This window comes from Notothenia rossii (assembly GCF_949606895.1).
Source record: "Notothenia rossii genome assembly, chromosome: 4".
NCBI classification, from domain to species: domain Eukaryota; kingdom Metazoa; phylum Chordata; class Actinopteri; order Perciformes; family Nototheniidae; genus Notothenia; species Notothenia rossii.
In genome coordinates, this window is record NC_136902.1 from 29,134,375 (window position 1) to 29,240,248 (window position 105,874).

General features: G+C 41.0%; 3 protein-coding genes across 3 annotated transcripts; 2 read left to right on the top strand and 1 right to left on the bottom strand.

The window, feature by feature from the left end:
- Nucleotides 1-548: 548 nt before the first annotated feature.
- On the top strand, nucleotides 549-41,474 carry gnb1a (guanine nucleotide binding protein (G protein), beta polypeptide 1a). The gene is made up of 11 exons (XM_079676029.1): nucleotides 549-969; nucleotides 22,442-22,548; nucleotides 25,295-25,333; nucleotides 25,463-25,569; nucleotides 29,456-29,519; nucleotides 30,035-30,197; nucleotides 32,478-32,544; nucleotides 33,244-33,445; nucleotides 33,806-34,022; nucleotides 38,548-38,663; nucleotides 39,253-41,474. The coding sequence occupies exons 2-10, from the start codon at nucleotides 22,492-22,494 to the stop codon at nucleotides 38,652-38,654; spliced, it is 1,023 nt and encodes a 340-aa protein (XP_079532155.1). The 5' UTR covers nucleotides 549-969; nucleotides 22,442-22,491; the 3' UTR covers nucleotides 38,655-38,663; nucleotides 39,253-41,474.
- Nucleotides 41,475-44,025: 2,551 nt separating this feature from the next.
- On the top strand, nucleotides 44,026-78,125 carry nadka (NAD kinase a). Its single transcript, XM_079676387.1, is given in 13 exon segments — nucleotides 44,026-44,520; nucleotides 44,523-44,527; nucleotides 45,392-45,600; nucleotides 49,068-49,151; nucleotides 59,110-59,239; nucleotides 59,327-59,435; nucleotides 59,523-59,608; nucleotides 59,701-59,803; nucleotides 59,888-60,030; nucleotides 70,528-70,627; nucleotides 74,928-75,085; nucleotides 75,546-75,628; nucleotides 76,039-78,125. Coding segments are annotated over 13 exon segments (1,434 nt in total). The 5' UTR covers nucleotides 44,026-44,444; the 3' UTR covers nucleotides 76,187-78,125.
- A 48-nt stretch (nucleotides 78,126-78,173) lies between these two features.
- Nucleotides 78,174-99,751, bottom strand: LOC307036253 (uncharacterized protein). The gene is made up of 9 exons (XM_079676388.1): nucleotides 99,598-99,751; nucleotides 89,626-89,734; nucleotides 88,496-88,670; nucleotides 86,571-86,716; nucleotides 84,788-84,964; nucleotides 81,339-81,455; nucleotides 81,102-81,188; nucleotides 78,902-79,049; nucleotides 78,174-78,686 (listed from the first exon to the last, which is right to left on the bottom strand). The coding sequence occupies exons 1-9, from the start codon at nucleotides 99,609-99,611 to the stop codon at nucleotides 78,667-78,669; spliced, it is 993 nt and encodes a 330-aa protein (XP_079532514.1). The 5' UTR covers nucleotides 99,612-99,751; the 3' UTR covers nucleotides 78,174-78,666.
- Between the last annotated feature and the right edge of the window lie 6,123 nt (nucleotides 99,752-105,874).

A 105,874-nucleotide genomic window follows, 5' to 3' on the forward strand; every position in this document is an offset into this window, starting at 1 on the left:
AGCCATGCACACTGCAGGAAATAACACTTCCATAGTCAAATGTGTAGCACAGTCTGCTTTGTTTTGTAAATGAGACTGTTGCTGGCTTAATGTAGTGGTTGTCGTACTGACATGAAATACACACTTACTTTAGGTCCAAAAAATATCACAAATCACAGGGTTTCATGTTTGTTTTCGACTTTAGAGTTTATGTTGTGAAATGGATGAATGTATACTATTGGTAAAACAAACTAGTATACAAAAGTAATTCCTAAATATTATAGTTTCTTGCAAATTATAATGAAAGTAAACACAAGTACCTGTGGAGCTTTGTAAGCCACAGTACCAGAACCATTGGCATAAACAATGACTAGGGTCTGGAAAGGCTGTTGTTTTAACCAACTTGAGCATGATAAATATTTCTCATCAAGTGAAATTAGATCTTAACACTTTAAATTATCAAATTTGTTTGAATAAAAGCTGTGTTTTTGGCAAGTAAATGTTATTTAGGTTATTGGTGCTACCAAAAATGGCAGTATTTCCTGATCTGTTGGTCGCCGACCCTTCGGCGTACGTTGTGACGCTGCCGTAACGTGGGGTTTCCCAGACCTGAGTGCAGGGTTACCGCGCCCATCTCTGCTGTTTGATGGCCGGAGGAAGAAGCGACTGAGATCCTGGCGTGAAGGAAGAAAAAAGAGGGACGACGACGGTGGGAAAGACAAGAAGGGATTTTTGCTTTGAGTTGGAATTTGCGTTGAAACGGAAGAACGCTCACACGGGACTCTTGAAAGGTCTATCTGGGTGAACACCGCCTTGTCTCTGTGCCGGTGTGTCTCACTTCTCGGCGGGTCAAAAACTGGGTTCGGGGAGTGCCGCTCCTCGGTAGCTAAACTAGCTAAATCTTAGCGCCTGGGCGGAGAGAGGAGTGACAAGATTTTGCGGTTTCCAGTCAATGTGATATAAACAACGGATACCCTCGACTGAAAGCGGGTAAGGATATTTGCTGATATTTTTAATAACGCTTCAGGAAATGCATTAAATGTGTGCTGTAGCCTATCGAGTAGGGAGGATGAACGAAAGGGGTTAAACTGGGCTGAGTGGCTCCTCCGTTACAGTTAGCTGCCGTTAGCCTGATGCTAGCTGGTCGTTGCTGCCAAGAGAGTGGGTGGGGGTCACTGTTAGAGAAACTTAACGCACTGCGTTAACCCCAGATGTCAATTCACCGGAACCATAGTTAGTAGCTTTTAAATGTAATTATTTAATCCGACAAGCTGGTGGTTAATGCCCTGTGCTAATGTTAATTAGAAGGTTAGTTGATGACAGCTCGGTAGGTTAGCCAGCACCCCTCTCCTACGTCCGGGTATCTTCCCCCTCTCTTAAGAAATAAGATCTCGTTGTTGAAATATATTAGTATCCCTTTTGCCCGAACAATATTTAAAGTCAGGGCTTACTTAAACACGTTATATTGAGGCCAATTATCACCAACATATTGGCTCTCTATGTCGGCCCACAGTTCACATCTCTACTCTATCGATAGCTTCTGATTACCTGTTAAGCTAATTGGTCGCACATTTGCTACTCTCAGTTTATTGTTGACTAACTCCTAGACGAGCTGTTTGAGGAGGGTGATTACAAAGTTGCAACTTCTCATACTTGCATAACTACAAACAGACTTTGGATTTACTTCCTCTCATGTTGGAAATGTGTAGCATCATGCAAATGACAACGAAGGGAGTCTAAAAATGGCTACTTCACCAACAGAATCACCACCACCCCCACTATTCCGTAGCCAGTCCATACAAGTTAGCCAGCAGTGGCCGCAGCCTACGTTTGCAGCCTGGTATGGCCGATCTGGGTGTGTATACTGGGAACATGGCAGCCAGAACAATTAGCCACTACCCGTAGTGAATACGAACGGTGTTGTTGTTGAATGCCGCTTTTATGTAAAATTCGTGCACTGAAGCGTTAGTATTTCCCTTTCTGAAAGTATTTACGTAATGCCGAATGTTTCAGCTTTGGACATTCATTTGAAAGGCTATGTTTTAAATGGGGTTGTTGAACCAACGGCGTTTAATTTATTGAATCGAAACCAAACCATCATGGATTATACTGTGGCCTATGTCACAGCTGTATGTTAACATTCCCACATTTAGTCTGCATTGAGCCACCTAGTCATCCACCCATAGTGCTGAAAAGGAAATGGATAATTCGTTAGGGCGAATTTTCCCCGTAATTCTCAATGCATAAATATGATGAATTTGTGCATTTATTGCAAAGCGGAAACAGCGATTTAAGATCGCATTGAAGGAAAAAACGACAATAAGCTCTGCTGTAAACCTGATAGGGGCAATAGCCATTTTAGTTTCACGAGTGTTAAGCCCAGCGTCGGTTTACAAACACTCTGATCGACCTTAATTTGAACTTCTTCTTTTAATGATGTGAAACGAGATATTCTAATTGGATTTTGACAATCTGTTTATCTCGATCACGGGTGTGTTGCAGGGCGAGTTGTTAGCAGCTACAGTAACCATTGCCCACCGGGCCGCGCTTCTCCACAGTGTCTCAGCTGGAGCCCGGAAAACAGCCTCGGCGAAGCCTTGAATACTATTAAGCTTGCCAGCATAAAGTGTTTATGTAGAAAGAGTAGTACGGATGCTTTTATTAAGTGGTCAATATTTTGAAAATTAGTTTAGCAAAGAGACAAATTGTGCTGTCGCATGAAGCCGAGCTGAGCCTCCTGTAGCACAGAGGCAAGATGTAGCCTCCCACTTTCAAGTTATTGACCAGCAGCACTGCTAAGTAAATGGCATCTGAAGAATTCATTGCGGGATGTAACAAATTTCTATTAGTTTACAGGAAATGTTGGTGTTTCTTAAAAGAGCTATTTGTATTTACTGTTTCACAAAGATGAATTCATTTTGCCAGTGTGCCCCCTCCCTCCGCCTCCTCGAATGAATGGGTTCCTGTATTCAGGGCCCAAGCAGCTGCAATGAACAAGATGGCGTTCAAAGCCTTTTTCATCACCGCTTTTTCTCACACTGCCAGGGAGACAGATGCCGAGCATCGGATGGGTTCGGGATTGTCAGACTAGATTTCTTTGGTTTCCCCGTCGTAAAAAGTACAGATAGTGTTTGCATTTTAAACGTTTTTAAAGCTGACGAGATTTCTGGTCAGATGATTCAGATATGTGCACCTCAGATACAGGACAACATGGTGGGAAAGGGGTGTTGTACATCTTGACTGTGAACATTAGTATACCAGGGAACATACGACTATAACACATCATTGTATTAAAAAAAGAAATAAACATTTGATTTTAATATTCAACTTAATTGTTTTTGTAACCACACCTTTGGGTAATTTGATATTATGTTCTCAATCTGGATTAGTAAACTCAGTTATAATTAAAGAATAGATTGTTAAACGTAAATTGTATATCCAGAGGAAAAGCTTTGCTCAGATCCAAGTGCAGTGATTTTCCCTTTTTTCTTTTTCACTTTATAACACTTGAAAACATACATGTAACTGTTATTCAATGATGTTCATAAAAAGTCAGCATTTCTTTTGACACAGTGTATATAAGTATTTCTATTATTTATTTATCAGTTTGTAATTGTGGAAATTGTGCATATTTGCAATGCCACTGAATTACCTAATTATATTTATTTGTCGAGCCAAAATACTTATGAGACAACTCGAACAGCTGATTTCCCCTGTCTTTTCGAATTTAAGACTCCTTACTAGTTATGTCATTATTTTTATTTATTTTTATGAATTCATTGGTCCAGCACTTAAGATGTTTTAGAACAACCTATATATGCATCCAGTTATTTAAGTAGGTATCAAATATTGTACTAATTATTGTTAATCATCTTTTGTGACATGGATATGACCCACACTGCCCTGACACCCAGAATGTGTTTGACCCCGGTGGACCGTAAAAGCATAATCTGCAGGCTTTTCCATACAATTTTATTGATGTTTATTGGATGATACAAGTGGTGTATGACAAGTCTATCTGAAAGCCTTCATGGCAGTTATGTGTGTCTGAAATACATTTGTCCCTGGGTCAGTAGGATGCGTGTCAACACAAGATAATGACCATGTGTTTAAAACCTGAGTCATTAGCCTTTTGCACTGGGGGATCTTTGTGTTTAATAAAAAGGATTTTCATCCCGCTGATTTTTCTGTTTTAATCTGCGAAAACAGAATAATAATGGGATTAAAATCTTAGTCTGTGGATTTCACTCTTTGGGATTATGAGGCTTTGGTCAGTGATAGCACTGATTTTTCTTTACTTAGGATACGAACGCACAAATACAAGTTTAAAGAGTACACGCATACTCAACTTTTTACTATAGTGCAGTTTACTCCATACAAATAGCAAGGTAAATATAGTGCCCTAATCTCTACCAATGTATCAGTAGTAAGAGTTCATGGATGCTCTAATGTCCTCTAGTTTGCTCAGAATATGTGACTGGTACACGCGTATGCGCTCATATCATGAGTTTGTCACATTCTTTAGTTAATTTCATAATTTGTTATTACGCATTTCAACTACACTTCATGCCATTTAAAGAAAATGTGTCTATTGTCATCGGAAAAAACAATATTAACAAAATAATGTTTTTCTGGATGCTTGGTGTTTTTATGACTTACATTGTTTTTGCTCTTTAGTCATTATCGGATGGTGCTGCTTCAGGCGGTAAACATTCCTGTTTTTATTGGCCATTTTTTTCTGCAGATTACCAGTACTTTAGTGCCATGTAGTACTGTCAGGGTTTTTTGACACGACAGGCTTTCTGTTGCCCTAATAGAGAATGTGTCTGGGAAACAGTAAACTTGCTATCCTCCTATCCAGGGGATGCACATTCTTTCCCGTAAGATATACTACACTTTTCGATCAACCAATCTATCTTGACATGGGTAGAAAGAGAGATAGTTAACATTAGCTGTTACCGCTTAACAGTAGGTCAACAGAGGCTACAAGAGTTGCATTATGTTGTTTTCATGCTCACATGTCCATATTTTATTTCAATTTTAGCCTTTTTATGATTGTGTTCAATGTAACTTAACCAAAATCTAGTTTTTGGCTAGAAAACGTAGTGAATTTAGAGTTCACCTACTCTTCAGTTTGAAGATTACGTTTTATTTCCATCAATATCTTATTAGTATTGAGAATCCTGACATTTCTCCGGCATTGGTATCTAACTACATTTTTGACATCGCTACATCCATATGTAGGTTAAGTGCCACGACACTTTTCTGTCAAACCAAAAACGCCATGACAGCCTTTCTGCTAATCCATTGGCCTTTGCTAATCCATTGTTCTGTACTCCGGAAGGCGTAGCTCTCTTTATCCACAATGGTGTCTTCATCAACTAGTTTCTTCTTGTATCTGAATTTAAATGGACCATTAGTGGTGGTCTCTGCATTATGGCTCCCATTACTTTACTCTTTCGTCTGATGTATTGTGGTTTAGCAGTCGGAATCCTTTTTCCTTTTCTACTGTCTTAATTTCCTACAGAACACAACTGAAAACGTTTCACAGGGTGTGTTGCACATCCATAAGCAAATGAGGCTAAAGGTGGTATAAATGTAGCTTTATGTTGCTAAGTTGTCTTTTTAACAGTGCCTTAATCATAAACTGTAACATTAGTAGTGTTTAAATATCTACTGGCAGCAGAGGTTGACCTCTAAACTGTTGTGCTAATGTTGTATCCTTATTGTGATACAAGACTTGATATTGTCTTACATTTTTATATCAGAATATGCTATGCTAAGGGTTGTCTTTTCCTTGTGGTAAACACTGTTTCACATTACAGTGATTTAATTGTCTGAACTTAAGACTGTTCTAACTGTTATGAGTTTTCCCACTCAGTCATTATATCCATATTACTAATAGTTTTTTATAGAAAATCTCATTGTGTAAATATTTGGTAAATCCCAATAATCAACCCTTAAATATTGTTTGTTATCCAGGTATTTGTTAACCATCGTGGTATTCAATTTTCTCCCTATTGCCCCGACCTAATTCGTTTTGTGCACAGCATGTACACAACACATCTGTTTGACACACGCACAGTTACCACCAGATGCAGGTCCACATGCTATTTTTAACCCTATGCCAATAGCTCCAATAAACTAAATTTGCAAAATAAAATGTGTTGTATTCAAATTTGCCACAGAGTGCAAATGCCAGTACAGTTACAACGGGAGGGCTGTCCCTCTATACTTGAACACGGTGGAGTTGTTGGATTTGAGTGGGCTGATGCTTGAAATAAAAGTACAACTGAAAAGGGCATCTGGATAAAGAAGATTGTAGCGCTTTCCCATCAGGAAATCTTTCAATAACAATGAAGCCTTTTTTGTGGGCAATTTTGGGGCCGTACCTGCATCTTAACTGGAAAGCTACATTTAGTGTCATGCCAAGTCATCCTGTCTCACAACTAGGGTTGCAAAATTCCGGGAATTTTCAAACGGGGATAAACTGGGAATTTTCTAAATTGAGGGTTGGCTCTTCATAGGGAATTTAAATATAGTTGGGCAAAGTATATTTGAGCATAATCTTGACTAAAACAAACAGATGCCATTCAAGTACACTTGAATATCCATGCCATTCCTCAATCACATGCACACTGCTTACTGCATGGCTATTGAGACCACACCCCCTACAGGCACTGTGCATTCCTCCATCACATGCACACATGATTTCTTGTGGGGATTTTTGTTCATTTTTGAATGAGTGGGTTGGGGGGATGAGTAATATTTAACTCAACATTCATGTTTTTGTTCTTCAATGAAACAAATGATTGTTCAATAAAATAATTAAAACTTGTTCTGTTCTACTTACAAATACATCTGTTGAAATGTCATGTTTTTTAATTGTATCATTTTGCATGAATGTTTTATTATGACAAAACTAAATGTTTATATTTATGCTTGGATATGATACAATTCAATTACATTACCCTCAATTCCCAGTTTGTTCCCATAATTCCCATGGAAAGTTTTCAATATGGAATATTTCCAAAATTCCCCAGCTTAACTTCCTATGGAAATTTTCCGGAAATGTTCCGCCCCCTTGCAACCCTACTCACAACAAAGTCCCTGCTGCAAAGGCAGTAACTTACTAATGGCCCAGGATCTAATATGTTCGCTCTACTGAGTGTCAATGACTGATTGGTGGAACACAGAACCTGCTACAACTTTTTTTACAAAATTGGTTCCCATAGAATAGGACAGTAGTACCAAGTTTAGGACTGGGAGTGGACATTACTTACTTTAAAGTTTAAGTTATGGCATAACTTTGTAACAAATCATAAGGAAGTGAGAAAAAGAAAACGAGAGACTGTGCGGGTAGTTAATTTATTCAGAACAAAATTAACTTGATGTATTTTCATTCATTGCATGAGTATTCATTGCATGAGTATTGTATTCAAAATACTATATTGTTATAGCATTTTTTAATCAACATGTTGAAGAACCTTAGAAATGGAAATTCATTATAATTTATTGATAATTCGTCTTTCGATCCTATTCGTCCAAAATAGTTGGTTTGGAAAAGAGTACATGGAGAGAAAGCCAAGTGGAAACCATCAAACAGTTTCAACTTTTATCCTTTGACTTGTTTTTTTTCATTCATAGTAAATATGAAATAGTGAAGGTTGTGCAGGGGCAATTAAAGATGACCTGGCTAGAGTTTAAATGAAGACCGGAAATGAACCCATGACTTGTTGTAATGTTCGTGGGCCTAGATGATGAAACGGTGGAATATGGCATCAATCATGGTATAATTGTCACTTTGATGAATGGACTTTTTCCCAACTTGTCTGGCATGCATTTATGCACAAATGTGAAACTAATCCCATGACATGGTAACCAATTGCGTTGTTCATTGGGGAGGTGATTGACTGAAAGTTCTTACTCGAGGCCTGAGACCATGGTCTTTTTTTTATTTTTGGGATCACAGACCTGTTTGAACAGGGCAATTTGGATCGAATGTACAGTAGTGCACTGCCATCCTTACTGTAGAAGCTACCCCCTGTTGCGCAAACCCCGCCAAAAGTCCCACTACCCTGCACCAGGGATGGGTACAGAGCCCCGGTATTAAACGGGCCCCGGGGCTGAATTATTAAAGACCGTGATACCGTTAACCTCCAACGTTAGCGGTCTTTTTATCGGTACTGGAGACATGTAAAAAATATTTCCTATGTATTATTGCTACACAAACATTATATTGCCGTGTTAGTGTCGCCAACTCCGTTTCTAATACGCAAAAAGACTGCAAAATGCTTCTATGATTATTTTTAGTATTTTAGATCTCTCTCTCTCTCGCCTGCTTGCGAGGGGGCGTGGCAGTTTACACACGCAGCTGCTACATGCAGCAACACACCCACACACACGGAGGAGATGGCAGAGAGAACGCGTTCCGAGGTGTGGTTAAACTTTACCCGCCTCGATGCTCGTTGCCTAAAGTGCAATAAGAGTTTAGCATGTAAGGGCGCTAACACGAGCAATTTGTCTAAACATCTTGCAAAAGTGCACCACATTCAGACGGAGAAATGCACCGGGTTCGACTATCTTTCTAGAAGCTCGTAGCCCCATCCACGAGTTTTTCACGTCAGGTATTATGTATGCTAGCAGCAACACACAGTTAACTACATTATACAAACATGGGTTAATGATTAGAGGTAACTGAGTTATTTATTTTGTTAAAGTTTCAGCTATTCTGTTTACAATTCTCTCATCAGATTATTTAATACCATTTGTTAAAACGTTGTTGTTTCTTTTGATGTGAAATATTATGTATTTCATTTAAATAAAAAGCAATGTTAGTTTTGTTCACAATTTGTTTAGTTAGTTTACCTTATGTTTTTCTCCAAAAGAACCGATAAAAGTACCGTTAAAAGACCAGACCGATAAGCTGTATCGATAAAAGTAGTAGTATTGTTAAAACCTTAACGATACCCATCCCTACCCTGCACTGGATGACACCAGTGCAGTGTCTCAATTGGGATACTTCCGTTATAGCAGTGCACTGTGTTCACTATGTACTCACTTGAATAGTCGGTGGATTTTGACAGGGTAGTATTGTCTCAAATCACACACGCTATCTTGCACTCACTGGAAATTATGCTAACTGCTGTTTCGCTAGCAAGCTAGTAAATCTACCATCTGCCGTATCAAATCTAAATGCTTTCTGGTGGCTTTTATACGAGTACAGTGGATCTTGGCGATTTTTTTTAAATAAATTATATATGTACAGTTTGGTGTTGCCAGAGCAACCACAACCACTGTTGAATGTTATGACTTTAGCCATACAACTCAGTGTGAACATACTCTTAAAAACTTCAAAATGTCAGTGTCATTACAGTAATGGAGACACACCAGAGGAGACCAATAATCCCATATTCTCTTTTGCGCAGACCACATGACCAACCAGGGCTCAACGCTAACTTTTAAAAGTGGTTGCCAGGCTGGCAACCAGGCATCAGCTTTTGGTTGCCAAAACTGAAAATATGGTTGCCATTTTTAGTCACCTTATATTTAAAATAATTAAGATACTATACAGTTATACATCAACTTAATAATGAAAATGTGACACAAAAGAATGTTCAAATGCTTTACAATAAGTAATTAACACAATTATTTGAAACTAAAGTGGTAGTAAACTTGTCCACCCTCAATTGCTGGTATACAAAATACCAGTAGTGCAGCTGTTGTCATGTTCTTCACAGATCCCTGACAAATGAATTGAGCAAGTCACTAGTTTCTTGGTCTTCAGTTGTCTCCCTTTCCAATGTGTGCTGACCCCACCATAGATCCATTGGCCCTTCAGCATTGAAGTCTTGGATTGGCCAGTCTAATACATTTCTAATGTTAAATAAATGAAAACCATTCACAGTTAAGAATTATATATTAATTATTAATGCTTTAAATTACCTTTTAATATGTCTAACTATATTTAAAATGTGTTACCTTTTTATAGAAGTGATTATATTTGTATGCCAATATTTCCCTCTGGTAAAGTTTCGTTTAGCACTTTTATTTTGGTAGTAATAAGATCAGGACTCTTATTTTGAAGGAACTTTTACCGGAAGTGAATGCACAACGGAGCAGAATGTACATATATATTTCGCCTACCAAGACTTTACACATTTCCTCTTTGCTTTCGTTCGGGTTCATTTTGCACTTCATCAGTTGAATCACTTTGAACATTCGTTTGAGATGTTGACGGGTTGGCCGAACCTTTTACCGCACAGTCAAACAACTTAATTTGCTTCGCCATTTTTTGTAAAACAAACACACCGCGCACGCGAGTGAACGTGCATCGCTTTCTGGCTCCGTAATCACACCAATGCACGTGCAACTTAAGTATCAGCTTCCGACTGGTCACAACAATAATTAAATATCACTCTTAATGCAACAAATATTTAACATTTATCTCTTTTGGGGTGCACATTTTGCTGTTTGCTGTCCTTATTTCTTTGTTAAAAACTGGTTGCCACTGATGGCAACCAAAGGCCAAGAAGTCGTTGACATTTTTATGAATGGTTGCCATTAGGCACGTTCACACCAAGTACCTTTCCCACAAAGGTTCCTGAGAACTCTTTAGTTCTCATGAACTAAGTACAGATCGCGTTCACACCGGAAATTAGTTCCTGGGGGTGGATTAGGCAAATGAAGCCGCTGACGTCACTTCTTCTTCTTCTGCTTTGGGTTTACTGGCAGGCCGCAAACAACTTCACGGCGTATACTGCCGCCCAAAATCCCTGGCCTGAAGTCCCCGGAGTTAGGGACTGGCTTCAGTAGAAGCTGCTGGGACTCCCAACAGCTTCTACTGAAGCCTTCCGAGTAAACGGCCAGAACGCCGACACCTCCTCATCTCCACCGCTCCCATGTTTTATTTTTGTGTTGTCATAAGTCAGTCTCTCTGCGTTTCTGCGCTGGGCTAATGCTAATAATGCAATGCGAGGATAATAAGATGGCGGCTTCACAAACGTTTTTGGGAGTTTGACGGGGCGTGGTTTGCATTCCGCCCAGCCAATCAGACACAGGAACCTTTTTCTACCACGAAAGTCCCTGCTCTCTAGCAGGGACTGAAAAGGGGGGTACAAAAGGTTCTCTAGAACTAATTTAGTTCCTGGGACTTTTTTGTGTGAACGCAACTAAATCGTAGTTCTCAGGAACCTTTGTGGGAAAAGTACTTTGTGGGAAAAGTACTTGGTGTGAACGCGCCTAATGGCAACCTGGCAACTGTTACTGTCGAGCCCTGCGCAACCACATGTCTTCTCAAATATTACGCATTAAACATAGTACAGTACACATGCATGATAAATATGTACAAACAACACAGTTGGGTACCAGTAAGGTTGTGGCAAGACCTGACAAAATGGCATTCAGAATTATTTTCCCACCCCACGTCTAAAAAAACGTGTAAAGTAACACACTAAAAATGTTGGCGTTTTTGTCATGCTTTTTTCATCCTCAGGATCAACATTACAAAGACAATTCTACCTAACATTTTCTCAGTGTACAGTTAGACTGTAGGTGCTATTATGCAAACATAGCATGTCAACACTGTCCAAAAGGTCCTGGCCACTGTTTTGAATAGTCAAAGTAAGTGGCAACAGGGCAGCTGAGTGACCCACACACAAGCCTGTCACCATTCAGACAGTGTAACCCTGCTGAAAGCCCATCACAAACCCTAGCAGTGGTTTGCATGTGCACCTCAGCGTGGCCGGCCATACTGCCATTGGAGTCCGTTTCTCTATTTACATTTTAGTCCTTACATTTGACTTCCACAGGGAGAATGTGACCAAACCTGAATCTCGAGATGATAGAGCTGTCTTGCTCTATCATCTCTGGATTCAGGTTTGGTCAGTATTACTGAGTTTTCTTCCTCTTTAAAAGCAAGAAAGGCTCACTTGAGCAAAAGAGTGGGCTAACTGTCATGTGACTCTTCACACATACTTGTTCCTCTCTTGGAAGCTTGTAGAGAAAGCACAGGGGGAGGGGGATGATTATTAATGCAATCAAAGGAGTGTTTAAAATAAAGTCATGCTTTTGGCTTTGGGCTAGCCTGACCTTCCTTTTCCTTTTTTGATTTAACTCCTTTGTTTATCTCTATTAAAAGCTGATTGTGCAGCTGTCTCAAGCACAAAACATACCTTTTTGTTAATGTATAACCTTTTTATTTGTATTTTATCATGGAGTTCTAATTTGTTTTCATGACTTTTGTAGAGAATTGGACATTGTTTGTGCTAGACTGTCAATATAGCTTGAACCCTGTTGCCCAGTTATCTTTTTAGGGGATTGTATTACAGAGCAGCTTAAAGGGAATTATATTGTCCGATATTTGTTTTCATCTAGCTTGTCCTCTGTTAAGAGTCACTTGCATTACAATAGCCAATGCCTGATATTTCTAGTAACGATGCACCCCGTCTAGTAAGAGCACACCGCATCATGGAATGTTTCACTAATCAATCAATTAAACTCCACTGTCAGTCTCATTGATGTTATGTCCCCAATCATCAGACATTACCCACAGCAAGCAGCCACATTGAGGGAGAACCAGTTAAATTGCCCCCTGTTAAAGGGACAGTTCATCAAAATTCCACATCTAGCTTAGTTATGTTTGCAGGAAGCCCATGCCTATTTCAAGTCATAGTGGAACAGTTGCGTTGGAAAGCCTTACTTTACCAAATAATTTATCATTTTTATTTAAACATTAAAAAAATGTAAGGCTTTATTTGCAGAAAAAGGTATGGGAATAAAGAATGTATGCGAAAAGACAGATTAATGGCATAAATGATCAAATGCAAAAAAAAACATTACATTTATCAAGTAGGGATGGCCGAAGCTAGCGGGCAGGTTCTTAATAAGCTGGGTAATTTGGTGTTACCTTTTTATAAAGACCAATCCATTTCTATGTCTGCTGACATTCAATGCAAGTGCCTTTCCGAGTGGCAGCAGCTTTAATTATCATGTGTCAGTGTGCGTCAGCAAACAATGTAGCAGAAGATCATTGAGTTTTTAAAAAATGTGGTCAGTTTGCCTTTTTAAATTGAGGTTCAACAGCCTGCTCTAGTTTCCAGTGGGGTTAAAAATCAACCGATATTCATAAACACAATAGTTTATTTGGCACAATAAGGATTATTGTTATTGGATTACAACTATCAAAACGTCTTTTGACATATTTGACTTAAACAGTACGTTTATGCCATAGAACATTAGGAAGCTTCAATATACTGTCTGAACATTGGTATCATCAAATGTTCACCTATTCGACCTCCATCTGTCTATTGATAACTAAAATGACATTTGCTTGTGGCTGTTGCCAATGTTTATCGCATTGATTGGCGACCAGAAGTGCAACATCCAGAAAGTACCACAAGGTCAACAATGCATTGCTTAGTACCTTTCAATAAAAGAAGCTATGTTACTGTGAATTGTGATTGTCAGTACACCATCTTACTTATTAGGTACTTTGAATGCTGTTCAGGAAATGCAAGGGTTTCACCATACACTCATTGCCTCTGGTTTCAAACCCGCTGATGTGGAAAGGTTTTTGTGTCATAAAATGCTTTTTTTCTAAAGGCAGTCCTTCACCCCCCACTGATCCATGAGGCTTCAATGGACTGAAATTATATCACATAGATTGAAAGCATCTAAGGCAAATGTATGTCGGCTATTTCGTTAATGCATGTGTCATTCTTCTGTGCCCGTGTTGGTCCTGTATGGATGTTTCAGTGGCCATATGTTGAATTGCCACAAATAGCTGAATACTGAAAGCATCCACTCAGTTTACATTAGAATGGAAGGTATCACATTTGCCCCAAAACTATTCAGAGGAACGTTAACACAATCTCAAATGTACTGTTTCATATTTCCCTTAACATGAATTGTGCACCCAAATTGAATGGAACATCGTGATCAGAACTGTGTCAGCTTATGCATACATTTGTAGCCTCAGGATTTTGCCCCACTTTCAATGGAGCAAAATGGGCTATGGGGCCCAAGGCCATTCATTCTCAGTTCAGCCATTCTTCTTGAGACCCATAAGGATTTGAATTCCACCTCCTCGTCAGACAGTGATTAAAAGAATAAGCCGCAGTTTGTCCACCTTTGCTCCCGGTATGTCATTATGAGGAGTTGCCAGTACGTGGCACAGTGCTAATCATCGCACACATTATCAGGGCACTCTAACATCTTAAATAACATTTATGGTGATGTGGTTTCCCATACATTCAGAAAGGGAGTGTATTTAGCGCTGAACATTCCTCCATATCAATGGCATGTTGTCTTGTGGCTGTGCTTTTTAGAATATTGCAGTAAAACCTATTCAAAGCAATAGTTATGGATGAAAGTATGCATTTAACATGTTACCAGAAAAACACAGGTCCAGCGCAATTGATCAAATTTGAATTAAAAACACAATTTTGGCTTCCCCAAATGAGGTTACATACTGATGTTTAAAATGAATGCACCCCTTTAAGAAAACAGAAATGAATGTGATAGATACATTTGGTCATATTCTGAGTCAAGGATTTAAACATTAGCAGGAACGTAGCACATGGAGGAGTAATCTTATTTAAATGTAATAAATAATCTTGACTTCAATATTCATCAAAATAATCATTTCAAACAACTTTTCCAAGAATTTGAAATATATTTTGTAAAATGTACCTGCCAAAGCTGGCCTGTGTAATTCAGTTACATTTTGTACTAGTATCAAAACCCTTGTCTTTCTGACGCCACCCTTAAAACATCCTACACGATATGTATTCATAGTGATACTAGCCATACAGAGAGGGTAAGCATTCATTACCTCCTTCTTGGTGCTGTAGTTTTCTCCTATTTGGTGGAAAAGCCACAGAAAGTGCTGGAGAGAAGGACAAAGTGAGTAAGATGGGATAAGGCTTTTAAGAAATGTCCAGGAGCAATCTCCTTCTGTCTTCTCTTACTGCATCATCAGCCCCCTTGTTCCTGCCTTCTTCAAGACCTGGTTGTGTGTTCAGCTACATTTACCATGCATCACTTCCCCCTAGCACTTAGCCGGACCCTCACCCAACGACTAGACAAAAAAAGAAAAGACACTAGCACTTATATCACTTTGCCTCTGTGTTGCACTAGTAACGGCTGTCAAAATAGGAGATCTGTAAACATGGGAATTGAAACTGACCTAAGATAATATTTAAATCAGGAGTGTTCTCATTCTGTTTACTTGCTTGGATTAAAATGAGAGTACTTTCATAATTGGGATACAGTAAATCAAGGAAGAAAGTTTTTAGGAATTAAGGTTTGAACATCATCTTTCCAACCCCAACGTTAATGCATTGATAGTATATTTAATTGTTAGCCTATATACTTGACGTTACTTTGACTGATCATGTAGCCAGTTAGAACTTGTCAGTGGGTGAAACTTCACTTCAAGTAAGACTGTAGGTGCTGAGCACAATATAAGATTTGCCTAACTCAAAGTGAGAGTGCACCAGGGGTGGGAGAAAGCTTTTAAATATTGCAGAGAGTTTTCTTCCACTGGATGAAAAGATAGAGGTAGAGAAGAAGAAACAGGGTTGTCTGGCTTGTCTCCAGAGTGCTTTTTCTAAAAGCCATTCCAGTTGCATCAAGACCTGAAAGTGCAGTCCCATTGTAAGCCAGAAATAGCGTTTTTAGAGCGATCTGCCATTTCACCATTCATGCTTCGACTTAGGTACAATGTGAGTGACCATTGGTTTAAAAAATGACATTTGAAAGCAGCGCATAAATCTGCTTTCCATGGGAGTTTTAAGTAGGGATGCACAATATTGTTTTTTTGAAACCGATGCCGATAACTTCCTGCTTCTCAAGACCGATACCGATAAACGATAATAATATAATATAATATATATATATATTAAATGTACCTGTTGCCTTTTTCCCTCCTCGTGGAACTTCTGCATTGCATTTGTTAATGCAAATAGCAAGCGAACTATCTAACTCTGAAACTTTCTAATAGTCCCATACTACCGACGACATGTTTGTTTACTGTCCTGGCTTCACGGCCGCACGCCATTTACGTCACAGCCAGGCATGAGTTAGGAAGCGCTGGATTTGTGAAAAACTCCCCTCTTCCTAAACCACTAATACCACAGTACTGGCAAAACGGGAGGAGCCGAGTGAAAAACAAGTGCCCCTCATCCCAATCCACCCACACAGCAGTATTTTTTTTTTTTTTTTTACCCAAAACATATATTGTATATTATCGGGGCTATTAATACTTTTATCGGGTATATCGGGATGACGTCATAATTCCTAATATCAGACCGATAATTATCGGGCCGATAATTATCGTGCACCACTAGTTTTAAGTCTTGACTGTTTCAAGGATGCTCACAGATGATATTTGTTTTCACAGAATGGTGCTGAAACACTGACCATGCTCTTTCAAACAGCCTTCATTTTTAAACCACATGCACATACAAAGCAGATCACTGTCAACCTCATGTTTTTGTGAGAAAAAGTCGCCAGTTATTTTCTAAAAGTGTATTGGCTGGATTTAAAAGTGATGGATATGGGTTTATTTGTAAAAAAAAAAAACTGCTAACATAACATTACACATGTTAAATATATTATATATATGTTAGCATTGGTTATATCTTATGGGGGATGTGTCACCTTCACTAAATTTCATTTTGCAAGTATATTATTTTGGTTATGCACTTATTCAAAACACTTTAAATATTACATTTATTAAACGCTTACACTTATGTACACTAATATTATTTAGAAATATATGTATATAGCAGAGGTGTGGACTCGGGTCACATGACTTGGACTCGAGTAAGACTCGAGTCACCAATTTGATGACTTTGGACTCGACTTGACAAAATCACAAAACCCTTGCGACTCGACTTGGATTTGAACACCAATGACTCGGGACTTGACTTGGACTTGAGCCTTCTGACTTGAGGTGACTTGATGATTTAATTCAGAGGTCTCCAACACGCCGATCGCGAGATGCCGAAGAGGCGGGACTTTATTTTGCTGAGCCACCATGCGGCCAATCGTATGCGAGGACACACTAGTATCATACCATTATGTGAAAGAAGGGTGGGGGGCAGATGCTTCAAAGACAGCAGGTGTAGTGGTACACCTTAACATCAGGGATCTTATACATTTAAAATACAAAAAAACTTGTTACTTTACCAGCAGAGGGAAAATGGATTATTACATTATTAATGTGACTAATAAAGAGCAGTTATTATTAAGTATTGCTCTGTTGATCGATGTCATTACATTTGTTGAAAAGCACATACGGACTTGTTTAAGACTCGTTTTGGCAAAGTTTAGGACTTGGACTTGACTTGAACTTGAGCGCAAAGACTTGAGACTTGACTCAGACTTGCAAAACAATGACTTGGTCCCACCTATGGACTATATAGTCATAATACTAGTGGTTAATGTTGCTTACCTATAGCTTCCCTCTTTAATTAATTGTTCAATAGCCCAGTAAAGTGACTCCTGTCATGGCATCTTCACTCTGCACACTCAGATTTTGCATTGTCAGTGCTGATTATTTGTTTACCAGCATGTGCTAGGCTAATCTAAGTCAGACTGACCTAATTGTGTGTGAAGTGCCAGGCTATCCTCTCGTGTTGCAGCCCCACACACAGCGCCTCCTGCCGATGCTTCACCCTCCTCACTTATTTCATCCCTACATTTGTCTGTTAGCATGAGCTTCCCTGTCAGGATGTCCTGTGTAACGTCTTATTGTAACGCAGCTGATTGCACAGCCTGGTTGAAAGCCCCAATGGACACTGGCAAGTGCAATGGTAGTAACAGAAACCACAGAGCAAGTGTATTTGTAAAGTGTGTGTGTTTGTGTGCTGTCGCCACATCCGCTGAATGTTATGACAAAGGGAAGAGAGACGAGCTCAGCTAAGGAAACACCCTGAAAAAGGAAACGCCTACTCAGAGAGGCTATGCACTCGTATAAGGGTGGAGGCTGCACCCTGACACAGAGGATCCGAAGCAAAGTACTGTCATGGACTGTTAACAAAAAACTACATCCTGCCTGTGATTTATGTTTCTAGGAGTAGCTAATAAACCACAACCGTAATGGCACCTTAAAGCTTTCGAATGTAGAAGATCTGACAGAGAGGCGACTTAGCCGGAACAATCAAACCTGGGAGACAAGATTCAGCCTTCATAAAGACGAGGGGAGGGGCAGCTGTATCCAAGCAGGAGGTCGTAAATTATTAAACCCCTCTACCTTACCTTTTCGAACGCTATCATGGGCTTAATGCATGCTTTTGTTTCTCGATTGCAAAGACATTTCCCCTCCCTCAGACTTATAATGTTCACGATATCCTCTGTCCTTGTTGTTTCCCTTTTTATCAGTAAGGATTTTTCAATCACTTGTTTTTTATCGGAATTTTATCAAACAATAAATTAGGACTTGCGTCATATCCAAATCAAAGCAAGCGCAATATTTGCTAAAGGCAAAGTATGTGAAAATATAATAATAATGTCCTTGTTTGGTACAGATCAACATTTTGATATATTTTTCAATGATTGTGTAAATATATATTTCAAAAATGGTTATTATTGCAATTTTCATAGCAGTCAAACATATTTGCAATCTGTTCTTTTTCTCGAGATTGTGCAGCCCCATTTTCCCACAACACTTACACACTGCTAAGGCAATAGACAGTACATTCAAGCAGCTCGGTTTATCTGTGTTGATTCGTCCATATCATTTTTGTGTTGTCTAAAGCGTGGAGCAAAATATACACCTAAATCTCATAATGGCAGGAGGAATAGCATTGTATTCCATAGAGAAATCTGCTAATGAAACAATCATTGGCATGTTATTGCCTTTGCTGTGCGTCGTATATGCTATGTAATATAATGTATTGAGCTGAAAACCAGAAAAAAAAAGTTATATTTTGGGAAGAAACCAAGGGCAAGGTTTGTGTAGGCTCCTCTGCTCAGTCTTTCTTCCTGGAAGCTTACCGTGCCGGCTCCCCTTCACCGAGGGGTTAATTAGCTGCTCCCATCCCAATTGTCCTCTGCTTGTTCACTCTCATTAGTTTAATCTGGCTCTGTCCTCCAGCCTGACTCTCTCGCCTCTATCCTCTTGTGCACAAGAACATCTCACTGCTTACCCCCCCTAAAAATCTACTGACTACTAGACCATCCTGTGATTTATAACCTCTCACGCTTCTCATGTAGCCCTCTTTTATTTTTTTGTTCTTCATTAAGTTGTCCTCAGCTATATAAAACTTTACAAAAATATAATTCAAGTAAGTGAGAATAGAAATTGCCTTTTTTTTTGTAGTTATCAGAGGTCAACTATTTATATCTGCAAATCATTTAATAATATTAGATGTATTGGGCGACGAGGTTTGACATATTGTCAATGGTTTCCGAACTATGGAAATAGTTGTTCAAAAGTAGATTCCTGGCAATCTTTTTGTAAATTCCACTTTTGAAATAGATAATGAATGGAATGGTGAAAAGTATCCATTTGAGGGTTAAAAAAACCTATATATGTATGAATGCACTTTTCTTAGTCTGCTCACTTTTCTTTCTCTTCTGTCCTGTGTAACAAAGATCTGCAGAACTGTCCTCTGATTTAAAACCACATCTAGCTCACTCTAAATCTCTTTATGGTGTGAACACGAATGCTGCATGCATGATCATTGGCGAAAGGAGAAATACCAATGAAGTGTGTTAGTGTGTATGTGGAGTCAAATTACACTTCCTCTCTGCTTGTGTTGTGCTCGAGATGTCGGAGCTGATAGGAGTGGCTGGAAAATGTGAAGTCTGCCCCCCTCCTCTCTCTCTCTCCTCCTCCTCCTCCTCCCCCACCACCTCTCTAAAAATAGCTGGCAGAAAGAGAAGGCAGCGAAGTCGAGGCTCTATCTGCTGGGCTGCCAGCGGTTTCTATACTCCCAGCGCAGGGAGAAACAGTCCTCTGAATAATACCTCTAATACCAACAGCCACTGCTACTGCCCTGTTATATATTTTTGTCAGTATTCTTCCTCAATTAGACATGAAACTGGTCTGTTTTTTAAATATTTTAAAGCATAACTATTAATATTAAGCAGTCTTTTAGAATGACCAACATTCTTGAATATTCTTGACAGGCTGCATCCGTCTCAAACTTAGTTTTTATCCCTTTTTTTTTGCCAAACGTGAATTCAAAAAGCCCCCTTTTAAAGAAGGAAGAAGTGAAGATGGCTACAGTTGAGACCAGAAAAAGCACTACAAGGAAATATAACAAGCCTTTGATTAATATGTTGGGTTATGTTTATTTATCTACAAAAACATGCGCTGTGTTGCATGCGCCTTTTTTAAGTTAATGGTACATTCTGTACCACCAGTTTATATATCTACTAGCGACAAATGAAAACCATAACCAAATAACTAGTTATGTGATTTGACCTTGTGATTTGCAGACAAATTGTCAAACACTTGACTAAGCAACTAACTAACCAGCAAAGAGTACACTGTATCTCCTCGGCCACATTGTCATTCATAGTCGGGACAATCACTGCTTGCTTGCACACAGACTGGATGCTATTGGCATGTTGTAGCGGCCACAAGGCTTGTGTTTACATCGAAATATTCGAAATCACAAACAATCCACAGCATTGTCAAGAACGCAATATCTGGCAAAAACTAAAAACCTCACATCTATGGCTTTAACATGCTGTTGTAACTTCCCGTGGCATTTAAATTGGAAAAATAAAGGCAAACACATGGAATGAGACATACAAAAATATCATGACAAATGTATGTTATTTTCTAATACAAGTTTATGGTCATTTTGGTTGTGTGTATAATCATTTTGTTTGAAGGAAGAATTGTCAGCAGTAGAAGTGTTGTAGTTGAGTTATTTACACACTGCAGCCTATAGGATGGACTTCATTAATCAGCGGAACATGTCCTAGCCCCAGTACCCCATTTCCAAATGTCCACGTGTTACCGGGTTGCATTTTTCAGCTTCCAAAGTCTGTTGACCAGCTGATAGCTTTTGTTGAAAAGTCTCCGGGTGAAGTTACATTACCTCCTTCACAAAGAGGGCTATCACAGACCAGACAAGAATTAGCTTGGATATCCCCACGAGATTTGTTTATCACTAAGATTAGGGGTTAAGGAGCCTTGCATGCAGACCCATTTCGCAGCTCTGGCCAATCAGGTAGCTATTGAGATGTCAGGCGCTTGAAGGATAAGGTATTCATTTAGAAGGTCGCCACACTCTCCAGGACAAAGGAACTATATCGAAACCCAGAGAGACAGGGAGGTAAGGTGCGTTCGCGGGACAAATGGAACCGTTGTTGGCTTGAATTCGACAGATTGGCACTGATGTGTTTCCTGTTCTGAAAGTTTGAGGGTAGTTTGTCGTGGAAGAAAGAACTTGAGGCTCACCTTTGAGCTGGAGGTCTTAATTGTAACCATACTGTTTTTATTGTATTTAACATGACATGGTATTTTGCCTGTCCACAGCAACTTGCATACATTTACTACCATAGACCTGACTTTGAGAGCAATTTGGGGTTTATTGTCACAATTTGGGGTTAAGGACACTTTGGTTCGATCCTCAGCGCCTGTGGTCAACACGTCAAAGACCCTCTAACTGGTAGATGCGCATTTACACCAATAATTTCATTAGAATCTGTCTTCTTTCCATGTAGAGTGAAAGTGTCAGCGCTAAGGACGTCGACCAGAGGATTGGGGTCAGCGGGATAGCCACTGCTTTTAGGATCATCAGCAGGTTTTGTCTTAACCGGATTTGCCTGGAGGAGCTGAATCAACTGTGTCCCGGGATTACAGGGATGACATTGGAGGAGAGTTTAGAGCCCAGAGGCCAGAGCATTGATAGCTTCTTCAAACCAGCGTAGCACCTCGGGTCCCAGTAGACCATCCAAACCCAAGCGTACTTTTTGGACTGCTTTCTGGACTCGTAATCCTTGCTTCTTTTGACTCTCAGTAAGGTATTGCTCTCTAAACGCAGAGATTTTTTAAATCAATTTTTTTGCCTAATCTGTTGAGGAATTTTGGTGCGGTCAGATCTTCGCCCAAGGTGTTCGCTATTGTTTGTAAGAGAGAGGGGGAGAAAACAATTCCAACATTATCCTCAACATTGTTATCTTAAGCCTAAAGTAGCTGCACAGTGCTTGTTGCTAGGTAACTGTTTCAAGCTGGCAAAGACGAGTCTCGAGCCGTCTAGAAAGTGTTAGGCTGCGGTGATTCCCTGAGACTTTGTCTGGGCCTTACAGGATGGATTTAAGACGCACTATGTGGTCCTCAAGTAGCCATGTCCATAAATTCATCACACACGACTATAATGCCTTTACACTTTAACCAGAATCTTGAATGTTTAAATGTTTGTGATCCCGCCAACATGAAATGAGAAGTATCTGGTTATGTTTGTTGACCCTCATGTGTCTTCTTCTTCTCCTGCAGATCAGAAAGAGACTAGGCGGCGGAGCGAAGCACACCATTAGAAGAGGAAAATGAGTGAACTGGATCAGCTACGCCAGGAGGCTGAGCAGCTCAAGAACCAGATCAGAGTAAGTCCTTCAATCTCAAGTCTGCCTCATTTTGTTCGCTTACTATACAAATCCAGATTTACATTCCTCTTTCAATATGTTTGCCTCAGAGACTGATATTCCATCTGGTGTTGGTGAAGCAGGTTTTTCTTTGAAAAACGCCCATTTTAATGCTTCTTCTAAATTGCTTGACATCAAGATAAAGCACAAATGAAATCAGTGAAGCCATTCAGAGCATATAGCTGGGCAATATGTCGATATTATATCACTCAGGATACAAATATATGTTCAGGGGTTTTTCTAGAAAAATATAGTATTAGGGCGCTAATGCTAATGCGCCGCCCACTTTCCGGTGAAAATAATGAATTAGAGCGAAGCAGAAAATAATAGTATCTTCATGTCTTAAATAGGGGTGCAACAACTAATCGACTTAATCGATTAAAATCGATTACCAAATTAGTTGGCAACTAATTCAGTCGTCGATTCGTTGGTGACGTCATCACATGTGTTCTACACCCCGTTAAGCTCCAACGTTATCGCTCTTTTGTATGGGTACAGGAGACATTTAAAAACATATGTTATGTATTATTGCTACATAAACATTATATCGCAGTCTTAGTGTCGCCAACTCAGTTTCTAATATGCAATATGACTACAAAATGCGTCTATAATGTATTTTCGATCTTCCGAATTCAGACGAGCGATCTCTCCCCCGCCTGCTTGCGAGGGGGCGGGGCAGTTTACACACACACGCAGGAGATGGCGGAGAGAACGCGCTCCGAGGTGTGGTTAAACTTTATCCGTCTCGATGTGGACAATGCTCGTTACCAAAATTGCAATAACAGTTTATCATATAAAGGCGGTAAAACGAGCAATTTGTCTAAACATTTAGCAAAAGTGCACCACATTCAGACGGAGAAATGCACCGGGTTCGGCTGTCTTTCTAGTAGCTCTGTAGCCCCTTCCAAGAGTAACCTTTCCACGTCAGGTGTTATGTATGCTAGCAGCAACACGCAGAGTTAACTCAGTTATAAAAACATAGGTTAATGATTAGAGGTAACTGAATTAGTTATTTTGTTAAAGTTTCAGCTATTCTGTTTACAGTTCTGTCATCACATTATTTATTATGATTTGTTAAAACATTGTTGTTTCTTTTGATGTGAAATATTATGCATTTAATTAAAAATAAAAAGCAATGTTAGTTTTGTTCACAATTTGTTGAGTTAGTTTACCTTATTTCTTGTCAAAAGAACCGTTAATACTATCGTTGAAAGGACCGGATCGATAAGCAGTATTGATATAAGTAGTAGTACAGTTAAAACCTTAACGATCCGAATAATCGATTAATCGTTTCATTAATCGATAGATTAATCGATTATCAAATTAGTCGTTTGTTGCAGCCCTAGTCTTAAAGCTGCTGAGTCATATATTGAACCTCAAACAATAAGTCAATCCAGAGTTATAGTTTCTTTACTTCCTCTTCATAAAAAATGGCAGTAACAGAAATGATCTAATTCAGAAATCACAGTTTCAGTGTGCGCCTGCTGCCTGCCTCTCGTCCACCGGCAGACCGACCGCACATCAATGCACTCTTTATTCAGAGCTCCGTAAAAACAAAGCTGTCTCTGCCGTCTGACGGTCTATTTGACATGATTTATTTATTTTTGGAGTAATTATACCGCTTTTCAAAAGCAGATAATATATTGTCTTCTGGCATCACCTAAACATTTTACTGGGGAAAATCTGCATTTTGATATGAGGGCACGCGTCAAAAGTAGCGCCACTGTTACCAGGTTTAGAAAAAACCCTGTTGTGTTCGATTACAAATATCAATATATGAAACAAGTGAGGCCTTTTTCTCCTTCAAAGGCTTTACAGTAATGTAATCTAGCTGTTATATTATTTACCTTTACCCACTTATCCACTAGTGGTTATTTATCAGCATTCTGAAATCACCAATAGTGAACCCAACAATATGGTCAAAATATGGATAATGACATGTTTGGTCGCCCATTTTGTGATATTTGATTTTCTCCATATCGCCCAGCCCTATTTGAGTTATTTTTGTTTCCTTCATAATAAATGTCTATTTTATTTCAACTTTAAAAATCATTGCTGACAGTGCTGTAAATCAGCCACCAAAGACTAAAGTTTGATAACTATTACGTTACATGTTACTTGTTAGACGCTTTTATCCAAAGCGACTTACATACTCAATACTGTGGGCAATCCCCACAGGAGCAATTTGGGGTGAAGTGTCTTGCCCAGAGACACAACGACATGTTGACTGCAGTGGGGTTTAAACCTGATCCGAACACCAACGCACAACCCACTGCACCACACGCCTCCCTAATAACATTCCACCAGAAGCGACTGTACTGTATTTCACATCGCTGCTCAAGGCTGTACAGTGTTCCCATTAACATCATTGTACTGATATGCAACCTAATACAAATCTTAGTTGTTATAGTGCAGAGTTAAGCAGTAATTGTTGTCAATTGTATTGCTTTGTAATAGTTTATTTCATATTTTTATCAACAAAGAGCCCATTGGCTTTTAAACAACATTATGATATTAATTATTTGTGTCTAAGAAGAGGTAAACATGATCTTATGATTGTATCCCCATGACAATAGCTATAGTTTTTCAGTATACTTGCTATATACTATAAATATAATTTGGTTTGTTGGTTGGTGATCAAAAGTATACAGGTTCAAAATCCAGAACCTGATTCACAGATGGTTAACTGACTGATGTTGTGTTTCAGGATGCCAGGAAAGCGTGTGCGGATGCTACCCTGTCTCAGGTAAGAAACGTGTTTTAAACATGGTATTCACTTTGATGTTTATTTGAGAGTGGTGAAGATTGCTTTCTGTAAAGAGCAGTAAAAATGCATTTTGGTCTCAACGTTTTCTCTCATCTTATCCCCGTTTAGATCACAGCTAACATCGACCCTGTTGGCCGAATTCAGATGCGCACTAGACGGACACTGAGGGGGCATCTGGCTAAAATCTATGCCATGCACTGGGGCACTGACTCGAGGTAATCTCATTCAACTCCATTCTGTCCATTCACTAAATATTTCCTCCCATTAGCCCAGCCTGAAAACAGGAAGTGGATATAAAAGCGAGCTTGACTGCCTTTGTGCTGGTTACTGCTCCTGAGGGTCTGCTTCATGTCATGAAATCCCACAATAACTCACTCTACCATCCAAAAACAAATTCTTCAAGCTATTCTTTTTTTATTAACACATACTAAATGTTACAAGTAGAATATTGGAATACGTGCACAGTAGGAAATGCATTCATTTGCTCCAGCGTCTCTACTACGCAGTTTGTCTGTGTGTGCTGTGTTTGTGTGCATTGGGGGGTGGGGTATGTGGATAGGGGAAATACTCAAAATGGCCTCTTGTTAGAGCCGTGTTGAGACTAGATTATAAGACAGATGAAGCACTCCTATCTTCTCATAAACCCCCCCCACACCTCTCCCCGCAGCGAGCAGAAAGTTAATGACTGTGGTGCCGCTGTGAGTCCGACCACAGAAGCCCACCGTCCCTCCAGTTGTACGGCGGAGAAAAAGTCCACCACTGTGTTTACCCACTGTCAGCGCTTCCTGTCTGTTTCTTTCATCTGTTAATGTTTCACTGCCCAGAGGAGTTGGAGGGGGGGGGGGGTATTTATCAGACTACCTACGGAGATTCAGCCACCCAGAAAAGAAGGTCACATGAAAATGTTTTGGACCACAGTCTAGGCTAAGTCTGCTATTATTATCCCCGAGGAAACACTGCTTTGGCTTCAGTCTGTGGTGGGTTTTCCAATACTTTGAGAAAGAAAAGCAGCAGTTATTTCCACTTCCCCCTCGTGAACCAGTAACATGTCAAGTTAAATGTTCAGGGTCTCGCAGTCGGTTCCAAAGATAAATCATTTTGAAGGCAGAACTTTGTAGTTGTAGAATTATCATTTAATGTAACTGTCAAATTGTAGCATACATTCCGTGTAACCGCAGATAATGATGATTGTCCACTCTTGTGCAAACAACCGTTCAGTCAGGGCCCAACTTATGACTCAAGGCAGAATTTAATGATTCAGTGTTCATCTTTAATCAAAAATAATATATAACTAGTCCCCTTATATAATAAGGGAGGGGATTGTTTGTACCATTTTAGTTTTATTTGAATGCTCTCTAGAGAAATATGACATCGCAGTTATAGACTCATGGTCGATGGACTGGGGGGCGGGGCTTGAATGATTACTACTGAACTTGATAACCTCGAACATCATGAACTCAGTGAGTCATAACTCATGCCACTGATATAATACTGCTCCTGTTACAGTTGCCATGTGTTTCTAGAGTGTAGCCATTTCACAATGGCCACTATTAGAGGAGACAAATTGTGGATCTTGTGTATTACTCATTTGCTACAATTCACTTCAGCCAAATAAACACTCCTCTCCTTGTGTTTGCCTATGCTGCTTGACAGCATCACAGTTACTCAAACAGACTCGAGGAGTGAAGAGCGACACACTGATTCAAAGATTTAAAAATCATGCCTTTCCAAACATGATGTCAGCGCTCTGTTCTGACGAGAATCAGCTTTATGGCCAATAGGGCTGCAACAAATGACTAATTTGATAATCGATTAATGAAACGATTAATCAACTATTCGGACTATTACTGTATGCCTTGCACAATTTCTCAAACGCTCTGATTTAGCCATAAACTTTTAGATTTAGCTTGAGGTTGTTTTAGGCATGTGGAAACTAACAATGAAGACATAAATAAACACTAAAAACTTTTTGAACAAAATTAACATTGCTTTTTATTTAAATTAAATAAATAATATTTCACATCAAAAGAAACAACAATGTTTTAACAAATCGTATTAAATAATGTGATAACAGAATTGTGAACAGAATAGCTGAAACTTTAACAAAATAAATAACTTAGTTACCTCAAATCATTAACCCATGTTTGTATAATTTTGTTAACTCCGTGTGTTGCTGACGTGGAAACGTTACTCGTGGACGGGGCTACAGAGCTACCAGAAAGACAGTCAAACCCGGTGCATTCCTCCGTCTGAATGTGGTGCACTTTTGCTAAATGTTTAGACAAATTGCTGGTGTCACCGCCCTTACATGCTAAACCCTTTATTGCACTATTGGCAAAGAGCTTTGTCCACATCGAGACGGGTAACATTTAACCACACCTTGGAGCGCTTCTCTCCGCCATCCCCGCCGTGTGTGTTGCTGCATGTAGCAGCCGCGTGTGTGTAAACCGCCCCGCCCCCTCGCACACAGACGGGGGAGAGAGATCTCGTCTCGATTGGAAAGATCGAAAATAAACCATAGACACATTTTTGTTTTCTTTTTGCATATTAGAAACGAGTTGGCGACACTAAAACTGCGATATAATGTTTTTGTAGCAATAATACATATGACATATTTTTTAAATGTCTCCAGTACCGATAAAAAGACTAACGTTGGAGCTTAACGGTGCGTAAAACACACGTGATGACGTCACCAACGAATCGACGACTGAATTAGTTGGCAACTAATTTGGTCATCGTTTTTAATCGATTAAGTCGATTAGTTGTTGCACCCATAATTGCCAAGTAGATTTACATATACGAGGCGTTTGCTATGGTTTAAAATTGTGCAAACATAAAAACGAAGTTAGGGCTGCACAATTAATTGTGTTATCAAAATCCCAATATGGACAAGTGTCGCATTCAAATATCAGTAAGTACAACATTTGGTAAAGGCAAAACATTTCTAAAGAGATTCATATATTTAAAAATTGCATTTTGAATAATGTCTTGTTTCCCATAAAGTCGCCTATCCTATCGCGTTTGCAATATCAGTCAATATAATCGCAATTAGTTATTTTTGCTTAATCCTGCAACCCTGATTTAAGTTGTAAAAAAGAAGCAACTATTATAACATATCATGTTTTTTAAAAAGATGCCTACAAGAAAAATAAATACACAAAAAGTACATCGATAACGATATGACAAATTATTCTAAGCAATTACTCTCTTGATCACATTGCCGGGAACTTATATCTGAGAATGCCTGGCTTTGAGATCATTGTGTGTTCATTCTAATGCTGGGAAGTTGGATAATGTGCTTCGTCTGCTTTTAGACGGGAACTCCCAGCACAGGCCACTCAGTCCCTGATTTATTATCTGCCAGAGTGTGCACATGCAAGAGGTAGTTAGGATTGGAAAAGTCCCAGCAGGGCTTGCTGTGCTCACTCTTCTGACTGGTCCTGTGTGTATTGGGCCAGTCGCTGTGGTTACTCTTGTTGGAGTCACCCAGATAGCAGAGCACAGCCGCAGAGGCACCTGAGAACAAAACAGGATTTATAACCATTCCTGATGGAGTCACTTTGCTAACCATGGTTATGATTTTGATGGAGTTAAAACAAATAAAGTAAATAGATAGTGAACTGGTTTGCCTCACTTTTCTACATGTATAAGATCAGTACTGTTCATTTTGTTTATTACTGTGATATTGATACAGCAAATCTTCAGAGGGGCCCTGTTCTGCTGTTTGGGGTTCTCCCTTTTCCCTCCAGAGGGAGTTTCTCCTTTTCTTCAAAATAAAGAGCTTTTTGAACATTAAAGCATGGAAACATGTCACAGTAGAAGCATAGTATATATTTATGAAACCTGAAAATGAGCATAATAGCCCCCTTTATAAATAATGCTGTTACATATGTATCTGATATACAGGTCAATTAAAGCTTTTATATGTTGTACCAAAAGTTAAAGGAACGATACCCTTACATTGTGTGTCAATGACAGACATCTGTGTTACTGAGGTTAGCAAATGACAGGAGCATATCCAGTGTGATGAACTACCTTTTCCAAATAAGAGAAAAGAGCATTTGTTCCGTAGTTTGAGCATTGTTTTCTTTTTCTCATCAGGCTTTTGGTCAGTGCCTCCCAGGACGGCAAACTCATTATTTGGGACAGCTACACCACAAACAAGGTAAAAACAGCTTTTTTCAAACAATCTCAATTATGTGTTATTCTTGTGTTTTCCCATTCAACTCACACTCGGAAGAAAACAATTGGCTGCAGCTCATTCAGCTTTTGTTGTTGTGTAAGGACTTAAAATCAGTTGCAGTCAAAGGGTGGATGTTCTGCGATTTTGCACCACTACAAATCAACATTTTATTTCAAAACAAAACTGTATGGTTGTTGTATGACTATTACTAGATTTCCAAATAGTAAAAAGACTTTGAATTTGGTAAGCCACCGTAGTCAACTTTTTCTGTTAGTCAACAAAAATGTGTACGTCCTGCGGCTTGTTTCATTATGCTGAGTTCCTTATAGAATTACTCACTATAATTAAGAGGGTGCTGTGTGATGCTATTAATAGTGTGTTTTATGCACTTGAAAGGTTAAGTAAACACTGCGGGCAGACTCTGCCACATGCCCTCCTCTCTCCCTCCCGCCTGTCGCCACACGATATCTAATATTAAATCTTCCCCTCTCCTCCAGGTCCATGCCATCCCGCTGCGCTCCTCCTGGGTGATGACCTGCGCCTACGCCCCCTCTGGGAACTACGTCGCCTGCGGTGGCTTGGACAACATCTGCTCCATCTACAACCTGAAGACCCGCGAGGGAAATGTGCGCGTCAGCCGCGAGCTGGCCGGACACACAGGTAGGCCCGGACACAATTACCCATCATTCCCAGGATTTTATCCAGGCTCAGATTATATTTGGACTTAGTCGTCAATATGTAGTATTTAATGCTTCCCACAGAATTAGTCTCCAAGTGGAGATGGTAAAGCCTCTATGGCACAAGTATAGTTGTCTTTAATACTTGAAGGAATCATTAATTAATCAAACAATAGTCTCTGTTAATATTTACTAACCATAATATGCACTACTAGAAGTGATAGAGGAAGCATTCAGATCCTCAAGTAAAAGTTATAATACCACACTGTAACAATTATTATGCAAGTGATGCATTGAAGATGTAACTTTAGTAAAAAAAATAATAATTAGATTTGTCTAAATTATCAGTGAAATGTGCAAAATAATAGAAAAGTACACAATGCAGAAACATCTAGAATAAAGATCAAATAAAAAACCCAAAGATGACTTAAATGTTAATAAATAGTATTTTCTAATCGTTGAGGTGTTCCTGTTGAAACTGTGGGTTACTTTAGTAAAAAAACAAACGTAATATTTGATTAACCCTTTTTCAAATGTGATTTAGTAAAGAAAAAGTTTAGTATGACCCTTTTTCAAATGTAGGCAAGTGCCATGAAAAGAAAATACATATATATATAAATATATATATATTGGGGCTGTCAAACGATTACAATTTGTAATGAGATTAATCACAGCTTAAAAATTAATTAATCATGATTAATCACCATTCGAACTATGTCGAAAATACGCCATTTCTTTATGTATATTGTTGTGGGAATGGAACGATAAATGAAAGAAGGCGGATATATCCATTTAACATACAGTAGCCTATGTATGTATGTCTATTATAACATTGTTCTGTGTGTCAAAATGAAAGACAGCCCACACAGCTATCAATCATCAAACCGTGGGATCTTATTTCATTACGTTTTGATTTCTACAAACACGGGGGGGGGGGGGAGACCAACTCTGTCGTCCGGTGATCTAACCGCCTTCTGGAAAAGCTTCACAAGTACGTCGGTACGCAAATGCGCTTTGTTACACAAGTGACGGTACGCATTTCAGATTGTTGCCGCGCATGCGTACCTGCGTACCAGTTATGTGCACCTAGTACTACAGCAAAAGTGTTCTCCGTCGGGACTTCCTGCAACAACACCACGCCTTTATCGTGATTCTGATTGGCCAGAAGACATTATCAAAGATGTTCTATTGAGAAGACGATCACTACGGGACAAAAGTTTTCAAAACCGTTTCTGGTCTTCGGTATTTCCAGACAAGTGGCTACTGAAATCAATCTTACGAACTGATATCTGCAATTCTCGACGCGAGTTGGCGGACTTTATTTTGCTTACTTTAAAATCATTTTTCATGGCGGGGCTAAGCCATTTCTTGATATGGGTGTAGCCTACCCCAGCCATACCCTGGCGCTGCCACTGGTGGAATGTATGGGGCGGGCCATTCTGCACATGCGTTAAATGCGTTAAATATTTTAACGCAATTAATTCAAAAAATTAATTACTGCCGTTAACGTGATAATTTTGACAGCATTAATATATATATATATATATATATATATATATATATATATATATATATAATGAATAAGTAAAGTACAGGTACTTCAAGTTTGCACTCATGAACAGTGCTTGAGTGAATGTACCCAGTGTGCACTGCTTTATACCAAATGTCCTGTTGTCATGACGGAGCACTGTTTGTTTTTCACACTCAAGTTTCAATCGGTTTCTCTCCTTCTCTGAAGAAAAGATCCCACCCAGAGCCAGTGTAGTATTGATGTCTGGTATTGTTTTAGCCTCATGTAGCTGTGCAAGCCTTGTGTTATTTATACACCAGAGACATGCCAGTCACATGTTGTGTCTTCCTCCAGAAAGAACAGGAGCTGGTCGCGCTTTATCCCGGCTCTAACTAATGAAAGTGTTGAGCTCTTAGGCAAGGAGCATTCATCTGATCAGTGTCACATGATGCAGGAAGTGTGTCAGCATTTTAGTTCTAGTTCCCTCGCCTATAGGGAGGGGTGAACTCACTCTGCCTGCTAGTGAGGGATGAATTATGGAAGTCAGGAGCGATGTATACCGTACAGCTTTTCTTTCTTTCCGCTTTATGAGATGATCAAACAAATCATCTCACACACACACGTAACACTGCTGGGTGTGAGGAGAATATGGGAGTATAATTTCTTTCCCTGGGCAAACCGTAAGGATATGAGTGCGGTAGGAAAGACTGTCCATCAGGAGTGAGTTATTCAGTCGTGTCTGATTTCCTTCAGGTTACCTGTCCTGCTGTCGCTTCCTGGATGACAACCAGATCGTCACCAGCTCTGGAGACACCACCTGGTGAGTTGTGTTACTGCAGCCTAAGACTACACCCCCACAAACTACCGCCCCAGAAATATCAACAGTCATCTTTATAACATTAAAGGAAACCCAAAAAATGTCACATTATATATTTCAAATGTTTTTAGTTGTAAATATGTTCTCCGGAAATAAGTTTAATTTTCTTCTGTGTTTTTTTCCATATATTTCTTTTTTATTTTCTTCTATATTCTTGCAAGTTCAGAAAATGATATCGTGACAGGGCATTTGGGAGAAAATAAAATGCAGTTAAAGTATTTTTCAAGAAATTGGGGGAAAACAAAGAATGTAAGGAAAAAATGGTAAAGAAAATGATAAACGTCTATTTAAAATGTATAATTAGGGGATAACAAATCAAAAAGATGTGGCATGCATACATTGTTTGTCATGTTATCTTAATGGATGATCATTCCCATTTTTCATCAAATATATGAACTCTATTATTAATTCTTATTTTTATTTTTACATTCCAAATATATTTACATTACGAGATCCTTATTTTTAGAATTATAGAGATTCTTAGTCAGCTTCAAAGCCCCAGGTGTTGGGCCTGCCTCGACCAGACGGACGTCAGACAGCGTGATCGCGCTCACCCTCAAATATTCACCGCTTATATATTTCACAGCGTTGTTTTACACTTTGCGACAGTTATCTTACACTGTTCTCTCTGCTCCCTCGCAGCGCTCTGTGGGACATCGAGACCGGTCAGCAGACGACCACATTCGCCGGTCACACCGGTGACGTCATGAGTCTCTCTCTGGCGCCCGACACCAGGCTGTTTGTGTCCGGAGCCTGCGATGCCTCGGCCAAGCTCTGGGACATCAGAGAAGGAATGTGCCGACAGACCTTCACTGGCCATGAATCGGACATCAACGCTATCTGCGTAAGGCCTCTCTCTCACACACACACACACACACACACACACACACACACACACACACACACACACACACACACACACGTGTTATAAACTCATTGTATCAAGGTCTCGAGTCTCAAATAATTCAATGCATTTGACTCGAACTGCTGCATATGTATGATTGAAAACGAAAGACCAGGAGTTCATGGTTTTGCACAAAGTCATTACTGTAATAGTAATCCCTACACCTGCTCTTTCAGAAACTCCCAGAAGCAATGAACATATTTAAGCTTTGGTAACAGTGCAGAAAAGGGTGTGGCAAGTTACTGTAACACCACCTAAGGACAACAACAAATGTACTCACAAATAACTCTTTTTGTGTAGTTCTTCCCCAACGGCAACGCCTTTGCCACGGGTTCAGACGACGCCACCTGCCGGCTGTTTGACCTGCGTGCCGACCAGGAGCTGATGGTTTACTCACACGACAACATCATCTGCGGCATCACCTCCGTGGCGTTCTCCAAGAGCGGCCGTCTACTGCTGGCCGGCTACGACGATTTCAACTGCAACGTCTGGGACACTTTGAAGGCCGACCGCGCAGGTGAGACACCAGGGCTCGACATTAAGGACTGCCCGATGGCCCGGGGCCATCTAGTATTTAGCTCGGGCAATGAAGCCTCACCTGCTGGTTGCCCGATCGGGCAATCTATTATGCCAGTATCATGCAGCTTGCGGATCCAGTAATGAGTGACCCGACAGTAAAACTAAACATATTTATAACTAGTTTAGGTAATTTGAGAGGTAATTAAAATAGCTACGAGTGATATTCTAACCTGAAGTGTGTGTTTTGTCCGCTCACCGCTGCATGTGATCATGCAGAGCTGCGTGTCAACTTGTCAGCAGCAGCTGATCTCTCTCTCCCGTCAGATTAGACTTCACTCGCGTTTATGTCCATATTGATCAGATCCAGCTAGTTCTAGCTAATGATATGACTCCCTGCTTATTAAAAGACACCTAAACAATAAGTGTCGCTATGCAACTGGGTGAGGCCACAAACTATAGCGCAGCATTATATATTTGTTTACATGCCCACCGGAACCCCGAGGCATTACCAACAGATCAACGCACAATCAACCCAGACAGGACATCTCTTTCTCCACATTAAGTGTTAGACATTAGAATTTACTATTTTTGTCTGTCACATAAGTGGCGCAATTGAAGCGGTATTGCGGTAAAGCAGTGGTCACCAACCTTTTTAAGCCCAAGATCACCGACCTCGGCCTAGGTGAAAGGCGAGATCTACCTATTGCAGAATTGAGTGAAAAAGACGGCCCAGACAGTGCTTCCAATTTGAGGCCTTTTATATAGGCTAATTGCATCTGAATTACTGTTACAATAAAGGCTCCATAATCAGCTCACAGCATATAGGCAGGGGTAAAGTGCTATGTGCGAGTGGGGGGCGGACCTCACCTGCTCTAGGGGGGTCCTCACCTCCTCTAGGAGGGTCCGTGGGGATGCTCCCCCGGGAAAAACATTTTTTAAATATTGAAGATGAAAGCATCAATCTGGTGCACTTTGAGAGCAACATGAAGAGATCTATGGATTCATCTTTCAGCACCCATATGAGACAGAACTGTAAACAGATTTTCTTTTTCTTTATAGATATTTTACAAATCACTCCCCTTAAACTGTATTCTTGTTTTACAGCCATATAGTATTTCATACCTGTTTTTAATTTATTCTCTTATTGTTTGTATAATGATCATATGAAGGTGTACCGCGGAAATAATCTGTGACAAAACCGTTCTAATCTAAACACTCAAGAGTCCTTTAGCTCACCTGAGCCACTCAGTCTGAGAGGGGAAGACTCTCCTCCAGCTTGTTGTGGAAACGGCTCCTTATGTCCGTTAGTGCAGCTAGCTAACCAGATGCTAACATCACGGTCCCCGCTAGCACCGGTCCCTCTCTCCCTCTCGCCCTCTCTCTCTATCACACTAAATGCGCTATTGACACACACACACACACACACACACACACACACACACACACACACACACACACACACACACACACACACACACACACACACACACACACACCCCACACACACACACACACCTGCGTGTCCTCTCTTGTGTCATGATGAGGTTCACATAAAGCACGGTTAATGCATTATGTTATTGAGGTGTCTCAAATATACGTCAATCAAGTGGCACCTGCTAACGAGGTGGTGGATGATATGTTTACATCTAAAAACATATTTTTCAAACATTATTATTTTATTTTTCTTTCTTTTGTTACTTTTTTTGTTAACGGTCCGCGATCTACCCGCACCACACTCGCGGTCGATCGTGATCGACTGGTTGGTGACCACTGCGCTAAAGGGACATTATTTTGACCGGAGAGATTTAGATTTGCCGGCTAACGGGAACTCTGACTTCGCCATTTTGTGTGCATCGCGGATGCGCTCGGCTCCTCTCGACTGCTACTCGGGTCTGCTCGGTCAACTTCCGGATGAGGAGGCATTCGTTCGACCAACTTACAGTAGATAACATTACAAACATTTTTAACAGGGGCCATAATAGTGTAAATAATGTTTGTTTTGGCAGTTACAACTGAATGTAATGTTTTCTACTTTTTTACATCTGGGAAGGCATTTGCCTTCATCAGATGGAAAGTGTCTTCACCAACAACTTAAGTATTTCTTATAGCTATGCAGGGCATGCAAGCGAGCAAACACAAACAAGAACAAACAAACAAGTGAAATGAAGAATAAAATTGAAATTGTCGAATATAATATTGTGGTAGTTCATCTTATAATTCAGTCGAGAGAATGCACCAGACAGCATCTAAGACCTCCAAAAATCTAAATTTTCTAGGGGAGGCCCCCCAAACCCTTCGTGCCATTTCGTCCGCGCATTTTTCAGAGCAATCTCTATTGGGCTCAGGGCCATCTGTAAATTAGCTTAGATTGCCCACAGGGCATGCACTGGACACTATACACACAATACATCAATGTGAAAACTGGACTTGACACATTTTTAGCAGGAAATTGGGTTTTCTTACAGTTATTCTCTTTTTGCAAAGAGAGTGTTTTAGCTGCTGATGGTGAATAAGTCCAGTCTATTGACTCAAGCTATTAATGGTGTATTGTTTATTATTTTGCAGGACAATATTCAAAATGCGTCATGAAGTCCACATTACTAGGCCTGCTCCTTTACAGTAGCACTTTGAGCTGTCTGAATGACCAGCAGTTGTTTTTTCAGAGTTCGGTGTCAGACTCAGTTAAAAAATGTGGAGTGGAGGTGATGGAAGAAACTGAGCAAATCACCACAGTCCTTCCTTTAAAGCTGATCGGTGCACTTTAAAGATGTAGTACGCAGACACGGAGGAACTTAAAAACGGGATGAATGTGGAGAACTCATTTATAGCTAGAGCTCTTTGTTTCACACCTTTGCGCACCTGACCAGCTTCAGAAAGTGGGCGTGGCTTTCAGTTTATTGGTTTTGGAAAGTTAGGCTTATAGGGCGAACACAAAGCATCCTTCTTACCAAACAGCTTAACATGATATTCTGAAGTTTAAAGTGTATTATTACTTCTCGCTGAATAACAGAAGTTTATTGGGGGCCATGTCATTGTAAAAATGTGTTTGTGAAGTTGAATTTGAACCTTTCTACACATTTCTGCCTTTCCTAAGACTTTTTTTCATGATTGAGCATACATTTCCAATTGTATATATCGTTATCTGGAAGGTTAGACAGCTGGTAAGTCAGAAAACGACATCACTAAGGCAGCAGAACTGTTCCAATCTTAGTAGTGAAGAGTTTACTGAGTAGTACAGGCCAAGTCAAAAGATACAAGACCTCCCTGAATACAGCTGGACCCCTTGAAGGAGCTGCGATAGGAAACACTGCCGTACAACTGCCTGGCAGCCTCACAAGTCACAGCTGTATACTCGCTGAAAAAACTCACATGACATCGGGACTAGTGTTTGCCACAAGGCAACTCTGGGACACGGGGAAGAAAAACAGAAGAAGAATAAGTAGGATGGGATGGTAAGACGATTGTTAGCTTGTCTGGCCATCTCATTTCTAAATTTGGAACAAGTCAAACATAGGTGTCAGTAGAAAAACATCAGACCTGTCACCTGACATGTTTTTGAAGGTGATTTGTAACTCAGCAAAATGCAGAAAAAGCCTTAAACATAAAGCCAAAGCTGCATAGGAATGGCTTCACTTCCTCCGTCTGGTTCAGAATTTGTGGCAGAATGTATCCGATAGAAGTAATTCAGTTTTGAAAATGAGGAATGGGAATAAAAATGTAATGGCCTGAAATGCAAATCTGATTCTGACCTGTAAAAATACTATATTATGTTTCCCTACCAAAATACTTAACCTGATATTAATCAGGGTTAATTTGTAGAGATTTGTTTTCACAATAATTTGATGTAATCACATTGGCAAAAGGATGTTAAACACTTACCTGACCTTAACTTCTTGTAATGTGTCTCTACAAACTACTTAAACCGAGGAGCAACAGGTCAGTCTTTGCTGCTGTATCAGTTATGCATTTGCCCAAAACAATAGACTACATGAAACCTCCACACTGCAGAAGTGACACCTCTCTCTTTCCTTTAAGAAGTATTGAGCAGGAAGAGCTTTCTTTCCAAGTGTGATTTCGACATGACAGAAGAGATGCTCGTGTTTGTTTTGCCCCGTTATAGAAGGCATTTCTATACATCTCTGGAGAGCAGCAGGCGTCACCTGCTCCAGCAGCGAGGAGCCCCTGTGGAGGCATGAATACTTTACAGATATTGACTGAGGGTGGGTCAGGGATCAGAGGAGACCCACATCTGAGCAGGCTATTTCAAATAGTCTCTTATTTGATCCGTTGGAGAGAGGGATATTGATTATCTGCATTGGCCTTTTAATTAGTCTGAAAGCTCTGCCAGTGGCACCTGGAATGGTCTTTGTGGTTTGAAAAAGGGGTTCACAATTAATAGAAACTTGCAATATCCAAATCCCAGTTACTAAATTACTTATTTTCCAAACTGTGCTTATCCAGTTGTAGTCTAACATGTTCCACAGGTTTGTGTCTGTGTCTCAACCTCTGCTGTCTCTCTGCAGGTGTCCTGGCCGGTCATGATAACCGGGTGAGCTGCTTGGGCGTGACCGACGACGGCATGGCCGTGGCAACAGGGTCCTGGGACAGCTTCCTCAAGATCTGGAACTAGAGTCTGAAGGTGAGGGATGTATGAGAGCAGCTGTGGTGTAGAAACAGCATCAGCTACTGACTGCCATCTGGCGGTCGGGAATGAAGGTGCAACATGAAATATAAAGAGAAACCAAATATCAGGGCTGGGGGATATGAACAAAATCATACATCACGACAATTTACACAGATATTGTTGGGTGGAAAATTGGGGCTTTCACACATTTTTACACTGAGGTTTTTGATGAATTATCATCAGTAATTTAGTTATAAGGCCTAAGCAGGTAAAAAAAAACTAGTGTAATTTCATTAAATCAATATAATATATATATATTGCCCAGACCCAACCAAACATGGTGCAATTGTTATTATAAATGTTTTCATCTATCTTTTTTACCATGCCAGCTTTTATTTTTCGCATCAGAATTTCCTCTTCAGATCTCAGTGATTATTTTGACCTAGGTCACAAATGATATATACATGTGAGCAGTTATATTTCGCTTTTTGTGGATCTCTGTATTCACTAATCAAACATGTTAAAGGCGACATGATGATTTTACATTTATCTGGCAGATTATTCTGAATAATAAGATTAAATGTGTTTTTTGATTTGTTTCCAGGTGGCATCTGGACTCCAAAGTTGAGTGGAAGACCATTCCAACATCACAATGTTCAATTTTATTGCATATCCAATCTTTTCAAAAAAACACCATGATACTGACTCCAAACACCCCAAAAAAACTATCAAGGGCAAAAATTCTCTCTTTCTCTCCTTCTCATTTAAAAGAGCACAATTGTCTGTCAGTCATTCAGCTACACACACAAAAACAGAAGAAAAAAAAAAGGTTTGAGGAATCTAGTGGTTTTCAAAACGGAGCGGAAAAATGTCCATTCCTCCATCACCATGGTCTGGTATTGTAGTAAGTGAAAATACAAACACCCCACCGCTGCCGCCGCCACCAAACCAACGTGTCCTCATCACACGCAGCTCTGAGCGAAGGTTATTACACGACAGTGATCTAACTCTTAATAGCTTTTTGGCCATGTTTCTTTTATTGTTTTCATTATTCCTTTTACGTCGAAGAGAAGTAGATCAGCGAACTGTCAGGTAATGTTTAAAATGAGGATCAAAGCTTTGTTTTATTTCCTAGTCTTTACATATTTTAGAGAATGTTTTTAAGTGGAATACTAGAAAATCACAACATTTTAAATCCAGCTTTATCCCACTGGAGAACAAAGCGAGAGAATTGAGCTTCAACAGTGAGTCCTCGAGCCACTTCTGGCCCTTCTGTATATTTAGCCCCATGATACTTTTACTGTTTTGTTTTTTTCAGTGTAGTCCACAAAAATCTTTGTTTGCACAAAAATTAAACTTTGCATATATAGAATAATGTCGAAAGAAAAAAAAAGTAAACTAACCAAGCACATGCTGTTTATGATAATGAATGCTCGTTTTTAAAACGAAAAACTACAACAAAAAAAAAACATTTTAACCGTTCTTACACCTTTTTTGTCTGGCGACAGTGTAGAATAATCAGATGAAGATTAACACATCGGATCATAATCCACCTGCCCCTCTTTTTTTATTCCTTTTTTGTTTTTTTCTCCTTTTAATTTAGTGTTTTTCTCCCGGTTTCTGTTGCCCGTGGTTGGGACCGGTGATGTGATTTGGTCGGGTTAGGGAGTACCTCCACTTTAGCCCGGTTGCAATCCGGACGTTTCTCTTTTAACAGAGGTGCCCATTCCGTGCTTGGAAATGCAGTTACTACTCTGTGAATGACATGTTGTATAAATCAATGTTTGAAAATAATGATATTGAAACTTTTTAAGTTAAAAACGAAAAAAAAAAAGATTTTGGTTGTCTGCCATGGGTGGGTTATCTCTTAGAATCGCATGCTGTAGAATTGCTTAAAAAGGTGCATATGGAATTAAGTCCTTTGATGTTTTTCTTTAAGAAAATAACCTGTTGAATATATCAATACAATGGTATTTATATTTTTCTTTTTTTCCTTTTTCTTTTTTTTTCTTTTTTGGCTACTCCGTGCATACATGATTCAACTAAAATGTCAAAGCTATGCACTTGAGAAGCAAACCCTGCAACATAAACGGTTACTCGGTCCATACTTGGGAGGGATTCCACAAATTAAGAAGTAACGTAAATGTTTAAAATTGTACACACATGCATACGTACATTCATTCACCTAAACATACACAATCTCAAACGGAACAAATAAATTGTCATTCCTTCTGTAGCAAACAAAAATTCCACTTACAAAGAAAAACATTTTATAACAGGTTTTTTTCTGTCCTTTAATAAAAAATGAAAAAAAAAATCTTGCAGCATCTGAATGGCAGAATTTTCTGTTGTTCCCCTTCTCCTTGTAAACAGAGACGCTCTTTCTTTAGCAGTAGTGACATTTTTTCCATTCTGTTTTTTCTCTGCGACATTCTGTACAAAAAATGTGCTGTAATTGTGCGTTAGGCCTGGAGTTGGCAAAAAATAAAATGAAATAAAAAATATTAAAAATTAATTAAATTCCCTTTCCTTTTCTCTCTTTCTCCATCAAATAACTGTAGAGCTCTGCACCCCAAATGTTCCCTTTTCACCTTTTGTATTTAATTTTAAAGTCAGTCAGTGTACAACCGAAAGCTGGATGCAAGATAGAAACTATATTAAAATGTACTGTTATTTAAGATGTAATAAAAAGCAGTTTGAGATGACCTCCTGTGTTGAGTGTGATTCACTTAGAGCGGTTACCACTGAAGCTAGAATGTTGCAGACTGTTTGGTTTCCTTGTAATTATGTTCAAGTCAAATAAACAATTTCTTATCCACTGTTGAATCAGCCTGGCTTCTCTGTACAGTCATTTGCACAAAGTGTATTTGCTCTTTGCATACTGGTACATACAGAGTATAAAGGTTGAAATCACTTACTATAATCCTTTCTACATGTGAGAATAGAATAAAAACTGCAGACCATGGCCATCGACTTGTGATGTGTTCTGAACACACTCAGAAAAGCTACTTATAGGGTCATTTTGAAAATACCTACAACCTCTCTTAAAAATACTTCCTGACCTTTGTGGCCACCTACTGGACATAAGTATAAAATACAACAAACGATACAAAATAATAACCTCACAAAGTGATTTTAAGGTAAGCAAAATAAAAAATATATTTTATCGAAAGCAATTTCTGTCAGTGATCACATGAAACTAAATAAGTTTAATGAAGTACTTTACTGGTATACCATTTTGTATAACCTGTACTCGAGTATTTCTATTTTATGCAACAGAAATAGTAATAGAAATACATTTCACTATTTTACATTTACGTATTTCTAACAAAAACACAATCATTTATAGGATATGCATTCATATACTACCAAATACCTAAAGCTGGCTCCATTTTGCCAAACTACAACAATGAAATACTCATTAAATAGTGATAAAACAGGATTCTATTTTGTAATGTAACACTTTCAAATATCTATTTGAATACTGAGTACTTTAAATTATGGTATTTAAAGTTTCATTTCAAAAGTATCATTGATAATACTTCTATACTTTTACTGAAGCAACATTTTGAATGCAGGACCAGATTTTCCTTCCATTTCTGGTTTTGATATGTCAAGCTATAAATGATATGTCAAGAATAATACTGCATGTTAAATGATGAACATCAAAAACTTTTCTTAAAATATTTACTTTAAAAGTCTAGCCTTTAATTAGACTGAACTGGGTTCTGCATGTTATGATAACATGTCTTCTATGACAGCCCAATCTTATGTGCTCAATCTGCAACAAAGCATAAGGTCAGATCTGTCATGAATTGAAATTCTTAATAAATGTATTATCCAGAGTTTTTGTACATGCGTAGTCTAATTGGTAAACAATGAATGAATAGATTGTGTGCAGTGATCCAGACAGTGGCCCTCTCACTCTGTGGTCTACTGATTGGGCAATCACTCCTTTACTGTAGCCTACGCCCAGGCCCGGTTCCAGAACAAAATGACTCAAGGTGCATCTGAGATTAGAGAGGGTGCAGTGGTAAAGTGCTATTTTTATAAGTGGGGAGTGGACCTAACACCCTCTAGGGGGGACTTCTGAAGATTTTTTTTTAGGGTTAGTTTTTTGCCGAAGTCCTCTGGCACTTGCGGGTCGCCGAGGGCTGGCGATGCTTGGGGCAACGAAGACGTGGGCGAGGCGGGCAGTAGGACGTTGTCCATCATTGAATGCTGTGTAAGCACTTTGCAGATGACGAACGCGCAGCGGCACAGGTCACGCGCACCTGACATAATAACGTTACTTACAGTTTAAATTGACCAAATAAATGCAGCAGACAATTTTATTTAACCACAATTACAATTTATTTAATTTCAACTATTATTATTATTATTACTATTATTGTTATTATATATGTAATATTTTTCACTTTTATTTTTGCAGGGGGGTGCATAACGACTCAACTGAGGGAGCAATTCACCCCCGTAGAACCGGGCCTGCCTACGCCCGACATTACTGCATATTTGTGTGACAAGAAGTTGAAGAGGGTCAGAGCGCTAAAGTGGCATTACCACCCAAACAAAGAGGAAAATTGCCCCATTGGCCTTAGGTCAGATTCCTCAGAGGCATGAGAGGGCCAGCACCTCATGTTTGTCTTAGAGGAAGATAATGCTAAACATGAAAATGTTGTTTTATGGACATCACTGTCTAGATTGCATGTCGTCAATTGCCCCTTTGACTGTTGATTTTGACATGTTTAACATGTTCAAACCATAGACGTTCAAACTCACACTGCAATATACAGAAGCACACAATAAGCATTCTTGCATTTTAAATATAGAATTATAAATAGGTAGACTTGTAAATACATGAAGCATGAGAGAAACACTTATATTTGTAACATATACATATAATAACATTGCAAATAAGGGAAACCTCTATTTAAAAAAGAGAGCTTTGCTATAGTTTAAGTGCTTACCAGTAAAGCCTTTTAAATTCGTTTGTATTATTATAATGTTATCACAGATGTTTTTGTGCCTCAGTAACGGCCCGTCCACACATAAAATCGCCGGGGTTTTTTGCTTTGTATGCCGGGGCCAACAACCAATCATGTGATTGGTTGTTGGCCGTAACGGCCCGTCCACACTTCAAAAAAAGCTTGGAGCTGGGCGTGTCTGAAGCTTGGGGATTTTATTCGAGCACCGCGACCAACAACCAATCACATGAATGTCCCGCCCCCGGCATACAAAGCAAAAAACCCCGGGGATTTTATGCGAGCAATATATATATATATATATATATGAACTCCCCAAACAGGCGAAAACCTACCAGTTTCACCCACTGTCTCTGCCACCTCCCTGCATGCCTGGTTCCTCCGGTTTGTATCCCAGTAAATAGTTCTGGTCGTAAAGAACCGGGTGATTTGCTACCGTAATTTCTCGTTTGGAATATGAGGAAATGAACTGCGGTCTGGCTCTCCCAGCTTGCACGCGGTTTGATTGGCTAGCGCTTGAACTGTCAGATTTGCATAAACGGGATTTGATTGGCTGACGCTGGCTACTCCGGCGTCTCCGGCTTCAGAAGTTGAACATTGTTCAACTTTTGCAGCCTGAAACGCCAGGAAAGCTCCGCTCTGCTACCCACAATTCAGTTCGGCGAAAAGCGAGGCAACGTGACGTCACCCCATTCAAAGTGAATGGGCAGACGCGTTGGAAACCGTTTTTAAAGCTGTCGAAGCTGTAGTGTGGACGGGCCACAATGAAAGTATTTTTATCTGGCGCTCTACTCTGCCTGTTAAATCATCCAACATGACGTCGCCGCCGACAGAGCCTGTGATTGGTCGGTCCGTACCAGGAAGTGATGGGCTGACCGTTGACAGCTCTCTTGCACAGTAAGATTGTGTAACCTTTTGGGTATCTAATAAATAATGGCGAGGCTCTGAACCCAGTGGCTCTTGCTCCGCTGTACATTTGTGTCGTCCCCTCTAGCGCTGCGGGTGAAAGGTATTGTTGGCCTCAGAAGTGAATGATAATACGCTGTGTGTTGTGCCTAAATAGCTTAGCACGCTAACTAGCTGAAAACTAGCTTAGTTAAGAGAGGACTTGTAAGCACCATTAATCCGTTTAACACTCGTGAATGTCGGCTTATGTCCTGTTGTTGCTAACGTTGTTTATCAACTAGACTGTGGGTGAACTTATAATTTACTAGTCTTGCTTACTCAGGCAGGCGACAACGGCACTGCTCACCTCAGGTAGCCGAATTATAATTATTAAACTGTATGTAACTAAGTTAAAGCTATGTTAGCTATTTATCCAGCTGGCTGACCAGACGAGTGCCCTGTTTCTTATCTGACTTTAGCATAATTTAAAGAGTTTATCAGTTTGAAACATTCATTTCAGTAGAACTTTCATCTCGGTCATTTAAATTTGATATATACTCAGAGAAACTTTAAACTGAGTATGTTCTCACTTTGTGGCGAAGGTATGTTAATAAACCGATATAAAAAGGCGAATTTTGCACAAGCTTTTGCGAATTGGTGGAAGATTTATGTCCCATATTATAGACCAACAGTTAATTATCAGTGGATATGATATGCCATTTCCCTTTTTATTAAAGGCGTCTTAATTTTTATGAAGTTTGAATTAAATTAAGCATTGTTCCCATGGAGTTTGGCCTGGGCTTGAGATGGTTAATGACTGTCTGCCTGTTTCTATTTGACTCGCGCCTCATTACTGATTAACGGGCCTGTCCGCAGATCCTTGCAGCCCGGCTGTGTGAGATGGACGGTGGAGAGGAGTTGCGAGTGGAAGCTGCCCCGTACTGCTGCTCCAGCTGTGACGGAGGGGAGGTGAATGCACGCAGCATGGCGAGGCGCAGCCACAAGAGGAATACCCGCAGCCTGAGCACATCCTCCGCCCGCAGCCTGAGCACATCCTCCGCCGGCAGCTCCACTGAACACAGCAGGTAGGAGTGGAACACATGGAGCAAGAGGACACGCTTGTTGTTATGCTTGGAGCCCTATGTCACAATAACTAAACAACGTTGCCATCTTTTCCTACATCATGCATTACACCTGTTGGTTTTCTAGTTAAGATGCACACATAATCAACATTGAAATTGCAGTATGGATTTGTGCAATATCCCAATTGCAGTATGCGCAATATTTTTTAATGGCAAAATCTTTGAAAATATCAATCTGGATTAAATGTTGTGCAGAGATGTCCAGTCCTACGAACAATATTCTACAGACTTAATACATGTTAAAAAACCTTGTTTTATTCAAAGCCTCTTTTAAAAAGATCACACTATGATAAAAAAAAGAAGCAGACATAACTTAAATAAAACATACATGGAGATGCTTACATAACAGCACCTGTTGTACATCAGGGTTAATCATTCATGCCCTCCTTGGTCACCAAAAAGACATACCATTTATTGATGCTTCACACTATGATAAGTTTTATATATTTTTGAATAACAATCTGAACAATGTTTCATAAAATATAATTCCCACAGATATCGCAAAATATATCATCATATCAGTCAATTATTTACATAATATATACATATTTGCACACATTTTCTTATATTTGATATACATTTGTTTTTATATTCGGGATTGTGGGAAACAGTATTTCGATCTCTCTGTCTGTACACACAAACAGGAAGATTGACAATAAAGTTGACTTTGACTTGTTTATTTATTTCTCAAATCGTGTGTCCTAGCCAGAGTAGAACAAAACTAGCGTTAACTTACAATTTATAGTCTCACTGGTAAATGTGGAATCTGGACTGCTGTCCCCGGTTGTCTGTCCCTAGTCTTGTGTGAGCTTATCTTTTAAAACAAACATATCTGTATTTGCTGCATCAATGGTAATGTCATATATTTTCAAGCCAGTTTCCAATAATGTGTTTGTCTTGAGGAATAAACTGTCTCCTCATTAAAAGTGGCTTGAAATGATGCCAATCAGAGGTTACAAACAGATTTCAAATGTTGTTTGAATATTTAACTCAAAAGAACATGTCTAGGTGTGCCTGCTCCTGATGCATAAATAACATACAGGATTACAGGTTACCTGAGGTAACTGCTATTTAATATAAGCACAGCTGCTCTGGCTCAAAGCTGCTTGGGATTTTTTTTTACAAACAACTCTTGTGAGATGATTTATGTTGCACCACCTTTCAGACATAAGTTCATATGAGGTCTGAAATGGGTTTTTGCTGTCGATGTTGCAAGGGCTTTATTTACATGTTTTGGCAACAGCGGTGAGGTTTCTTACAAGCAGAAGTGAAAATGCGTTGGCCTTTGGTAACACGTCTTTAAAGTACCAATCAGAACTGTCCCAATGATATTTCATCTTTCCAGGCTGTTGAAATCAACTCCCACACATCCAATATTATTGAGTATGAGATCCTAATATGGCAACGACACTCATATTTTTGACATTAACAGAAAGCCGTTGTCGTGGATTTAAGTAAACAAACAACTGTTTAAGAATTGGAAGAAGAAGGTCATACATTTAAGTGACATGGTGATAAAAAGGGCTGTTACTCAAAAAGAATAACATTAGGTTAGTGGGTTTCCCCTTAAATATATTTGATCTTCATCCAGCACCCTAAAACTGATTGTATTAGCTTTTGGTAATAATTTAATTTGGTAAAGACTTCAAGCTTGAGCAACTGGACGTTAGGTTATGTGACTAATGCCAATAGCTTCCTTTGTTATCACCTTTAAGGTTATTTTATATTGCAGTGTTACAATTTAGTTCATATCCAAAAACAAAACATTTAAAACGCCTTTTTCCCACTATTCATTTAACAGGAAAGAAAAAACATGTTAAAAATGATTGCATAATTATTGGTATAAAAATAATTCAGAGGTGTAGCCTTGGTTTCTGCTAAAACACATTTACATATTAATTGTGACATGCATCTCTACCTTATTTCTGATTTTTTTTTTTCAGAGTTGTTTGTCCTTATTGTTATTGAATTAGTCAATGTGTAAATGTTAATGCTATTTTAAAAACATGAACTCCACTGAAGGACTGACAGGTACACTTTTCTGAACTGTCTTGCCATATAAATGTTGTTATAAGTTCATTATTAGCAAACAACTATTCATGTGAATATGTTGAATTGCATTGTCCCTATAAATACAATTCATAAACAGTTTCCCACTGTCATACATGATGGACATTCAGCCGCATGATCAGCCAATTGGAGACTTCTCTCTGGCCTCCTGTCCAAACCCAAAACAAAAAGCTGAAAGAGGATAAACTCAAATTCTTATTTATGATAATAATCCTTCATGAGCAACACCCTTCACATCATAGTCGTTTAATTTACCGTTAAAATGAGAATATTGATGAATGAGGCAGTAAACAGCAGATGGTGAGTTCTCAGATTCAGACAGCTAAGAGGATTTATAGGCTGAGTAGAGTGACAGAGCGTAAAGACTTCTGTAGTTAGTGGCATGTAGCACTGCCTCACAGCTCCGGGTCGACCTTTCGCAGTTGATAATCATATTGTAGACGGGCTGTGCTGTGCAGACATCCAAGTGTTCTATAGGGCTGTTATCCATCAGTTATGGATAAGAGAAACACTGCTCTTGATTTTAACTTTGCAACCAGAGCTTAATCAATATTGTTGAATTCAACGGCTGCCTATAAAAACGTGTCAAATACTCTTCAAATACTTTGCTGATGCAATGTTTCACCTCTCGCTTTGCCGCGCTCAGATTCATTTTAAATAACTTGTTCTAATAGTGTTGAGTAGGCTGACCTAATGTCATGAAAATCAGGTTCAAATGATTCTCCTTCTCAATATTTTGATAAGGTAACTTATTTTACCAGGCGGCGAGTACGCAAATGTATCATTGGCTTTTAGTTCCTGTGAAAAGGTCCGCAGATTATGCAATAACTGAACGAACCCTAACTGTTAATCGTTAAAGGTTTTATTACATCATTTACTGACAATGCCGTTTGCAATGCAGCCAGAATAGATAAAAGTGTTTGTTTTTAAAACATTTCACAATGCATTATCATTAACACAGTGACACAGAATGGGCCACATTTTTCAGCACCAAAGGTCACAGCGTTTAATTGTAATTAATCCTTAAGATAGAAGGGTTGGTTGAACCACATTGTATCAAATAAGCTTGTATCTGCACGTGATCAATTGAGTCTTGGAAATCCCAAGGCTCAGACTCTTTCTCTAAATGTCTCACTGCTCTTTCCTCACTTCTCTTTTTTTGTCCTGAAAGGAAAGTTATTTGATTAGAAATTGTTCATAAAGAGTCATTTAGAACAGGTTCCTGTTTTAAATAGCGTGCACTTTCTTGAACAAATTGTGCCAGCTATGGTTTGCAGACTTTCCGGACAGCATTTCATCTCTCCAACCTGAATGTTTGCCTTTGTCGTCCTCTCTCTCAGGAGGAATCAGTCCCTTCATGGACCCAGCCCTGTGACCACATTCGGCCCCAAGGCATGCATGCTCCAGAATCCTCACACAGTAATGTAAGTTATGCTTCTAGATTATAAGTAGTGTTTGTAAGCTTGTCTTTTTATTTCCAAGTCACATGTCCTTGAACATGCATGAAACAGCCAGTTGATGTTGTTTTTGTGTCTTGTTGTGCGACATGCTTTTTGTCACTTCTTTTGAACATTTTAACCTGAACGGTCAGCTGTCAGATGACTCTTAACTTATTTTTTGACTTGCTCTTAAGGCCTTAACATCGCTGAAATAGTGAAACTCAAAAAAACTTCAAATTGTGGTTTGATAGAAATACATATGAACATAGTACCAATTTTCACAGCTATTGCTAGCAGAAGTTCAGAAAAACAAATGCCTGTCAAATTAACGGTTTGGACATCTTGTCATTTATCTTGAACAACACGCTTCCTTTCTACTAAAGGTTAAAGGTAGGGTAGGTAAGAATGGAGAAACCAGCTCGAGTGCTCTAGAATTTGAAAGTACACAACCGGAAAAAATCTGCCCCTTCCTTCAGACTTACTTAAAGAGCCCCTCCTCCAACACACACGAACGCGCACATGACCAATGAGGGCACGAGATACGTTTGTGCACAGATGGAAGGCTGACAGGCAGGTAGGCCATTCAGTCATTTTAACCGGGCCGGCTAAAATGATTGGTCATGCTTTTTACAGTACTACGGCTTCCACAGATGAATTTTTTTTAATGTATTTATTGTCAAAGCATTTAATGTATTCATTGTCGGGATGTTAAGGGCATTCCATGGAATATAACAAAAAGTGTTTCTGAAGTTAATTACCTACCCCAACTTTTAATGTATCTAATCTTACAAACATCTTTATTAAACTTTTAATTGGCCAACATTAGCCAACATCATATTACGAGTTCAAGTTTTATATGACCTGTTCAGTGCTGTACAAACACCTCAGACACCTGCTAACTACATTAACTCGTAGGTTTGCAAGTGTTGGTCATCATCATCAAACTACCATCATGCACTTTGTTTTCTTTTGTCTCCAAAGTAAACAAAAATGTGTCATTCTTCTTATGTGCCGCTGAACATCATGTGACATCACTCTCACTGGTTGACGTATGAGAGTAAAATGTTAAAACCTTTTCACTAAGTACAACACACTGATCCATATAATGCTCTTCTCCTAAACTAGTTGTTTTATAAGAAGTGTTTTACCTCATGAGCTCGGTCTTCCACTTACATTTCTTAAGATCCTCTTTTGTAACTCTAGAGTTTGCAAAAAACCTGTTGCGCACACTATGGCAACATCGCATATGTATTTTTATTTTTTTATGCTTGTGTCGTAGCCAAAAGAGAGATATTGAAACCAAGGTTTGTGCTAACTGGCAGCCCTAATAAATATATCAATCATGTTTCATTGTTGTTTTTGACATATTCTATTAATTCAATATTTTTACATTACATATTAATGTGAACAGACAGGTTCAAGTGAAAATGAAAAAGCTGTAAGACAGTGAAATGTTTTTGCATTATTTTAACTCAACTCCAGCTGTCCTGACTTATCAGGGCCAAAATCCACCCACCGCCTTTCTGTAGTCAGAGTCCCATTGTCTTTCTTTTATTTTATACAGCTTTTTTCCTGTGGTTAAAAGGGCCCTTTAATGCTTCTTGGGGTTTTTCCCTTTCCCGTATTGTGTTAAATAGGTTTGTATGCATGTAAACGGTCTGCAAAGGCTAAAATTCCTTTGTTCCCTCGAGAGGGAGTTTCTATCCCGCAAACTCCTCCATTGGACTCCTTCGCTTCCTTCTGTAACTTAGTCACATCACGACATAACACTCACACTTGGCTAGCACCAGTGTTTCCGCCAGACCAGGGCTGAGAGGGCGTCCATCCCTAGAGAGGGGGGGTGGTTTTATAGATACTGTCTTTTTACATTAGTGAGCCGTATCATTTGGCTCGGCTCTCTTAAAGCGCCGGCTCTTTCGGCTCCCAAACGGCTCTTCATGTTACCACAGTCTACCTCGGAGCCTCAGTTTCGCCGCTGCGAGGCTCCGGTGCTCGCAGTTCACGCGTGTGCTCCACTAAAAACCCCCCGCTCATCGCGTCCAAATCGCGCACGTTCCGTGTTGTCCTGTAGCAGGCACCTTCGATGTCGTGGAAACGCTCTTCAATACTCCGAAAATTATCCCACCAGACTCCTTTGCCCCTCGAACAGAGGGATGTCCTTGTCCTTTTTCCTTTTTGTCATTTCAAGCAATAAAAACTCTCGATCTTCTCTCAAATTATTAATATTTTTGGACGCCCTCGGCTCGCGTTCAGGGCGTCCCGAGCTGAATAAGGGCGTCAAATGACGGCAAGACGGCCCCCTGGCGGAAACGCTGGCTAGCACTCTGACACTTTTTACTTGATAGACTAAGGGGCGGGACATCTCTAAGTGGTTGACCAATCACAACAGAGCCGGCCAGCTAACAAATCAGAGCAGACTGGGCTCTGATTCCAGACAGAGGGTGAAAAGAGGTGCCGCAGCACAGGCAGTATGAGAAAAATAAAGAGCTTTTTGAACATTAAAGCATGGAGAGATGTCACAGTAGAGGAACAGAACACAAAGATGAACCTGAAAATGAGCATAATAGGGCCCCTTTAAATATTGACCCAGCCTTTGTCTCTTTCTTTCCCCTCATCCCATTTTTTACACACACACATCGAATTACATATATTATGTGTAAACTTGTCATATGTGTCTTCATGTCGGTCGCCTTTAATGCACTTAAAACACTTAAAGTGTGTTTTGTCATTTTTCCCAATTTTAGAGGCAAAACATTTTTGCACAACTGTATAAAATGGCATACCACTCCTGCACTCAGAATTAATAGCCAAAACAATAAAAATGTGTCACTTTAATAAAACCTTGTATTTCTGTTCAACAGAAGAGCAAGTGCTTTGGCAAAGTGATCTTACTGACTATCTTTCCCAGACCTTTTTCTTGAAATGAAGGTATTGTGAAAGAGAGGTTCATGTATATGCAAAGCCATGTTCTTTGCGGTAAAAACATGTTCTTGTTTTATAATACCAAAACAAGTTACTACACATTCATATCAGCCTTAATGAATTATTATCAACAAGCAGACTCTTCACAAAGAGCCGTGGGTTGTGTTGCAGAGCTATTGCATTTGGATTGTTATATTTAGATGGAAGGTGTTCCTGTTATTCCGTCCACCTGCTGAACTGTCACATACATCTAGGTAGTGAGTCAGCCTGCCGTGTTATGTAAGGACTAGGGATGGGTATCGAGAACAGGTACTAAGTCAGTACCGGAGGCAGAATGGACGGTATCGGTATACCGTTAAGCCGCTGGACAAACGGTGCTGCTATCGGTATATGAATTACGCTACTTCCTTAGTTTAAACAATTATGGTTGGTTGGGAACCCTCATCCCCTGTGACGTATCCGGTTTGAGTACCACTCTGATTGGCCACTGTGAAAGCCACTTGTCATCTCTCCTAACAGCACTCTTATTATTGTGAGACTCCTGGGGGCAGACGCAACATCTTGCAAGAAACAGCGTCTCAAGGCTTCTTAACATTTAACAACCTATTAATCATGCATACCCACTTAACGGGAAGAAACTCAACTAACAGATGATATGAACCATTTTTACCTACACGGAACAGAAGTCCAACACCAAGAGTCTAATTCAACACTTAGCGAAACGGGCTAACGGGGCTAACGGCTACTTTAGCACATAACTGACAAAAGCGATCATTTCTACGTCATGCAATATGCACAAACGACATATCACATGAAAGCTGAGATTCCACAGATTCCATTGGTATTTGTCTAATCACTGTACGACCAAAACTCACTGAACTAGCAGCCAGGAAAGAGCAAGAAAACAACTTCACTTTACGTAGCCATGATGATAATTATGTCTTACCTTTGCTATTTTGTGATCAAAAGTTGTGTTCAAGGGCATAAAAACGCTGCTGAAGGTTAATCCAATGTCTCACTTTGAAATGATTACTGACAATCCATCATTACAATTATAAATAATAAACGCAATAAATGGATTATAATGGTTAGCCGACCGGAGCTTCCGGTTTAGGAGGTGCGCACGCAGCGTCTCGTTTTAACTGAATAATGGTCATGTTTACATGGATTTATGAACTGCCCCTAATTACCGCCCCCCTTCCAGAGACACACTGTCAAACACACTCATACCTGCTTGGTATGACATTGAAAAAGTTACATTAAATAATAAATACAAATAAATTACAATAAAATGACTGTTTAATCTTCACATCTTGTAATCATGTCTATAATTTTGAGCACCAAATTATTGAAACGTATCATTTCATTTAAATGTTTATTTGAACCGGGACAGTGCACATCGATGAACACTTTAAAACAAAACAATGCTTACAAGAGTAAATGAGCCGGATTTTAGCTTTGAGCTCATTTCCATCCGCAGAACATACAAGAACATGACATTTATATACATAGCAAAAATAAATACATGATATGCAGAAAGAGCATGAGCAGCATATACAAGCATTTACCACATGGCAGTACAATGTAGCAGCTATGATATATAAAGTGCAAGAGGAGATAAAAGTGCTACATAAAGTGAAAGAGGCGATACCCCTGTATAAAAGTGCATTTAGCGGTGATTACACATCTATTTGTTGCTCAACCATTCTTTAAGTTGTCCTTTAAAACTATTGAGAGTGGGACAATCTGTATCTCAGTTGGGAGGCTATTCCACAATGAGCTTCCTTTAATGGAGAGGACATTTTGTCCAGAAGTGGTCCGTCTGTGGTGGACTTCACAGTCTCCTCTGGTTTCTGACCTAGTGCAGCGTCGAGTGTGTTTTCTGTGGATGAATTCCCCTGAGGGAAGGGGGTAAGAGTATCGAAAAATACCGGTATCGATAAGCCGTATCGGTACCCATCCCTAGTAAGGACTTGTTGTTGACCTGACACAGCCTTGTCATACAGTTGGGCCCTTGACTCGCTCCGTCACATAAGTGGCTCCCAGCACTGTCTGTTTCAGGCAGCAGTTAGTGACAGATTAGCTCCCCTTAAAGCTGCTAGATGGGTTAAAAGTAGCAAAACCAGGCTGTGTTTACTCCCAAATAGAGGTACGGCTGTAGTAGTCACTTTTAGAAAGACCCAGTTCCACAGAGAGATGCTGGCATATTGCCTAACCGCGTGGTGTGCCAGCTGCTCAGAAAAGGACAGGAAAGCCCTTCGGAGGGTCATCAACACAGCCCAGAAGGTCATCGGCTGCTCACTGCCTTCTCTGGAGGAACTCTTCAGCCAACGTTGCCTCAACAGAGCAGGCAAAATAATTGCAGACTCTTCACACCCTGGACACTTCCTGTTTGCTCTTCTGTAGACGCTACAGGTCAATTAAATCAAGGACAAACGGACTGAAAAACAGTTTCTACCCCAGAGCCATACGAGAACTGAACACCGTCAAACGCTGAACTAGCATACACAGTAACAATTTGCAACTGCACTACTTTTTAATAGTTTTATTAACTGATCGACATCAGAGATGCCAAATATCATCCCTGTGTTTTTTATATTGTAAACTGTATTTAAATGATGTGCGGGCTGTATGCATGTTGGTATGGATGTGTGAGCATATGATTGTGTGTATATGTTTATATAGTATAGATATATATTTGTTCGTATTATGTGGAAATGCACTGCGAGGATTGATTTTTTTAAATGTCGTTGTACATGGTGAGACAATAAAGGAATTATATTCTGTAGTAGTCACTTTAAGAAAGACCTAGTTCCACAGAGAGATGCTGTGCCAATCAACTTGGAATGTATTAAGGGACCCTTCATGTATTCTGTTTTAAGGTATGGTTGTGATACTCCTTGCGGTAGCTGGTTGTTATTTGTTGAGTATTGCTTTTGACCTTAAGTCTGGAGAGCATTTTTTCATCATCTACTGATTCAACAGAATCTCCACCCACCTAAAGTTCCCTGACACCCTGAACACACCCTGAAAGGAAACACTGGACAAACAATGGAAACCTTTTTAGAGCCAACCTTTTGGAAACACCGTGATACGTTGTACGTGTTGTCTTTCTTTGTTTTATTTTCTTCAATGACAAGAAGTTGCATTTCTTACTTAGTTGCCAGCTCAATATCAAAGTGTTTCCATACAAAAGCAACATGGTCGCACCCATTGAATTAAAATCAGTTTTGTCTTTGGATTGTGACCCAATGAATAATGAAATAGTATACAAATAGCTACTTACTGGGAAATACGGTGCATTCCTGTATGAGATGCTATTGCTTTTGAGAGTTACAAAAGCGACTTTTATATGGTGGAAGCAGTGAACTTAGGTTATGATAAGGACTGAGGTTGGACATTAGGAAGCACAATTACATCCTGTTGAATTCCCACAACTGATAATTAAATCATTTACCCACATTAACCATGTCGAGATATTTCCCCTGCTCTTCCCCTTCTTCCATGCTGTGTGTCAATGTGTCATCTAATAAAAAGGGAGTTTTTCAGTCTTTACATAAACACACATTACCGGGAAGTGATTTATGTGTGGGACCAACAACAAACCCAATGCAATACCATTAATGAATAATAAAGTAGAAAGTGATGACGTTTTTTTTTACATTCACTTAAATGTTTGTGCTAGTAGGAATGTAACCTCAACATCATTTGTCTCATGCAGTGTATAAACTGCACCCTTTGTCATTGAAGCGCGATGGCTGGTTGACTTGTAATACCCGTCATTACAGTGGATATTCCAGTTTCAGGAACAGCATGTCATTGTTGTGCTTCAGTAAATCACACCCGTCCAGTAAGGAAACTCTTTCTCCTGAGGTGGGCGGGGTAAACACAGCAGAGTGGGCGTGTGCCGAGATGAAGTCAACTTTAAAGATGAGGGAGAGCTTTACCTTGGCAGAATGCTCCTGGAAGCTTTAGTGTTAAGTCCTGGTTGGGGACAAATATAGCCGGGGAGGATCCACCTCAAGGGGGTAGTTAGCTGATCCTGCTGCGCATGGAGACACTCTCCGCTTCGCTCTTCCTCTCGCACAGTCGACGGCTCACTCACAGCTAGACCACTAAACCAACCCGGTTGCTCTATAGCTGATTTTACAATGTGTGGCAATGGAGGAAGCTGTTAGAGGAAGAATGATCTGATCTGTGAGGCAGAGCCCTGTTCTCCAGCTGAGTCGACCTGAGGCAGCATCCTTGCTTTCATGTGTACAGTCATGAAGTTTAACCAGAGCGTACTGCAGGACATGTCCGACAACAACAACAACGACAACAAAGTCTGGAAATGGTGAGAGTCTTTCTCCTGACAGTTGAAAAAAAAGAGCTTATGGCAGTAGTTGTTCATCAAATATGTCAAAGCTTGGCTAGTCTAACTGGCAGGGGACTTGTTAACTCTTGTTGTTAACCATTATTTTCCCTTTAATGCATCTATGTGTATTTATATATTATCTTACCTAATTTTAGCTCATGTTATGCTGAAATTCATTTTTGGAACCTTTTTTAAGTAGTTACAGTTAGCTAAGTTTGAATATTTTAAATGCTATTTGGTGTATTTTATAGCTTGTGAATCTTTTTTTATATAAAATGAACATATTTAGATGTGCTATAAATATATATTGTAAATACTTTCTATTTGTGTCTTGGCCCCCATTCTAAAGCCTAAAATGGAGTTTCTCAACACATGTTTGATATGTAAATATAACTGCCACCGTTTTTGGCTTTGTTTTGTTTTTAATTTGTCCTGAGTGCATAGGGATGGACTGATAACTAGATTGAATTTAATTTTAGTCCCACAAGTGACAGTGTGTGCATGGTATCACAGGCTGGCTGTTGTGTAGACAGAGCGGGGTTGCTGATGAAAGAGGAAGGTCTCGGGTGGGGATGCTTTCAGGTGGTCAGAACAGAAACGGCCTATGAATAGATCACAGCTTGTCACCGTTTCAAATGCTAATGAAGTTTTGATTGTGTTTGTGTTTGAAACCAGGCCTGCCCAGCTTCCGTTAATTCCACGGTTAATGAGGTTCACTCAATTTAGGAAGTGTTTTTTTTCTAGTTGGGTTGTTTACCTCCCTTTGTACAAAGTTGAAAGACTGCAAGGGACTGAAACAATGCCCTGGGCATTAGAAGGGAATCTAATACTGATAATTACCACCTTGTTTGGTTTAAAGGCTTGAGTTTGTGGTATTTTGTGTTTGTTTGGTGTGTTTGATACTTTTTGAATTGACAGAGCAGCAGGTTATTTTAATGATAGTTGTGTGTGTGTTGGAATCACTGGCCTCTGATGTGTTCTCCTGGCATGTTCCTCAACCAGCAAGGTATATTGTATTACTGAGACGGTGTCTGATTTATTTAAATATTTACAGTGGTAGATAGTTGGCCACATGTGCGGCCAACAGGGCCGGCCCTTGGCATAGGCAGTATAGTCGAATGCTAAGGGCGCATCAACCCATCGGGGGCGCCGAAAATTGAAGAAGAAAAAAAAGTTAGACATTTTTTTAAAAAGTCCCAATTTTGGATCAACAAAGAACATCTTATCTTATACTATTACTAACATAACTACACCTATAACAGCGCCCATAAACTATGGCACCCCCCCCACAAAATCAAGTTGAACTGCCCCAGCCCCAGTAAAAATGTGAAATTGTTCTTTTTTTGAAATAATGGTTTTAGTGTGCAATTATAGGTTTTAATTTTGTATTTGTGTTCATTTAAAATAAATCAAACTCCCAAAAAACGTATACAGCTTCTGTGTGCTTTTATTAACATTGAAATTTACTGTGTAAGCGGCCGCGGGGAGGAGAGCTTTAGAGAGCTCTCTCCTGAAAGACTGAGCGGCTCTGATAACCTCAGCTCAGTGAGGTAAAGGCACACCTTTATATGATCATTATAGTTGTAAAAAAATAAGAGAATAGGTGAAAAACAGGTATAAAATACTATATGACAGTACAAAAAAGTTGTTATTAATAAACAAGAATACAGTTTTTGAAAGGGGAGTGATTTGTAAAATATCCATAAAGAAAATCTGTTTCCAGTTCTGTTTCATATCGTGTTGAGAGATGTATCCATAGATCTCCTAATGTTGCTCTCAAAGTGCACCAGATGGATGCTTTTAACTTCAACATTTAAAAAAGCTAAAATCTTGCCTTGGGCAGCAAATTGGTCAGGGGCGGCCAATGTTGAAACACTGCTGATATCTGAGAAGAGTGGAAAATAAATCATCATTTGAAGGTCAATGGGGGCGTGTATTCTGGTTCTTCTTGTAAACTGCCATGTCATAGCACCTGTGTAGAGGTTTTATCTAGTTGAATGTTGTGTTTCTATAATCTGTTGTAATCGTTCCTTTAGTTATCATCTTCCTATTCAGTTATTTAGTCTTGGTTATGTCCCCTGATGATATGAAATGCTTGAAATCAACATTCTCTACATGTGATCAGTCGCATCAGTAACGGACTAATGTATGACGGGGCAAACGGGAGCCATCATCAGACGCTGCTGTTGTTCGGCTAGTTTCAGCTTTATTTTATCCCCAGATTTAATATTTGTGGTCCCGGTCCATATTAGTTTCAGCCTCAAGGAGGTCAGATTTTCATGCTTCCTGCTTTTAGTCAAGTCATGATTATGTGTGCTTTTTCGTCCCGGTTTAGCTTCACAACTCGTGGCTCCCCGCCTACAGTCTAGATAGTACAGATTGCATTTTGCTTATAACAGCTATATTTAATGCACTTTTTTCCTCTCACATTTGTAACTTTCCGTTGTCTTTCTCGAAGTATGGTGCCAATGATATCCTTGATCCTGTGTAGGGGTTAGATAAGGTGAAGGCCATGAGACAACACACAGGGTCTTTAACCCGGTGGTTCTAATTGGATATCAGCTAAGCTGTCCTGGCTATGATGATGCTTTGCTTAAATAACAGCTATGTTTTACGTTCTGAGGCTCAGCGCTCAGACCTGACGTAACGTTGTGTTGTTTTCAGGCACATTCAGGACCCCGCCAGCCAGAAACTGACGTGGAACAAGCCACCAAAAAGTGTCCTTGTCATCAAGAAGATAAGAGATGCCAGTCTGCTTCAGCCTTTCAAGGAGCTCTGCATATTCCTCACCGAGGTATGGTCACGTGTTCACTGACAGTATATCTGATGTTTATTATTCAAAGTACTCACTATCAATTCCTTAACTTTGTTGTTCTTGTAGGTGAAGGAAATGATTGTTTATGTGGAAAAGAAAGTTCTGGAAGATCCTGCCATATCAGACGATGAAAACTTTGGAGCCATTACTGAGAAATTCTGCACTTTCAGAGACGGTATGAGAACCAGCCATCTTCAGAACACTGTAAATAAAAGACTGGATCTTTAATTTAAAATCTGTATTGCCTTTTTTTATTTCTCAGATCTTGATGACATCTCCAATCGCGTAGACTTCATCATCTGTCTCGGTGGAGACGGAACTTTGCTCTATGCATCTTCGCTTTTTCAGGTATTTACTACTGACAATGTGTGGGTCTTCTTTTGTTTGCAATTCCTGGTATGACACAGTCCTCTAACCCTTACCTTTTTGTTTATTTGTAGGAAAGCGTTCCACCAGTTATGGCCTTCCACCTGGGCTCCCTGGGTTTCCTGACACCTTTTAAATTTGACACCTACCAGTCTCAGGTGGACCAGGTCATCGAAGGTACTGATTGTTTTCTAATCTCTCTTTAAACACAGTGCTCCAGCTTGTATATGCAAAAGACTATAATACATGTTTCCTATATAGGTAACGCTGCCATCGTTCTACGAAGTCGCTTGAAAGTCCGGGTGCTTAAAGAGAACTGGGAGAAGAAGGCCAGATTGGACGAGAAGGGCATCATCCTGACCAATGGGGACACGGAAAGCAGACGGAAAAGCGTGCAGTATCAGGTAATATGTGAAGCTTAAATCACTTCTTTATAACACATCAACAAAACCATTTTGAGCCAAGATAAAAATACTTTTTTAGTCATTTTAGGGTGCGTTCACACCTGCCTTGTATAGTCCGGTTGAATCGAACCCTGGTGCGTTTAGCCGCTTGGTGCGGTTCATTTGGGTCAGTGTGAACACAATCCGAGACCTCTTAAGTGAACTAAACAACCGGACTCTGGTCCGCTAAAATAGGTGGTCTCGGAGCGCTTGCTTGCGAACTCTGGAGCGGTTCATTGCTGGTGTGAACGCAGTCCGCACCAAAACATAGGAAGCTTAGTATTTACGTGTCACAAGAACGCAGATATCTTCAAAAATCTTTAGCGAAAGAGTCTTTCAAGACATCCGCGGTTGTTTAGTTAAAGAGTAAAGCAGAATTAAGTGTTGAACAGTGTCGTGAAAAGTAAAAATTCTCCGTCAGCTACATAAAAGTAAGAACACCTGTCGTCGGTGAAACGCCCCTCCTTACTGCAGAACGTCTCTCATGGATAATGTGCAGCGGCGCGATCATTATGGGGAAAAGAACACCTTCATGCCGATTTAGATGCCTCCGCTTCGCGTCGGGTTCCTGATCAGCCTGTCGGTGTTCTTTTCCCCATAATGACCAATTCGCTGCACATTATCCCGCTTATTACATGGCCACATTCTCAACAAAGTAACGACATGACTCCCAATATTAATTGAAATGCTTTTGTGGATTTAGAAAATGATTTTATTTTATTTTTTAAATAGTTGTATGTATTGATTTCAATTGACATGCATCCGCTTAGAAAAATAGTCCGTTGTTACTGTTTGAACTAACGTAGCAATGGCAGGAACTGCTTCGATAGCTTTTTTTTAGGAGATTTTTGATTACAGATTTGAAAACATCGTTGCTTGCTTTAAAAGTAACAGAATTCATTATGTCAAACCTTGGGAAGTATCTAGATTAGGCTTGGGCGGTATGACGATATTACGGTATACCAGGGTATTTCGAAATACCGTCGGTATGATTTTCAATACCTTGACGTCACAGACTGTGCGCCAAATCACAGATGCGTTTCATTCTATTACACTGACACGGAGTTTTGATAGGGACGACATTGGTTGTAATGCACAGCACACGCCAGCAGAGGGCAGGGGAGGGCAGTCCGTCTTTCCCGCTCTCAGAGCTCAGCACAGAGCTGAGCTGAGCAAGATGGCGGCAGCATTTGCCGGCCCCGAACTCGGACAACTAGTAAAAAAGAAAAATGCCTCTGCGCCTGTTTGGGACTATTTTGGGTTTACTCGTCGCCAGTGACTTCATCCAGCACAACGAGAGACAGAGGCACTTCTTTGGGAATGTTTAAGACGGGGTGAGTGAGTGTTGACATTTTTTAATCCTATGCAACTGGTTGATGGTTTTGTAGTGGAGGTCGGACGGTTTTAAAAACGAAAGCATTAACGTGCTAAACATTCACGCGAGTAATCCAATGAATCAAATGGAAATAAGGTGCACGGAATAATATTGCCAAACTAGTTAGTGAATATAGCAAACTTTATTCAATAAGTCAAGTATTTACTCCCGGAAAATGTTTATGTATGATGATATATTGTTAACTTAGCTCACAATGGAAACAACGTCGGACATCTACAAACGCGTCCTGTAGTATCCGATCTCAAAATGTGCCATTTGCACAATGTGTCATGAATGCAGCCCTTGTTTTGCACTTGCGCGCACGTCGCGGCACTTTGCGAGCGTCTACCGGCTCGGGCTGCATTTTACACCGAACATATAATATACCGTTCGAAACATCTATTTGCCGCCGAACGCCACCTCGCTCAAGTCGACACAAGTCATACCGTCATATACCGTATACCACGGTATGATGTCAGCAAGGTATGACGGTATGAAAAAAATGATACCGCCCAAGCCTAATCTAGATATCCCTGCCCTAATGCCAAAGTAACTGGCAACTGAATATGTGTCGCCGTCTGATGTCTATGTCTGGACCGCTGCGTAAAAAAGAGGGTTTCTGCCCGTTACTTCTCCGCTGTTTTTTGTTGTCGCTCTTGTCTTGTCAGTTAGAAAAGCAAACTGCATGCAGTTTGCTTTTCAGCCAAACTGTATACAGTTAAATCGAACGGACTTCTTTGTGCAGATGTGAGCGTCCTTAACAACGGTCAATAAATCCACAGTCTGTCTGTTCTGGATTAACAACGTGTCACGTGTTCTAAATTGACCAATCAGAATCGATTATTCAACAAAGCCATGTAATAATGTTTTTTAACGGACGTTGTCTGATAATCATATGCGCGGGCCGCTAGTGTCTGTTGATCTCCAGACTAACAGCAGCATGATAATAATCTGCCGAAAGTGCCGATGCTCCATGGCGGAGGCTCCGCTAGAAATTGCCGGGATTTGCGTTTTTACCCCCTTAATGTCTGACCAATGGTTGAACAGCATTTCCGAGCACATGACTTGTGTTTATAGTCTTCTGAAAAATGAAACAATGTAACAAACTGTGGTCTGGTGCGCACCAGAGAGCGTACTATTGGGTGTGAATGCACCCTTAGTTACTTTAGTGACTTACACCAGCCCTGGTAGATGAATGGCTCTCCTAAACTTAGACAAAATCACTAAGTTGCAAATTAATATGAACTGCTTCTGTGGTAGCAGCCAATAAGAAATATTTGGTGATTAATCAGCTCCATGCTCCGGGGCAGTAACACTCGTCCACCAAGTGAAGTCAATCCCCAGCTTTGTCGCTATCTGCTACATCGCCTACATCGCCTACTGTCTATCTCCGTCCCACGCAACAACCGTGGACTCTCTCTGCCTCCTGCCTTCATCTCTGGGGTGCATCTGTCCCGTCCCACTGCTCACATCCTCCTGCCATGTCGTGGATCTTCCTCGTCTCCACAACAATCCTCCACCTCTGTGAACCTAGCCCGCTAGCTGCTATCGCTGCCATCACACTGCTCCCAGCCATTCTGCCTGTCATCATGCTGAAATATTCCATCTCGCAGCTGCTGTCATTGACCAACTCCTCCACTCCGTCTTCCATCTCAGTCATCAGACATCTTGGACGCCTTCGTCGACCCCGCTACATTCACCGAAGCACCCGCCGCAGTTTTGTTTACCTTCAGCACGGACAATCCATTGCATCCGTCTGCTCCACGCAACGCACTGTCGCACACCTGACGCGTCATCAGAACGCAACTCCTACTGCTCCTCTTACACTCTCCCCCGCTCACCTACACTCCCAGCTGCACGGAATACCTGGAGCGGATCCCACTCCCCTCTGCCTCCCAACACACACATAACAAGCCATTTCTCCCCACCATCAAGCCCCCCTCCTCTGCTCCACTGCCCCCCCTCTCATGCCCACCCCTGCGCTGCTAACCTAGACAACCTCATACCTCTCCAGCCTGCCACCACCCCTCCAACCCCCCACTTGACCAATTTTGCCCTTCTAAATATACGGTCACTCAACAATAAAGCCCACATCATTCACGAACTCATCCTGGACAAATCCATCGACTTCCTTCTGCTCACTGAAACCTGGCAACAACCCGATGACTTCTTCTCGCTCAATCAAACATCCCCCCCTGGTTTTAATTACATCACTAAACCCCGCCCCTCACGCCGTGGTGGTGGGCTGGCTGTCATCTACAACCAGAACATCCGGACTACAGAACTCACCCTCCCCTCAGTACCATCCTTCGAATTTCTCGCCTTCAAAACCCCTCCCTCACTGAGAGTTATCCTCATTTACCGCCCCCCCTAAACCACACCCCTCCTTCCTCTCTGATCTCACTGAACTCCTAACCATTGCTTCATCCCTCTCCCCACGTCTGTTACTCCTCGGCGACCTTAACATCCACATGGACTCCACCACCTGCAAACACGCTTCTGAATTTTCCTCCCTTCTGGACAATTTCTCATTTACACAACATGTCACCTTCCCCACCCACGATAAAGGACACATCCTTGACCTTGTCTGCTCCACCAACCTCACAGTACTCGACCTCCACCCCTGCCCCTTTCCCCTCTCTGACCACAAACTCATACAGTTCACCACCGCCTCCCCCCCCCCGTCCAGGAACATCACTTTCTGTAATTTACGCTCTGTCGATCCCCAGCACCTCTCCGACCTGCTATCCTCTACTCTCCCCCTGGACTCGAACCTCAGCTCACCCGATGATCAACTCAACCACCTTAATTCAACCCTACTCGCCTCCCTCAATAGCTTGGCCCCCCTCAAAAGGAAAAATGTCACTTTTAAAACCTCCTCACCCTGGTTCACCCCTGCACTCCGTAAACTGAAGCAAACCGGCCGCCAGCTTGAACGCCTAACCATGAAATCATCCCTCACAGTTCACCATGATTCCTACAAACTCCATCTCACTACCTACAGAGACGCCCTCAATGCCGCAAAATCTGCTTACCTCTCCACCATCTTCATCGACCCCTCCCGTAACCCCAGGACCCTCTTCTCCACCGTCAACAAGCTCCTCAAACCCCGTGCTGTCACCCTCTCTTCCTCCACTTCCACTCTATGCAGTTCATTCCTCCAGTTTTTCCTCTGACAAAATCACTGCCATTAATCACTCCCTATCCGCTGCATCTGACACACAAACATCTCCCCCAACATCCACCGCCACAATTCCTCCCTCCAACTCCCTTGACCTCCCGAGCCCTCCTCCCCACGGCATTCTCTCCCAGTTCACTCTGGTTACCCCCCCTGAAATACTCCAACTGATCAGCTCCTCCAAACCCACAACCTGCTCGCTTGACCCTCTACCCACCCCTCTTCTGAAGTCCTGCCTCCCCGTCCTCTGCCCCTACATTGTCAACCTTTTCAACTCCTCCCTGTCCCAAGGAACCGTTCCCTCTGCCTTCAAAACTGCTGCTGTCACTCCCATCCTCAAGAAACCCGGTCTGGATCCCTCCTCCCTCAGTAATTACCGCCCCATCTCCAACCTCCCCTTTCTCTCTAAAACAATAGAACGCATCATCTCCAAACAACTCCACCGCCATCTCCAAAAAAATGACCTTTTTGAACCCCTTCAGTCTGGTTTTCGTCCTCACCACAGCACAGAAACGGCACTCATCAAAGTTCTCAATTCCCTCCTTACCTCTGCTGACACCGGTTCCCTCAACATCCTCATCCTCCTTGACCTGAGTGCAGCCTTCGATACCGTGAGCCACACCATCCTGCTTGCCCGACTCCGGGATATCGGTATCGAAGGTACTGCACTCAGGTGGCTCCAGTCCTACCTCTCCGACAGATCCCACTTCATCTCCGTCAACAATCACTCCTCTACCACAGCTTCAGTCACCCAAGGTGTTCCCCAAGGTTCAGTACTCGGCCCCCTCCTCTTCATCATCTACATCCTCCCCCTTGGTCAGATTCTCCGCCATCACAACCTGGACTTTCACTGCTATACTGACGACACACAGATCTACCTCAGCACCAAATCCCCCCACAACCCCCCTCTCACACACATCGAATCCTGTCTGACTGCAATAAAATCCTGGATGCAACACAACTTCCTCAAACTCAACAGCAATAAAACTGAACTCCTACTCATCGGCTCCAAATCCACCCTCAGCAAAACCCCCAACCTGACACTCACCATTGATGGCACCCCTGTTTCCCCCTCCACCCAGGCACGCAACCTTGGCGTGATATTCGACCCCACCCTCTCCCTCGACCCCCACATCCGCCAAGTTGTAAAAACCTCATTTTTCCACCTCCGCAATATCGCCAAACTCCGGCCCTCTCTCACCCGCCCCGCAGCTGAGCGACTCATTCACGCCTTCATCTCCTCCCGCCTTGACTATTGCAACTCACTCCTCTTCGGCATCAGCACAACATCCCTCAACAGACTCCAGCGTGTCCAGAACGCAGCCGCCAGACTCCTCACCCACACCAAATCATGGCATCACATCACCCCGGTCCTCAAAGAACTCCACTGGCTTCCCGTCTCACACCGCATTCACTACAAACTCCTGGTCCTCACCTATAAAGCCCTCCACCATCTGGCCCCCCCCTACCTCACTGACCTCCTCATCCTCTACCAACCACCCCGGTCCCTCAGATCCACCTCAGCCGGTTTGCTCTCAATCCCCAAGGCCAAACACCGGAGCTTCGGGGACAGAGCCTTATCTGTGACAGCCCCGAAGCTCTGGAACTCCCTCCCCCAAGACCTCCGTGAGTCTGATTCCCTCACCCTGTTCCAGTCCCGTCTCAAAACCCACCTCTTCAACTCTGCTTATCCTTAAACCCGCCCCTCCCCCCTCTGAACCAACATCCTCCTGACTGCTTTTCTGTTTTGTTTTGTTTTTGTTTTTGTTTGTGTTTTTGTTCTTGTTTTGTTTGTCGACCCGACTCATAATGTAAAGCGTCTTTGGGTCTAGAAAAGCGCTATATAAATCCCATTTATTATTATTAAAGTGTCCTTAGGCAAGATACTGCACCCAAAATGGCTTACCTTTGGCAAATAATGTGTATCTTGATTATTGAGCATGTAGCATCTTGATTCCTCGATGTGTGTGTGAATAGGTGAATGCTCATGTGTTGTAGAAGCGCTCTGAGTGGTCGCCAAAGACTAGAAAAGCTCTGTATAAGTGCAGTCTATTTACCACTGAGAGTCAGGAGAAAACAGCGTAGTCATATTGAGTCATCTTAATGACAGGTCTCACCACCATGATGCCTTCGGGCTATGAACATGTTGTTAAAGAACCGCAGTAGTAAATACTGGCAGCGGCTCTATAACCAGCAGCTCTAAAAGCAGGTAGAAAAAGAGAAATCTCCAACAAGGTGTTCTGGGGCAGCAATAACCGGGTAATAACCAGAAAAGCATGACATGGGACCTTTTTAAGGGGTTATGGCTAGAAAGGATCCGTCTTGTGTAAAACTCTCGCGAGAGTTTGGCTGAATGTCACGTGGCTGAATGTTTACGTTTGGCAGGCAGCCTTTCAGTTACGATCGTTAACATCAGTGGGCCACAGCAAATGATGGTGAGAAGCTAAACTATCTATTAATTATGTCAACTACAGGGAGTGTGATTGTTGAAATAGGTTGTTAGCGGTCTTGCTGGTGCTCAAAGAAGAATGAAAACACTGTAGATCACCAACACTATGGTTTATTTTTTATTCACAGGCAAGTCAACCATAGGCGGAGTTTGACATTTGCGCTTGGGGGGGCAAACCTTTTTTACTGACGTCACTCAGTACACAGTCCCAACTATTTCGTGCTCACCGCACTGAGTATGACTTTTCCACATACGAACACAACTCGTCCCGTCATGCACGCCTCATGCCCGCCGTACACACACACTCATATGGAAGGGGCGGTCACTCCCCCCAACAACAGTGCATTACATAACTGTAAAAAACGTATCAAAACTGTGCATATCTTATACTTATTTGATAACTACTATATCCCTTGGTGTCCTACCTTAGTTCAGAAGTAGACGCCGTTTTTTACGTTCCGCATATACGTCCACTATCCCCTCAGGTGACAGCTGTGCGGTTATGTCGTCCTCAATGTGAAGAACCGCAAGTGAGGAAAATCTTGTTCCTCCCATCGTTGACCGCAGCCAGTTCCGAATTCTCCTCATTGCAGAAAAACTTCTCTCAGAGGTGGCAGATCCGATAGGCAGAGTCAGTGCCAACTGGAGCATCTTGTATAGATTTGGATAGCTCTCCTTTTTAACAGTCTTTCGGAGATGCTCAAGTGCAACAGGTGCGACAGCAGAGGCTTTAACAAGGTCCATCTCTGCTCCAAGAAGGAGAGGGTGAATGTTGAGCAGCTGTGCGTATTTTTGTACGAGAGGTTCAATTCCTTTTTTCTGACATTTAAACACTGCTCCACATGCTCGTGCCAGCTCTATGGACTCTCCCGTGAATCGTCTGTCTAGTTCGTTGATGAGGGTGTCCAGCACAGGGAGATAGAGGTGCTGCTGATATCCAGCTGTATCACTCTGTGACATTTGTGCGCCACTTTCATCAGTTTCTCTTTGGCCCAAAGTAGTTGTAACCAGGAAACTGTCGAGGGAGGTCGGGGGTTTTGTAACCCGTTTTCTTTTGGGTGCAAGGGGACCCGGAGTCTGACACTCAACATCTGCATCCCCAGGTACTGGCACGTTGTTGTCCCGGCAGAACTGTTTCACTGATCCCCACATATTGCTCCACGTATCTGCTTGTCTCTGAGATTTGAAGTGCGCCTTCAGGTTGTCGGTAAGCGCTGCAGCTTCGGAGAGTGTGCAGCTGGAGGACTGTAGGGCCTTGTGCGTAACATGAATCACACGCAGTATGTCTTCCAATACAATAACACATGTAATGAAAGACATTCTGGTCATGTGGGCATAAAGGCCACTGGCCTCCACAGACCACTTGTCTCCCTCGTCACTCATTTCTCTCAGGCACCCTATAATTGCAGAGTAGTGAGTTTTAACGGAATTCACAGATCGCCACTTGTACGCCCATCTTGTCTCACTTGGCTGTATTATTTCAGTTTGTTTCAGATTCAGTGATTTCTGCATTTCAATTAATCGATGATGGTTTGACGGCTCTGCAAATACAGAGTAGAGTTTGTCAATGACGTTCAGGAATGTTTTCACGCTGCGGTTGACAGCACAACACTCCATAAGCACCAGATTTAGTTTGTGTGCCATGCAGTGCACGTACACTGCGTATGGGTGGGTCTCTTTGATGCGCTGCTGCACACCAGAAACGTGACCAGACATGACGGAGGCACCATCGTAACTCTGGGCAACAACTGGGATATGTTTCAGTCCACACATCTCAAGTCCTTTGTTTATTGCTTCCACAATCCCAGCCGCGTTGCGAGATGCTGAGCAATCAATAAAACACAAAAAACGCTCCTTGATTTCAAGCTGCTCTGCATATCTGATACATACTGATAATTGTTCCGTTTTGCAAGACCTGGCCTCATCTGCAATTATAGAAAAAAATCCAGTATCCTGCACTTTCTCTTCAATTTCTGCACAAACTAAGTTAGCGCATATGTCAATGACTTCGTTCTGGAAATCCGGGCTAGTAGCATTGAAATAGTTGGACTGCATGTTTTTAAAAGCAGAATCATACTTGGAGAAAAATCCACAAACCTCAAGAAAATTTCCACGCGACTCTGACTCGCTTCCCTCCCGATGCCCACGAAAAGGCAATCCGAGTTTGGACAACAGCCTCACAATATCAACAATTTTGCACAAATAAGATCTGTTCTTCTCAACAGAATCTTTGTGGCTTCGGGAAAGTTTCGCTGCTATAGATCCAGAAGATGCAGTCACTTTATAGTTATCCCATTTAACCATGCAGTTCAGATGGGCCTGGGATTGTGCATGTTTCTCCAGTTTGCTGCTTAGTTTTTTCCAGTCACTCAGGCCCTTTCTAAAGGAATCCTCCAAACCGCTGTCAGTCTGGAAGTGGCGGCATGAAAAACAGAAGACGGCATCAATTCGTACTGAATATTCCAGCCAGGGATAGTTCTTGTAATAGTACGTGGAAAATGATCGTTTCGTTTTCCCAAACATTTTTGAGGGGAAATCGGATAAAGTAGGCTGCTTGGGACAGCTGTGCTTTTCCCCAAGATCATCATGACCCACTGACGGCCCCGGTGCCGGTGGTCTCCCTGCTGTGGGGTTAATGTTAGCTGGTCCTGCTAATCCAGAGCTCTCCGCTGTGGGGCTAACGTTAGCTAATCCAGAGCTGCTCGTTTGCGTGTCTGCCACTTGACATTGTGACGGCTGCTGGTTGGTAAAGTTAGGCTCAGTCGGTGGCTCTTCTGTTGTTGAAGCTGAAGACGAAATTGGACGTTTTAAAAATCGCCGAATATCCATTACTGCTAATTCAATAGCTGAATCACTTGGATACAAAAAAAAGTGAGGGAACTTGTGTCCTTAACTTCACACGTCACACACACACACGTCACAACCCTTTATATATACAGTCTATGGTCACAACATGCGACTGCTCAAAAATGAAATTATTTCAAACAAAACATGATATTATTCAGATTTGTATTGTAACAATCATTTTATTACATCTATTAAAATATTTATATATACAAAATATTTGTATTGGAACAGTTTTAGATTTAGTAATGATATAACATATTTCAGCCACCAGGGGGGGCAATGCCCCCCCTGCCCCCCCGCAAAATCCGCCTATGAAGTCAACGTTGTCGCAGTAAAAGTCCCAAGATAGCTCCTGGTGCAATAAAATGTTCCCTTTCAGTGTTTCACTATTATGTCTGATGTTTCTCTATTAATATTGCTGCTGCATTAATGTGTATGTTGCATCATGTTACTGCTGTAGATGTGTTTCCGAGCCGCTCCGATTAGAACGAGAGTTACAACGAGAACGTGACGTCATATTTACACTAGACGGATCCTTTCTAGCCATAACCCTTTTAAGGAGAGTCTCATCCAGTGCACACAGTGTTAATGCCAGCATGTGTGTTTCAGGTGCTGAACGAGGTGGTGGTGGACAGAGGTCCCTCCTCGTACCTTTCCAATGTGGACCTGTTCCTTGACGGACACCTCATCACCACAGTGCAGGGGGACGGTGAGTGGAAGACAAACGTGACTCTCACATGAAGTTTGCTCTGTTAGCGTTACGCCCTCTTTTACCAAGTCTACTGCCCACACTTAAATCACATCAGTACAGAGGCTGCCAAGCTCTCTCACCTGAGTGATATTTAAATGAAACCGGTCAGAACCAGATGATCAGGAGATAAGAACGAGAGTCTCTGGGTGTTTCTCAATGTCGAGGAGGCTTGCTTGGTAGCACATGTACCTCAGAATCAGTTGCTTCAGAAGCGAGGCAAGAATCCTTCCTAGCCTCGGAAAACGAAGAATGATGGAACAGGCTAGCAGGTGTGCATCATATGCGAGGCCCCGCCTTAAATGGAGCGCGATTTCCGCCAACGATTTGGAAATTGGTCCGTGCGCAAAGCATTGTGGGGATTTTAAGACCGCGGAGTCTACACATGTGCAGCCTCGAGATTTCCCACAACGAAGGACGCCGGCCTCGGTAGACTTCCAAGGATCCTGGTCATTGGAAAAGTCCTTCGGCGGGACTCGATGACGTAGCATCCTTGAAATAGTGGCTCTGGAGGAGCCTTCCTCGACATTGAGAAACACCCCCTGCCCCGCTGGCAGCTTCCTCCCTGCTGGCACTGCCTTTATGTGATTGTTCTGTTAGACTCTCCTTCAAAATATGTCTAGGAAGAATTGAGGCTTGGTGAAAATATTCAAAGAATATAAAAGATTACCATCTTGATAGCTTCTAAATATAAATTATACATTTGGTGTCAGGTCATTGAGTTTGTATAGGAATGTTCATGCAGCTTAATAGTTATTGTGAATGCTGTTTTCAGCATTCCACTATAGTTCTTCTTTTCTTTAATCATCTAAAATGTCATCTTCTTTTTCTTATTTCACCAAATAGTTTGGCTCTCAATAACTTCAGCCTACTTTCAGCTACAGAAACCATTAAAATGTCAAAAATATTCAGCCTTTTCAGCACATGATGGGAAACTTTCAACTTTTTCAAAATATGTTATACTTTTTGACTACACCGTGCGCCAAATGCTACTCCTTCCACATACTTTCAGCTAGAGACTTCATTCCAATTTTAAAATTATCACAAGACATTCAGCTATAACACTTTTTGAGATATTTAACTTAGTTGGAGCTTGGTAAAGGGGCCTTCTTCAGATTTTAACATTAGTGTGTATTGCGCAGCTCATTGAGGCTTAGAGTGCGTGATGTCACACCTAGGTAACGGTCGGATAATCCAAAAATCAGCTCCTAACCTCTAACCCTATCATCTATCCCTTGACCTCCAAGTGAAACGTCACGGGGTTAAGGGATAGTCGATAGGAGAATTCAAAAGGACTTAGGAGAAGAGACTGCGGTACTTTAGAGAATTCGACTGCACTTTCACTATCCGACGTGTTTATGATGCGCCAGCGGACGTCATGAATGTGCGTCTGCTGCTGTGGGGAAACTATGGAAACTACAGTTTTCTATAGCGGACTACAACATGGATGTATAATAACAACGACGGACTAATGTAAACTCATCTAGAGACTCTGCACCGTGCTCTGATGCTGTTGCTTTATGCTTTATGAACGTGGACAACAGAGAAACATATTCTTCATGACCAAAATTGGAATTGAAATAAAAAAGGAAAGTGAAACTTATGCTCGTCACCCTCTCCCTCCGGTCCACATTAATACAAATGATCCCAATACGTATTATTGTATGAACTATGAAAAGATCTTAAAATAAATACAAATGTATTTATTATAAACGTTAGTCCTTAACATCTATCACTGTGTATATCACCATTCAATCATCTTTTAAAAGTTGAACAAACCCCACACAGCTCAGTAAAGACTGTGAAATGTTGACTTTATTTGATCATTTCAGTAAAAACTAACGTTCACATTTCTCTTTTTGATTATAATACTGATGAACACTCAAAACAAAGCACTTTGGCAACTTACCACATACGTTTTAAAATGCTTAATAGGCACCGTAACTTTCATGATATCATTTCTCCGTCATAATCGGTTGTTTCCGTGAACGTCCGACTGTTGTGTGACGGCGAATGCTGCGGCTGCAAGGCATTGTGGGGCAGCATTTTCTCCTCTCCTTTCGGTTAGGGAGGTCCAGTGGTTCCTAAGCTAAAGGAGGTTATAAAGGAAGTTTGAAACCTCCTTTCCTATCATCTAGAGCAGTGGTTCCCAAACTTGTTTCAATAGTGTACCCCCTTTGAAAAAGAAATGCAGCCAAGTACCCCCTGGTCAGCGCAAAAACAATTTGTTAGGGAAAATATGCCTATACTGTATAAAGAGGTACAGTACTGCACCATCAGTGTCTGATTTATTAAAACAACAACATTGTAACTGAGAAACACTTGAATGCTACATTTCAAATGTTTACAATCCATCACTAAATTCATGGCAAACCAATTTTAACATCATGCAATAACGCTAAGACGACATTAGTTGCATTGAACTGATCTTTTTAACAAGTTGTACTTACAATATAGTGAGAAACATGGGCTTGTGCTTCACTGAGGACCTTTGTCATTCTGACAGGGAGGCAAACTGCAGCTATTACACTTCGCGTTTTGAAATATGTGTAACTCTGTTAATATAAAACCCACACTGCTCAAACTTCCTTACTTTTCCTAAAATTAGTATATTTATTTATTTATTTATTTAGGGACGTGGGGAATGAAGAAAAAAAAATATGAGCATTTTATGAGCATGGGATTTTGACCCCCCATATAAACATATGCATAACACTGCGCTATACTTTGCGGCCACACGCCGTTGCCAAGCAATGCTTATTGTTTAGGTCCTTTGATAAGCAGGCAGTCATATCATAAAGTAGAACTTGCTAGATCTGAATGGACTATTCGAGTGGAGGAGAGCTTGAAATGTGTTTTTAAACCTGCCATAATTCCCAAACCCTACACTCCTGGGACATCATTGTATGCTTGAATTGTAGGAAAACCTCTCTTAGGTTGAAAAACAGACTGTCTCAGCCTATTCTTTTCTGTCTGATGGAGACTTCATACTGACGTCAACATGTTCCACATATTTTATACATTATTGGTGACGTATGGTCTTAGTTCAAAAGTTTGCAGTTAAAATATTCTGCTGCTTTTCAAAGTGTTTTTACTTTCTTTTCTCTTCTTAATATACATTCATTCACTACTACTTACATTTAATATCTAACTCCTTCGGCCTACTTTCAGCTGCAGAAACCATTCAACTATTAACTTATTCAGCTATTTCAGGACATTGAGGCTATACATTTTGTTGTTTATACCTTTTTTAAAACCTTTTCTTTTAAATATTAAGCTTCTTCACTATTTTTCCTCCTCTTCCAGTTTAACATTTCACTTTCTAGTGTTCAACAAAGTCATTGCAATGCATTTGAGATGTAACAATTTGATTCAAATCGTTTAACTTTTCTTTATTTCTCCGCTAAGTTCAGCAACACACTTACTTGGTTTTTGTAGCTAAAAGCAGTTACAGAGACCATTCAACTAATAAAATATTCTTATTTTTCTGCATTTTCAGCTAAATTCAGCAACAAATGTTCACAGTTTACAGCATTCGCACGCATTTTCTAGTTACTCAGAACATTTCCTATGCAATCAATACTGCGTGTAATATATTAACTCGCGTCGTGTGTTCTTGACCATAACTACAATTATATATTTCATTTGAAGGTACGTAATTATAACTGAATATATAAATGAACCTACCATTATATAAAAATGAATCCCAAGCTGTGATTGGAACAGTAAAGATGTGAGCTCTACAGAGGGGAAGCTACTTTTATTTTATGAAAATGTTTTTACATTATCAGTTGACAAAAAACACAAATAAAATCTTGCAATGAAAAGTTGAATTAAGGCAAATCGATAGTTTTCCAATTCCTTTGAAGTTATGTGATTTATCTTTTGATCCTCTGTTCCAGCAGATTTAGGATTTTCTGTTGTTGTTAAAAACATGTTGGTTATATCATTTAAATCTGTTGCAGTATTGTTATTGTAAGGAAAACCTATTCACCCGCCTTTTTTAATTAGTCACACTGTTAATATGTTTGCAACTCAAGTGTCCAATGTTCACTTCCTTGTCTAAATGAGTCATGAAACAATTGATGATTTTAATGAAAATGATAATCAAAATTATATCTACTCAATTTAGCTTTCATTAGGATGTATTTACATAAAATGTGTTTTTGTGCCATTTTAATTAATTAATTTAAACCTTTGTGGAGATGCTTTTATTGTGAACTCTACATCTTGCCTTAACTCGCCGTCTGTGTCCCCTCAGGAGTGATAGTGTCCACCCCCACAGGAAGTACAGCGTACGCCGTGGCAGCCGGAGCGTCCATGATCCATCCCAACGTCCCGGCCATCATGATCACCCCCATCTGCCCCCACTCCCTCTCCTTCAGACCCATCGTGGTGCCGGCCGGGGTGGAGCTCAAGGTACTGACGCTCACTCTGTTCAGGAAGTACAACTCGCATTTTAACTGAGGAATCAGTTTCGACTGCCAATAAACTAACATGTTTTTTTTAAGCAAATCTGAAGTTAATGCAGCAACACTTACAATAGTTTGGCTAATTCAAAGCATATATATCTGCATTTGTGTTTCTATTCTGAGTTTGTATCTTAATGGTTTATTGCACTTATTGTAAGTTGCTTGAAATAAATGTAATACCATAAAAAAATTGTCTGCATTCTTTTAAAGAAAATGTTGCTTTACTGGGTGAGATCATAAATGATTTATACAAAATAAATCATTAAAAGTTTTTGATTTAAGAAAGAATACGTAACAAGTCAAGTTTTTGGAGGATAGAAAACATAATCTTGTCTCTTTTGTAAATTAAAACCATAAAAATGTTTTCTTTCTTTGACTTTCTGCATTCTTCTGTCTGTTTGTAATAGATAATGCTGTCTCGTGATGCCAGAAACACAGCCTGGGTGTCATTTGATGGAAGGAAGAGACAGGAGATCTGTCACGGAGACAGGTTAGTCCACATACTGGTCATCACACACGCACGCACGCACACGCAGACACTGAGCTAATGAAGCAAAACAGAACCCAGAGATTGCGTAATGGATAATAAGTTTAGCTCAACACTGGCAGCTTTGTTGTGTAACCGTATCAAGGCCCGGAGAGTCCCTCTGCGTCAGGCCCAGCGTCTTCCTTTTTGTAACTTATCTGGAGGTAATCTCCTTCCTGCTTCGCCCAATGAGCTGCCAGTCAGTGGAGTCATTGCAGCGCACTGAAACAGGCCCATTGTTGCTTCCGAGGGAAGTTACTGATGTCCACACCTCCTCTTTCTATCAATCATTACAAGTACCTGGACTTTTCTTTCTTCATTGTGACACAAGACCTTTTCTCTGATTGTTCTTTTTTCTTTCTTCCCCGTTCCAGTATTACCATCACCACTTCCTGCTTCCCCGTTCCCTCCATCTGTTTCCGGGACCCGGTCAATGATTGGTTCGAGAGCCTGGCCCAGTGTTTGCACTGGAACGTGAGGAAGAAGCAGAACCAACTCAGCTCGGAGGATGAAGAGTTCTGAGGCACGAGGCGTCCTTGAGGAATCTTCCTCAGTGTCAAGAGGCCCGATCTGGCTCTGTGCCGTTTCCTTTTCTTTTTTTTATGGATTGAAGGTCTCGCCAAACTCCATTCAAGAAGTCTATCAAAATAATGTTGCTCTTAATAGAGTAGACGTTGCTCCATAGTAATATTCCAAGCATGGGGTCTTAGGGTATTTGTATGCAGGAATTGAGCAAGTCTTATGCTGAAGGAGCATTAGCTGAGGCGGAATCATGTTCAGTCTTTTTACTCTTAGCTATTCAATTCTCATTGCAGCATATTGACATTATCAAAGTTTCCATGTTCTCCGTCCATCCACGCCCACCCGTATTTGGAAAATGTAGGATGTGCATCGACAAAAAAATCCAGTCTATAGAGTACTTAACAATTATATATTAGGTCATTGTCTGATATGTAAGCATATTAAAATGATGGACTTTTGAATGGAGTTTGGCCCCCTGTCTGTCAAGAATTGTTCCAATGTGTTTCCATCTGTCTGCTGTGCAAACGAGCCTTTTCCAAATCAAAAAGCAGTTTGTATATCTTAGGTCATGTAGATTTTTAAATTATTATCAGATGTAAAAGCAACTTTGGGATGAACTTGGACTCAAAGTCTGAAGGTCAGTTGTTGAAGTTATTGTAATACCATTGTTGGTCTGTTTTAGCACTTTTCAGTCTTTAAGAAGGACGGCAGGGACTCCTATTACTTTATAAACAAAGAAGCTAATGCTTTCAGTAGAAAGATCAGTTACAACTCTCATGAAGAAAGAAATGTTGAATCAAACTTTCCCAGTATCTGTTTATCAAGTCAGGATGTGATGTCATGGATGAATGACAAACGTTGTCTTACACTATATTTGGTGCATCCTGGGAAACAGATTGACGTACATAGTGGGCAAAACTGGCCCGAGTGTACAGACTGTGCCTTAAACACTGGTATCATTAATGTGCAGATATAGTATCATTATTCAAGGTTCACATCAGGGTGGTGATGTAATCACACACATGCACAGATGTGTGATCTGTGCATTTCCATTTTAACTACAGGTTGTCTTTGCTCTCTGCAGCGCATTGACAGTTCTAAAATGTGTATCACAAAGTCCCACAGCCATGGAGTCAATGCGCTGACGTGGAGAAATGCGAGGGAAGAGACCACAACTCCCCTGTCTTCAGTGTCTTTCTAACGCCTGGTTTTTCAAATGACATTGAAGCCATAGCTGAACTCTGTAGGTTTTATAGACTGTGGGCTCTGGGGGGTTTTAATGGTCTGTGTGTGTTGAGGAACTAACATTCTCAGATTCTGCCGCTGTGCAGTCTTTAAGGTGGCTCACCTTACATATCTGATCCCATAAAATGTCTAAGTGTTAATATATACAGATATGAATTGGCTCAACAAACAGTGGTGTCATCTGTTGAATGAACTCAAGGGACCAACCAGCTCTAAAAGGCAATCATTCCTAACTGTGTAAATATGCGACGCTTGAATAAAATGTATTTTGTAAAGTCTATATGTTTATTAACCAGTTTACAATGTATCATTGCTGAAAATAAATGTATTTGGTACTTTTTTTTACATTAACACGTTCCTAAGTAGTTTTTTTATTGACAAATGTTTTAGCAGTTTTGATTTTCAAAATTTCCAAAACTCTTATTCAAACTTTCAGTCAAATTTTTTTTAGATAGAATTATAAATGTCAAAACAGATTATGATAACAGTTCATTTCCAATGTTGGGCTGTTAATTCCCACTTATCCCCAAGTTGTGCAAAAAGCCTGCGCTGTGACTTCGGTTTTTCTCAAAGTCCTTTCACTTTTGTAACTCAGACTTTTGTATTGTTAATTTTCTTAATGTTTGTAATATGCATCCTGCTATTTCTTTTTCCAGAGCACTTTAATAAACGGAGAGAAAGTTAAACAAGGAAATGTGTATCCTCATGTTTGGTCAACTTGCTTCACACCTGGAGCCAGTACTTGGGTTCATGTGTTTTATAGTTTATTTAGAACAGTGCAAAAAAGGGAGTGAGTAAGAAAGTTGAATAAAAAATATGCAGTGTTGCATAGAGAAGTAGTCTAGATATTGTAGTCACATGATTTAGGTTGAACGATTACAATTTCAAAAAGCAAACTCAAGTCAATCTAAATGTAATTTACAGGAAGGAAATGTAAGACCTTTTAAGTTGTGTCTGCATACAAAATCTTGATATACTAAGGACTCAGATATTACAATGTGCATTACAGTAAAAACAATACAAGCTGCAAAGGCGTTTTCAGTGGTGATGCTTTACATCCATGTAAAAAGGAGTGTTAGCTGAAATAAAAATATACAGTACTCGGCACACAATAGGCAAAGAAAAGAATGTGGACAATGTCAGCAGTTAATTTTGTGATTGAGCGGCTCCGACCTCTCAATGGCGGGCTCCCAGCATGCAGCTGTGTCCTTGATCTGCGACCACTGGATGTTTTATCACTTGCTGGGGGCAAACACTGAAAAGAGAAGTAAAGTTGAGTACAACATTTTGGTGTTCTGACGCTTTCTAACTAATATAAACACACTCAAGGTAAGCAGGGGGGGAATTAAAGAGGGAAGTAGTTCAGGATATTTTGAAATCGGCAAAGATTACATGTTTTTTCAATGTAGTTTTTTTTTTGTCTTCTGCTCAGAGTAAAGTTAGAATAAGTGGATCACTCAGTATACTCACTCCTCTCTCTCAGGCCTTGTCCAAAGCTGTGCACCAGTCTGATGAGGCCCCACAGTAACACCACTTTAATCACCAGGGAAATCAAAGCTCCTGTGACGGCAGCGGCCTCCAGGGTATACGTTCTGTCCTGGAACCATCTCGTTACCACCTGTAAAAAGAGCAAAAATACTTAAATCAAGAAATCCAATGTTAAAAAACTATATAATATTGTAATATTTTTGACATACTATATACCATGTCGTTTTTTCCTTATTATCGACATACTATACTGTGCCGTTTTTCTTTTGGGGTTTTGACACACTACAACACTGCCGTCTTTTCATATTTTCGACATATTTTACTATGTGGTATTGAAGCCTGTTTGCGCCACAGAAAAAACAAAATAAAATCCTGTCAGTCATTATAATGACTTAGTTATCTCATTATATTGACTTACTATCTCATTATATTGACTTAGCTATCTCATTATATTGACTTAATATCTCATTATATTGACTTAGCTATCTCATTATATTGACTTAGCTATCTCATAATAATGACTTAAGACAACTACCAGCAAGTCAAAGCAATACACTAGCTGTAAGCAATCTTGATTTTGGAGCACTCCTGAAAAGAACATTGTTTTTGCTCTTGCCACACGCTTCATGAAGGTAGCATCTACTGTTAAAAAGGTAACATGTGAAGTAATGTTACACACCACAGCTCAATTTCTCTCCGATGGCCGTTATTTCTTCTAATCCTTGGCTGCTCCTGGTCTCTCGGCCTAGCAGGCTCATAATTATAAGGTTGTGGTCCGTCATATGCATTCGAATATTCATGTTCAACTTCTTCTGTGTCTTCTGTATCGAAACTAGCATTGGGATCCATGTTTATTAATACGTTACACCGGCCGCTCTCCCCCTTGTGTCCCCCGTGTTACGTCACACGCGGGAGGTCACGTGCCGAGGCTTTTTCATGCGGAAGTGAAAATGTCTTACAAAAACGACGCCAGATGTCACTGTAGTGTATATTTCTGTATATTTTTTTGAAAATCTAGTGTATTCATCATTTTCCTACACATTTATTCACAGGTGTCTTTAACCTCGAAGTTGGTCTTTAAGTCATTATTATGAGATAGCTAAGTCAATATAATGAGATATTAAGTCAATATAATGAGATAACTAAGTCAATATAATGAGATATTAAGTCAATATAATGAGATAACTGAGTCAATATAATGAGATAGCTAAGTCAATATAATGAGATATTAAGTCAATATAATGAGATATTAAGTCAATATAATGAGATAACTGAGTCAATATAATGAGATATTAAGTCAATATAATGAGATAACTAAGTCAATATAATGAGATATTAAGTCAATATAATGAGATAACTGAGTCAATATAATGAGATAGCTAAGTCAATATAATGAGATATTAAGTCAATATAATGAGATATTAAGTCAATATAATGAGATATTAAGTCAATATAATGAGATAACTGAGTCAATATAATGAGATATTAAGTCAATATAATGAGATAACTAAATCATTATAATGACTTACAGGATTTTTTTTTTTTCTGTGGCGCAAACAGGCTTCCATAATAATGTACTTTTCATATTTTCGACATACCGTACTATGTCATATTTTGTGATATTTTAAAACATAGTTTTCTTCATATTTTTAGACACTATGCTGTTTTTTAAAATATTTTTGAAATACTATACTATGTCGTTTTTTTTTCTTATTTTCGACATACTATACTATGCAGTTTTTCAAATAATTTAGACATACTATACTACGTCATATTTTGTGATATTTTAAAACATACTATACTATGCTGTTTTCTTCATATTTTTTACGACACTACAGTATGTCGTTTTTTAAAATATTTTGAACATACTGTATTATGCTGTGTTTTGTTATATTTTGACACACTATACGATGTTGTTTTTTGTGTTATAGTTTGTGAGGTAGCTACGGTTTAATTGTTTGGTTTGTATACAGCCATTCGCTTTGAGAATTTGAAGTATTTGCAGCTGCTCTTATCTGAAAAGTTTGTTTTCGGGACACAGGGGGGATCCTTTTAGAAAAAGTTAGTTCCGGACTGTTCATCTACATTCAAAAGCCATAGTGTAAAAAAATTAATTGTGTTCAGGCAGACTTGTAAAGGTCATTCCATTCATTGAAATATTGAAAACTCCCTGACAGCTCACCGTGTAGATCAGATAAACAAAGAAGGCCAGCTGAGGGAGGTTCTGCACCATGAAGACCCAGACAAAGATCTTGGCTTCCTTCAAAACCTGAAAAACAACACGTTTTTAGTTACAATGGTGACTGTTTGTGAACTTAACACCATGTGCTTCTGACAGCTTCTGTCATGTTATGTTATTTTCCGCCTTTTTTGTGAAAAGCAGTTTTACTGGTGCAAACATTGGCTAAAGAGCACTCACAGCAGCAGCCCCCACAGCAGCCGTCAGGCAGGCCCACACCACCCCCACCGCCAGGATGATGGTGTTCTGAGCAGACATGGACACGTCCGACGTTGTGATCAGGATACAGAGACATAACTGAAACACACCAACAACGCGCCATTAGAGAAATCAGTAGATTAAGTGAAGGGATACATGTATTTGTCTCTTTTCTCGTGCTGGGAGAAAAATAATAATAATTTTAAAAAATTTGAATTTTGTATTCTCCCTAATTTTCTGCCCTTGATGTAATTCATTTACATTAATAATTGAATAAAGTAAACACCCTTTCCCCCCCGGGCCGGCAACATTTTGCATTTGCCCTGTACGATGGGCGCTGTAAGTGATGAAAGTGGGGGATGTTGGCTTATCTGGTGCCTGCAGCTCACAGCCAGTGGGCGTGGGAGCGAGCAAGAGAGAGAAATGCAATTTATGTAAACACATATTTCCAAGGCACTCCTTTATAATTATTTGGATAAACAGGTTTGAAATCATTTCAATGTATACTATAGGACGGTAAACCAAAAATATCGTTTAAACTTGAGAGATATAAAAATATGCATAAATAATGTAATGTTCTCGTTTGAATATTTGCTACTACCACCAAGATCTGATAAATGAACAACAAAAATAAAATAAGTTACATTTATTTGTTATTGGCTATGGTATGTTATTGGTTATGGTCACATACTTATTTGGTTATTAAAATGTAAACCAATCTTTTTCATATGGGTGTTTAGAGTTGTACCCCCTAGATCTAGTCTCTAGTAATATGTGCTTAAAGTGCACCAGATTGAAGCATTTTACTTTACATTTTCAAACATTTCTTCCGGGGGGGGGGGCATACCCCCGGACCCCTAGAGGATGTGACGTCCACACCCCAATTAAAACATGTTTATACAATACTGAATACATTTGAAGCCTTTTTGATGTATATAACCAACATGTCAATACGTTTCTGTTTTTGTAGTGTATTGGTCTTTTGTAGAGATTTTTCATTTATTCTTTATATATTCTATTGAGTATTCCTTGGATACTTTAATCTTTCTACTGTACGATTGAAGTAAATGTGGGAAGCGTTTAACAACAGCCATTTACTTCAAAGATTTTTCTCAATGTTATTCTTATTTTTCTTAATCCTGGAAGAATGTCAGAAAAAAAGACATTAGTAATTGTGATAACAAATTAAATAAGTTGTTAGGTTAAGTCAGGGCCGGTTTTTGGCATAGGCGGTCGCCCAGGGCGCCAGATCTAGGTAAAATAAGATATGAATGAACAACTAAAATAAAATAAGTTACATTTATTTGTTATTGGCTATGGTAGGTTATTGGTTATGTTCACTTTTGATTATTAAAATGTAAACCGATCTTTTTCATATGGGTGTTTCAAACATTTCTTCACACACACACACACACACACACACACACACACACACACACACACACACACACACACACACACACACACACACACACACACACACACACACACACACACACACACACACACACACACACACACACACACACACACACACACACACACACACACACACACACACACACACACACACACACACACACACACCAATTTGATACATTTCCCACTCTTATGTGCCCATCCCCCCACATGGATCACACCTGGCACACGCAATACATTTTCAGTGTCTATTCTTTGTATATTTACTGCAGTTGTTCATGTCTACCAGTAGTCTGATACAATATTTACAGTTTGAAAGGGTGTTAAATGAAATTTGGTGATTATTAATGTTTTTTTTCTTATCACAATTATTGTTTTTACTCTCCATTTTTACTGTTTGGTCCGCTGATAGCTGCTGTTGCAAAATTGGGGTTTTATTCTGTACGTAACTTTTGCATGATAAACGTGAACTGCCTGTATTGTAAGGCTTACTGCATTTGGTCTTCAGAAGCAGTAAATGCATTTCATCCTTGATCAAATGTTTATGAATAGGAAAAGCGTATGATTTCGTCAAGTAAAAGCATTCAACAGTTATTAATAATATCTTAATTATGGAGGATTGCTGATACTAGATGAAGTGCTGACTCGCTTATACTTTCAGACTTCTTGCAGCCTTATTTAATTCAATATACTTAAGTTTGAGTCCATATTCCAACTTTCATTCAATTTATTTGAACTTGTATTCTATTTTTAAAGGTTCAGCAGCAACTGGAGGAGATGGTGATGTTCAGCTACAAGTTCCTGGGAGTGCACTTGAACATTAAACTGGACTGCTCAGAAAACACTGATGGTGAGAAAGGCTGGCTCTGTTGTTGGAGTAGATCTGGACACTCTGGAGGAGGGGAGGACGAGGAGGAAGCTGGACTGTATCCCTGAGAACCCCTCCCCCCATGCAGCACTAGTGAAGATGAGGAGCACGTTTAGCCACAGACTCATCCCTCCTCGGACACTCCTTTGGTCCTGTAGCATCAGGCTGCAGCATCAAAGGCTAACCATGTGAACCATTAAAGGTAACCTGTACAGTGTACACACATAAAGTCTGCCCTGTTTGTACAAATGACTTTGACCTGCACTCCCATCTGCACACTAACATGTCAATATATTTAACAATACCAACCCAAATATGTTTACATGTCAAGACAACTGATCAAAGTTTACCTTGTTGTGATATCTGGTTTTAATACTTTCTATGTAATTGTATTTTTCTTTTACCTCGTGTGAATCTGTACTGTCCTGTTTTTCACTCTCTGTCTGTTGCTGCTTTAACTCCTGCATTTCCAACGGGGATTAATAAAGGTCCATGGTTAAAGGTGAGGTAGGTAAGTTTGAGAAACCGGCTCGAGATACACTTTTTGTTATATTCCATGGAATGCTCATAACATCCCGATAGCAATAAATATATTAAGTGCTTTGACAAAAAATCCATACAAAAATGTCATCTGTGGAAGCCGTAGTACTGTAAAAAGCACGACCAATCATTTAAGCCGGCCCGGTTTAAAATAACTGGATGGCCTACCTGCCTGTCAGCCTTCCATCTGTGCAAAAACTTATCTCGTGCCCAAATTGGTCATGTGCGCGTTCGTGTGTGTTGGAGGAGGGGCTCTGTAAGGAAGTGGCAGATTTTTTCCGGCTGTGTATTTTCAAATTCTAGCGCACCCGAGCTGGTTTCTCCAAAATTACCTACCCCACCTTTAACTTATCTTAACTTGCAGAAACATCAGCACACATTAATCAGATCAAAAACACATGTTTGTGCAACGGCTGGATGACGCGGATTTCATTAAATTAAGTTCCACAAAAAATTGTCACGGTTTATTTTATATATCTTCATTTTCTTCCATATTCAAACTGTTATGTTCCATTGTTAATCATTCCATACATTTTAAATGTCAAAACAATAATTAATCATGAAGCTGTCAGGGAGATTTTTGAAAAGAAGAATGCACGAATACCTGAGCCTGAAGGTCAAAGGTCACCATTGAGAAACACAGGTTGAGCAAGAAGTACTGCTCCTGGAGGGTCTCCAAGGCCCCACCCACACGGAACGCCATGATGTTGGGCCTCTGGATGAGCAGCAAGGTGCAGCAGACGTGGATCACGCCCAGAGTCATGATGCACACGAAACGCACCTGCGACACACACAGATCTCAGTTCAGATGTGCTTTATCTTGTACATATGGCATCCTTATAGTATAACATCACAAGAGGGGCAGTAACTATGCCTCATTGAGAGTCAAGACACTCACCCTATTATCATAAATTGAAATGATGAATGTGGATGGTTAAGCATCAGCAAAGATCTACACACAGCAATGAGGTCCAGCCAGAGACAAAAATGTTATAGAAGCTCTGACTTGATGACAATGTTGATAGTCATCTGCGTTCCATTTGTCATCAAGTTTATTTATACAGCCCAATATCACAAATGTTACATTTCTGAAAGGGGACTTTACAGTTTGTACAGAATACGACCTCCTCTATCCTAGGACCCTCACATCGTACAAGGAAACACTTCCAAAGAAACCCCCCAGGTAATGGGGAAAATGGGAGAAACCTCAGGGAGAGCAACAGAGGAGGGATCCCTCTCCCAGGACGGACACACGTGCAATAGATGCCGTGTGTAAATTAAAAAGATAATACATTTTACAACATAGGTAGTCCAAACGTTTGGAAATGCATGTGTCTATAATAAGAAGATGAATCCAGGAGGATGTCAACAATCCTGTGGGAGCCATCGTGTGTTCTTACAGAAATTACACTTTACTAGCAGTATTAAGCCAATTTACTCAACTCCATCTTCTTGGTAGAGGAAGAACCCAGACACTGTTCAGAGATCAACAAAAATGACTACTCCAGATGAATTTGATACTTTCTTTATACTCTCCTCCCATTATATTTATAATCATTATAATATAAGTTTTCCAATTTCAGATTGACAGTGAAAGGTCAGATCTGATCCGTCTTATATTTCCTCTTGATTGTTGTTTCACATTCTAAGAATCGAACATATGTTTGAAGAACAAGTGTTTATTTTAAATAGCTTTATGGAAAAGTTTAAGAGTTTTAGAGATGTATTTGAAAATGTTCTTATGTAATGTTGCATGCCGTGTCATAATGTTGGTTTTGAATGTTGGGGTTGGCTGCATTTCCTGGCAGGTTATTGCTTTTAAAAGAAAAACATAGAAGAGAAAAAAAACACATTAGCACAATAACAGCACATTTTAAAGCACTTATGCACAATCAAAAGCACAGACACAAAAGCACATACAGAATCACAGATAAAGGCTCAGAGGCAAAGACATCTACAAAAACAATTATGTAAGCCTTACTCCAGTTAATGACAACTTTTTATTGTCTAATAAGCAAGTTTTTAAAAGATTGAGAGATGTTATGTTCTTTATTTCTGTGGGCCTAGTTTTCCAGGTATGTGCTGCCCTATGGGTAAAGGCTGAATGCCTAAAGCTACTTTTTCTATGAGGTTGATTTTGTTTTCTTAAACAGTCTTATGTCTTGGATTTTTTTTTATTTTTTCAATCAAAATGAATAAATCAGTGAAATTAACAGGAAAGCAGGTCATTAAAACATTTGAGTATTTGAAGATGATTCTCAAACTGTACGTGCCAGCAATCACAAAGTTGTTTTTTGTGTATGTATTATCATAGCGGTAATTGATTATTTATAATAAATGCCCTCATGCAGTGTGCTCTTTCAGGCAGCCAGTAGAAGGCGACCTACCAGCAGCTCCTGCTTGCTCTTTGCCTCCAGCACGGAGAAGTTGACAATGGAGCGAACCATCACCAGCAGCACGCTGAGCACAAACACCACCAGCTCCTGCCTGTTCTCCTGCAGCACCCCCCGGCTGATGTAGTAGATGCAGAACACTGCAGGGGGACACACACACACACCACACAATGCTCAGCACAGCAGAGGTCACTTCTTTACAATCAGTTGCATATAGCTACACTTTTCCATTTGCACTTTTACATGCACATTTTTTCCTTTAAACAAAACCTCTATATGTCGGACTTCAAAGTCCTTATAATGCAGTATTTTTTCATATGTATTTCAATTTCTTCTTTTACTATTTTAATTTCTGTTTGGAAGAGCCTGAGATTTAAGATGTTCATAGCCATAACTACGCTGTTGCTATTGTGCATATGACAATAAAGCCTTTTAAATCCTTGAATTATACTTATTATGTGTGGAACTGACCTTCTTATTAACCATTTATTTTATAGAATATCAAAAAGAACAGGGTTTGTAAGGTTTTGTAACTTTACTAAACAAAGCGTATTAATCTCAACTTATTAATTCATTGAGTTTACACTCCCTTTATGCCCTCTCATGACTAAGCACAAATTAATGAAATCAATTCAAATTAACTGTATGATAAAACATACAATTAGTGGTTGAGTTTCTGTGAATATGTTTCCATGCACACTACTTTACTTTATTTGTTTTTCCTATTATAGTCAAGATATGTCATAAAAAATAATTTTGTCATTTCTGTACTAACCAATTCATCTTAGCATTTAAGGAAAAACACCACTGGTTTGTTGAATTCTTCATGTGACCACTACCAATTAAAGATGCAAGCCATAATATAATATACAAGTGTCCTTGCTTTACTGGGCCTACCATTGGCTATCATGAATAACAAGTAAGAAGCTGGTTTTAAGTCTGATCCGTTAACTCTCTGGGTTTTCCAATCCTGCTCTGAGCATGTTCATGTGACCGAGGGAGAGCTGGAGATTAGAAGCAATGATCAAAATCAACAGTGGAGGACTTGATATGACTTTGGGAAAAGAAACATCATTTTTGGCTCTAAAATCTAATTAGCAGAGTCACCAGTTTGTACTGTAATACATCGCTCTTGGCTGCATTTAAGACAGGTTTTATATTTGGGAAAATAATATCTTGAAAAGCCCCCAACATTACGTTTCTTACCTGAAAAATGTACATTTCTGGACGGCCCAATTCTTAATTTCTTAATATACAAGTTGGAGTTCTAGTTTAAAGTCGTCATGATTACATTGCCATCTCCTGGTATACTGGATTGTCACAATACTTCAAAGCAAACTACAAAAGGCTGCAATTAAATGTGTTATTTCATAAAAACCTAAAGTTAGCAAGTTTATTCCAATACAAATCTCAGTCCAGCACATTTTTTAAAAGCTTAACTGGTTGTATCAAAATATTAAGATATCATACATTTCAATTCACTAGCCTAATGGGGCAAAACACACATGTTTACACTGTGGCATTACAGTATAATGCCTGCCTACAAATCTGAAAGTGAGTGTATCGAAACGTTTAAAGTAGCCTTCACGAAATGGTCAAAAAGTAATCATTTAAATTAACAGAACAAATGATTAATGTGGGAGAATTATTGGCATATTATTGAATCAATAAGGAAATTACCCGTTAGTTTTAACCCTAAGTTTGTAATGACAATTTGGAGTATATTTGACTAGGTTTAAATGTGTTAAACAGAAGTGATACACCAGCAAAACTGATATGAGGCATCTGGAGGAAATGCTATTGCATTAATCTCCTCCACAGTACTTATCACAAGATCATTTTAGAAAGACTTCTGCTTTTTGCCAACAGTGCAGATGGCTCTACTTCCTGGTGACACAGTACGTGGCACTCCTACTCACATATTCCCACCATCTGGATGAGAGACACAGTGAAGTTGTCCTCGGCAGTGGGGTCCACCTCCGTGTGCTGCTGGTAGACGCTGTACAGGGTGAGGCCGAGCAGAGCCAGCAGGGACGCTACGGTGAAGCAGAAGTAGAGTCTGAGTAGACAGGACAGCTCCGACCAGGGCTTTATCTGAGAGAAGGGGGAGATGAAGAGGATAAAGAATGAGAAGCAACCTGTGATAAGGGCAAAATGTTCAGTGGAACAAGTGTCTGCAAGTCAAAGTTAACAGGAATGAAAATACAGTAGGGCTGTAAATTTGTTTTTTAATGGTTTGAAATGACTTCAATGATTATTAAGATGACTTGAGCCCATCAACACACACACAGTTGGTTTCATACTACTTGATACTTGAAAATGCTGTAAGAAAAAAAACAGCCTACATCACAGCTCTCCATAGGGTTTCATTTATTTTGTTAGCAGCTCATTCCTTAAAGGTAGGGTAGGTAATTCACTTCAGAAACACTTTTTGTTATATTCCATGGAATGCTCTTAACATCCCGATAGCAATAAATAAATTAAAATGCTTTGACTATAAATATATACAAATATTTCATCTGTGGAATCCGTGGCGCTGTAAAAAGCAAATCCAATTATCTGCCTCGGCCCGCGGCAGATAATTGGATGGCCTACCTGCCTGTCAGCCTTCCATCTCGTGCACAAACTTATCTCGTGCCCTCATTGGTCATGTGCGCGTTCGTGTGTGTTGGAGGAGGGGCTCTGTAAGGAAGTCTGAAAGAAGGGGAATTCTAGTGCACTCGAGCTGGTTTCTCCATTCTTACCTACCCTTTAAAACAGAAGCTTCAGATTGCTTATAATAAGAGGAAATATGAAGGGTATATTTCAAGGTTGTTATGTACATTTGTTATTGAGCTTTTTTTTATAATCAACTTAGATTTGTTAGAACATGTTTTCAACTTAATGGACTGGATTTATTTGAAAATTGGGCTTATAAACACATGAATACTGTGTAATATATTTGAACATATATATTTATGAAGTACAATGTAAGCAGTAGTTTCGACATCCCTGCTCCAAGTCATTATACTGCTCAAGTTGAACTGTGGGTTGTGTCCCTGCAGCTCACCGGTCCACATGGTGTGGGGATCAAGTCCCGGTGTCTTGGCCTCAGGTTTGGAGACAGAGGGTCTGGATCTTCCTGTGGATACCCAGAATTCTGGTTGCCCAACAAAGGACTGCAGTTTGAAAAAGAAAATAAAAGGATCCTTTATTAATAAGCGACTGAGAGATACAGTAGTTCTGTTCATTAAGTTCACTAAATGATCTTCTGTATCCCTTATTCAAATGTATTGTACCAAAGTGTTTTGAGAATATAAGGGATTTAATGGTGTGTTGGGTGCCAGCAAACACACTTACCTTGAGGAGTTACTTTTTGTTTCAATTTTACTATTTTATACTGTTTTATCTACGACAACGATCATTGATCAACAGAGAAACTGTTAATCCTGAATGTGAAAGAAAAGAAAAAAATACGTACATGAATAAAAGGAGAAAATAAATTATCTGCAGGAAATGCATAGTACAGTACTCAAGCAACCAAAGCAGGAAACAAGCAAGAGGGGATTCAAGATATGTAACGCCTAGAAATGGACTGTGCAAGAGGAACACATTGGCGGTATAGCGGGTCATTTTCACAGCAGTCATTTTGAGTTACAATGTGAGACTATAGAGCAGGGGTGGGGAACCTTTTTCCTCTCAAGGGCCATTTCAATTTTGACAACATCCTTCGAGGGCCGTACAAATTATTGAACTCAACGTCTGCTTAAAAAACTCAAATCACAGCCCATTCATTTCGCCTTTCTTTCATGCTGTGCAAAGAAAAAGCAACCTCTTAATCCAGATATTTGACCATGACCCGCGCATTCATGCACCGTGGCATGACCACCAAAACGGAAAGATATGGACACAAGATGTGTGTAAATGTATTTAGTTTCATATTGTAGCGATCTGCATTTATTGTTCAAGTGTTCTGTTAACTGTTTGTGTCAGGCTTCTGTGAGGAGAGCAGGTAGGGGCGGGGTTGGGGAGCAGAGGGTTTGGTGTGTGTGTGTCTGTGTGGGCGCGTGGAGGTGAGTGAGAGGTTGGCGCGAGAGGAGAGAGAGTGAGAAAGGACGGATGAGAGCCGTTGGTTGTTAATAAACCTGTTTAACTTGAGAACGCTTCACTCGTCATTCCGACACGTCCGGGTGGACGTTACATTGGTGTCAGAAGTAAAAAAACAACAACAAAAAAAACAGAGTTTTATCCGCTAATCGCCGGTAGCCGCAGCTAGCACTGACTCGGCTAACGTTAGCTCTGCTTCATCGGCCGGTAAATAATGGAAGCACAGATGAACCGGACCGGAGCTCGTCCGAAAGTCAAGGAGGAGATGGATGGCTTATGGCGTGACTCAGAAGACAATTTATGGCGTGAATTAAATGCTGCTGCCGGTTTCGACTCGGCCGGCGGGAAGCGGCACGTCGGCGCAGGGACCTCCCCCGGGAGTGGCGCGGCGCCGGTTGTAAACAATGATGGCGGCGCCCGGCTCCAGGTTAAAACACCGAAATACAACGGTAAAGCCGACTGGGAAGCCTTCCATGCCCAATTTGAACTGTTATCACGGGCTGTGGGCTGGTCTGAGGACAATAAGGCGCTCCAGCTGGCCCTGTGTATTACAGATGAAGCTTTATCCTGTGTGCTACTGCTCAGCCCGGCTGAAAGAACTGACTATGGGGTCTTGGTTGGGGCTCTGAAGCGGCGGTTTGGACAATGCAGCCAGCCTGGGGTGCTGCGTTCGGAGCTGTCAAGCAGACAGAGACAGCCGGGTGAGCCGCTCCGCATATTGGCTAATGACATTGAAACCCTGGCGAGAAGGGCATACAGCCACATGTCCCCTGAGGTGCAGAGCGAGCTGGCTAGGGACCAGTTTATCCGGGCCATAACCCCCAGGGAGCTGCGCGTCCAGACACAACTGGCACATCCCCGCTCTCTGCAGGAAGCACTGGAGCTGGCGTTGGAGAGAGAGGTTGTAGGAGGGGCGGCAGAGAGCACGCACACGGGAGGCGGCCCGGTTGTGAGAACGATGAGACAGGAGGAGCCAGGACAAGAGAAACCAGCATGGGCGGCTGAGTTGACTGAGCTAATCCGTGCTATGGCACTGCAATCGCCGCAGGGCAGCAACCGTCCTCGTCGGGGTCCTCTGGTGTGTTGGGGGTGCGGCCAGGTCGGCCATATTAGCACAAGGTGCCCCATGAATGCTGATATTCAGGGAAACGCCCCCGGGTCTGTGTAAATGGGACGTCACAGACCCCCGCCGTTGGGTCCCATCCTGCCTGGTCTCCAGTGGACAGAGCCCAGCTGCACGGAGGGGGGAGCGGGGCTCCGCTTCCCCCAGAAGCAAACGACATCGCAGAGTCTGTGAGGGTGGTGGGCTGGACTCACGCGGGGGATTTCTGCCATGTCCCCGTCACCCTGGCAGGGGCCCCATGGACGGCCCTTGTTGACACCGGCTCCACAGCGACACTGATGAGACCGGACGTGGTCCCAGCGGGGACACGGTTGACACCCACTCTGGTGAAACTGCGAACAGTAACCGGTGAGCTAGCCCCTATGCTTGGGAGAGGGGTGGTGGTTATACAGGTGGGGGGGCTGTCAGTGTCTGTTAAGGTGTGGGTTGCGGCAGTACAGGACTCCTGCATATTAGGACTTGACTTTCTGCGGGTTGCACGCTGTGTGCTAGACCTGGGGAGGAACACGCTGGCCTTTCCAGGGGGTCCCACAGTTGAAATGGTGCACCCCACACTTGCCACGACACCACACCCACCTACATCAAGAGTGACTGAAACACTTCCCCCACCCCAAACCCCCCCCCCCTGCAGCCATGCCCCCTGTCATCAATGCTCACCCCAGCCCCAACCCCACACCCCGTACTCCAGTTGATGTACGGCCCCCGGCCCCGGAACAACAACCTGCAGCTCTAAAGGGGGACAGACGGGCGGCAGTGAAGGAGGTGTGGAAACGCAGCTGTGATGACTTAAAACCCGAGCAGCGGGAGGAACTGTGGCAAGTGCTGTGGGAGTTTAAGGACATTTTTGCTCTGACAGAAGAGGAAGTGGGCCTGACACACCTGGTGCAGCACGATATCGACACGGGCGACGCACGGCCCGTCAAGACACGCCCCCGCCGCCTTCCCCTGGCCCATCAGACAGCAGCAGACAGCGCTATTGATGAGATGCTGTCAGCTGGCATTATTGAGCCCTCTGACAGCCCCTGGGCCTCGGGGGTTGTGATGGTCAATAAGAAGAAGAGTTCAAAGATGAGGTTTTGTGTGGACTACAGACCGCTGAACAGTGTGACCAAGAAAGACTCATACCCGCTGCCCCGCATAGATGAGTGTTTGGACTTGGTGTCTGGCTCATCCTGGTTCTCCTCTTTAGACCTGCGCAGCGGGTATTGGCAAGTTCCCCTCAGCCCAGAAGCCAGATCAAAGACAGCTTTTTGCACTGGGAGGGGGCTGTGGCAGTTTCGAGTCCTCTCCTTCGGCCTGTGCAACGCTCCGGCCACGTTTGAGCGGCTGATGGAAAGGGTGCTCGCTGACGTTCCCCGACAGGAGTGCCTGGTCTACCTGGACGATATCCTGGTCCATGGTAGCTCCTTCCAGGCGGCTTTAGGAGCCCTGCGGCGGGTTCTACAGAGGATAGCAGCAGCGGGGTTGAAGCTCCACCCCGACAAGTGCTGTTTCTTGAGGAGAGAGTTGGAGTTCCTGGGGCACCGAGTCGGAGGAGAGGGCATCAGCACGCTGGAGGAGAAGGTGCGGGCAGTAAAGGACTGGCCAGCCCCCATCAATCTGCGGGAGCTGAAGAGCTTCATTGGGTTAGCGTCGTACTACAGGCGGTTCGTGCGTGGCTTCTCTTGCATAGCTGCACCCCTGTTCCGCCTGCAACAGAAAGACTGTGATTTTGCTTGGACTCCAGAGTGTGAGCTGGCCTTCAGCTCTTTAAAGAAGGCCTTGACGGAGTCTCCCATCCTCACTCCCCCAGACCTCAGCCTACCGTTCGTCCTGGATACGGACGCCAGTGACGTCGGGATGGGGGCGGTGTTGAGCCAGGTGGGGCCTGGGGGGGAAAAAGTGGTGGCGTATTTCAGCAAAACCTTCAACAAAGCTGAACGGCGCTATTGTGTGACACGCAGAGAGTTGCTGGCAATTGTGAGAGCAATCAGCCATTTCAGGTACTACCTGTGTGGCCTGTCCTTCACAGTGAGGACTGACCACGCAGCCCTCCAGTGGCTGATGTCCTTCAAGGAGCCCGAGGGACAGATTGCACGCTGGCTAGAAGGACTGGCGCCGTACGTCTTCACAGTGGAGCACAGGGCGGGGGTTCGCCATACCAACGCTGACGCCCTGTCCCGGCGCCCCTGTGCTCCCAGCGGCTGTCGGTACTGTGAAAAGAGAGAGGACCAAGAAAAGGAGCTCTGTGCAGAGGAGGAGCGAGACCACAGGCATAAACCAGCCGAGCCGGTCTGCAGAGGTGCACGGATCATCGACTCACCCGAATGGAGAGCGCGGCAGGAAGAGGATGCTGACCTACAGCCAGTGCTGAGGTGGGTGGAGTCAGGACAAAAGCCACTGTGGAATGAAGTTGCTGGGTGCTCGCTTGCCACCAAAGGACTGGTTGCAAAGTTTGAGGCTCTCCGGACGAAGGATGGAGTGCTGCAGAGAGCCTGGAAAGAGCCTGCAACGGGGGAGGAGAGGTGGCAGGTGGTGGTCCCCAGGGCGCTGAGGGAAGAAGTGCTTAAGGCCTCCCATGGAACTACTGGGGCAGGACACTTTGGGGTCTCCAAAACCTTGCGTCGACTCCGCCAAAGCTGTTACTGGGGCCAGCTCAGGAGAGATGTTGAGGACTTCTGCCGCCGCTGCGACCTTTGTACGGCGTACAAAGGTCCCACTGATCAGTCACGTGCCCAGCTTCAGCAGCTAGCGGTGGGGGCCCCGATGGAGAGGGTGGCGGTGGACATAATGGGCCCATTCCCGTGCACAGAGAAGGGGAACCGTTACGTCCTGGCCGCCATGGACTATTTTACAAAATGGCCAGAGGCGTATGCTATACCAGACCAGGAGGCGGTGACCGTTGCAGGTGCCCTGGTGGAGGGCATGTTTGCCAGATTTGGAGCGGCCGAGGTCATTCACAGCGACCAAGGAAGAAACTTTGAGTCGAGGGTGTTCGCCGCTATGTGTGACCGGCTGGGCATGCAAAAGACGCGGACTACTCCTCTGCACCCGCAGAGTGACGGACTGGTCGAACGGTTCAATAGGACTCTGGGAAAACAACTCGCTATCCTCACCGCGGAGCATCAGCGTGATTGGGACATGCACCTCCCTCTTGTTCTTTGGGCCTACAGATCGGCTGTTCAGGAGTCCACCTCATGCACACCGGCCCTGCTCATGCTGGGGCGAGAGCTGCGGACACCAGCAGAAATGGCTTTTGGCCGACCCCCCGACACACCAGCGGTTCCTCCGGGACCGGAATATGCCAGGAGGCTCCAGGATAGAATGGAGTCAGCACATGCCTTTGCCCGCGATCAGCTGCAGAAGGCGGGCATGAGACAGAAAAGAAACTATGACACGAGGGCTAGAGGGGGGGACTTCAAGGCCGGGGACCTGGTGTGGGTGTATAGTCCAAGAAGAAAGAAGGGCCGGTGCCCTAAGTTGGACTGTCACTGGGTGGGCCCTTGTGAGGTGCTGGAAAAGCTGGGAGAGGTGGTCTATAGGGTCCAGCTGCCGCCTAGAGGGAGACGGGTGGCCCTCCACAGGGACCGGCTGGCCCCATACAGAGGCGATGCACATCCGCGGCCTAGACCCCCAGCATCGTCTAGGAGAAACCAGACAGTCACTTCCCCCGATTCACTGACTGTGTCCCCTGCTGACCCCCCACATTCACCCCCACCCCCAAACTCACCCCCTGTTCCGGAACAGGATGTTCCAAGCCGGCAAGCGCAGCCGCCTGTGTTCACTCCAAGGCGGCCTCAGAGACCAAGAAGAGCCCCGGGCCACCTCAGAGACTTTTTATGCATTCCCTCGGGGCGAGGGACTTAGTAAGGGGGGGGCAATGTAGCGATCTGCATTTATTGTTCAAGTGTTCTGTTAACTGTTTGTGTCAGGCTTCTGTAAGGAGAGCAGGTAGGGGCGGGGTTGGGGAGCAGAGGGTTTGGTGTGTGTGTGTCTGTGTGGGCGCGTGGAGGTGAGTGAGAGGTTGGCGCGAGAGGAGAGAGAGTGAGAAAGGACGGATGAGAGCCGTTGGTTGTTAATAAACCTGTTTAACTTGAGAACGCTTCACTCGTCATTCCGACACGTCCGGGTGGACGTTACAATATCCATGTGGACATGATTTAAGTGGGGTGGGGGGGGGGGGCGGATCTAACCTCATCTAGGGGGGTTTGGGGGCATGCACCACCATGAAGATTTTTTTTAAATGTTGAAGTTAAAAGCATCAATCTGGTGCACTTTGAGAGCAACATGAAGAGATCTATGGATACATCTCTCAACACCCATATGAAACAGAACTGTAAGCAGATTTGTTTCTTTATGGATATTTTACAAATCAATTCCCTTTTAAACTGTATTCTTGTTTATTAATAACAACTTTTTTTTACTGTCATATTAGTATTGTATAACTGTTTACTTTATTCTCTTATTTTTCTATAACTATAATGATCATATAAAGATGTGCCTTTACCTCACTGGTTGGAGAAAAAGCTTCTTATATTCGTTAGCATAGCTAGCTAACCAGATGCTAATAACAACAACGTTATTGACTGTATGATCAGTATGACATATCGCCACTGGGCTTTCAACTAAAGACACAGCCACGCAAAAACTGCGGCATGTGTACAGCTCCTTATGGGTATTGCAATTTGTGAAGTCCCGGCCCGGAGCCGCGTTCTGGTGCTCTCCGTTAGAACTACACTCCAGTCAGACGAGACATATACCACGTGATGACACGTTAGGCTCGTGTTGTGTTCAAGGACCCTGACCTTGGCCAGGAAAAACAAGCTTGTTTAATTATTTTGCGGTCTAGATTTCTTGAATTTTTTTCTTTTTTGCGTGTGTTTATAAATTACCCCGAGGGCCGTACCAAATGGTCTCGCGGGCCGTATACGGCCCGGAGGCCGGTGGTTCCCCACCCCTGCTATAGAGTGTGACAGTGATCATTAATATCCATATTCACACCTTATTATATGGAGCTAATCACCTGCCATAACTCCACAAACAAAATAAACAAGTTTTACAAATGCCTTATGATTCACTAACAAACACAGTGTGGTTTGCAAATACAAAACACCATCTACAAACTAATGCATTTAGTTTTGCAAAGAAAAAACGTATCTATCAAACAAACAAACACATAACATGTTTCTAATAAATCATGTTTCAGAGACAAATTCAGCATAGGTTTTACAAGTACAAAACCTTTTTTTACAAGTACAAAACTTTTTCTTCTCACGGCGGAATATTACCCCCAAAAGTCACGGGAGTGAGTCACGTGACTTTTGGCAATACAAATCTTTTTTTTACAAGTACAACACTTTTTCTTGTCACGGCGGAATAGAGTGGCGAAGTCCCTCTCCTTCCGGGGGACCTCCATGGGACCTTATTTCGGAAAAATCATGTATTGAACTCAATGGAGAGGGAAAGATTGTATTTTGATCCCGTTTGAATTGTGCCACGAATTACACATATGATGTTTGTCAATTTAAAAGATAATTTTTTCGTAAAACTGTGAAGTAACAAAAATGTTTGTGTGAAGTGCTCAATGAACTACAACTCTGGTCTTGCATACATCACCAACACCAAGATGGCCGTCATGTTAGAGCACATGTCACCTCTTTCTTTCAGAATGAAGTGAAAAGTATTAAAAGAGGTGAAAATCACTACAAGTAAAAAAAAGGGGAGTTAGTCGGTTCCCTAAGAGCCAGCATGCGGGACCGGCTATACAAGGTTTCAGTGAGTAACACGAGTGTAATATGTAACCTTAATGTACCCGACTCTGGGATTTGTAGTCTTTTTAGTTGCGTATTTTTCCTAGTCTTATATTTCAACAGTTTTAAGACAAACTGTGACTTTTTTGACATGGAAAGGATTTTTTAAGATTGACAAACATCATATGTGTAATTCATGGCACAATTCAAACGGGATCGAAAGATACGTTTTCTCTCTCCATTGACTTCAATGCATAATTTTTCAGAAAGAATCTCCCATGGGGCGGAAGTAGATGGGCGTGACTTCGCCACTCTATATTACTTGTACAAAAAAAGTTTTGTACTTGTAAAACCTATACTGAATTTGTCTGTGAAACATGATTTATTAGAAAAATGTTATGTGTTTGTTTGATAGATAGGTTTTTTATTTGCAAAACGAAATACATTAGTTTGTAGATGGTGTTTTGTATTTGCAAACCACATTGTGTTTGTTAGTGAATCATAAAGCATTTGTAAAACTTGTTTAGTTTGTTTGTGGAGTTATGGCAGGAAATTAGCTCCATATTATTCCTAGCTAAAATGTCTTCTGAAAAAAGCCTATGCATAAGCATGAAAGGATAAAGATTTAAATTATTCTGAATGTAGGTAAAATGTATAAGGACATCTTAATACAGAATCGAATGGACCTTGTTACAAATTAAGTACATAAATGGATACAAAGTGCTTCACAAGTCAATAAAACAAAGAATGAGACAAACGCTTAGCAAAGCCACACAATCCTCACACAGAGACAATGTAGATCTCCAAGAATCAGCTTTCCAAATAAACCTTTAGTCAGACATGTATGTTGTAATTAATGATCAAACCATAGTTACTTTACAGGCACAACGTTAGGAAATACAGGAAAACATGGCAATAAATTGATATTTAGGGTCAATATACTGAGATTTTTCCAAACTGTTTTTTAAATAAAGTTTGTACTATTACATGCTAAGTAAAGTGCTTAATGAAGCAGAACTAAGTAATCAGATTTTTGGTTTTAAATCACAATAGGCCTACTGTTTTGTTATTTAAGTTTACTAAAGGAACCAATTGAAATATTAATATATAGAAATATATATATGAAGTAAAAGTTTCAAACAGTTTTTGTGAATACATTCGTTTTTAAAGTGTAAAAGTAACTAGCATGCAGAGGTGGGAAGCAACTAATTAGATTTACTCAAGTACAATTTTGAGATACTTGTACGTTACTTGAGTCTTTCCATTGTATGCTACTGTACTTTTACTCTACTACAATTCACAGGTAAACTGTGTACTTTTACTCCACTAAAATTATTTAGTACCTTTAGTTACTTTACAGATTTGGATTAATGATGTGAAATATAATCAACACTTAAATAAGACTTTAGTTAAACCTGGAGTAAATTCACAAGCTACCCAGTATTCAAAGTAATTCAAAATAGCTGCACCTTTACCAGCTTTAATAACACTTTAATGATCAATAATTATAAAACATATCATATATATTATTCTGAAATGGACCAATCTGCAGAATGACTACTTTCACTTTTGGTACTTTAAGTATATGTTGATGCTAATACTTTTGTACTTTTACTAGAGTAACATTATGATTGCATGATTGATTATGATTCCTAATTTCCTTACATTCAAAACTCACTTATAAGTGTTTCTCTGTTTCTTTGTCTATTTTATGTTATTTTGAGTTTTTTGCTGTTCATTCATTTCAATATTTAAAAAATTAACTTATGCTACATTTCTATATCAGTTTTACAGCCATGTCCGGTTTAGTAGGCTACTTCACAGCTATAATGAGGTACTTTCATAAAAGAGTCAACAGATGAATCAGACTGTATATTCATGTTCATAACAACATTGCATCATGTGCAAATATCTGCACATTTAACTCATAGCCTTTTCAGAAAAGATGAACCGGGTGTCACGAGTTGTGAGTGCTATTAAACAGAGAAAAATCCAGGGTTAACCATATGAACAGTTAGACGTGGTTTCTTGAAACAAAGAACATAAACTGTAACGTTAATAAATAAGAAACTCGGTATCCGACCTTATCTCGTCCATTGCCTTGCAGAGCAGCCTGCAGGACCCTCAGCTCACATTATGACAGCTCACCGCCTCCAGCTGATAAACTTCAGCTTCACATGTCAACAGGAACACTTCTTCTTCCTGTTCTCCTCTGCGATATGGCCTCTATAACGGGCTGTAGGAGCGCTGCTGCCCCCTGGAGGGAGGGCTGGATTTACAGGGGTAGAATAAGAATTCAGTTCAGGATTTTAAAGGTCCCATGACATAGCCATTTCTACTGATCATAATTCAATTGTTGAGGTCTAGAATAGATTTGTATTGTGCAATTTTAGTATGTGTATTCACTCTCTGTCCTAAACGGCTTGTTGGGGCTCCCCCCGCCCCCCCACCCCCCCGCCCTTCCCTGTGAGCCCAGTGTGCTCTGATTGGTCAGCTCGCCCACTCTGTTCTGATGAGTCCACCACCATTACAGCGGGACATCAGTGATTATGTGTTACAATGGCGTTTGTTAGCAACCAGAGAATGACAGCAGTAATGACAAACAGATGAGAATGCTGCGTGGGAGGCTCGCTGCTGCGAGGCGCGGACAGTGTGAGCTGGTTTACTGGTGTGGTTTTATGTGCATAGATATGTCTCATAATTATTTGTGTGAACAGAAAAATAATTTGTGTGTAATTATGGGATTTGTAAATGTAAAACACCATCCACAAATGCATTTAAAATATTTGCAAACTCACAAATAGATTTGCAAGTGTAAAACGGATCTGCAAATACACTAAATATTTTTACAAATAAAAATAAGATCTTTGAAAATCTCTTTAACATTTACAACTTTTGATCAGGCATTTGTGAATCCATTTTGTATTTGTCTACCAAAAATGCGCTTGTGGATCTCAAATCTCTGCTCGTGGATCTCAAATCTCTGCTTGTGGATTGTCTTGTTACACACACGAGAGGCTTCTCAATTTCCCCTCCTCGACTCCCCTCCTCGACTCCTATCCTCGAGACTTAGTACCGCCCACAGGAGATGCGAGCGGAGGACTGAGGAGGGGAACCGAGGAGAGAAGAGGGGAAGCAGCAGGCAGTTAGAGAAATGAGAACTCCTCTCCTCTGAGCGGTCATTTTAAAGAGACGTCCATTAATGATGACAGAAGGCACAGCAGCACTCTGGCCGTTTCTCAATCGCGAGGATACTGGCTTGGTAGTCGCATACTTCCAAGTCACTTCCTTCAGAAACGAAGCAAGTATACTTCCAAGCAGGCTTGGAACAGGCTAACAAGTGTGCCACTCTCTCTAACGGTTTCAACATAAACTGTACCGAAAATAAATACCTCACGATGTCTATCTAATTATGAACTTGCTTTACTTTCACGGAACACATTTTTGGTGATAACAAATGCAACAAAGTAACATATTTACCAACGCATGTTCTACGCCACTACATACTTACATTTAAATGTGTGCTGTGCTGCGTCGGTTCAGCCATTCTCCGCAAGGGTTTTTGAAATTGGTCCATGCGCAAAGCATTGTGGGGATTTGAAGTACGCAAAGTCTACCCATGTGCAGCCTCGAAATTACCCCCAAACCAAGGACGTGGCCTCGGTGGAATTCCAAGTATGCTGGAGATTGGAACAGTCCTTCGGCGGCACTCAATGACGTATAGTATCCTTGAAATATTGGCTTGGAAGCCAGTTTCCTCGCGATTGAGAAACGGCCCATGCAGGGCCGTGGGAAGTAGGGGTGCTGAGGGTGCTGCAGCACCCCCTGGTGGAGGACAGGGGATCTGCACTTCCACAATACAAAAAAAACGAATTTTCAGCCTTGATGTAACAACATTCATAATTAAGTAAAGATAACACCCTTTTCACCCCGGTTACATTTTCCATTTGCCCTGTACGATGGGCGCTGTAAGTGATGAAAGTGGGGGATGTTGGCTTAGCAGGCGCCCGCAGCCAAAGTGAGAGAGATAGAGAGAGGGGATACCGCGGTACCGGCGGGGATTGTTGTTAGCTTCTGCTGCGCTAACGGATATAAGAAGCTGTTTCGACAATAATGTGGAGGGAGAGTTCTGTCCTGTCAGACTGAGAGGCACAGTGAGGTAAAGGACTCTGAGGGTTTAGATAGTTCACTTTAGTCTAAGTTATCTCAGTGGGTCTCAAACGTTTTGATCACAATTTATGTAAACAAATATTTCCAAGGCACACCTTTATAATTATTAGGATAAATAAAAACAGGTTTGAAATCATTCCAATGTATACTATAGGACAGTAAACCAAAAACATCGTTAAAAAATGGAGAGATTTAAAAATATACATAAATAAATAAATGTTAACTGGTCAAATAAGATATGAATGAACAACACAAATAAAATAAGTTACATGTATTTGTTATTGGCTATGGTAGGTTATTGGAAATGTTCACATACCTACTTATTTGATTAATAAAATGCAAACCGATCTTTTTCATATGGGTGTTTAGAGTTGTAGCCCCTAGATCAGTCTCTAATTGGGCGCTCAAAGTGCACCAAATTGAAGCATTTTACTTTAAAATGTTAAAAATCTTCCAGGGGGAGTACCCCCGGACCCCCCTAGAGGATGTGAAGTCCACCCCCCCAATTAAGACATGTTATAATACTAAATAAATTTGAAGCCTTGTTATATAAGCTGTCCACCATGTCAATATGTTTCTCTTTTTGTAGTGTATTGGTCTTTTGTAGAGGTTTTTCATTACCAGCTAAAATCTTGCCGATAGGGCACATTGGTCAGAACCAGCCCTGGTGTCATCCCCACAGCACCCCCCATTTGAAACATGTTCCCACGGCTATGGGCCCATGTGTTGGTAAATATGTTACTTTGTTGCATTTGTTATCACAAAAAATGTGTTCCGTGAAAGTAAAGCAAGTTCATAATTAGATAGACATCGTGAGGTATTTATTTTCGGTACAGTCTATGTTGGAACCGTTAGAGAGAGTGGCACACTTGTTAGCCAGTTCCATCCTTCTTTGTTTTCCGAAGCCGTGGCTTGGAAGTATACTTGCTTCGTTTCTGAAGGAAGTGACTTGGAAGTATGTAACTACCAAGCCAGTATCCTCGCGATTGAGAAACGGCTAGCGTTTTAAATCCCTGATTTTCTCCGCAGTACCGCTCACAACAACATCAATAGAGGACTGAGTCGGGTAGTTTATAATCATACGAAGTCAGATTAAATTAAAGTGGACCTATCATGCTATATTTGGATAATATAGTGTAGGACCATATATAAAGGCATATTTATACTTTTTAATTTTCAAAATACCAAACAGATCATGCATTTTAGCCATTCCTTATTTCGCTCAATTTAACACTTTTTTTTTTTTTTTCAATTCTTTTCATGGGCTGATTCTGTGAGAACAGCACCATCTACAGGCCTGGCATATGTACTACAGCGTCTCCAGCGCTTTCGAACGGCAACGTTGGTGGCTGTCTCCTCCTGATTGGTGGAGTTGGCCCAATAGCCGTTGCGCCACTTCTGTGACATCACAGAAGTGTTAAAATCTGTATTAGTCTGTATCAGATCCGTTGCAGCCCCTTTTTAAGAGATTTGGGTATGGAGGAAAGTAGAGAGGGTTGTGTTTTCTGACACTTGGTGAGTTCCCTGGAACACCGGGGACACATGTTCATGTATAAAAGACGTACAAAAGTGCATTTTGCATGATAGGTCACCTTTAAATAACTACTTCTCCAACCTTATACCTTTCTCCAGAGTGCCGTGGTGCATTGCTTATTAATGTGTTTCAGCGGCATTTACCGACCGCTGCAGCCAGGGCCGGCCCTAGATCTTTGGGGGCCCTAAGCAATATCTTGTTTGGGGGCCCCCCTCACTCTAGCGCGTTCTCACTACACACAACACACAACACGAAACCAACTTTTGTCTTAAGATGTTAGTATGAGCACACATATTGTGCAAATAAGCATGTAAACACTAAAGTGGGACCTGAGAACAGCAACACAGTCTTGAAATTGACTACAAATAACTATCTATAACTAATGACTATAAACTCAGTGACCAGAAATAGAGAAACTCCTCAGTGACATATACTTTGTTGTTGTGGCTCCGACAATTTACTAGCGGTATTTACTCGCGGTACCGAGGTGGGCCGGCGGTCCGAAGTGGGCCGGTCGAGAGTCCTGGGCTGATTTTTAGTCCCAGTCCGCCCCTGTCTGAGTCTGTACTCCAGCAAATTGGATTTGAAATGAAACAATGACTATGAGGTTAAAGTGCAGACTGTGACCTAGTATTAAATATGACTATACTTTATTCAAGTGTATGTTAATTTGTCCAATATTACATTTGATCCCCCATTTTAGGGGATCAAAAGTAATCTGACCCCCCCCCCCCCCCAATATAACTGATATAAAAAAATACTTCTATGAAATAGAGCAATGTAATACAATGCGCTATTAGACATTATTAGACAAACATTTAAAAGTATCCCATTTGTTAGTGAATTTTTATATATTTTCCTTTAGAATGGCAGGAAATTAGTATTCAAATGTTGATTTCAGTTTTGGTCCCCCCCAATGTTGACTCCATGGTTACGGCCTTGCCTCACTCACTCACTAGCGCAGCGCCAGTGCAGCAGTAGCAGTGCCAGTCAATACAATCAATGCATGATGACGATGATGATTTTGAGAGTAGGCAATATAGGCATATTAACTAAATTAATTAAACACTTATCACGGCGACGGTGTACTGAGATTATTTTTCATGTTTAAAATGTTTGCTATGGAAGTACACTCTTGTTTCTCTTCGGAACAATACATCTTTCGCCTTTTACTAAAGATTTTCGTGGAGGGGAACATTATGAGCAGCCGCTTATGTCGCTTATTGGGTAGGTCCGGTTCTGGCTGCAGCGCTGCTCTTCCACCGGAGTTTATTCTCCCGTTAACTCACGGCAGCGGCCGCTGTAAAGTATTCACTGTCTGACTGTCACACAAGCAGCTGACAAATATCCCCCATCCCCATCAGTGAATGTGTTTCAGTATGAATTTACGCTGTTTGGCCTCACAACACTGTTATGAAGGTTTCTTTGGCATTCTACAGGGGATGTTAGCATAGCAACCAAAGCTAATCAGACTATCTTGACTACTTGTTGCTATCATATTATGGCATAAGCCGTTTTCTACACGCATATTTTACCGGCGTAGTTTTTGTTAAGATTTTACTTGTGATGGCCACATAGCCCATGTATTGATTCCATCCGATAGCTGCTGCAATAGTACAAAACAACAGGAAAACGTCTACTTCTTCACAATGGTCAATAACAGTGAACGGATGGTCATTAAAGTAAGGTAAAAATAAACAAAATCACACTAAGCCTGGTTATTGTTGCCTGACTTTATACTGTATAAGTGTGTGGTCACGTTCTAGTCACTTTGCGCAGCGCTACTGCTCGCCATGAACTGTTATTGCTCAGGTTAATCTCGACCCCCTCCAATGCAAGCCTGACGTATTTGGTTCTTAGATCTTGCCGGGTTGCCGAGTGGGGCCAGCTGAATAGACCAGACTCCAGCAAAGGTATATTGTGTCTAGAGTGCGCTAGTGGGATCAACTGACATGTCGGGTATTGCAGAAAAAAGGCAAAATGAATGCAGTCTTTACTACAATTTGGACAATTTTGTAACAATATTCGGCTGGCCGGATTAAAAACCCCAACGGGCCATATATGGCCCGCGGGCCTTAGTTTGGCCATGCCTGTGTTAAATGGTATGCCCTGTGCCTGTGGTTTTGTTGTCGAAGTCCAGGGGGGTTCTTTATTTTTGCATTCTTAACTTTTTATTTTAACTTTTCTATGCACTCTAGCACTGTATATTTACATTCAAAGTATATACCTTAATAATTGCAAAGTATCTTCACAGTATCTGGAATACAAATAAAGGAGCACATGAAAGTCTAAAGTCTCTATCTATTTGAAAGACCTTAACGGTTAACCTGTTCAAACGTTTCGGTTCTGGAGCTGTGTGGTAGTTCATTTTAAACCATTCTGCCCAGTATAAGATCGATGTACATTGAAACGTTGACCCATGGATGTATTGCCCATTAATAAACATTTATTGGAAATAATGAGAGGTCAATGCCCTACATGGTGGTCTTTGGTCAACATCGACTACAACATAGAGAGCCTATTTTAAATTGTTCAAGTTGTTTTTAAAATAAGCGTCAGATTTTTTTATGAAATCAAAAATTGCATTATTTTTAAATTACAGCAAACACACTTACAAATGGTTAACTTGGAAGGTAACAATGGTGCACTGTGCACA

Excerpts from the sequence above, each read along its gene's own strand:
- gnb1a (XM_079676029.1), top strand. The coding sequence starts at position 22,492 with ATGAGTGAACTGGATCAGCTACGCCAGGAGGCTGAGCAGCTCAAGAAC. Across the intron at positions 25,570-29,455 it reads CACTGGGGCACTGACTCGAG|GCTTTTGGTCAGTGCCTCCC; the intron begins GTAATCTCATTC and ends TTTTCTCATCAG. Across the intron at positions 30,198-32,477 it reads CGAGCTGGCCGGACACACAG|GTTACCTGTCCTGCTGTCGC; the intron begins GTAGGCCCGGAC and ends GATTTCCTTCAG.
- LOC307036253 (XM_079676388.1), bottom strand. Across the intron at positions 81,456-84,787 it reads CCTTTGACCTTCAGGCTCAG|TTATGTCTCTGTATCCTGAT; the intron begins GTATTCGTGCAT and ends GGTGTGTTTCAG. Across the intron at positions 81,189-81,338 it reads CTGCTGTGGGGGCTGCTGCT|GTTTTGAAGGAAGCCAAGAT; the intron begins GTGAGTGCTCTT and ends GTTGTTTTTCAG.